Raw genomic sequence first — 144,179 nt, forward strand, 5'->3', positions numbered from 1 at the left:
CTTCTTAACTGAATTACCTATCACACCTAGGGTGATCTTTGGGAAAAAAACATCTGTCTGAGCATTACCTTGAATTTCCTCCAGGGTTACTTTTAAGGCCACTCTTTAAAAAATGCAAACAGGTGGTCAGTATCAATCCATTCTTATAGGTGTCCACGTGTAGACAGGCAGCAGAACCAGTTTTCTTTGAAGACATTTGGCAACACCTTGGAGATATAGGGTGTCAACGGCTATTGCCGTCTGTGCAACAAAACATTTCTCTCCCATTTCCTCATCTATACAAGCTTTGTTCCAGGATTAGTTCTGAATTTAAGGACTGTGTACGATTAATTTTAGAAGAATGTAGTTAATACATTTGTTCCAGAATAGTCCACCTGGACTACTCACAGCCATATCCCCCCTTTTATGGAGGGAAGGACAACCCCAGAAGGGCAAAGCAACTAGTTCAAGGTCACTCAGTAAGACAGCTGTCCTGGCTCATGGTCCTACCGTGATGCTTCCCATCAGTCTTCAAAGTTTGACCAGAGGCCGGGTGACAGCAGCAGCCTCTGCAGGATCTGGGGGGCCCGTACAGACTTTCCTCGGAGGAGGGGATCTAGGGCTTACTATTTACAATTACACTTGTGTATATATGTGCTTTGTAAAGTTTTAACTACATACCAAGGGCTTCCCCCCACCCCCCAAACCCAGCATATGTTGTAGAACACATAGCATATGCTGTATGTAATTTCATAGAAAGAAGTTCCTCAAATGAGTGTGGAGACACTGCATGCTGTGTCCCCGCTGTTGTCATTCTAGGTGTCCTGCCGTAAAAAAGACACCTTTAAGTTTATTTAACTCAATAGTCCCTGAATTTGGTTATAAACCACTTTTTCTCACAGTTGCCCTCATTAATAATATATGAAAATAATCGTCTTTTTTGGTAGAACACACTTTTTAGGAAAGAAAGGCTGTTCTAAATGTTTATCAGAAGTACACTCTTTCAACGTGTACATTTTAATGAGATTAGACACTAAAAAGAGCATAAAATTTGCTAACAACAAAGAAAACATCCAAGATACGGCTTGTGAAAGTAAAAATTTTTATTCTGATTGATTTCTCAATGTATAGTTCAATATAATGCCAGTTTTTAATGGCAGAGATTTGGTTCCACTGAAACTCCATGATGCTACAGAGAGCTACTACTTTTTCCAGGAAGTAGGTAAACAGCTGGAAACAGAAAGCATGACTTTCTAGCAGCATGGCAACTGATTAAACTGCAGACCTATCAGGTCTGCAACTTTTATACTAAAAATGGCGCAAACATTAGCTGGTGACAAAAGTGAGAAGTGGGGAGCGAAATGTGAACATTGCAAGGAGTGATATATGCCCTGTAAAGACGACAAAAACCCAAATAGAGCTATAAAGATTTTAAAGGATAATTATAGAAAAGGGAACCAAATATTTTACTCAAATGTTTTTTAGAGCCTTTCTATAGAGATACAAATATATATATATATATATTTATCCAAAAATATGTTTTATACAGATAAATGTTTCTCAGATAAGGATGGGACCAAAGCTACAGTTATAACATAAAGCATTGTCTTTTGTAAGACTATTTATCCACCTGAATTTTCAATTTGAGGCTAGTGCATTAAATGTTTTCCAAATATTGACATCTCTTTATATATATAAATCAAGTAGGCATGATTTTTTAAAAGAGTTTTCAGGTTAAACAGTATTTTTCTAAGCTGCTGTGCGTACCAAACTTATGACAAGCCCCATTAAGAATTATTATTAATAAACATATCAAAAAGGGCTATGTTAAAATTTTCTTTATAGTAAATATTTAATTTTCTGATTTCCAGTTTACAAGTGTTGAAAATGCACAAGAAAGATTTTACTTCACAAGTACTTTTATGTTAATATATTTTGATTCAATATATATGGCAATAAATCTTCATACGCCATAACCAAAAGTATGTTTTTTTCTCCCTTAAAAAAATGGGGATGTAAATAACATTAACAACCACTAAAAAATAAAGCACACAAGTATTTTGGTGAATTTACAAAACTTTTTCCCCAAGTGTAAAGGCTACAAAAATTCCTAAAAATTAGAGAACACTGAAAACATATTAAAGTTTGACATCCAACTTTATATTATTTCCATTTTGCCCTGAAAGATAACTTAAAAAATATGGCCTTGCTGGAACAGGCCATCTTGCTAATATAAAAAATTGGTGAGAGCAAGAAATTGTATCACTGATATGTAGAATTTTTGTAAATAGTTCTCTCTTCAAATCATTAGAAAAATGCTGAAAGATAAAAAACAAAATAAAATAAAATATGGTGGTGGTCCCTAAACTATTTTGAAGGCAGGTAGCTTAGTCTAAGCTGAAGTATTTTTTTCACTCATAGTAATCATCCTCCCCTCAAATGCCCTTTAAAAAATGCATGAAACAATAGTAGCAAGAATCAAAGAGCACAAACTGTATTTTCAAGAACAGAAAAAAATCTCTAGTGCTGAAAGATATAGTAAAAAGCAGATTTCTTTGGGGACATTAATCAATTAGATTATAATTCATTATGAAGATTTCTCTTTTCTATTACGGGGAGAGTCTGCTCCATTTGAAGTTACTGTTCCATTTACACCATTTTCTGAAAAGAGAAAAAAAATCAGGATTACTTTCTAAGTAAGTGCAAATAATATTATCTTTTACACATAAAGGTACCCTCAGAAAAGGAAATTTAAAACCTAATATATACTCTTATGCCCTTAGGTGAAACTTACTTACTAGTGCTTAATCTTTACTCGTATTTAACCAACCATAAAACCTGATAACATGTTAAACACAATGAACTGAAAGCAGCAAATTAAAAGTAATTACATATGTCAACGACATCTCAATTAAAAAAATAGTTAAAAAAGGAAAGTAACTACTATTGAAGGTAGGAAAAAAAGAAGACAGAAACTCTAAAAACAATTAGAAGAGCTATAAAATAGTCTGCAGAGCAATACTTTTGGTAGAAAAAAAGGAACATTTTCACACTGGACAGCAGACAAGGGAAGTTCTTGGGGATATGTTTCTTTCCAACATATTAAAAAATTGGTGTTTTGGATGATAACTCTTATGTTTAAGAGTGTTATAATCGCCTTCTTCAAGCCATGATGGAATAACTGATGCCAGACCAACCCTCCCTCCAAAAATATCCACAAAAGGCGAACACGAAAATGGCTATTTGAAGGCACTGGGAAAAAACCAAGTCAGCTAAGTGTATTTCTCCCCCAAGGTATTTGCCAACTACTAAACGTGCACGCACCAAGCAAGACTCAGAAAAATCCAGCAGAAAGTAACTCCTAACAAAGAATAAAGCTACAGAGAGAATTGGGAAGTCTCACAATGACAGGGAGACAAAAATATGAATTTGGGGCCCACCAGAGAAGAAAGCCCTTAGAAATAGTTGATGTCCTAGGAATGAGGACAAACTGGAAATAGATCAGCTTCAGTGACACAGAATGATCCAGAGCTTCTACTAATTCATCCAGAGCCTCTGCATGCTTTTACACAAAACATTCAGTGTTCAACCTGACCTTAGGGGCACTGGCTTCTGCCTGGCTTTGCTGGAGCCCAGTCGGCCTCCCTGTGGCCTCAGTAACCGCCTTATGTGCCAACAACACAGGCTTACATCGTGTGAAAGCCCCAAGTGGCCTTCTATATTGTTAGCACAGTATTTAGTGTATAAAGGCAGAATTCTTACAATAATTTTTTTTTTTAAGTATGAGGATACATGCAGTGCTGGCTTTTTAAATTTTAAAAAATTGGTATAATGTTGCTTATTTAAAAATAATGTTTGGATGCACTGGCAAATTATTTTTGTTTGCAGAGTGTTTTGTTTACAAATTGTCAGTCTTGTTTGTTTTACTTTTAATGTGATACTTTTAGTGTGACTTTTTAAATGTCTCGGAAATTAAAGTTTTACAAAAAGTGATTTCATAAAAAAAATATATATATCAGGTGTACCAAAAAACAAGACAAAATGACTGAAAACTAAGAGAAAAAAAAATATCAGAAATAGATCCTCAGGTGATCCAGATCTGGAGTTGTCACACAGGGATATTAAAAGAACAATGATTAATAAAAATAAATGAAAAGATAGATAATTTCATCCAGGGACTCAAAAATCTTTAATCCCAGGACAGGATAATACAGTAACTAAAAATATAAATTTAATAAAAGTTTAATAGCAGATTAGGCCCAACAGAAGAGATGAGTGAACAAAAAAAAAATGCTCAGATTGAAACTCAGAAAAAAAAGGATGAAAAATGCAGAAAGCACGAAAAGATATAAAAGGACAGGGTAAAAGGGTTTAACACGTGTACTGGAATCCCCAAAGTACAGAAGAAAGAGAATGGGGCAGAAGCAATATCTGAAGAAATAATGGTGAAGAATTTTCCAAAAACGGCAAAAGAAACCAAGCCAAGATTCAGGAAGCTCTACACAACACCAAGCAGGATAAACGCAAAGAAAACCAAACCCAGGCACATCACAGTATAACTGTCAAAAAAACAAAGATAATTTTGTCAGACTGGATGTAAAAATTAAAATCCAATTACATGCTGCTTACAAGAGACACAACTTATATTTAAGGACAAAGAAAGGTTTAAAGTAGAAAAACACAGGAAAAGGTAGAGCATGCTAACACTTTACCACAAGATAGTCGGTGAACTGGAGTAAATTCAGACAAGCTAGAGATGAAGATGGACATGTGACAATAAAAAAGGACAAATCCCACAGGGATTTATATAACAACCCTGAATTTTGATATACCTATAACTTATCTTCACAATATTTAAAGCAAAAACTTACAAGCTACAAGAAGAAATGGGTCAATACCTTTTGCAGTAACTGACTGAACAAGCAGAACTCCTTCCACCAAGTCAGTAAAGATACAAACCTGGACATCACAAATGGACCTGACACCTACCTACAGAACAGAATACCCAACAAACACACAATACACATCCTTCTGAAGTCCAGATGGAACATTCATCAATATTGAACACAGGATGAGACATAATGAAAGTATCAACAAATTTCAAAGAACTGAAATCATTCGGAGTATGTTCTTTAACCACAGTGGAATTAAGCTAGAAATCAGTAAGAAAAAAACCCCCAAAACCTAGAAAATGCCCAAATACAGTATTTGTAAACTACACAATTTACTTATAAATAATCCATGGGTCAAAGAAGAAACCACAACTGAAATTATAAAATATTTGAAACTGAATGATAATGAAAGAGATATATCAAAACCTGTGAAATAAGGGTAAAGCATTGCTGAAAGGGAAGTTTGACCTTAACTGCAAGTAATTCATGAGAAGCGATGAAAAATCAATGATTTATTTCCACAAGGTAAACCACAAATAACAAAACAGCAAATTAAACCCAAAGAAAGGGAAATAAGAACAGAAATCAATGACACATCTGAGACAATCAGCAAAAGAAGACAAATGTTGGTTCTTGGCTGATGGAAGAAGAAAAGAGAAAGGCATAAACTACTTACACAGGAAATGAAAGATGGGAATCACTGCTGTTCTACAGGCATTAATAAGTGGATATTATGAATCATGTTACATCAATACATTTTGCAAATTTAAATGAAATGGATAAATCCTTGAAAAACACAATTTACCAAAAGAGAAACAATAAGAAATAGAAAATCTGAATAATCCTATTATCTATTAAAGAATGTGAACATGTAGTTAAAAAGAAAAATCTTCCCATAAAGAAGAGTCTAGGTTGGACAGCTTCAGTGGTGAATCCTTCCAAACATTTAAATATTACAAGAAGGACAAAACTGCCCAATACTTTTTATAAAGCCAGCATAACTCGTATCAAAACCTGACAAGGATATTACCCCAGAAAAGGGCTAACTATAGCCCAATCTTTTACATAAACACAGATGCAAAAAATCCTATTTTTACAAAATATTGAAAAAACCCATCCAGCAAAAGTGATATATTGTCATCATCAACTTGGGTTTATGCCAGGAATGCAAGACTGGATTTACATTTGAAAATCAATACATTACCAAAAAATACGTATCAATATTCTTTATGAATACAGGTGTAAAGATCCTCAACCAAATACTAGCAAGCCAAATCAAGCAGCATCTAAGAGGATTATATACGTGACCAAGTGACATTTATCCCAGGACTGCACTGTGGGCTTAACATTAAAAAATCAGTTAATGTAATCCATCATATCCACAGAGTAAAGGACACAAACCATTTGATGATCTCAATCGTTGCACAAAAAGCACGTGACAAAATCTAACATCCTTTCATGATAAAAATTACAAACAAAGTAGGAATAGGAGGAAACTTTCTCAACCTGAAACAGTCCATTTAGGAAAAACTCACAGGTAACATCGTACTTAATGGTGAAAGGCTAGATGTTTTCCTGCTAAGATCAGGAATAATATGAGGATATCCGTTCTAATTCTATTCAAAATTGTTCTGGAGGTTCTAGCCAGGATAATTTGGCAAGAAAATGAAACAAAAGGCATCCAGACTGGAGAGGAAAAAGTAAAACTATCTCTAGTTGTAAATGACATGATCCTGTATACTGAAAATGCAAAGGAATCCACAAAAGTACTAGAGTTAAATAGTAAAGTAAAATTTAAAAACCCTAATAAGCACGACAATGTTGTGGGATACAAGATCATTATGCAAAAAGCAACTGTGTTTCTACACACTGGCAATGAACAATCCAGAAATGAAATTAAGAAGACAATTCTATTTACAACAGCATTGAAAAGAATAAAATATTTAGGAATAAATTTAATGAAGAAGTGCAAGACTTACACACTGATAACTATAAAGTTTAATTGAAAGAAATTAAAGAAGACCCTAAAAGATGGAAGGATGTCTATGTTCATACTCCCCAAAGCAATCTACAGATTCAAGATAATCCATATCAAAGGCCAGCTGGCTTTTCTGCAGGAATTGACAAGCTGATCCTAAAATTCGTATGGAAATGTAAGGCACCCAGAATAACCAAAACGTGAAAAAAATAAAAATGGTAGACTCACATTTCCTGATTTCAAAACTTACTACAAAGTTATAGTAATCAAGACAAGGGCATAAGAACAGACATAGAGATGAAGAGACTAGAATAGAGAGTCCAGAAATATTAAATTCTTACTTTTATGATCAACCGATTTTCAACAAGAGTATCAAGACAATTCAATAAAGATTAGTCTTTCCAACAAATGGTGCAGGGACAACTGGATATCAACACGCAAAACAATGAGTGTACAATGGTGCACTTTGGAAAACAGTTTAGCAGTTCCCACCAGATGTTAAATATACAGCTATCATATGACCCAGCAATTCCACTTCTAGTTATATATCCCAAACAGCAAAAAACAGGCGTTCAAACAAAAACTTGCTCGTGAATGTTAACAGCATCATTCACGGTAGCCAAAAAAGCGGAAACAACCCAACTGTCAGTCAATTTACGGATAAACAAAACATAGTATATACATACGCTAGTATATTATTTGGCCATAAAGAGGAATGAAGTATCGGTACATGCTACGACATGTATGAATCTTAAAAATATGCTATGTGAAAGAAACAGCTGCAAAAGATCACATACTGTATGATTCCACTGATAGGAAATATCCAGAAAAGGCTAATCTACAGAGACAGAAAACAGGTAAGAGGCTGGCAGGGGAACGGAGGGAATGGAAAATGACTGCTAATGGTGAATATACTTAAGAACCACTGAAACGTGCACTTTAAAGGGTGAACTTATGGTGTGTGAATTATATTCCAATAAAGCAGTTATTAAAAAATATTACTGAGAGAAATTAAAGATAATGTAGATAAGTGGGAGGTATATATCATGTTCATGGGTTGATATACTCAATTCTCCCTCAGCTGATCTACAGATTCAATGTAATATCAATCTAATGCCCCAGTGAAGCTATTTGTGTATGTGAAAACTGACCAAGATGCAGTAAAATTTATATGACATGCAAAGGGTCAAGAGTTGCTGATACAAGCCTGAATAAGGATAGGACTGGAGAACATAAACTACCAGCTATAAAGACTTATAAGGAGCAAACCACAGTTGATATATATTTTAAAATGGAACTCCTTGTGTTACAGTTCCAACTATGAACACTCGAAGTTGAAAAAAATTACTCCACTGTCGATGCATTCTCAATCAAAAGCCAGAAGGAGAAAAGAGGTGAGATGCAGACTCAAAGATGAAGGATCAAACAATCAGAAGTTATTAAAAAAAAAGGTGTTCCACTTGGGACTAAAGGGCAGATGGGAAGGGGATGAAAAAAGGTTTTTTTTAAAAAATATGAGTAAGATGCTTGAAAGTACAATCACTCTCGAGGTTAGTTATTCACTAAAACTGCCCATGTCCACATTGGTCTATAGTGGCTCAAAGTCATCAAGTCTGGAAAACTTGTCAGAGAGAACTCAGCGGACAGCTTTTGAGGAGAATAACTGATCAACAAACTGTAGGATGGGAGAAATGATTTTGTTTCTAATTTTGCTAATAAGTAGAATAAACTTTCCTTTATAAGATTTTAAGTCTTAACAAGATTATAAATAAAACCCCAAAACATTAAAAAAAAAAAGTTTCCTACTTCAAGGTTTTCATTGCTTACTGAATACAAACCTGTTCCTTTTCTAGAAGACCTGCCTTTAGTCACTGTTGGTTTCTTCTTCACAGTTGGTGCCTGAAAAGTAGAATGTTCTCTCCACCTCCGTAGCTGAAAATTAATGAACTTCCACATCATGAATGCTTGGGTAATGCAAATAGATGCCAGAACAGCAATTCTGAGAATATAAAGGAATAAACAGAGAATCAGAGCGCACCCCAACAATGCCATTGAATAAAGTAGTCCATCCTGCTTTGACAGGATTAACTTAGTGCTAAATTCCCACTAAGTTGACAAGATTATGTTAATGAATAATTATCCTGCTAATGATTAATCCCAGAAGTTAAATAAACGCTTTAGTACTTCAGTTTGGACATGAAATCGTTAACAGGTATGAAATCAAATCGAATGAATATTTACCCTAACCCCTGTATTTATCCCTTTATTTTTAGATGATTCATATTGTAAACTGATAATACATACTATATAGTAGTGCAAAGTGAGAAAAATTTTAAATCAACTCTACCTAACAGCCAACACGTTGAAGTTTCCAGTACTGAAATCCAGCTTCTGATTCTCTGCTCTTGCAAGGCCAAAGCCAACAGTGAGTACCGAAAGAATTAAAGTCAGAAGTCTTCCCAACACAAACAGAACTGCCCACAGAGAAAATCTGAGAAAAATGTCACAAGTCAGATTCGCAGAATTGCAAACATAAGAAAAGATCCTAATAGTAATCAGATTCCTGTTAAGCATTTCTTATTGTTCTGCAAAAAGGATTCTGAAATAGAATGTTAGGGAAATGCTTCATATTATATCACATTCTTGAAGATATATAACATATCAGCATTATTTCAGGTTCTAGAAGTCCAGTAAAGAAATGTTCGATATTTTTTGTTTAGCTGATCTTTTTTTTTGTGTGTGTAACAACTATTAATGATTCTCGGAACTACTGGTATATAGAACAATTTTGGAAAATGCTGGATAAAACAAAAGCCGTGTACTCAATTCTCATGAGAGTCCCAGTTTTACTTTTTTTTTTTTTGTTAAAGGCCTCACACTCTTTACAAGTCATATCACTTCAATTCTGTTCCAGTTCAATTTTCCCATCAAAGTATTTTAATATCTTTAAGGCTCTATAATCTATTATTTCAATTTCTTCTGAAAGTTCATTCTTCCTCATTCTTCCTTCTCCAAAAGAAAAACGTGCACTTGAACAAGATAGAAGTTATATCAGAAAAGTAAACCCTCAACCCTCAAAATTACAAGTTCCAATACAGTATCTCTCTAGCTAAGAACGATTCTATTTTAGAGAACAAAATACCAACATCAACAGCTAAACAGGGTCATTTTATTTAAAGCTGCTACTAACAGGTTATAAAAAACAATATAATCGCCAATAGCATGGTCCTTGGCAACATAGGCACTGACTTTAATTACACAAGAAATAGAACGGCTCAACAACTTACCCTTTCTGATACTTTTCATCACTAAAATAAAACAGGCGGGAAATGTGGAAAAGAAACTCAACAAAATAGTGCAGCACCAAAAGAACAAGTCCTAGATGATTCAAGCTGTTAAAAAAACACATTTAAAATGAAAAGATTAATTATGAATTACGACAGATTAGCATACGATCTGCCCAGTCCATATACACACTCAAGAAAAATCCCAACTCACTTCAAAAGATAAGCTCCAGCAATGTGAAAGAGGTAAAGACCAATGTAGACGAGCTGACGAGGAATATCTTCCTGTAAACAGAAAATTGCACAGTAGATTAAAACATGGGGAAGCAGTTCTGTTCTTAGGAGCAGTGTGGCAGAGTGAAAATGCACTGTCACAGAGGAAGACTTGAAGGCCACTCTGCCCCGCACCCTTCCTGAATGCTCACCCCAATTAGCCGCAGTTCTTTAACCTCTCCTGGCTTCAGCTACTCATCTAAATGTGAGTAACAGCTGGGTTTGCCTGAATCAGATGAACTCCAAATCCCTTTCAGTACTGAGTGGTTCTTTTCATAATAAACATTTATTAAATGACACAATATTAATAACCATAATGTCCTTGTACTATTAAAATTGCTATGTTTATACCAGTAGAGGTGCTTTTATTTACCTAAATAGTATTCACATTTTTTAGCTCATGCTTTTAGTCCCTTTCATTTCATTGTCAGTCAAGTCATTAAAATCGAAGGTTAAAATTTATCTTCTCACTTAGGATACCATCTATTTGTATATTCTTTCTCCTCTTAATAACCTGTAAGCCAGGTATCCAGATTTTACTTTTGCTTCTCTTTTTTTCTTCCATAATCCCTAGTGACCTGGTTATCTTCGAAACAGTGGTTTTCAAAGACATAAGTCAAGTGAATCATGAAATCGATGTAGGGGGTCACCCTAACATGTTCTGAAATATGAAATAGAATAAAAAATGCTGGAGTGTATAGCTCATTGCATTGTTTCATGAAAATTTTAATCCAGATTTTACACACACACACACACACACACACACACAGAATTATGATATAAACTCTAGTTTTTCATCTTGGGTTGCAGTAAAAAATGTTTGCAAGATATGAACAGTGATAGGCCCAATAAACACTTGTTAATTTATGAAATGCCTCTACCTCTCATTTCTGCTCTCTCTTTTTTTGGCAGTTTACCACATATATTGATATATATATGTCTCTATTAGCCTGTCAAATATATATTACAAGGCTCTATTAGCCTGGTTAGTACTTTTCATGTACTGCAGCTCTAATTAAAATGACTAAAATGGTGGTTGATGTTGGCAGACTGAGCTGCATTCATCTGGAACCTCACTAGACTCATCTCTGGCATATAATAGAGTTGAGCACAGGTCTCTATTGGTCTTCTCTTTGCCACCTACATTTCAAGTAGGGAGTTACTTGACCAAATCTTCTGAGAAAGAGTAGAGTTTACAAGTATAGTTTTGAAACTAAAAACTCTTTTCTAGTAAGAATGCTACAAAGATCAAGTGTTAGAAAGGTAGAACATACAACAGTTGACTAGAACTATACAGAGTCCTACACTTTGGGTCTCTCAGGGAAAACTCCCAAGACATAATACCAAGTTTACAGTGGAGTTTCCAACTGGAGAGAGAAGTATCTCTGAAAGTAGGCTGTCTGAAGATTCTCTCCACATAATTTTCAAACTTCCGATGAACTAATTCTCCTTACCAAAGGAGAGGGGGAGAAAGGTGTCGAGACAACATGGTGAAGTTCAACCACAAGAAAGCCTCTTCGTTCTCTTATAGTCATTTCAGACCAGCTCAGCTGTAGGGTTATAACTGCAATATGATATGCTATGTGGTGTGTATATCACTGGCACTGCACAAAATGATTTTAGATAGTATACAAGAAAACAAACTTTCATTATAATTTTAAATAAAACATTGTAAGTTGCAGCAAGGTGGCATATAAGTGACTACGTATGGGAAATACTGCCATATTCCTTCCTTCATATGTGTTAAACAATGCTCCAAATTTCTGAGGGGAAAACAACACTAGGGGGACCCCCAATACTTATAATAAAAGCTTTTTTGTTTTTTAATTGCTGATTGAACACTGAACTCATTTTACTACATAACAGCTTGTGTAAATCGATGTAAAAAACTAATTTGCTGGAATAACTGCTGGAAAAACCAGAGCAGTGTAACTGCTTGGGAGGATTAAAAAAAAAGATTTTTTTTAAGAAGAAACACAAATAAGTTTTAAAAATACGCCATTTAGCAGAGAACATAAGATGCCTATCTTTTCTCCTCTCTGACAAAAAACACTATTATGAATTACAAACACACTACATTTCAAAAAGCCATTCCATTTCTTTTATATTTCTTGTCCTTAAATCTCAACCTAATTGAGGCAAGGTTGTGCTTGCCATTAGGTAAAGAAAAATCCAGAGCTTCTTCCCTAAATTCAGGTTCAACTTTGCATTTCAGCCCTGCCTTTCTGATAGCAGACCAGATGAGTCAATACTGGAAAGTAAACTACCATCACAGCTTCCATCTTCACAACCATCAAATGCCTAGCAAGGGCTTTTACAATAGTCTCTTCAACTTTCAAAAGGACGGAGTATTAAGAATCCTTTTTCTAAGTAACAGCAACGTCCGCCTTATACAAACTGACCAGTGTCTCTACAGCAATGTTTGCATACTCAAAGCCTAACCAGAGACAGCGTGTCAAAATAAACGAGTGACAGGGAAGAGCCCACAAGAAGTGGTGGACAACGTGAGCTAAAGGCATTCCCACAGTAACAATACAAAGGTAATGTGCATGATGTAGCGTGACTTTTAAAATGACAAATTTCATCTAGATTTCACTTAGAAAATGGCTGCTTTCAGCAGTCCTGTTCTAGGCCAGACTCCTCTGACATTCTTCAATCCTCATGGGGTTACAGCCCCTCTGGGGCTTACATGTCTATGGCCAACAAAAAAGACCTTGCCCAGCAGCAGGGTCTCTGGGGCCTACACGTTTCCCTGGGGCTCAGGGAGAACAGAGAAGGCTGGATGAAATGTTGGCACATATCAGTTCACTGGCCACGTTACATTTCAATTAGGGAGTCAGTAAGTCATCCACGGGCAGTTCATCACTGTTCTAGAATCTAGAGTCTAGATGAATATAAACATGGCTGAGAAAAGGCGATTTTGGTTTTTCAAGACATTTTCACACATCATTCTATGATTTTGTTACCAGGAGCCAGAAATGAGGTTTTGTGTATTTGTTTGTTTAAAGATTAGCAAACTTTTTTTATACTTGAATGAAAAAGATATATAATGAAACTGAATTATTAGAAAAGCATTGCCAAGTTCGTATCGATCTTTAATGCTAACATTCAAGTAGTTTATATAAGGATGATGTCATAGAGTGATGACTTAAAATTCTGATAGCTTCATTTTTCATGGAAAATCTAATAAACGTAGTACACTTAAATCAAAACAAATTCTAAAATTATAAATAACTTCAGGTGACATTTTCAGCTGTTATTCCAACATGTTTTTATTAAAAAGGTCAGCCATATACTTTAGTAAACTTCTGTTTTTTAAAGAAAATGCTTTTCTTAACTACACTGTACTGAAAAATTAAATTTAAACTGAATATCGCATATATGCCCAAATATAAGGCAAAGATTTGCCCCTAAACAACAGATGGAGCTGTCTCATGTGTAAATTTTTTCAAAGCTCTCATACTACAGGGATCTGTATCAATTACTTTATTCTGAACAACAAATAAATGTTTGGGTAAGATACACAGCCTGAGAAACCTCAATCAATGTCACTTCTAAATGCTTAGAGATGTCTAGTGGAGGAATAAGTAAGACAGAGGTAATGATGTACTCTGGAAAAACGGACTTAGATGAGTCAAAGAGCAGCTCGAGTGATGAAGGACGGATGTTAACCACAAAGTTGAAGGGTGGACATAACCCTCATGAAGTAGGAGAAAGCATTTTTCTAATTTATTATACTTTATATGATATACAATTATATGTATGGATAATTAAACCAAATAAACTGATATTAGAAATAAAACATTTGGCTATTTCATCCACACTTCCCTGAAACTTCATATATTCAAGTTGGCTAAAAAATTACATTTTGAATCCTCTTATGGGCAAAAAGAGAGGACTATTTGTATTGAAACATACATATTACATGTGGTTATAATATCCTTCCTAAAAGAAACTGAGTTATTTGTGCCTAACACACATCTTGAACTGCTACTGTGTTCTTTTCTTCATTTCTCTGTAGGATCGGTTCAAAACAATCACTGTACTAGTTTTTTCCAGTAAAGAGTTCTTCCAAAACCAATTTTTATAGAGTAAATTTTAAGAAACTGTTTAACACATATGCAGCTGTTACTTTCAAATTATGTTAATTACTTGCAACAGTTACTTTCGACTGTCATATGTAGGTGTTAAAAATAGTTTCAGTTAAATTCTAAGTTATGCAAATTATTCCATAAAAATTAAGATTGCATTTCTGGAGAAATGCCATCTGGCAGGAATTGATAAGAAAAGAGCTTTGAGAATGAAAATGAACAATTACTTTGAAATGTCCCTCTCTACTTACATGGTCAACGAACAAGATATAGACATATGAATTAATAATGAAACCCAGAGGTATTATGTCCACAGGTATAAAAAGTACACGAAGAAAGCTTTAAATATTGGAACCATGGTACTAAGACATCAAGGAACTATGAAAGTCTCAGCAGTGCTTTGCAGAACCTTCTGTAATGATGGACATGTTCTCTATCTCTGATCCAAGATGGCAGACCGTGAAGCCACGTGTGGTGAATGGGCACTTGTAATCGGGCTAGTGTGACCAAGAAAGTGAATTTTGTTTTTGCTTAGTTAATTTAAATGTGGCTTGTGGGTACTAATTTGGACAGTGCAGCTATGGGACACGTATGGTTCACAGTAGGTGCTTACTGAATATGGAAGCGTTATTGGAAACTGTGAGCCTAAGAATTTTACCTTAAGACAGTTCTAAGTCAAAGGTTTTATGCACCTTCATCCTAATCCTTACAATCAACTAGAAAAACATTGTACTTTACACGGCCTAATTTAGAAACACGGTGGTGTTTTCTAATTGTGGCAGACAACAACGTCAATGATGACAGACACACAGGACACGAAAAGTCACAGACACAACACAATAATAAATCAAGTGCCTATACTCATGAATTAACTATTCAGAGTATGTATAGAAATAAGTGTTTGTGGCTTTTGAGAAGCCAGAGGAAAGATGGTTGCTGGATGGACTGGTTGCTCTGCTATTTTGGAAAGCTTCTCAAAGTAAGGGGATTTTAACAACAGTGTTTTAAACATGGAAAAATGTGAAATACATACAACAAACAGACAGTATAACGAATTCCCAGGTACCTATCGCCCAACTTTCTGGTTGTTAACTCATGATCAGACTTCTTTTATCCACAGCCCCACCCACGTATCAGTTCATATATAGGAATATTTAAACAATCTCTCCCCGCAAAAAAGAGAACAAAAGTGCTTGATTAATTTATCAGAGGGAAACGGTATTCCAGAAAAAAGAACTGGTGTGTTGGGATTATAAAATTAGAGAATGTCAGTGTGAATGAGGCATAAGGAGAGAGTGGAAGAAAAAGGGACCAGGGGAGGGGGCAGAGACAGGAGAAACCCTTAGAGCACAGGTGAGCAGCTTTATTTTAGTTTAAAGCAACAGGGAGCTAGTAGAGTTTTTAGAGGAGAAAGAGTTAAATAAAGGAAATAAAGTTTACTTTGTGACATCACAGAAGCCTGACTTCAGAAGTACTGAGGGTAAAACTACACAGGAGGCTACTGTAGTGCTCCAGTGGTTTACTCATTGTTCAAACAAAACAAACAAACATCTTTCCCACCTATTTCACCAGGAAAAAATTCAAGGTGAATATTTAACTATGGTTTACTTTTCTCAATTTCTCAAAAATTCCCAAAGAATTTTTCTTTGGGACTTACACACAGTACAATTTAGTTGTACAATAATCTAATTAATCCTTTTGGTCTCGCTTGTGAAACTGCTAAGAATATCAGTAACACAAAACTAACATTACATTGCAAAATTTGTGTAAATTATTTTAAATTACCACTAACATAATTTAAAAATGAGAAACTAACATGTCAAATGTAAAATCCCCCTCTAAGTTAAAATGACTGAAGGTTTCTTCAATAAATACTTAAGGATACTTAGTGGAAAGGAGAGAGGTGAGAGAATAGTAGGGGGAGAGTTGAGGTGAGAGGGAGGTTAGAGACATGAGGAAATAATTTTAAAAAGACTTCCAAAAAAGGCAAAAAAAGGCAAAAGACAATTTTTAAAATTATAAAACCCCTGCTTACTTTTTTGGTTTTCTGGAAGTAGAGTTCAGGAAAAGCATGAAACCAGTATGCCAACTGTGATATGTAGAAAAACTTCATTTGAAATCTGTACCAACACAAGAAAGTAAAAAATACTTTTAAAGCATACCATTTTTAAAGAATAAAGTACAAACAAACACTGGAAATCAGGATGTACTAAGTAGCTACCTTTGTGTTATCACTTCAGGTCCCCTCACAATACTCCATGTACCGTACTCTCCAACAGCCACTTCCCCCGGCCCCCCGGCCCCCCAGCATCAGTCAGCTCCTCTGGATTAAACAGCAGAAGCAGAGACATGATCTGCAGAACACTGTGAACATGCAAGCGAGCTGCGAGGAAACAGAGGCCCTTGTCTATTAGTTACTTAATACTGAAGAGTATGCCTGTCAGCTACTGAAGACATACGGACCATGACTCTAAGGGAATCAAATCACAGATCGGTAAGGTTTCGTCAAAAGGCAAGTGGGAAGGGCAAACAAGATGGATAGAAAAGTGAAGGTGCATAGATTAACCAGCACCTGAAACCAGGATAATCCCAATTTCAAACAATCCCTGGATTTTTTCTTAGGGAAATACGGTAACTCTACCAGGTTGAGACACTGAGAGCCCCCAATAAATGGAGGCAAACCAGGATTCCAGAGGAGAATAAGGCACTGACGGACTCCCCAGGAGACATATCAGATTCAGTCTAGAGTCCAGTCCCCTCCTCACATCACACCCATCCAGATCTTCTGCTTTCTCTCTGCTCTCCCTCCCCTCTCCTCCAGAGGTCTAAAGCAGAAAACACAAAGCCAATCTGAATAATTCCAGGGGGGTGGGGAGGGGGGGGGAAGATACAGTCCCACATAAATATGATGTTTATATCTCCAGTTTACAAAAGTGCATTGAATTAACAATTTTTAAAAGTCAGAGTGGCTCAGCAGAGTATGGTAACATTGCAGGGTCATGTTATTCCCTTCCTACTTTTTCACCAGTCTTCATATCACAACACATTTATTGACTACTTTCTACCTGATAAGCACCTACAGCCTGGCACAGCAAAGGATATAAAAAGAGACAGCTCTTCTTGCTGTCAAGGTACATATAGGCTTGGTGGGCATGGGCACAATTCAAGACTTACATAAATGAGACAATTACAGGACAGTCAAGACAATGTATAGATAAACATAAAATATTGCACACCAAAATGACAAATTCAGGAAAGCAGAAGCCAATATAGGCTAAAGGAGCAAGGAAAATATGGAATAGATGTTCTAGAGCTGGGCTTGAAGAATGAATAACTTAGCTGGCTGACTTTGCAACCCCTGAGCTTCTTACAGCACTGTACAGAAACCCTGGGGGCCATAAAAATAAAAAAGAAACAGTCCGTACCCTCAAGCTTATAGTGTAAGAGAGTAAGAAATGGAAGGAGTGAAAAGAGACTGGAGCAAAGAAAAGGAGCAAAAGAATGTAGAAGATGGAGCAGTGACGAGAAGGGTTAGGAAAAAGAAAGGGAAGACAGAGGACTAAATTAGGATTACTGTTAAAAATCAGTTTTCTCAAGGTAACAAACATGCTGAAAAGATTATATACATGAAAAAAAGCACACAGGAATTTTTTGTCCTTATGGCAGTGAGACTGCCAAAGACATACCTATTGTACGATTTTCCCTAAGGTCCTAAAGAGAATAACAAGAACAAATCCTGCTTAAAAGTGACATGACGATGGTCCTTAACTAAGAAAAACCTGCTGAAAATGACTTACGTCATCAGGTTATGGGGATAAGCTCTCCACAAGATAGTTGGGTCTGAGATATAGTTTTCCTAAGAGAGAAGATACAAAAATTAGCTTAATGAGCATGGAAACGTCTTAGAAAATAAGACAGTATTTTCATTCCTTGCACATTTACATCTCTCCACCTCAAGTTCCATTGAAGTCCAACCTTTTAGATGTTTTAGTTATTTTCCATTCAGTCGAACTGCTTACTTTAGTGAAATGAAAATCAATATGAGTGACTTGAAGTCAAATAAGACATAATTCCTGGCTTTCGAAATTCCTTCAATCCAGTAGAGTAAAAAAGACACATATGCAAACAAACATAACACAACCAAAAAACAGTGATGGCGCATAACAGAGTTACAACAGCCACTGGAGGGATGAATGTTGTCCTGGGTAACCAAGCAAAGGGCTCAGAAAGAGGTGGCACCTGACAGGAGACAGAAGATCAAGGTGTTGCCAAGTTTTACAGGGTTATGTCCACATAATTACCACGTCTTCTTCTTAGATAACCAGATCTATTTAGTGAGAATTACTGCATATGTATATTAAAAAAAATCCTGAAGCAACTTATCCTTAATATTTTCCCACGGAAGTTTAACACCTTCACGTTTTTTAAAAAATGTGTAAGATAGAACTTTTGTACATCAACAATAAAATTTTTTTTTAATGTATAAGAAAGATTTTAAGCTGAACTTTAATGTATCTGTAAAGTATCATTAAAGCAGCAGTTTACAAAGGAACAAGCACTGGACTGAAAGGCTGAGTTTTAGTCTATGTCGAACCATAAATGTCATATACCCTGGAAAATCCACTTTACCTATTTATTCATCTCTAAAATAGCAATTAAAAAAAAATACTGTGTCCTGACAAACTCAAAACTATGTAAACTCTGGGGTTCATATAAACTTAAAGGACTGATATTACTAATATTAGATACTCTCTTCCCCCTCATTAGTTAGAATGGTACACTTAAAGGTTTAGATAACCTTAATAAAAAGTTAATCAATATTTTAATTTGCTCAGAAAATACCTGGACTGTTTTTAAAGAACGAAATGACTGGAAACACTACAACTCATGTAACCCAGTGAAAGTATCACTGATAACTTACCCTTTTTTGCTAATACAGAGATACCTGCAAATGACTACAAGATATGAAGACAACACTCAGATCGACTAAAAATGAGTAAGGCTTTCTGAAACATTAAACATAGTTGGCAATTTTTGCTGTATAAAAACTAACTAAAAGAGAAGCTTACTGATGAAACTTGATTTATACTAGTTCAAGAGCAGAACTCCTAATCTTAGATAAGAACAACAAGAGACAAGGAATTTTTCTAAGGTTCAGGGTTTGCTTATGAGCATTAAAAATAGGACATCAATTTCTGTTCTGGGTATATAATTAAATACTTTTGAGAGATAAGAATTTCAGCACAGTACATACTTACAGATATGAGAATGAATGTGCCCCAAACACAAGAAAATAGGTAGAATGCACTCAGCTGACCAGATTCATTAAACTTGCTGTGTTTCGTTTTGGAAAAGTGCATTCGCCTGTTAATTTTCTAAAAATAAAAACAATCGTTAATAATTAAGATTATAAAATATATTTAATATGACTATCATAGTATGGAGAGCTAGTATTTTACAAAGTATAGATTTCTAAGATTGCATACTTACATCCAACACATATTCTTGAATTATGGCATGAATAATTATCGCCACTAGCATGTAGAAGAAAACTGTAGCCAAATCTTTGATACCATAGTAATAAAGGAACGCTGATTCAGTAGCTTGTTCTTCTGAAGGGCAAAAAGGACAGGACACACATACACAAAAATATACATAAGATTATAAAAATAGCACTTAAGTACAACATAGTTATGGAAACAAACAAGAGAAGACTAACCTAATAAATAAGTTTACAGAAACATCATGGTAATTTGCTTTTGGACACCTTCAGTCTTAGGAACCATGAAAACTGAGGAGACTATCTAGAAGTCTAAAGCTTCAGAAATTATTTACAAAGGCTTGACACATGTTAGTTACAGCCATTAAAGACCAGAGAACAGGGAAGGGGAGGTCACATTAAGATCCTTGGGGACTGTAAAATTGATATTACCCCAGGGATAGGGGTTAGATTATACTTAGGTTGTATTAAAGTTATACTTAGCACATTTGCCTGTCTTTTCAAAGAACTTTTGAAACTTTCTGCTTTCTAGCTCTACTTTCAAACTAGACACCACATTTATGATTCTGCTGGAAAAGCTGACTTAACTTTGATTTGATTTAGTTTTGAATTCTAAGCAGGAGAGAGAGGCAACTGCTACAATTGTTTTCAATCTTTAAAATTGCTAAGATTTTTTCAGAACGAGACTTAGTCAAATACTTGTGAATTGATAAAAGAGCTTTGTTTTTTTCTGGCATACTCAAATTTCAAAACAACTTTGTGGTTCTGAGTACTGTGATATCTAAGTTACTACATCAAATATTTACAAAATGATATAACTGAACAAAAACCCAACTCCATGTTGTATAATTGATCTTACATTCTAAATAGAGAGACTCCGGGCTCACGGCAAGTTTACCACCTGAGTATGGTAATATTTTGTTAACTGAATACCCCACTCCTCACCCATGCTAGTTAATTTTTTTTTTTTTTTTTTTGCGGCACGCGGGCCTCTCACTGTTGTGGCCTCTCCCGCTGCAGAGCACAGGCTCTGGACGCGCAGGCTCAACGGCCATGGCTCACGGGCCCAGCCGCTCCGCGGCATGTGGGATCTTCCCGGACCGGGGCACGAACCCGTGTCCCTTGAATCGGCAGGCGGACTCTCAACCACTGCGTCACCAGGGAAGCCCCATGCTAGTTAATTATGTTACTGTATTCAACTACAATCAACTTCCAGTAACAACTTGATTTTCACATAGCATCATTCAGAAAAACTTTTCAAAATAAAACCTGAAAGTGTAGTTTGGATGTTATTACCAGATACTTATTGACATTCTCTCTAATCAAATAACTGATAGGACGGTAGAGCACAACCAAAAAGTGAAAAATAAAATGGGCTTAAGCGGGTTGTTATTACGGGTCCAAAATAGAACCCATACAAGTCAGAAAAACGGAACCTGAACATTGGGCCTTTAGAAACCTTGACTGAACAAAGACACTTCAGACAAATGTAAAATATCTATTCTTAGGATTTTCTTATGAAAAGATCAGAGGGAAGAGAAGGCAAAAAAAAAAAAAAAAAGTTCTTCATTGGAATTTTAAGCCCATTTACAAAAATACACAATAAACATTAAACACATAAAAACTGATTTTCATACAATATATAGGGTGAAGTCAACCAAAAACATCAGCTTTTGCATTACAAAATCATCAAAATAATATTCAGTCTAATCACGAATGAGACCTGTGAAAATAATGAAGAACCTAGTATTCATGGAGATTTCCAAGTCTGTCCTACTGAACTCTTCTACTAACCAGAAAATTCCAAAAGAAAACTACCTACCTGTTGCAGGGAGGGTAACATTGTACTGAAGAGTAACAAAAATTATAGAAGCTTTTGCTGTTATCTAGAAAGAAAAAAAAAGATCAAGTCAATTTGTGACCCTCTCCCAAGTAGCAAATTGGGGGGAAAAACACTCCAAGTTCTGTCCCCACATCTAAGAACCAAGGGCACCCTAGTTCCAGCTGCACCCTGACAGGCACGACTGGGCTTCCCGATCACCAAGGGGTTGATCTTGAAAGAACATAATTCGCCAGTGTAGTCTGAAGTTTAGATGGGATTGTGTAATTCACTCCTAACTTTAAGATTTCAAAAGAGATACTGCAGTTCCAGTAAACAGTGTTTTGACAAATAATGTTTCTCTACTCTAGACCTGTACAATGAACACAAAATTTCCATCAAGAAAAATTTTAAATGTAAATTAATGAAAGAAAAGGAAGCACAGTTACCATGACAAAAGGTAGATCAAAGGTAGGATCTGTGGTGTGTGTTAATCTCCCACACACCTGGCATGGTTACATGGTCGATAAATATTTAACTGACCTGACTACTAGTAAAAGCAAAGTGGTCAGAACAGAAAAATGGAACGCTTACTCAATATTTATAGGCACCAGGCACTGTGCTAGACAAGAAAGGATAACAAAGGAATGGTATAATCCTGATGACTAGCAACTCAGTCCAGTCTGGAGGACAGGTAAACAGATTGCTATAATACCACAGAATCAATGCCAATGTGAACTGAGGATAAACAACCAAAGCATTTTTTTTGTTTTTGTTTTCCTCCTGGGGTGAGGAATGAGGCATGCTCTGGAAAGGCTTCGCAGGGGATGTGGTGCAGAAGCCGTCTCCTGTTGGAAAAGAAAAGTTCCCTAGGCTCACGCAGTGGGACCAAGAGGGCAGCACAGGTAGGAAAAACAGAAGCACAAAGGTCAAGGAGCGGTAAACAGGAGGTCAGGCTCGGGCACTCATCAGGAAGGGGTAGAAAGGCCTAGAAAAGTTACCAAGTGCTAGAAAGGACCTAGTTTGCTGAGCTTAGTAGTTTAGATTTTATTTTTGCCAGACCAGACAGTTTTGGGGAGGGGGAAGTTATTCGTGCTTTTCAGAAAGATCGCTGACTGGGGTGCAGTGCTCCTCTCAAGCCCCCTCGGGGCCGCGCTCCACCCCGCAGTCAGTATCCCCTCCCGGTCATGTTAACGCCGCTCCCCACACCCATCCTCCCTCCACCCGCGCCCCAAAGGACCTTCACCGATTCCCATTCTCTCCAGGATAAGAACAAACTCTGCGGTCTGACCCCTGCTTCTCCAGCCCCTGTCCGGCCACTTCTGCCCCATCCCTTGCCTCCTGCACTCCTCCCCCCATAGCTCCATGCACCCGCAGTGTTATCTAAAACACTGCTGGAAAACTTCTCCACTTCAGATCTCAGGTCAACTACACCCTTTCAAGGAAGCCTTCCCCGTCTCTTAGGGCAGGTCATTTCCTTTGTTAGATTACCTCAGAGACCTGTGTTCCTTTCTTACAAAACGTATACTCTTGGCGTGATTGTGTTAATCACTGCTGTCTCACCCATTAGACAGCCAGTAGTCTCCATAAGAGCTGGGAGCACGTCTGTTTCTGCTCATCACTATATGCTTAGAGCCCAGCATGGCGTGTGGCACTTATTAGGCCATTGTTCAATATTACTGAACAAATATTAGATAAAATATAAACTGGAGTAAGGATGCAAGTCAAGTACGAGTTTTGCAAGAGACCCTGTGAAAAATAATAAGGTCTGAACGAAGGCAGTAGTAGTGGGTAGAGGCGGAACTTTTGAGGCAGAATAAGGCTTGGTTAGCAGGACAGAATCAAATTATGTACTGATGCTGCAACAACTGGGTGAAAAGCAATACTATTAATAAAAACGTGGAATATACAGGAGGAACCGCAGGTCTGAGGCAAAGAAGAAATTGCACTTTATATAAACTTAGATTTCTACGAGATATGCAGGTGGCAAGACCAACAGGTAGGTAAGGCCCACGCCTGGAGCTCTGCAGGGAGACCCGGGCTTAAGGATTTGGAAGTCTCTGTTTACAGACAGTACGTGGTACATAGTCGAGGCTGTGCAAGTATATAAATCCTCTACAGAGAGTGTACGGGATTCGATGAGAAGTAGGACACCAACAGAACCACGGAGAGGGCAGAGAAAAAGGCCGGCGGCAAAATAAGAAGAAATGATCAGAGAGGAGAGGCAGAGAGAGGAGGAAGAGAGCTAGATGCCCCCAAAGCCAAAGGGGAAACATTTCAAAAAGGGGTGGTTAATAAAGTCAAAGTTTCAATAGAGATGTGTCAGGAAAAGAGCGCAACGGACCGGACGACTTAAGAAGTCATCAGTGGTCGCAGCTTGAGTGACTCCAGTGAAGAAGTGAAAGCAAAAGCCACCTCAAAGTGGAGTGCAGAGCACAAGGGGAACAAAGGGGTTCCCAGCGACAGATGCCAGGTCAAGATTTATGTTGTTTCGTGATGGGAGGCACTGAGCTGGTGCGGGGGCAGTCAGCAAAGGCACCAGGGAACAGGGAGAATTTAACATGTAAGGGCATAATGGATGGAAAGATCTGGTAGGGGTGAAATATAAGGATAGAGCTAAAGGTTGATCTTGAGCAGTTTTCCTCTTAGATCAGGCAGGCAGAAGGTAAAAATGATGAGATAGATAAGTTCAAAACAAGGCAAGAAACTGAAGAAATTCCCTGTGGCGGGGGAAAAGCAACGTCATCTGTTAAGCATAGTTGGGGACTCAAACGATGAGTATTTTTATAGTTCCTTTAGGCAAAGGGGCTGGCCAAGGAAAAGTAAAAAGATCCCCGGGTATTACTTTTGTCTGAGGTCAGAAACCTTTGACTTGTAATATTATCTATCAGCAAGAGTGCATGACTTTCTCTGACAACACTGAGCAATCCACAAATGGGAGGCACAGAAAAGGCAGATGGCAGGCTGGACCCACGGGTGGATACGTGCAGGCCAAGTAGGGAGAAAGACCAAGAGGGAAAGGGAGCTGAGGGCCTGGGGAGAGTGTGGACAGTAGTTAAAGTCTACAGGAAGAAAAGCAAAGCAACAAGGGGCTAGTATACTGGAGAAAAGGAAAGGGGACCAGGCCCCACAAAAGCCTGGACTAGGTGGAGAGCTGGCATACGAGCAGTAGACGTGGGGAGATGAACAACATGCAGGTTGCAGCTGAGTTCTGCTGTTCTGGAATTCAGGATCTGGAAATATGGCAGGCTTGTGAGATAAAGTCAAGGTATGGCCACCACAGTGAGTTGTTTCACTGGGTAGATACATAAAGATCACTTGCCTAGAAAAGGCAAGTACGGCTTTTCTGTATTACATTTTGGGTCATTCACACGGATACGTGAGAGCAGAACAATGACATGAATTTCCAGGGTAACACTGCTTTCATGTGATTCTTTTTAATAAAGTTGACTGATTACTAAATTTTATGTTTTAATATCTTTGTTTAGATTTCATATATAAACGCACACACACTCCACATCCCTGTTTCTAATTTAGAATATGAGGTCACCACTACCATAGCTAAAAAAAACTTTTTAAGTTTTTTTACAAATGACAAGTGAAATTCTTCAAAGATAAATTTAATATCAAATTCCCCAAGCAACAAAAATTAGATTATCCTTTACTGCTAGGCTTCCAAAGAAAATTAAAATCCGGCTTCCAGCTAGCTTGGCATGTGACAGTAAGCGGAATAAGAAGAGGAAAAACACAAACTACACACCCTAAAAATGTTTATAGAAAAATGTTTTAAAAAGAAAAAAACTTAAACCAGTAATCATGCTCTTAGCCATTTCTAGGGGTCCTAAGCCTCATACCATGGCCAGCACTGCTTTAGTTAAATTAGTATTACAGTTAACCAATAGTAAGACAAATTAGTTTGGAATAAAATATGCTACAGAAATATACAACGTACTCAAAAGTAAAAATGAGTTTATGACAATTTTGGACATTTAAAGCACTGCTCTCCATTTATAAGAAAAATATGAGGCTTATTCAGATACATCTTAAACAGGTTACCACGACTCTAATGAGTTATTTAATTCTGCATTGTATGGAGTATCATGAATATCATAATATTTCTTTAGTGCTCACCAGCTGGGGCTTGGTATCTTTTCTTGTCATACAGAGAGGTTAACTATTTTGTACTTGTCAGAGGGAAGTGTGACTACTACATTGACTGGGTGTCTCAAAGATAAAGGCAATTTCTGAATATCAAATCCCATTTTCTCACCAGCTTATATAAAATTAAGTTCTTAAAAAAAAAAGGAGGAAAGAAAATGTTGGCATTAAGATAAGCCATGCTTAAAAATAAAACAAACCCCCAAGACTGTTCTACATAGTTGAAATTGTAAAGGTCCCCCAAACCTGGCATGGCACAAACGACCTGGACTCCTGAGCCTCTGAAAAGTAAATCCCTCCCAGAAGAAAATATTCCTCGTGGAAACCCCTAACTCCTCTTCTATATCCTCACTTTCAGAAAGCTTCCCAAGTATCTTTACATCTTTCAACTGTTAAATTTTCCTAACTCCAATATTCAGTCATTCATTATAGACCATGATGTGCAGTATGTGGACAGAAACTGTCTGTACTAAAAGCATGATTTCAAAATTCACAGCAATTTTTGATAACACGAACTTCCCTGGAAATTAAACTCTTCCGTATCTCCCAAACAAACTATTGCTTTATCAACCTTATTAGTATATACAATCTCTTTAGATGCTAACTGTTAGAACATTTTCTCACATAAAAATGCTGTCTTTGGGCTTCCCTGGTGGCGCAGTGGTTGAGAGTCTGCCTGCCAATGCAGGGGACACAGGTTCGAGCCCTGGTCTGGGAAGATCCCACATGCCGCGGATCAACTGGGCCCGTGAGCCACAATTACTGAGCCTGCGCGTCTGGAGCCTGTGCTCCGCAAGAAGAGAGGCCGCGATAGTGAGAGGCCTGCGCACCGCGATGAAGAGTGGCCCCTGCTCACCGCAACTGGAGAAAGCCCTCACACAGAAACGAAGACCCAATGCAGCCAAAAATAAATAAATAAATAAATTAAAAAAAAATGCTGTCTTCTGTTTTTCGACTTTGATAAATAGCTAAGGAATAATGAGCTACCATTTATGGTATGCCTCCTGTAAGCCACACTTTGAACTAGCCATTATAAAACTTAGTTTAATTCTCAGAGTAATCTGATGAGCCCTATTTTACAGAAAAAGAAACAAGTTCTAAGAAGTTATATGACATGCCCTAGGCCGCCCAGTTAGCAAGCAGTAGAGCCCTAACTCCCTTTAGCTTCAGCGTCTATATTGATTCTTCATTTTGGCTAGTAATACAGTATGTTATTGCTTTGTCAATTTCACCATAAATCCTCAGACATTTCCTCAATGTCGGAAAGTCTTTCCTTTACACAAAAGGCTGAACAGTTCTGTTGCAAAAACGTTAACTTCTCTATTATTCTAGCACAAATACTGTCATTCTATAACTACGTTAACGTTGAGATTCAGCAATTACTTTATTATTTTTTTTAATTAATTAATTTTTTTAAAAAAATTATTGGCTGTGTTGGGTCTTTGTTGCTGCATGCAGGCTTCTCATTGCAGTGGCTTCTCCTGTGTTGCAGAGCACGGGCTCTAGGCGCGCTGGCTTCAGCAGTTGTGGCACGTGGGCTCAGTTGCTCTGAGACCTGGGGGATCTTCCTGGACCAGGGTTTGAACCCGTGTCTCCTGCACTGGCAGGCAAATTCTTAACCACTGCGTCACCAGGCAAGTCCCACAGCAATTACTTTAAAAGTCAAGTAGCAAAACTAATCCAGTGAATTTTTTCCCATAGGTAGATAACATGCTTTCAACTCCTAAAACTTTAACATATGGTAAGAAAAATGTAGTACAACCTGCACAAACTTCCTTCTGTCTACTACTTCAACATTCTTTTTTGAATGGACTTTAAAAACTTCTATTTAGATCTTTGTTGTGTCTATTTAAATTGATAAATTTTACGGATGTAAAGGTGAAAATCCACTCACTGTTAAAAAATCATTGACATGTGAGGCAAGGTACAGGTGGTGAACTTCTCTAGAAATGTGGTAAGAGAACATGAAATATTTTACATAAAAGCAACGTTATAACATTTCTAAGTGTCAGCACTTCTGATTTATATTCCATTTCACTCAACGCATTGCAAATACACCTTGCAGGTAATATTACTCCTAAATTATATCTTTAAAAACAGGGATTCTTACCACGTGGAGACGGGTTATGGCAAGCTTTATGGAACTGTTCAGTATATTGTACACACAAAAGTATTACTTCTAACACCAAAGCAGAAAGTATATACAAGTATAAAATTCAGAAAGAGAGTACAAATGTTTAGCATTGCATTTCTAAAATTATATACATTCATGTAGTTCTGTATAAACCGTGAGATGCCTTCTCACCATATCATCTGATCTCCGCAAACAATGGCTGTGAGAACAGCACAGGTGATGTTATTTCCTTATACAGAACAGAAAAACTGAGGCTTAGCCCTGGGTCATTCAGTAGGTAAGTAGCACAGGCCCAGCCTAAATCGAACGATGTGACATATGTTAGTTCCCTTCTACCCTCCCTTTCAGTATACCCACTACCTCCTTAGCAGTGGACTAGGTGGACGTAAATGACACTATCAAGAATCAAAAAATCTGTATCTAGATCCAGAAAAGTCCATTTGAAGAGAAGCAAAAAATTATTAAAATATTAAGTTACCTAATCGTAACATTTAAAAAACCCACATGGGCTCCGTTTAAACTATTTATTCAACTTTCGGTCACTGGCAGTCTCATTACACCAGCTTTTCTCAAGAATTCTTAATGTCACTCATTAAGCAAATATTTTGTAAGCATCTCCTAAATTTAGGCTTTGGAAATAGATTAGGAAAAAACCAAAATTTCTGCCCTCACTGAAGTTACATTCCAGGAGCGGGGAGACAATAAATAAGTAAAATAATTAGTGTATTTGGTGGGGCACAGGAGCTACAGAGAAAAATTAAAAAGGGAAAGAAGATAAGGAATGGGCGTGTGTACTGGGGAGGGAGGGAAAGGAAGCCGTAGGATGTTACACGTTCACCTTGCAAAGTTTATACCCACATTCAACAGCTGTTAAGTAAGTCATCACAATACTCGCTACGTGGGATGAGAATTTACACACTCCTGACATTTCCATCCTCTCCTATTTCAAGAAACAAAAAGAAAATTATCCGACGCCTCGGCACTGCTGTTCAGAACCCCGATTTCTGTATCAGACCTTGTTTCCTTAAGAAAAGAGCAAGCGCTGGGGCAAAAAGTTCGATCACTGATAACAATACCAGCTTGGGAGACAGGAGTTAAAACAATCGGGTGGGTGCGACTCGGAGCTCCGATCCCGCGGAGATCACTCGCTGCCCCGCGGCCACCGCCCTTCCAGTGGGCAGCGGACGCCGGGTTCCGTCGGTTTCACCCCAGACTCGGTGCCGCCGCGGACCCCGCCCCCGAGCGCTCTCCGGCCCCCGCGGCCTGGCCAGCCGGGCGCGCCGGCCATTGCCCAGCCCGCCCACCGCCCGCAGCCAGCTCGGCGTTCAGGGGCCGCCCCCGCCAACCGCCGGCCCCTCGCCGGCTGCCACGTAACCCTTCGCGGGAACCAGGAACTGCGCGGCGCGGCCGGCGGGAGGGGGCGGCGGCGGGAGGGCGGCGTGCGTGATGGCCGAGGGGGCGACGCGGCGGCCCCGGCCCCTGCGGGCGCACGGCGGCCAGGCTCCCGGGGCTCCACAGCCCCAGCCCGGCAGGGCGCGGGGCAGGCCCGCTCCTCCGGGCCAGGCGGCCGGCACCTCCCCCCGCACCCCCCCGCCGGGGTCCCCCGCGGTCCCGGGCCGAGGGGCTGAGCTGGCAGCCGGGGGCCGGGAAGGGGACGGCGGGCGGGCGATTGGGGCGCGGGCAGGGCTCACCTCGAACATGAGCCCCAGCAAGAAGACCATCGCTACACAGGAGACGATGTCCGCGTGATTCTGCAGGACGAATTCGTGGCTCAGGACCGGGGGGCTCTTGGTGCTCTTCTTGCGAATCGCCATGGTGAAGCCGTCGCCCGTGCCTGCAGGTGCTCCGCCCCGGCTCCGCTCTTCCCAGCTGCTCACCGACTCGCCGCCGCCGCCGCCGCCTCCTCCTCCCCCTGGCTGCTCCTCACAGCCCCGCCGCTGCCGCTCGCTGGGGCTTCACTTCCCATCCCACAGCCAGTACGCAGCCGCCGGGGCCGCCCGGAAAAAAAAAAAAAAAAGGCAAGCCCACACAGGAGGCGAGCATGCGCACTGGGGAGACGGCGCTCTCTCGTGTCGCGGCCGCCCCTGCGAGCCCACAGCGCCGCCTAGGGAGCGGAGGCCGTCCGCCCGGGGCCGGGCGAGTGTAACAAACCTGAGCGGCGCCTCCCCTGCTCCGCTCCAGGACTGGGGTTGGGAGTCGTTTGAGGCGCGAGCTTCCTGCGGTTACTAAACAGACTGAGTCCGCGCCGCGGTCAGAGGGCGGCCACGTGCTACGGCGTGCACGGGTGCAAGCGTGCTTTCCGCCCTCTGTGCCACCCTGGCCTTGGGTGTCAGTGCCTGCTTCCACATTGATTGTCACTTCTTGAAAGCCACTGCCACCAGCAAAATAACCTAAACGTATGAGTACAGCTTAACTACATAAGGGTAGGGGCATTCGGTTTTAGCAGCTGCCTTAAAAGTTAACTTCAGAGTTATTTTAAACACGCCTGAGGACTTGTTTCCTGTTCTTTGTAGCCTTGAACTAGCTTTCAAAAAGGAACAATTCCTATTTGGTCTCACCTACCCATCCCCCAACGGGCATGCGACTGAAGTAAGTTCATAAGTTTGGGTTTACTGGCTTCATATTTATTATTAACGACACTTCTTAGTTATCTAGGGAGATGATTTTTAAAAGTTTGTGGATTAGACATGTCTTCCTCTTTCATATTTCTGCCCAAACCAAGACTCCCTGTATTCTTTCTCCAGATGAATTGTACCACTGTTTACCCATTTGCCAGATCTAGAAACCAGAGTCATCCTGGACTGATCCCTTTCAGCATCCTTCCATATCCAAACTATTACCAAAGAAACCCAAGGCCATTGAGTCCCCCCTTCCCTTTCCCACTGCTGCACCCTCAGGAGGGGACTCACTGCTCACCGACAATATTACAAGTCTGGTGAATGCCTTAGTGGTTTAAGAACATGGGTTTATAAGTCAGAATTCTGTCACTCATTATCTGTATGATCATGGTTACTTATCTCCATGAGATTCGATTTCTTCATTTATTTATGTATTCGTGCATTCAAAAAACTATTTATTGGGCAGCTACCATATGCTAAGCACTGGGGATATAGAAATGAAGGAAAAGTACAATTGAACCTATTCTTATGGGCTTTCATTTTAGTATGGGAAGAGGATCTTTACACAAGATTTAAAAAGTGAAACATGTCTTAAATTGAGATGAGGGTCCTGGAGAAAAATAAAGCAAGGGGAATAGGGAAAGTGTGGGAAATTGCATTTGCCTGAAGACTTGAAGAGGTGAGGGAGCAAACCATATCATCAATAAAAAGGAGATAATTGTAGTACCTGTAGCCTACTTTAGCAATTAAATGAGATGATTCAAGGAAAGTGCTTAGTAGAGAGTTAGGTATAGATGTTAGCTATTATTGTTATTATTTTTTCTTTTTGGCCACACTGCTTGCTGGATCTTAGGTCCCTGACCAGGGATTGAGCCGGTGCCCCCTGCGGTGGAAGCAAGGAGTCCTAACTGCTGGACTACCAGGGAGGTCCCAAATGTTAGCTATTATTATTTTCCTACTTTCTGATCAAACAATTACTAGTTTTACCTACCTCCAAATCACCTTCCAATTTCATATTAGAATGATGCTTCTAACAAAATTTTTCAAATTTTTTTGGTGGTTTCCCTTTTCCTTTATGGGAAGCTAGCATGACTAAATAGTGCTTTATGGTTTGGCTTCTGCCTACCCAGACATTCTCAAACTCTTCCTCTATAGGCCCCAATCTCTTAGTACCAGCACTACTGGCTTCCCACTCTATACACACGATAGTCTGCTCTCTTCCCATGCTCTCCCTGGCTTTGTGCTCGCTGCTGCTTCTGTCTGGGATGTTTTCTCCTCTCCCCTCATCTACACACCCCACGCCTACTGTTCCTTCAAATCTCATTCACAGGTGACTTCACTGAAACCTTTACTGACTTCTGTGGCCATCTCTAATGACTCAACTGCATTTTTAAAAATAGCTTTAATGAGATATAATTTATATCACATAGTTCACCTATTTCAAGAGTACAATTTGATGATTTTTAGTATATTTACAAAATGGGGCAACCACCACCATAATCTAACTTTAGAACATTTTTATTATTCCCCAAAGAAAGACTTAGTTTTTGTTCTTGAAACTCATATACCTGGAATGGAAGACAATAAACAAGTCATTACCAATGTGATGGGTATTTTCAAGACTTGTTTGGTGAAGGGTGACATGGAAATATTCTAGGTCATTTGGAAATTAATTGTTCCACTAAAGTGAGTTTTTAAACTGAAATGGACTCTTTCAAACCTTAAAATTTAATTATTTTTCACTCTTTTGTGAGAAAATACCCCCACTGGTGTTCTTTTAGTTGCATGAAACCTACCATACTCTGGACAGCTGTAGGACTTGGGCTGACCATTGTATTTGGCAATTCAGAGGATGTGAGTTTGTGGCAGTGTGGGTTATCCAGGAAACAGATGCCAAGACAGAGTCAGAATCGTAAGGGATTCGTCAGCAATAACGTTTGTGAAAAATAAATGGGAGAGGAGTCGGTAGGGAAAGGCTGCAGACCACGAAACCTGTCTGACACCTGTGAAAGGAAGGAGGGAGGACCTGCCAGGAAGACCTCACACTGAGGTGCAGCCTGAGAACATCTCGGCCAGCCCAGCAGGGCGCTCCAGCACACTGGGCAGAAATGGTGGATCCTTGTAGTACTGCTCTGCTTAGTCAGGGGCTGGGAGCTCCCGCCATGCACTCTTGCCATCTTCCAGAGAAAGTCACAGCTTTTGCCAGGAGGTCCTCTTCCACCGCTCTCTCTCGGGCTCAGTTACCTACCTGCTCCTTCCTCTGGCCCCTTGAATCACTCCATGGTTACAGCCAGTATCCCTTGTGGTTTCTGAAGAGTCTTTTTGTGAAAATTTCCTCAAATTACCCACTTTGAATGTGCCATTTGTTCCTGCTAGGACCCTAACTTACTATGAAGATCATTAGTGACCTTCAAGAGAGTGTTTTCTTCGGAATGATAGGAATAAATAGCTGATTGGAGTGGGTTTCGAGAGAGTGGGAGGTGGAAACATGGAGGCATGTGTATAAGCAACTCATTTGAGGAGTTTTTCCTATAAGATGAGACAGAAATGGTCAAGTAGTTAGAGAGGGGCTGAAGGGTCTAGGGAAAGTTTTTGTTTTCTTTTTGGATATGATCCATTTTAAACAATTTTATTGAAGTATAGTTGATTTACAATGTTGTGTTAATTTCTGCTGTACAGCAAAGTGATTCAGTTATACATATATACATTCTTTTTCATATTCTTTTCCATTATGGTTTATCACAGGATATTGAATATAGTTCCCTGTGCTATACAGTAGGACCTTGTTGTTTATCCATTCTGTATATAATACTTTGTGTCCACTAATCCCAAACTCCCAACCCGTCCTTCCCCATGGATATGATCTATTTTATGTTTGCACGCAGAGAGAATGACCCGTTAGAGCAAGAAGTTTCTTCCGCAGGAGATACCTGCAGGTCTGTAAGAGGTGATGGCATCTTGTATACAAGTACAAGCACCCACTGTAACAGGGATGGGGTTCCCACAGTAACCAGAGGAGAGCAGAGTTTGTGGATAGGTTAAGAATGGCTAGATGAAGTTGTGTTCTTGTTGTTTCCATTTTCTCAGTAACATATGAAATCATCAGGAGTGGGGATAGTATATTGGAGACTGAGGAGAAAAAGGGGTAAAACTGTGGGAGGGTGAATGGATTAGAGGAGTGTCATCAGACAGCAGTGCTTCCTCCTTGAGGGCCTGCATTGAAAGTGAGACTAGTAAGCAGAGCCCCATAATTGTCTTCGGTCCCATCCCCCTGCTTGGATACAGCTCTGGAGAAGGCAGAGAGTTGGGGTCTGCCAGGCCAGCATGACAGAGGGGCAAGGATGTTGAGGGGAATTGCAGAATAGGCCAGGGCTGTGAGGAGGTGGCTGTGCTTCTCCTACCTGGTCACCCTCCACCCGCAATCCACCCTGTTTTGCTGTGAAAGGCAGACCTCTTCAGATCGCATCACTGAAGCTCCCTGGCCCTCTGACTTCAGCCAATGGAAGGCACTGGCCAAAAACCAGAAGCGAGTTTTGGGGGTTTATTCTCCCTTGATCCCTCCTGGCCTTATGATGGTTCTGGCCGGGCCTGTGTTCTCCGGTGGCCACAGCCCCTGTCAGCCTTTCTCTCACGTTCCAGCTCTTGCTGGGCTCAGTACCTCTTTCTCTCCCCTGCGTCTTCGGGCTGCCCGGGAGCTCCCCTATCTCTGCTTGGTTCTCTCAGCCGGCCCGCTCCTCTGTCCATAGGCCTTTCATGAAATTCTCTCCAGCTCAGCCCTTCCGAGGGTACCATCTGTTCCTTGCCAGTTCTGCATCCTCAGATACAGAGTGCTGGGGCCTCGGAAGTGGGGACGCCCACGGGGTGGAAGATGGTTGGAGTGGGGCTAGTTGGCCAAAGAGCAAGTGGTCAGAGGGTGGGGTGCTGCGGATGAGTCCTGAGGTCGTGCGGTCCTTGGCCATGAGATGGGAGGGGCGTGATGGAGGGCGCACGTCGGAAGCGAGGAGTCATCGAGGCAGTAGGAGGGGAGAGCGCCCTCCACGCGCTTTATGGATGGTCTGTCGCCCGGAGTGACTCAGGGAGCAGAAGGGGAAGGGCGCGGGCGCAGACATCCGGCACGAGTGAAGAGGATGAAGAGGGGTCAGGAGACCGGTGAGCGGGTGACGGTCGCGGGGCCGCGGGTAGTGAGTGGGTGGTGTAGTTGGAGGGCATGGGCTTCCAGAAGAGCGCGGGCTTTGTGGGGAGGGGGGAGAGCTCTCTGTCGGCAGCAGGGAGGGGCATGGGCACACCCACTCCCCCGCTGGGCTCTGCTGCGTGCTGGGGTGGGCGGGAGAGCAGCTGCCTCGTGATGCTCCGGGAGAAGCAGGTTTCAGTTTCCACTGAGAGCGGCCCCAGGTGCAAGAGGGTGAAGAAACTGCAGAAAAGGGTGGAGGCTGTGGAGGGCTTGGTCGATGACACAGCTGGGGTTCTAGGGGATGCAGTGGAAGGGTGGGGGGAGGTTAGCTTAAGTCAAATCAGGGGAGGAAGAGCCACGAGGGGGAGAGAATGTGGTGATGGTGGATGACCTGGAGGTTCGCCTCCAAGGAGACTAAGGTGGAAAGGGTCCTGCCGCATGGGGCAACTATGCAGATGGTCTTTTAGGGAAAGTGGGGAATCAATTCTAATTTTAGCTTCCTTTTTAGGATGGGCTGCTTCAGAAGCTTATAGGGAGGGAGGACTGCCGTTAAATCCTCTGAAGGTGGGTCATGGTGGTGGGGAAAGTGGTCTAAGGAGACCCTCAGGGCTCTGGAGGTCTCTCTTAAGCAGACTGATTGCTCAGGTGTGTCCAGCTCTGGAGGCTATTGTGTGTCCAGTGTGGTGCTGGCTCCTATGTGTACAGACACTGTCTTGTGGGTAACTGATGTTTCCGCAAATGTAGCTTGGATCCCGAAATGTTGGGATTCTCAGGATATTTTTAATAGTTTAAAAAAGGACGAAAAGCAGACTGTTTGAAATTGGGTCTATCCGGGAAAATCTGTGGCATAGGGTTGCTGTAATTATGAGAAATATAAAAGAAATGGAGAGACAATCTTTGCCCTCAAAGAGGTTATTTCTAGTTGGTCGCATAAGACATATATGAAAAGGAAAAAAACAGTTCTGAGATGATGCAAAAGTAAGTACAACAAGCATGTGCCTAATAAAAGGAAGAACTAAAGTGGGACTGTTGGATTTCAACAGCTCCTAGGGGACAAAAGAATGGAAAAGAAGAAACTAATGTTTGTTGTATGACTACTGTGTTCCAGGTATTGATATTTTGCTTTCAAATAAGTTACATCATTTAGTTTTCACAGAAACCCTATGAATAGTTGTTATTCTAATTTAAAAATAGGGAAACTGAGGCTCAGAGAGGTTAAGTAATTTGCCCAAAGTCCCAGGGCTGGCAACCTTTTTGTCTGACAAACCCATTCTGTTTCAGTATAAATAGTACTCCAGGAGCTTCACTTACCAGGATGACTCTGAACTTCCAGAGAGCAATGATTCTCAACCTGATCCATTGAAGAGACTGGTTCCTGCTCTGATGGAAACACAAAGCCCATTAAAACAAAACAAAACAAAAACGGGTCATTTATCTGTTTACATGCTATTGTTAAATCATTTATAGTAAATTTTAAGAATATAAAATTGCGCTCGTCTTGTGAGGAAGAAATTGTATTTCTATGAGGAAGCGAAATCGTTGCTTTAATAGTTGGAAATGATATAATTTTCTTGAGTATAAATTTTACTGCTATGGAAACTATAAGCCAAATTTATAATGCAGTGTTGTTACTCTTAGGAAAGATTGTCAAGAGAGGACACGTCACCCTTGGAGGGAGAGCCAACTGGTAATGAAAAGGCTGTGACCCAGCCAGATCACTCTTGGGTCCCCCTAGGGGCAGGGCTGTGATCTTCTGACCTCTAGAAGCTTAAGGAACCCAAGATGGAGTGTCTATCCTTATTTAAACTATAACTTAGTTCACTTTATTTAGTCTCACTTTGTTTAGCACACCAAGGGCCTGAGTTAATGCTTCTCTGATAGATGAGAGATCAGTTTCAGAAAGTGGTGAATGCAAAGTGTAAAAATGGAAACAGGAAGTGTAAGTGATTTCAAGAAGTTTAGCTTCAAAGGGGAGGAGAGAGCAGGGTAGGTCACTAAAGAAGAATCAGGGAGTTAAGGTATGTTTCGTGTTTGCTGTTGAATGATGTGACAGTTGATCGTGTTTAGATACGAGAAAAGGGAAAAGAGGAAGAGGTTGAAGACACTGGGGAGATGGGGAGAGGTGGGAAAATTGATGGACTGAGGTCTTGAAGGTTTGGATCCTCCAGAACATAGGTAGAGGATTAACTTTACATAGGAGGGGACACCTCTTTTCACACGGAAATGAAGGAGGGACAAGGCAAGGTCAGCAGAGACAAAGCAGTCATGGACCTGAGTGGAGGTTCTTTCCCGCTGTGATGAGATCAGGAAGGGCAGTGCCAGGAAGACAGTGAGGCACAATCCTGTTTTGAAGGAATGAGAGGGGAGTGACAGCCACAAGCGTGGAGGGAAAGATGGCCACAGGAACAGGGTGGCCCTGGAGGGGTTTGGACAGGAGGAGACTGTCAGCCCCACTAAAGGGGCTTGGTGGTTTGAGGGGAGGGCTAGGATACAGTTTAAGCAGCTGGTTAAGGGAGTGCTCGGTGCAGGGTTGGAGGATGTAGGGCGTTTCTTTATACTGGAGTGGATTATCTTATTATAACTCTCCTAGTTGCAAGGGACTGAAAAGAAGATTCACAAGATTCAGCAGATTCAAAAGAAAAGCTTTGGGGAACTGGGACGCTCTGTGGATCGTGGGAGCTAGAACCAGGTACCTGACCTCATCAGGACTCTCTCTCAATGTATCTTTTTTTCTGTCTTTTGTTTCAGGTTGGCTTCATTTTTCCCTATAGTCAATGGACTTTATTTACATGGCAGAGAACATTGTCACTTGCAAGTTTTATCGGAACAATCCCAAAGGAAGACCTAGACAAAGCTGGCTTGGTTGTATGATCATGTCTGTGTCACGTGGCCTATCTTGGTCACATGCATTTCCCATGGGTAGGGTAAGTGAGTCTATTATTAGAAGGTGCAGAGGAAGAGGTGTTGGGCAAATAAGAACATGAACCAACATAGGTGTCCCAGGGAACATGGTGGGAAGGTTCTAAAGGTAGAGGAACAGCAGGAGGTGGTTGGATCAGGGGAGAAAAATCCAACAGTAGTATGACCCTGATTGAATGGATGGTCATAGACTAGATGGATGGGATAGAATAGATGGCTTGTATTTCAGGCAACAGCCAAGGACTCTGAAGATGTGTAGTAGGATGGATTTCTGAACTCAACTCAGCAGACACAGATAGAGGAGTGGTCCTGCTTTGAATTTGTTTCGCCTGCAAGAGGGTCTTAGTTCTCATGAACAGACAGGAAAATGGCGGTAGGTAAGTGGTTCCTGGGGAGATGGGTACACGAGGACACTGCAGCAGCAGATTGGGGGTATGCTTCGCAAAGTAACTGGAGACTCACCTCTGCCAGGGAGGTCACCCAGTAGATCACTTTCACCTGAGGAGAATGAAATGATGAGAGCATCGTTCTGTGCAAAATGCTTTGCTCAACTGCTTCTAAAATTAGAAGGTCTTATACCTCAGGGAATTTGTGACTGGTGGAGCTGACATGATGTCTTGTAGCCGTCAGAAAAATGGTGTATGGCTCGGTGCCTAGTAGAACCAAGGTCTTGGGGTGGTGGCCAAGGATTCTTTGGAGCTGTTTCCTTGTTTGCATCAGCCCTTGTGCTCAAAGACAAAGCTTACAGCACGAGTGAAAACAGTTAAAATGTGTACAGTTCTTTGCGGTCCCCCAAACACCGTTGATATATACATTATTAATTTTAATCTCATATCAACCAGGAACATAATGTTCTCCCTACTTCAAATAAGGAAGCAGAGGCTCAGTAAAATAACTTGTTTAAGATTTTACAATTATTAAATGTTAACTCCCAAGATGAAGAATGTGAATTTTTAAAAGATATGGTAAGATTTTACTAAAAAGTAAATATGGTGCTTTATGGAGCTTAATTGGTGTTAAGTCCAAGTGAAATAATCATAAGGGAATATGTGAATGTGTTCTGTTAACAACAACAACAAAATAATAGCAACTAATATTTATTGGGTACCAAGCACTGTGATAAACACAAAGAACATTTAATACAAAACTCATTGAGTTAGGTACCATTATCATTCTTTTTCTGTAGATGAGGAATTGATTGGACAAATAATATTACTAAAGCATCACCACCACCACCATGATGAATGGAAACAGGAATAGGCCACATCCTGGGAAATCAATTAGTAGTTTATTTTAACTCAGGAAATGAGCGCCAGGCCAGGGAAGAAAAGAGAAAGGGATAAGTCCCTGAGACTATGTGAGAGAAACGATAGGTTTCGTTCCTGTGAAGCAAGCCCCTTTCATTTCCTAGGCAGTTTATCACTCCTGGCATCTCTCACACCCACCAGCATTTTCTTTGGTCTTCAGATCGCATCTACATCCTCAAACTATATCATAAATATTGCCTTGCTAAATGGTGTGGGGCTTGAAAGAAATAGGAGTGACCAAGGACAGATTCAGCTGGGCACATGGGGGGAATGGTGGTGCTACTTATCCAAATGGTGAGTTGGGAAGGAGAGGTGATCAGGAATATGGGATTGTGGAGTAAGCAGAAGAGTTCAGTTTTAGATATACTGAGTTTCTTCACATTGACGTCTGGACTTTGGGAGATAGCTACGTGAAGAGTCCCTGCAGACAGCAAAAGATTCAAGCTCAAGTATACATTTGGTGATGATGGTTACCACGACTAAAATGGATTAGCTCTTTGAGGTGGTGAATTAGAAGAAAGAAGAGCAACGAATTTAGTCTTGGGGGTGCCTGTAGCGAAGGGACTATAAAGGCGATCAGGATCTTAATTTTATATATATAGCATTTAATAACAGTGGTTTTCAGAGCACTTTTCTAACAGTAATTTCCCACGAATCCTCCATAAACTCTGGATGATGAAACTTTTAAAAGCTCACAACATTCTTTCACTCTTTAATCCTAATAACGAATTTATTTTAGGCTTAAATGCTATTGCAAGGAATGTGCTGGTCCAAAGGACAGTATTATTAGGAATTATTTCCTCTGAAGTTGAAATTCTTTAAAAACATACTAAATAAGACAAGTAATAAAATGGAGGAAGAAAAGGACAATGATTCTATTAAAAATTGGATTCCAAGAAAAATTGCTATAAGACTAGCTTCCAGGAAGTCAAGGCAAAATGTGAACATGTTGAATTAACTAGATGTTTGTCCCATGCAGAGTGTATGAAACATGGTTAATTATCAGCATCACATGGAACCTCCCTAACCTGGAGATTCTGGTGAGCGTGTCTGGCTTGGGGTCTGGGAAGCCGTGCATGTTTTCAAAGTTCCCCAGGTGATTCTAATAGTTAGTCCAATTTGACAAGCCCTAGTCTCATAAAGGAAATAGACCAGTTCATATGGGAGAGAAAAACTTTTTTCTAGCTCTGAAATCTGAAAGAGATTTCGTTCCATGAACACTGAAGAACACTGAATAATAAAATACACAATGCCCTCAATAGCATTAAAAAAAAAACCAAACGGGTAGAGATTTTATATGTGTGGATCTCACACTGACCTTTGATAAAATAAAAACCAACAACATAATACTAAATTATAATTCTGTTCGTGTGAATAAAGAACTATCTGGGTCAATGGGAAAAATGATATTCCTTGGTCCTTTTCAGGAATTCTGATCCAGCACATCTGGTTAGGGACCAGAAATTTGCTTATTTGTAATAAGTACCCCACTTGATAGTGATGGAAGTGGCTCAAGGCCATAGTTTTGCACCAAGAGAATGGATGGTTAACAATATTCCTTAGAGTTTCAGGTTTAGATATAAAATCTTGAGATACACCATTTGTGGTCAGCATGTTCACCATTTTTGAAAACTGAAGCAGGGGAAAGAAGCAGGATTAATCTACTCCCACAAAGTAGGCTGGGAATACTTCTATGGTATAAAACCAGAGAGCTGCTTTCAGTGAAAAATTTTCTTCAACCCTTGGGAAAATGTTAAAAGCATGGGCTGCATCATATGCCATTAGAATAGATGTTGGTCTCACTAAAAGGAAGAAATGGGTAATAGAATTGACATTCTATTATCACAGGTGATGATTTAGCATTCTCGACCTCCCATTTCCTTTCCTCCATTATCCTGTAATGCAATTTTTAATCAGTGTTTATGTTATTGCCTACGTAAGATTGAAGAGTCAGATAGTATTTCATACTTATTTCTTTCCTAACATCATTCTTATTTTTTGGACTCAGTGATTGCCTCATTTCCCCCCTCCGCCACCAGTATAGTTTTCTATTAACTGATTGTCCTTTCAGTTGCTCAACTAGAGTTGTTGTCTGACTACCAGCAGTTTTTTTCCCCCAAAGCCTCAACCATCCCAAATAATGTTTCATTTCCTCCACCCTGGAGATCGCTCTCTGAAGCCTCCGCTTCCTCTTACTCCAATATGGAGCAGGCTTTGGAGACCCCTTTGTCTTAGAACTCACTTTTTTTGTTTTTGGCCGTGCTGTGCAGCTTGTGGGATCTTAGTTCCCCAACCAGGGATTGAACCTGGGCCCTTGGCAGTGAAAGTGTGAAGTCCTCACCACTGGACCACCAGGGAATTCCCTTAGAACTCACTCTTGACAATTTTCTGTATTGGATTTGCTGTTGCACCTGTGGGCCTTCCTTTTTCTTGTTTCTCTGGAGTGCATTATCCAGCAGTTCCCTAAAGAGAGGTGCATGGCAGATACACAAATTTTTGAGTCCTTACCTGGACACATGACTGATAATTCAGTTGGTTGTAAACTTCTAGGACACAAATAATTTTTCCCTCAGATAGTTGAAGGCATTATGTCCTAAAACCCCTTGTTACATTTAAAAAGCCAGTGCCATTTTCTTCCTTTCTTTTTTTTTTTTTTTTTGCGGTACACGGGCCTCTCACTGCTGTGGCCTCTCCTGTTGCGGAGCACGGGTTCCGGATGTGCAGGCTCAGCAGCCATGGCTCACGGGTCAGTGCCATTTTGAGTCATGTTCCCTCCTAAGTGATTCTAACCACCAATCCTACCACCACACCCATAGCCTGAAAGCTTCTAAGGGCTTCTCTTTATTTCTGATATTCTGAAATTTTGAAATGGTATGACTTGGTATGGATTGTTTTATCTTTTTTTACACTGTTGAGCACTAAGTAGACCCTTTCAGTGGAAAGACTCATGTCCTTCAGTTCTGGGAAATCTTCGTGTATTTCTTCTTTGATAATTTCTGCCTATTTTCAGTTCTTTTCTGTCTGGACCCCTATTTGATTTTGTACCTCCTGGTTTCCTTTTAAAGTCTTCTGTCTTTTTTCTTCTCTTTTCCATCTTTGTTGTTGTTTTCTTCTCAACTTTGTTTTCCAACCGTTCTATTTATTTTGGTTATATATTTTTATTTTCCAAGACTTTTTCACAGTTACTTTTCATAGTAATCTTTCTTATTTTATAAATTATAATACTTTCCCTTATCTCTCTAAAGATACTAATAATTAAAAAAATTTTCTCTACATTGACTTTTTTCTTTACTTTAGCTTGTTTTGCTCCATCATTTCTGATGTTTGATTTCTGTTTATACTAAGAGATACTGATTGGAAACTGTATATGTGGGTGAGTGTATGAGAGGATTTGTCAAATTGTAGGGAGATATGGCCATTGTGTTGGAGAACACACATATAACAGTATGTGCAGGTTTTTTCTTATTTTTTTCCCCCCAACCTGGGAGGATTTGATGAGGAGTTTTATAACAATGGTTCAAAGTGAGGTCTCTGACGAGATTAGGGTCTTGTGAGCAGGGCTTGTGCAAGTTTTTTCTCTAGATCATTCTCTCTCTTGAGATGAAATTTCCAATCTTCTACCTGGCATTCATCTATTTGGAAGCTGCTGTTCTGGGGACAGGTGAGGAAAGGGGAATGGAGGTCTACTGTTCTGAATTTTGCTTAACTTTTTTCTACCTTTCACCTCCAAGAATAAACATCAGTCTCTTTTTTTGAGGTGGTGGTTGGCTGGCTGTGTAGCACTGGGGTCTGTTGCACATAATAAGCTTTCACTATGGGGACTTACCTGGTGGTCCAGTGGTTAAGACACTGCGCTTCCAATGCAGGAGGTGTGAGTTCAATCCCTGGTCAGGGAACTAAGATCCCACATGCTACATGTGAAGCCAAAAAAAAAAAAAGCTTTCACCAATCCCAGTTTTTTAAAAAAAGGATTTATTTGTTTATTTGTTTATGGCTGTGTTGGGTCTTCGTTACTGTGTGCGGGCTTTCTCTAGTTGCGGCGAGCGGGGGCTACTCTTCGTTGCGATGCTCACGCTTCTCATTGAAGTGGCTTCTCTTGTTGCATAGCACGGGCTCTGGGCGCGCGGGCTTCAGTAGTTGTGGTGCACGGGCTTAGTTGCCCCGCGGCATGTGGGATCTTCCCGGACTGGGGCAGGAACCCGTGTCCCCTGCATCAGCAGGCGGACTCTCAACCACTGCGCCACCAGGGAAGCCCCAATTTTTGGCTATAGTTTTACCACTTCCCTGACTCTATCTGCTGTCTTTCAAAATTTGATTAAAATCTCTGCAATCTCTTCTTGGATGGTCTTCTCAGGTTTATATCTTTTACTATTATTTTTTATCTTTACCTCTGTAAACTTTATATTATTTTCGGGGGGGGCTCTTGGAAAGGAATGGCAATAAACATGTGATCCATCTGCCATAAATCAGCACCAAAAATTAATTTTCAAACAATAATGCTTAATATGGTTTTAAAAACTGCCTATAATGTTAATGGATTTTAATATGGATTTGCTGGGGATTCAGAATTTTAGCATTTTTGAGCAGTCTTTCAGGATAAACTTGGTAAGCAGCAGCCACTTTTTTGAGAATTTAATGTTATATAATTCAATAATGGATAAAATAAGCATACATAGCACATAAGAGTCTTCATTTAACACTGTTGACTGTCCCTCTTCGGATGCCTCTCTTGGTTGCTGTCACGCCTCTCTCCCAGTGATTATCCTATCTTTGATCAAGCTTTCATTTTTTTTTTTTTTTTTGCGGTACGCGGGCCTCTCACTGTTGTGGCCTCTCCCGTTGCGGAGCAACAGGCTCTGGACGCGCAGGCTCAGCGGCCACGGCTCACGGGCGCAGCATGTGGCTCCGCGGCATGTGGGATCTTCCCAGACTGGGGCACGAACCCGTGTCCCCTGCATCGGCAGGCGGACTCTCAACCACTGCGCCACCAGGGAAGCCCTTGATCAAGCTTTCTTAATCGTCCTTGCCAATTCTCTTCCTTTGTACCCACCCCAAGGTTGTGTACATTTACCCATTGCTTTCATGGCAACCTCAGGGCCGTGACATCCTAATCTCTCTCTAACCCAGACCGCCTTCTTAAGCTTCTCTGTAGATTGGGGTGCAGGTCAACTTACCATTTTCCCAGTGGGCATGTACCTCCCCTCTGTTCTGGGAGACTAGCCCAGTAGATTCTATGAGACAGACTCAGGCTTTTTCTTTTGATTAAGACGTTTTATTATTTATATTTTGAATAAGCAATACATTCAAATAATTCAAAAGTCCAAAGATATAAAAGGGTAGATTGTGATGTTTCCGGTCCTATCCCCGGTTCCTCAGCTACCCATAAGTTCTCCTCTTGGGAGGTAACCAATGTTACTGTTTTTTTTTAAATTTTGGGGGTGTTTTTCCAGAGATATTGCCTGCATACACAAGTAAATACACTTATATAGGCCCCTCCTCCATTCTCCGCTTTAATTCCAAACGTTTCAAAAGGCCCAGCATCAGTGCGGCTGGAACTAAGACTTTCACAGTCAATATTTCAAACATGGAACTTTTTCTCCCAACAAAACCAAGTATCCTTTGAAGCCCCCCCCAGAATGGAAAAGGGGGAAAAGACTGATGAGTTTTCCTGCTCCAACAATGCCTGGAAATTGGTAGCAAGATTTAAGCTGGTGCACTGCACTGGTGAGCAAGGGAGACTGGCAAGGGAGAGGGCGCAAAGTTCAGCATTGGCAGAGTTAAGGTACACTCGCACTTAAATCTTTTCTCATTTTCTCTAGGATTCCAGCCTCCCTGCTACTAGTCAACTTTACTTTTTCTTTTTTTAAAAAGTTTTTGATTTTATATTGGAGTATAGTTGATTTATAATGTGTTAGTTTCAGGTGTACAGCAAAGTGATTCAGTTATACATATATCTATTCTTTTTCAGATTCTTTTCCCATACACGTTATTAATTTTACTTTTTCTTAAAGTGACAACCTGGACATATGAAAATATTCGCAAATAACTTAAAAATACTCAGAAAGTCTCCCAGAAACACACAGAGAAGATTCAGGTTTCACAGAGTTGGCCGGGGCATCCGGTGAGCTACCGCAGAGAGCTCTGATTTATTTATCATCTATTTCACACACAATGGAAAGAAGGGAAAGCTATTTATGAAGGAATCAGTACTGGTCCCAAACCCTTCTCTGAGCCTCTTCTCCATCTGAGAAGAGATCTCACCCACTGTGGCCACAGGGGCGGGCATGTGACCAAAGCTGGGCCAAATACAGAATCTCATGTTTCCCTGACCACAGACACTGGTCCAAGGTATGGGTAATGAGCCAGTACAAGTCATCGAGTCCTTCCCCTAGGATTTTCCAAACTGAAGCTGGAAGAACTAGCTTTCCCTGCTGGTTATGAGCCCACAGCTGCCCGTAACCTTCACCATGTGAAGGAGCCAGTCGGCTGTGGAGGCTCTGACCCGCCCCCCTCCAAAAAAAAAAAAAAAAATGTTTGGGGTTGTACTGATGGGATCCAAATCTTCATTCTTATTCACAAACCTGGCTTCACCTTCAACCTTCTCAGGTTGGTTAGCTGTGCCAACCAACTTTCCTTTTTGCTTACACTAACCTGCAACAAAATACAGCCTACCTATTTAGCCCCAGCTCTGTATATCTAAGTGCTTACCAGGTATCTCTCTTTCGATGTTCCCTGGTACTTCAAACTCATATCTACAGTACAATGCATCGTCCCTCCCTTACCCACTCTATGTACCCCATTTCCTGTATTCCCTCATCCTGGTTATCAATTCAGCAACTACCCAGCTGCCCAAGCCAGAAATCTATAGCTCTACTGGGCTTCTTCCTTTCCACCTGATCCCATCCCTCAAGACCTAATAGGTCCCTAAGTTCTATTCCTCTTCTTAAATATTTCTCATATCTGTTACTCTGTCTTCTACCACCTTTGAGACTCTTTTGGCTTCTTTGTTCCCTCCCCTACCGTGCTGAAAAGGCCATCTCAGAATACTTACCCTGTGTACTGCCTCTGTCGAATGGGGTGCCCTTCTGATAAAATTTCCTGGGACCCTTCTGGTCCCAGATGATTGGTCTAGAGCAGTTACCATAAGGGCTGGTCAGTAACATACAGGACAGGATGGTGGGAGAGCTCTCCAAAAAGGATATAGAAGATTAATTACACCAGTCAGGTCCTCTTGTATGAGGAGATCTGAACCTGAGACACCTAGAGAGCTACTCAGTGGTTGCAAAACAGAAGCTGAAGGATTACGGGGAGAGGGCAGAGGTGATGATAAGGAGAATGCAAAAACTTTTGAGTAAATAGAAGATGAGTAAGCGGAAGCTATGAGTAATCTACAACCTCTGGGTGTATTGAATGGGGGTAAAGTAATTGGCTGGAGTGATAGAAACAAAAAGGGGAGCAAAATTACCATCATGGTCCGGGACAAACTCGCTGTTGAGGAGACAACAGAATAATACTAGTCCTGTCCTGGACCACCACCTGCTTTCCAGTTGCTAAATCGTGTATATCCATCCTGTGTGGCTGGACGACAGCACACTGGTTCCTGTGAGTTTGTGTTCCCATGAGATGCTTCTTATCCTTATGACCTCAACCCACAAATACTATACAGTGTAGTTTAGTCACATAAATTAGTTCCCCAACCACGTGATGCTTTGCCACCTGTTTATGTGCATACACTATTTCTTCCAACTAGAACAATCTTCTCATCTCCCAAACAGATACCCCTAACTTCGTCACCTGGCTGCCACTGACTCATCTTTCATGACTGGGTGTAGGCTCCTCCTCTAAGCAGCTTTCTGTAACCCAACCAGGTTACACACTCTTCCTTTACTCCAAACAAACTTACTGCTACTGCATATCGTAATTGTGTGTCTCCACAACCAGATGAGCTTATTTTGAGAGCAGAGATGCTACTTTGTTCCCCTCTGTATCCCCAGCATCTGGCCCAGCACCCACACAAGGCAGATACTTAGTGGACGCCATTGTTTTTGATAAAGCTCAGTTGCCTAGACTCATTCAAGAGCCAAGTTTCATAACCTTCCCTCATCACCCCTCTTTCAACAGATCCACTTGCAGCTTAAAGTGTGCCATGGTACCTTAGAAAGACAGCGATCCCACAGCTTTGTGTATGCAATTCCCCCAGTTCAGAATGCCCTTCTCATCCCTATGTCCTAATTCGTTGTGGTTTTAATTTGCATTTCCCTCATGATTAGAGATGGTGAACATCTTTTCATGTGCTTATTGGCCATTTGCATATCTTCTTGGGACAAATGTCTTATCAAGTCCTTTGCCCATTTTTGAACTGGGTTGTTTGTTTTTTGTTGTTGAGTTCACAGTCATTTTGTAATATGGAATGGTTTCAGGAACACAACAGGTCTCCAGAGTTTAGAATGGTATGAAAATCCTAGGGGCCTTTGGAAAAGTGGCAGGAAGAGGTAAGGATGTTAAAGTTTTTAAAGAATTTTTAAAAAGTCTTTAGAAAAGAGAAAAGAAAGTATACTTTCAGGATTCTGAGCTCATTTTTGTATTGTCATTTGGCAACCTTATGGGTTAAATAAGCATTGGTGGGCTACCTTAGAACCTAACTACTATTTTTTTTTTAAAGACAACTCATTATATATTTTTATTTTATTTTAAATTTATCTATTTTATTTATTTACTTTTGGCTGTGTTGGGTCTTCATTGCTGCGCGCGGGCTTTCTCTAGTTGCAGCGAGCAGGGGCTACTCTTCGCTGCAGTGTGGGGGCTTCTCATTGCAGTGGCTTCTCTCGCTGTGGAGCGTGGGCTCTAGGTGTGCGGGCTTCAGTAGTTGCAGCACGCGGGCTCAGTAGTTGTGGTTCATGGGCTCTAGAGCACGGGCTCAGTAGTTGTGGCACATGGGCTTAGTTGCTCCGCGGCATGTGCGATCTTCCCGGACCAGGGATCGAACCCGTGTCCCCTGCATTGGCAGGCGGATTCTCAACCACTGTGCCACCAGGGAAGTCCCCCTAACTACTATTTACTTTAAATAGATATGCTTGTTGCTTATCTATTTTTTAAAAAATTATTTATTTTTGGCTGCACTGGGTCTTCATTGCTGTGCGCGGGTTTTCTCTAGTTGTGGCGAGCGGGGACTGCTCTTCGTTGTGGTGCATGGTTTTCTCATCGTGGTGGCTTCTCTTGTTGCAGAGCACGGGCTCTAGGCACGTGGGCTTCAGTAGTTGTGGTGCACGGGCTCAGCAGTTGTGGCTCATGGGCTCTAAGAGTGCAGGCTCAGTAGTCATGGTGCACGGGCTTAGTTGCTCCGTGGCATGTAGGATCTTCCTGGACCAGAGCTCGAACTCATGTCCCCTGCACTGGCAGGTGGACTCAACCACTGCGCCACCAGGGAAGTCCCCTAACCACTATTTATAAACACTTCTTATAAAAAATTCTGTCTTATAATATTCTAATTTTAAAAACTTTGGTATATAATTCATATATATGTTGATGACTATATATGAAAACCTAAATTTGGAAAGTAAGTTGGTTGTACTAATGGATTACAGAAATAATTATTTATATACAATGACTTTAATTGGGAATTTAATATTTTTCTATTACCAGAAGTTGATTTACATGAATCATTTGTAGGATGCCACTATGAGAAAGTATACGTGATACAGAGGTATAGAACTGATATATAAACATGATATAATTGATAGAAACATGAAAACAAGCCTGTAATCTGCAGATATAGACGAAGGTTGCAGAAAAGGAAGGATTACACTGAAATCTGCGCTGTTAATTGAAGCAGCTATAAAAAAACAGTATTACTGACCACTGGTAATAGATAAATAACCTCTAAGAATAAAATCCAGTTTAAATGACATAAATTATTTTAAAAGAAACTTATTTTATGTATTGAAAATGGATAAACTATTGGATTTTGAATTTTTGGTAAAATGTTATAAGACCTAGGTGAGACAAATAGCTAATATTATAGGTGTAAAATGTAATTTACATACTTTAGAATAAGTATGATGTTAAAGTATATTTAGGATTATTTTCAATGTTCCACATGCTATATTCTCTGTAAATAATTAATAGTTAACAAAACATACCATTCTCTAAAAACAAAACAACAAAATCTTTCTTTAAGCTGAAACTAAAGATGAGCTTTCCATTTCTCCTCAGGATCCATGATGCTAACTGTGGAAGGAAAATTACAGAGTAAACATTTAACAAAAGATGAGCAAATCACTAGATTTTAAGTTAGCTTGTAACTAGAAAAACCATTAATTCCTAAAATAATTTTGTTGCTCAATATAAAGCTGGGGTTTTTCTTGGGGGGGTACATATAAAGATGTTGCTGAAGCTTCTACACAAAGTCCAACTTTGCACCTCTTTTTTTTTTTTTTTTTTTTTTTGCAGTACACGGGCCTCTCACTGTTGTGGCCTCTCCCGTTGCGGAGCACAGACCGGGGCACGAACCCGTGTCCCCTGCATCGGCAGGCGGACTCTCAACCACTGCGCCACCAGGGAAGCCCACCTCTTGCTTTCTAAGGATCAAACTTCTAAGATTATTAACTTGACAAATTAACTTAACACTAGGGAACAATTATAGAATTACTGCTTTAATATCTTTGAGTTTGCTACCTTTACTGCTGCTAGACCTTTGGATGTTCCCAAATCTTCTAATCGATACATGTAAAATCCTTCGTGGTCGTGTGGTCTGGGAGAGGAGAAGCTCTCTTCCTGCTACATGCCCGTGGCTGTCATTCTGGTGGGTGAGGACTGAAACCCCCATGCGAGATTCTCATTCCTGTGGAAGCTTTTGTTCTAACTTGTGATCCCCTGGCCTTTTGCTACTGACCTTTCCTAGTGACTGTCTCTCCAACTTACAGTGACATTCAAGGGAGAACTCTGGTGGGTGGTGTTTTTCCTCAAAGGAAACTAGTTCATTTGTTAACAAATATTTTAAGTGCTGGTAATAAAAGAACTAAAATTTGGAAGAATACTTACATATCTTTCCTTCCTTTTCTAATTTTTTCAAATGAAGTAAGAGGTTATGTTCGGCCATTTTATGTAAATGCTCAGGAGTATCCTAAAGGAAAAATGAGAGTGAAAGTAAAGCATTTCTTTTTTAAAAAAGAACAGAGTTAATCTTTTTGAAACTTTGAAAGAAAAAAGGCAAAATAATACAGTCTTAGTTCAAATACAGTTTTATAGAGTAATAATCAACACTGTTTCATCTTATGTATGTCTTGCTTTGAGTCACTTTATTATTAGAAATATACTTATAGGCAAACAGACTGTAAGCGCCATAAAGACAGTACAGTAGCAGCATCTGTTCACTACTGAATACCCAGTGCTTAGCAAAATGGCACATAGTGGGAACTCAGTATTTTATAAATGAATGAATAAATAAACATAAAAATTATTCTAGGTAGTTTTGATGATTCTACAGACAGCTGGCCCTATGGTCTATTTATTAGGTTACATGATAATGTCTTTGCACATTTTTATTAAAAGTATGTATGTTTCCACCTTAAAACTTACAATTTTTCCTTTATTTTTGCCAAGCTAGTAATGTAATACTGACAACTATTATCTGAATGGTAAACAAAATAAATATTCCTTTTATTCTTTTTTCTAAATATATATTTTTAATTTTATTGGAGTATACCTGATATACAATATTAATGTTAAGTACAATATGGTGCTTCACAATTCTTAAAGGTTATATTCCATTTAGTTATTATAAAATATTGGCTTTATTCCCTGTGCTGTACAATATATTTATCTTTGTAGCTTATTTTATACATAACAGTTTATACTCCCCTACCCTTTTATTGCCCCTCCCCCTTCCCTCTCCCCACCGGTAACCACTAATTTGTTCTCTATAGCTGTGAGTCTGTTTCTTTTTTTGTTATATTCACTAGTTTGTTGTATTTTTTAGGTTCCACATTACAAGTGGTAACATACAGTATCTGTGTCCTTATATGCTTTTTTTTTTTTTTTTTGCGATACGCGGGCCTCTCACTGTTGTGGCCTCTCCCATTGCGGAGCACAGGCTCCGGACGTGCAGGCTCAGCGGCCATGGCTCATGGGCCCAGCCGCTCCGCGGCATGTGGGATCTTCCTGGACCGGGGCACGAACCCGTGTCGCCTGCATCGGCAGGCGGACTCTCAACCACTGTGCCACCAGGGAAGCCCCCTTATATTCTTTAAGTAAGAATTTTCCTGAAGTCAAGCTTCTTGACTAAATTTACTATGTCCATTTCTCAGCTCCCTGAAAATGTTTTGCAAAAATCATTGAATTATATTTTAATCAAAATTCAAAGAATTCTTTTCAGTCCTCATTTTACCTGAAATCAACTGGCTAGTCTCTCCGTTTGGAAGAACTCCTCTCTTTTCCCTTGGTTATTCTACCTCTTATGATTTCATCTTCATCCTGGATATTCTTCCCCGATTTCTCTTCAATACTGATGTTCATGATGAATTGTATCATTGACTCTCTTCTCTTTTTACTTGATCAACTTGTCACCACAACATCATGTGTTAATGATTCCCAAGCAGAAACCTCCAACCCCAAACTCCCTGACGCTCCAGTACCATATATTATATCCACCAGTGTGATTTTCTAGGTCTAATTATGTGACTCCCTGCCTAAGATCCTTGGGTGGTCATTCCCAGCTTATTGGCTGGAGCCCAAATTTTTTTAGCATGGCAACCAAGGGCTTCCCCTGACCTGCCATGCCTGCCTTTCTTGCCTCATTTCCTGGGACCCCCTCCCTGCCCATCTACAATATACATTCTGGGCTCCGGTCAGATGCATTTTCTTTGTGGGTTTTCAAACACACACGACGCTTTTGTGACTCCCAGTGTTTGAACACATCTTTCCTTCTGTCTAGAATGACTTCTCTTCTCCTGTACTCTGACCTCACTCCTTCTTCAAGATCCGATTCAATAATTAAGTTTCTGAAGCTTTTCTGGACAAGCCTCATCACCCTGCATCTTCACCAGGCAGAAATGACTCATCTTTCCTTTATGCCCTGACGTACTGTGTATGGGCCTTGCAGGGAGCTTGGTGTGATAGAAAAACAAAAGATTTGAGTATCTGACTTCTGACATTTGAGTGTGTGACATCTGCTAGTTTTGTGCCCTTGGAAAACTTACTTAACTCACACTTTTTTGAGTTTGTTTTTAATCTGTTAAGTTGGAATAACAGTATCTTTATGCAGTGAAAATTCAAGGTGCTTGAAATTAAGTACTTCAAATTACAATTGTAAATGTGAAGCATTTAGTACAGTGTCTAACACATAGTAATGTGCTCAGAAATGGGAGCTATTATGATACAGCCAGAATTACAAGAATCTGTTTAACATGTCTGTCTTTGCTAAACCATGAGTCCTGTGAGGGCAGGGATCTGTAGTCATCTTTGTGCCTCTGCACCTAGTCCAGTGTGTGGCACATGAAGGCATTCAGTAAACATCTGTGGAATGAATAAATGTCTCTGCAATACCTAATGCTGTTCTATATGTGACAGGTGCTTCACACATGTGTGCAGTGAACACATCTCTGAATGCAGAACAAGCATTTCTGAGGCCTGCATAGTCACTGGATGACCCATCTGTGAGGGTTATCAGAGAGTTCTGCTGTCTGTACTTGGGTTAGAAAAAACTACCCATGTTTCAATGTATAGTCTAGAGTGGCTAAACTTTAGTATTGTGAGGAGATGAACTCTTTTGCAGAATTTAAACATTTACATTGCCCTTTGGCTCCTGGCACTTATTACTGTCAGCCCTTTTAATCATTCATTCCTCCCTTTTAAAACAAAGCACACTGAGATACCTGGTTTTTGATAAATTAGGCCCATGGGACATTATGGTCCTTTACTAATTGAAACTGGCCCAGGTTCCTTTTCAAGCTCATCTTTAGTTATACTCTCAGGTATCTTATGGCCATACAGGTTATGGTAGTGGGAGTTTTAAAACCCAGATAATCTTATTCCATTCTTAACCCCGAAGCAGGTATCTAATAAACATTTGCTGAAAAACTGAATTATACTGATGGATTGCCACACAGTGCTGTCATGCAGTGATGTGCTCAGAGGCCACTGAGTGAGGGGCCCTTTCTCTCTACACTAAGTGACTCTACTCATGCTCTTCTTCATGGCCTTCCTCCTTTTAATCTATTGTTAGCATTGCTACTACTTCTCACTGCTATTATCCCAGTAGCTGTCTCTAGCAGATCGCCCCTTACTTGCTGCCGGTCAGGACACCAGATCATCAAGATGGCTAGAATACTACACAAATCATAACAAAGATTAACCGCCAGGCTGTTGGCAATGGTCTCCCCTACAGAGTGGAGCATAAAAGGCTTAATAATGGCTCAGGATGGTTATTTTTGCTCTGCGGGCCAGTGTTTGTCTAACTTCTGTGTTCTAGAAAGTTGAGATTGATGGTCTCAAATCCATACGAGTGACATTACTTAAAAAATTAACAGACTCATTCTGCTCTGGGATGTGATGAATTTACTACATCTATAGTCTACTGAATAGATTATTCTATTAAAATTGTGGCTTTGAACAAATAAGGTAAATGAAAATTACCTTGTAAATAACTTTTACAAGATCCATTGCTGTGAAGGACTTTTCAAAGTTCTCATGAAATAACGTAAGCATTTGCTGTTCTCGGATATTTCTGTGAGAAATGTATTGTAGAATTTTAGCTTCGGCATTATGGATTACTGGGCCATGTCCTGCATCAGGATAATTACAAAAATGATTTCAACCAGATAAAAAATTTTAAGTACAACTGAAGTTAATTTACTCTATTTAAAAATATTTCATATAGTATATTGAAAAGGCATACTAAATACACGACAAATAAGAATTATCTGGAAAACTATACAGGTAATAAGAGATTTAAAAATTACATATAATGCCAAAAAACATTAGAGAATTATATCAAAATCTACATAAGATATTATTGTGTTCATTAAAAGTTAGAAAATAAAAATTTAACAATAAAAATAGTAACCACAACAGTATCAATAGGTAACATTTACAGAGTGTTCATTATTTGCCAGACATTACTCTAAATGCTTAATATACATTAGCCTTACAAGAATTCCATGAAGTAGGTACTGATACTTTAATTATTCTCTTTGTACAGCAGAAACTGAGGCATAGGGAGGGTCAATAATCTGCCTACAGTTACACAGCTAAGAAGGGGTGGAGCTGGGATTCTGATTCAGGAGCTTCTAACCACTCTGTGCTCTTAACCACTATGTTTATCAAAGATTGAAAAGGGGAATGTAAAAGGTAGCTTCATGTAAGTGACCAAGAGCTATTAAAAATTCACAAGAACCACAGGAGAACTGTAAGAATCTTATGTATAGGCTAGCAATTCAGAAATGTTGATAACCCGGATAAAGTTATATTGGAATTTACTCACTCTTTAAGACAGTGAAAATGAATATATTACACAAATCTGCAAGAGGGCTGAGAACAAAATACCAGAAGCAGACAAACCCGTTAGGTAAAGAGCATGGGCTTTAGGATACCGACTATCATTTACTAGCTGTGTGGCTGGGATAGTCTATGAATCTCCGAGTTTATTTCTTCAGCTACCTGCTTCTCTGGGTTTTTGTGAGGACAGCTCTGTGAAGGTCCCTGCACAGTACCTGGCGGGTAGGGTAGCAGGCTTTAATATATGGTAGCTATGGCTACAGACCATCATTGACATATGAGGTCCTGCTGTGCCAAATAAGCCAGTTCACTGGATTTACTAAAGCCAACACTCCAAGAACCTGCACCGGGCAGGCTCTCACTAGCTTTGTTCCAATGTGGGTGCATCAAATGTCTACTGTCTTCTCTTTCAAAGTAGCTGTCATTCTCCACTCCTTTTATGTCACAATATTAATCCAAATGCCCAGCCTCACTGTATGTTTCCTAACCCCTCAGCAGTGGGAACTCATGAGAGAATATGAAGGTACTGAAGACACTGTATTTACAGATCTTTCCATGGCCCTTTGGTTAGGAACAAGTTGGAAGGACTTAAAAAATTAAGTAATCGAGTCTCTTTTTCCTTCTGGGGGCCTTTGTTGGGTACTGTATCTTTCTTAGCTTTCAGGATGGAGGAGAGATTCGTATTGTAAAGCAGGGCAGTGATAGCTAATATACTAAAAACAGGTTTCTTTTTCTGGAGAAAGGAAATAAATACACAATTTTACAGTTGATATAGAAGCTATTGATATTTCCATATAGTGAGTTAAAAAACTAAAGCTCAGACATCAAATGTTACCCAGGGTTGGTTACATGGCTAAAATGTAGTCCACAACAGAAATCAAGTTAACAAAACTGAAGATAGCTTACGGAATGAAAAAAATTTTCTTGTTCCAGTAAGTTTATTTCATTTGTTTAACAGTTCTATTAACAGCTGTGCAGATGTTAAAAAATAACCCTCATATATTTAAAAAAAGTTATTAAAACAACTCTCGGTCTTTTAAATTGTATTGCTAGACAAGAGTTAGGGGTGTAATTTAGAAAGAAGCAATTTAAATGTATCTCTTCAAGGCTGAAACCACAAAGAACACGCACAGACAAACCAAAATGAATCTTCCTCATCATTTGACACAAATGGTTTGCTAGATTAATAATATTACCCACCTGGATATATAACTTTAGCTTTGATTTTTAATAACTCTTTTAGGGAGCGCATATAATCATAGAGGTCTTCAAATACGGTTGTTCCTTCCCCTAGGATGCAATCTCCAGAAAAGAGAGCATTTTCCTCTTCTAAAAGTAGGGTCATATGATCATCAGTGTGGCCAGGTGTGTATATAACTCTGGTGGAAAGAAGAAAGAGGAAATAGTAACAGTTATGAACTCTTAGGCTTAGAAGAAATTTTGAGAAGTAAATTATTTTCTGTCTTTATCTCTGGACAAGACACGAATAAATGATGTCAGTAAGTTTCTTAAATAGCTCCTTTTTCTCTTGTGGCCCACTGCAAATTATCATCAGAAAATTCTCTCCTTTAGCTAAATCAAATTTCTCACTCTGAAGTGCAAATTTAATAGTTTTGCCCAGGGATCAAACCTGGGCCCCCTACACTGGGAGCACAGAGTCTTACCCACTGGACCACCATTCATCTGTCAATAGACACTGAGGTTGTTTCCATGTCTTGGCTATTATAAATAGTACTGTGATGAACACGGGGTACAGATATCCCTTCAACATAATGATTTCGTTTCCTTTGGATATGTACCCTGAAGTGGAGTTGCTGGATCATATGCTTTTAAGGATATATATTTTTGGATTCTTTGCACATTTATATCTTAAAAACAAAACTGTCATGTTGCTTTAATACCTGGTTTTTGAATTTTTTGCTTACTATACTGTATTTTCCTACATCATTAAATCTTTTTCTAAAACATGATTTTTAATGCTTACATAGTATTTCACTATATGCGTGAATCACAATTCATTTAGTTTCCTATTTTGGGCAGTTTTCCTCCAACAGTAACACTGAATGAGCATCCTTAAAAATGGTGCTTTTGTTATTTTTTGATTTGGTCTCAGAGTTTTTTTTTTTAACAGAATAGTTTTCCTATTTACATTGCCCTTCTCTCCTCCTTCCCCCATAATGAATATGTCTTACTCACTTCAGTCATTAACTTTCAAGATTTCTGGTTTTTCGACTTCCTTGCTGTCACTTTAGGTTATATGGACTGCATTTTCTTTCGTCTTTTTTTTTTCCTAGTGATTTGTAAGCTACATACACTTAAGTAGATGTAAGAAAACTGGGCAAATTAACTTCTCTTAATGTCAGTTTTTCATTGAAATGTGAATAGCATGTGTCTTAAAGGACTGCTGGGAGATTCAAGATGAGCATTTAAGTGCTTAGCATAGTATACGGCACAAAGTTACATGCTTAATAAATGGTAAATATTTTAGTAGTGGTAATCTAAAAGTTTAAAAGAAACATTATATTTTCTTTCTTGTTAAAAATTTTAAGAACAAAGCAGGGGCTTCCCTGGGAGCACAGTGGTTAAGAATCCACCTGCCAATGCACGGGACATGGGTTTGAGCCCTGGTCCGGGAAGATCCCACATGCCGCGGAGCAACTAAGCCCGTGCACCACAACTACTGAGCCTGTACTCTAGAGCCCGCGAGCCACAACAACTGAAGCCTGTGCGCCTAGAGCCCGTGCTCCACAACAAGAGAAGCCACCGCAATGAGAAGCCCGCGCACCGCGACGAAGAGTAGCCACGGCTCGCCACAACTAGAGAAAGCCTGTGCACAGCAATGAAGACCCAATGCAGCCAAAAATAAATAAATGAAATAAATTTATATATAAAAAAAGAACAAAGCAGTTTTCATTGATTTCACCCTATATAAGATAAAAAAATTAACATACTTTTATTTCCTTTGTCCTCTTCTCCAACTTTGTTTTTGTTGATAAATAAAACTATGATAATACTTTTAAAGCATGACAAATATTTTTATTTCAATAATTCCTATTTATATTTACATGAAGTTTTTCTTTTGCTTTTTTTCCTTCGCCCACGCCGTGCAGCATGTGGGATCTTAGTCCCCCAAGCAGGGATCGAACCTGTGCTGCTGCAGTGGAAGCCCAGAGTCTTAACTACTGGACCGCCAGGGAATTTCCTACATGAAGGTTTATGACTATACCAATAATAAGCCAGATAAAGAACTAAGTCTAGGGGGCTTCCCTGGTGGCGCAGTGGTTAAGAATCTGCCTGCCAATGCAGGGGACACGGGTTCAAGCCTTGGTCTGGGAAGATCCCACATGCCACGGAGCAACTAAGCCCATGTGCCACAACTACTGAGCCCATGTGCCACAACTACTGAAGCCCTCATGCCTAGAGCCCGTACTCTGAAACAAGAGAAGCCACCGCAATGACAAGTTGACGCACCGCAACGAAGAGTAGCCCCTGCTCTCCGCAACTAGAGAAAGCCGGCGCGCAGCAACGAGGACCCAACACAGTCAAAAAACAAACAAACAAACAAAACAAAACTAAGTCTAAGTAATTTGTTCTGCAGAGCTCTTGATTTCTCAGCCACATACAGACAACCCTCTGTACTGGTCACTTTTTTCTGTTATTACTCCTATACTTTGAATTTTACTTCTATTATGGCAGTTTTCACATTGTTTTCTTGTTTGTTTACCATTCTACCTCATAAGGCTATGAACTCCTAAAAGGCAGGACTCCTGTCGTATTCTCATCTTTATATTCCCAGTGCTTAGTACTTAGTGGTAGCTAATATTAATATATTGCTTTCCACGTGCCAAGCATTGACTTCAGGGATTTACAGGCATTACACACTTAATCCTTCTCCTAGTATGGGGTGGGTAGCATTAATCTCTCCATTTCACATTCTTTTTACATTCTAGATAATTGAATCACAGGAGATAGCAATAAATGTCTGATGGAATAAGGTTTAAATTATATTTTATTTAGCTTGAGAGGTTAATTATCCTTCTCTTTGCCTATTCTAAATAGTATTGGATTTTTATGTGCTTGGAATACTTTAAATAAATTTTCTCAATGATGGATTTTTGGGGGGGAAGACAGGGCAAATATAATTGCATGTTTGGATTTACTATTTAGGAATTGAAAGTGTGTTTCTGGTTAAAGACTGGATTGCACACCTGCATCTTTTGTTTCCTCCTAAAACATCAATAAAATTACCATAAAGGGATATTTGAAAAATGGCATAAATCCACAGGGGTGAGGAGAATGGACCATATCAATAAAATTTTAGAAGCTAGAAAGAAGACAGGTGAGTGAGAAGTGACTTATCAGACATGAAAATACTGAAGTCTACACTGGCAGTGGTGAAAGCTGAGACCCAACCAGATTTACACTGCAGAATTCTCCAGTCTCAGGACGTGGGGCACCAGGAAAGCAGAAGCAGAGGGTGAAGTGGGGAGCGGAGGCCAAACAAGGATTTGCTGAGAGTGTATGTAACAAACATTCAGATCTTCAGATTCTCTTCCCGTTTTGAGCAGTTTGACAAGCACCCCAACCCCGCTAAGGGAAAAAACGGGAGGTTTAATTTTTGAAGAGGGTAAAATACAGGCACAGATAGAGGTAGTGACATAATCCTGAAAACAGGAAGACTGTGGGAATATATGCATTTCCCCAAGCCTTCTTTCCACACTCAGCTCCTGTAATGCTGGCAGCCAGGTCTTTATCCAACATGAAGCTTAGAAGAGTCTCTTCTGGGAATTTTACCAGCTCAGGAAGAAAGACTCTAAGATTCCAATGTTGGAGGTTCCCCAACTAAACAATTCATCCAGATGACCCTGCAGTGAGGCTCACAACCTACAGGGCTCCCAATAGCTCTGAAGTCTCCCTTAGAAGACATCAGTAAATACCACATCACTATGCATCTGAAGAAAGCCTTTCACACTGAGGAGAGAAAATAAAAACAAACTAGTTTGTAGGCCACACATTATGAAGAAGGAAATTTCCAAACCCTCCCACAAACCTCCCCTCGATAGCCCCAAGAAAAACTGCCCCACAAAAAACTGCAATGTCCTCAGAGAGATAAGAAGTTGCAACTATGGAACAAGAAAGGATAGTATGAAAGGAGCCTTTAGGGGCAAAAAGAGCTCCTGAAAGTTAAAAATGTGAGAAGAGGAATGAAAAAAATAGGATTAAGAGATAAAGCTGATAAAAACCTCCCAGAAAGTACAGCAAACAGGCAAAAAGATAGAAAATAGGAGAAAAAAAAGTTAAAGGACGAGTCTAAGAGTTCTAACAGAATAATAGGGGTTTTAGTAAATGAAACAGAACAAAACTGGTGAGAGAAGATATCAACGAGCAACTGTATTTTTCTGCCCAACAAAGCCATACCATCAAAGGTAATTCTGTGTGCCTCTCTTCCTCAAGACCTTGAGAAGCCTACCTAATGATCCAAATGTATTTTCAAGTTTGGTTTTTATTTAAAAAAATTAAAAAATTTTTTTTTGGCTGTGCCATGTGGGATCCTAGTTCCCCGACCAGGGATTGAACCTGTGTCCCCTGCACTGGCAGTGAAGAGTGTTAACCACTGAACCACCAGGGAAGTCCCTCAAATTTGGTTTTTAGATTCTGGAAGTCATAATGATAAGTAAACCTTTAACAAAGTAAGTTAGATTACATAAATTTTTAAAGCCTACTCTTGTATTAAAAAGAGAATCCATAAAAAGTACACAAAGAAGCTTAAATTATATGCATTAAGCTTAACTCACAGGACCATATTACTAGTAAGTGACAATAAAGCGTCACTAAAAAGATGTGTAATTATCATTAGCAACTAAAGGCTCAGTATTTTCACGGGCTAACTCTAACAAACATTTAAAAGTCAGATAATTTCACTACAATCTATCCCAGAGCATAGAAAAAGAAGGAAAATTTATGACTCCCAAACCTGATAAAGGCTGCACAAAAAAACTACCACCCAATCTCACTAATGAATATTGTTATAAAAATATTAACTAAAATATTAACAAATAGAATTCAAAAGCAAATTTAAAAATAACATCATGACCAAATAAAGTTTATTCAAAAAATGCAAGGGTGTTTCAATATTATAAGATCCCTGAAAATAATAATAAAGCTATGGAGAAAGCTGGTAAGATCATTTTCCTAGACATTGCAAAGACATATGACAAAATTCAACTCTGAAATAACAGCATGTAAGAAAACTGAGGGCTTCCCTGGTGGTGCAGTGGTTAAGAATCCGCCTGCCAATGCAGGGGACACGGGTTTGAGCCCTGGTCCGGGAAGATCCCACATGCCGCAGATCAACTAAGCCCGTGCGCTACAACTAGTGAGCCCACGTGCCACAACTACTGAAGCCCAAGCGCCTAGAGCCTGTGCTCCGCAGCAAGAGAAGCCACCGCGATGAGGAGCCCACATACCACAACGAAGAGTAGCCCCCGCTCGCCGCAACTAGAGAAAAGCCTGTGCGCATCAATGAAGACCCAACACAGCCAGAAATAAAATAAAAAAAAAATCTATTAAAAAAATTGAAATGACTATAACTTAGAAGAGTTTCTCCTTTGCCAAAAAAATCAAATCCTTTAATATTAAATATTGACATGTAAAGTCTTTAAAAAATCTGCTAAAAATGTAACAGATATAAGGTACAAAAACATGAGACACTAGTGTAATGGGAGCAATTATTTTTGAAAGGCATTAAGAACTGACATTAAGAACTATTATGCTTTTGTGGTTTCTAAGTGTATGCTTTATATATTGCAAACAATTACGATTTTATAGTTGCTCCAAGGGCAAATATTAAAGAGATGTTAGAAATCATCTCTTGTCTGATTTAACCTGCTGCAACCTGTTAATGAAAGTATTTGATGTTATACGAAAATGATTCCAGGAAGTATATTTCCAGCAACTATACAAATATGTGAAGACAATCTACAGAATGGGAAAAATTTTTGCAAACCATGTCTCTGATAAGGAGTTAAGATCCAAAATATATAAAGAACTCATACAACTCAATAGCAAAAAAACCCCCCAATTTAAAAAATGACCAAAGACCTGAACATTTTTCCGACGAAGATACATGAAAGACCAACAGGGACATGAAAAGATGCTCAAGATTACTAGCCACCAGGCAAATGCAAATTACTGGGCTGGGCAAAAGGTCGTTAGTTTTTTCCATAAGATAGCACTTGTTGTCTTTAACTTCATTCAAAACAGTTTTGTTAGATTGTATTGTGATAGCTGTCATATCAGCGTGCTTTAAGAAAAAACTTATCAAAATTGAATTTTTGTGTAGCCATTTTATTATTGAAGATGGAAGAAAAAAAGCAACATTTTCGGCATATTACGCTTTACCATTTCAAGAAAGGTAAAAATGCAACTGAAATGCAAATAAAGATTTGTGCAGTGTATGGAGAAGGTGCCGTGACTGATCGAATGTGTCAAAAGTGGCTTGCGAAGTTTCGTGCTGGAGATTTCTCACTGGACGATGCTCCACAGTCGGGTAGACCAGTTGAAGTTGATAGCGATCAAATAGAGACATTAATTGAGAACAATCAACATTATACCACGCGGAAGATAGCCGACATCCTCAAAATATCCAAATCAATCACTGAAAATCATTTGCACCAGCTTGGTTATGTTCATCGCTTTGACGTTTGGGTTCCACATACATGAAGCGAAAAAAATTTCTTGACCGTATTCCTGCACACGATTCTCTACTGAAACGTAACGAAAACGTTCTGTTTTTAAAACAAATTGTAACGGGCAATGAAAAGCGGATACTGTACAATAATGTGGAATGGAAGAGATTGTGGGGCAAGTGAAATTAACCACCATGAATCACACCAAAGGCAGGTCTTCATCCAAAGAAGGTGATGTTGTGTATGTGGTGGGATTGGAAAGGAGTCCTCTGTTACGAGCTCCTTCTGGAAAACCAAACAATTAATTCCAACAAGTACTGCTCCCAATTAGACCAACTGAAAGCAGCGCTCGATAAAAAGCATCCGGAATTAGTCAAGAGAAAACGCATAATCTTCCATCAGGATGACGCAAGACTGCATGTTTCTTTGATGACCAGGCAAAAACTGTTCCAGCCTGGCTGGGAAGTTCTGATTCATCTGCTGTATTCACCAGACATTGCACCTTCAGATTTCCATTTATTTCAGTCTTTATAAAATTCTCTTAATGGAAAAAATTTCAATTCCCTGGAAGACTACAAACGGCACCTGGTACAGTTCTTTGCTCAAAAAAATAAAAAGTTTTGGGAAGATGGAATTATGAAGTTGCCTGAAAAGTGGCAGAAGGTAGTGGAACAAAATGGTGAATACATTGTTCAATAAAGTTCTTGGTGAGGGGAGAAGGAACTGGAGGAAAGTACTCAAAAGGTACAAATTTCCAATTATAATGTAAGTACCAGGCATATAATGTACAACATGATGACTATAATTAACACAGCTGTATGATACGTAAAAAAGTTAAGAGGATAAATCCTGAGTTCTCATCACAAGGAGAAAATTTTTCTTTTCTTCTTCTTTCTTTTTATTGTATCTATATGATATGACAGATATTAGCTGAATCATATTACACGTAAATCAAACCATCATGGAAAAAAATATGTAGGTGTGGGTGTGTATCCTATCTTATAGCCAATCCTACGAACAATCATACATAGAATGCATTTATGGGCAGAACCCAATCTTTTTTTTTTTATATATAATCTACAAAAACTCATTTGGAGAACCATTCTTTTTCAGGGTCTGCAAATTGCCTTATCCGTCAATGTGCCTGCAACGCCTCCTTTATTATTCCCCTCCCACTCTCCACGCCAGAGCTCAGTTATGGCTTTCTTTGATATTTTCCAGGCTGAAGGCAATTAAGATTTCTTAAATCAGGGGATCAGAAATTCCAATTCTTCAGTCACCTGCGTGGCTAATGCTTTAACTTGCATAAAAACTGTGTTAAAATTCTCTTCACATAGGCAGGAGGAGAAAAGGAAATGACATCAGAGGTGCTTTAGGAAAGATCCGAGGAACTGCAGCGGTGGCCTTCCCATGCATCAGGTAGAGCACTGATCTAGTTCTGCCACTTCTGTGACAGACAGACTTTGTAACGATGGCTGTCTTAGAAAATGTAGAGCAGTCAACAAAAGCTGTTGGACTGATTTTTCTCTGAGAAATTAAACTTAGTTCACTAGAAAATTCCTGAAAGTTACATCCAGAATCAAATCCTTACTGAAAAACCTTGCTAACTTTCTACTATTTACTAAAGGGTTCTTGGTGGACATTATCTCTCTGTTGTATTTTTTTTTTCCAAAACTGGCAAGCAGAAAAGATCAACTGGTCATCAAATACTTGGAGACTTAGTAAATTTTAACCTTCTTCTTATAGAACTTTTGCTTAACAATGAGTCTTCTTGTTAATACTTAAAATAATTGGGTTTTACCGACTTGATAAAAATGGAAATTGGAAGCCACGGTCATCAGTAAATTAAATATTTTATTCAGATTTTAGCGTAATTAGAATTCATATTTTGGGGCTTCCCTGGTGGTGCAGTGGTTGAGAGTCCGCCTGCCGATGCAGGCGACGCGGGTTCGTGCCCCGGTCCGGGGGGGAACCCACATGCCGCGGAGCGGCTGGGTCGTGAGCCACGGCCGCTGAGCCTGTGCGTCTGGAGCCTGTGCTCCGCAACGGGAGAGGCCACAACAGTGAGAGGCCCGCGTACCGCCAAAAAAAAAAAAAAAAAAAAAAAAAAAGAATTCATATTTTGGGAAAATATTTACAAAGTCTTCTTAAAAAACTGAGTTTACTTTTTTATTAGTTTTATTAGTTTTCCTCCAAATCTTAAAGTAGATAGGTTCTCATACTTTATCTTAATCAGAAGGCAGTAAAACAAAACTTAAATAGAATTCAGATAATATGGAGCTCCTTGGCATCCATTCACTCCATGAATCTGAGACAGTATTCCACTGAGAGGGGGTGGTGACAGGAAGCAAGATGTGGGAGGCTTTGGGGCACTGATACTGTTTCCTACATTTTTTTTAGGTTAAAAAAATCTTTTTTTTCTTTAATTGAGGTAACATTGATTTATAACATTACATACGTTTCGTGCGTACAACATTATATTTGTACTTCAATATACCCTACAATATGCTCCCCACCACCAATTTATTTTCCATCGTCACGGTACGGTTGATCGCCTTTACCCATTTCACGCCCCCACCTCCCCTCTGGTAGCCACTACTCTGTTCTCTGCATCTACACCATATTGTTGTTTCTTGACCTGCGTGCTGCTCATAGGGTTTGTTCAGTTTGTAACAACTCACCGTTGCACACGGATGATAGGTACGCTTTTCTGTTTGAATACTCTAATAAAAAGCTTAAAGTATGTGGTCTGTTCATGGCAGATGGGTGGCAGTAACTTCCAAGCACTGAATATTCTTAATCTGCAATTAGGTATAGATCTAATATCCATAATTCTGTGATAACCGATAAACCAGTACTGTGATACCCACGACTTTGAGACAGAAGACTCAAGGAACCACCTACTGTCTCGACCCCTTTCATTTTCACTAGGTCTGGTGTGTGATGGGCGTAATTCTGTATTGTCCGAGAATACCAAATACTTTTTGAAGTAGCAGCTATATGATGTTTGTTTTCCTTTGGTACCATGAGCAAATTATACGAGATACTATCATATTTTCAACAAGAGCATTTAAAGAACATTCCCAGAAATTAGTTGGTTTATAAATTAAATTCTGTCAATCACTGCATACTGAAGAAAAGGGAACGCTGGTTTGAAAGGTGGCATGGATACCCATGACTTCATTTTCTCTCTCTCATTCTTCTGTTCATTTACTCGCCTCTTTGGAGTTAGTTAATTTACTGTGTGTAGGAGAAGTACCCATTCCCTCCTAAGTGCCAGGGACTGAGGATCTAAAGATGAATCTGGGACCTGCGTGTGTCAGAGTGGCTAGCTTGTCATCAAACCTATTCCCCCTTTTTCCTGGGCACGAAGTTAAGCTCTATTTCCCTTCTCTGCACAGTCAGGAGCAGCGCATGACTGAATTTATAGCTAATGCAAGAGATGGCCGGGTCTGTGAAAACCTTCCAGGTAAGATCCCTTTCATGCTCTTTCTCCACCCGCTGGGTTGATGGAGGTGAGCACGGCGACCTCAGAAGCCAAGGAGTGAGGTTAATGGAATCACAAGACGCACGGAGCCTGAAACCTCACTTACAGGAGGGTCACTCACTAGTCAGCACCCCGTTTTGGACTTTATGTGACTGAGAAGTAAACTTCTTTCACGTTTGAGCCATTATGCATTTCTGGGTTGGTTGACCATAGCGACTAGAATTAACTAATACTGTGAAGCTAAGGAGTTGATTACCTTTTCAGGTACTTACATACAAAAAAAACTTACAATACAATTTAATACAAAATAATAAAGGTTATAGGAAAGTTAGTGGAGGGAATAGTGAATTATGCCTGGAAAGGGTTCTTGAAGTAACATGTGGATTAGGTCTGAAGCATGAATAGATAAGAGTCTGTCAGGGAGACAAGTTGCGGGGAAGGGGCAATGCCTAGTACACGAAGGCAGGAGCAAAGGCACGGCCGCACAGAGCGTCCTTGCTAACTATGCCTGTGAGGGGAGTGATGGGAGCGAAGACCAGAGAAGTCTGGGGCCAGACTGTGACACGGTCAGGAGAACAAACATTACCTTGTGTGCAGTGAGGGCTGTTTCAGGTTTCAACTGAGATGGAGAATGAAGGTCAGATTGGAAAGGGGGGAGCCTGCAGACAGGAAGACTGAGCAAGAAGAAGTGGTCGTGGACATGGAGAAAGAGAGGCGCCATTGCCAAATATTTCTGAGGTTAAGAACTAACCTGATTAGATGGGGAGGGCCGCGGGGAGGGATGCAGGAGAGTACGCGGGTGAAGAGGAGTCAGCTTCTATCTTAGAAGGAAAAAAAAATCTTAAGTACTGAGGGAGTAGATGTTCTGAAGTCAAAACACAAGTACAGATTGTGGGGGAGAGAGAACGAGAATTAGTTCAGCTTCAAAGTTGACGAGTTTGAAACACCCTTTTGAATCCCTCAGATAGGTCACGGGGGATTATGGGTCTGGCCGGCAACGTGTTTACTTTAGGGATGGGTCACCTTTTGGGAGTGAGAGCACAAGAGAACCCTGAATTTAACTGATGGGTAGAAATCCCTAAATCACCCTAGCAGGAAATGCTAATCTATTTTTTTTAATTTAAATTTTATTTATTAAAAGAAGGTAATCAACTAATTCAAACAAATAATTTTAAAAAGGCAGATGGAGTGAAAACTTCTCTTTTCCCGTTTCTCAAGCAACCCAATTTCTCTTCCCAGAGAAACCAACGTTAGCAGATCTTCTGGATCTGCTGAGGTATTTTCACTCAGATAAGCAAATATGTCTGGTCTTTTTACAACACATATACACAGACCCCTCCCCCCCAGCCCCGCCTTCCCCGTCTCAAGGACGTTCACGTACCTTAGTGTGGCGCCTTCAGTCTTAATCACATCTCCATCTTTCACATAAACGTACTGCTGCTCTCCATCTCCTACAGTTTCTTTTCTCTCGGGATTCCGTGGGAGTTTTTTAACGCAGTATGTACTGTCTAGTCACAAAACACGTAAAATATATTAAGTCACACTTTAAATGATAATTTAGCCTTTTAAGAGATCAACTTCCATACGGCGAACACTTGAGATTGGCTGCAAAAAATCTTAACGGTAAGAGGCAACAGAAAATGGGATGAATTGTAGCAGCATATCTCTGGGATGGTAACTATTTCCTCCACCTTGACAAAAGAGTTTTTTATTCTCTCATGTCCTTCCAGGTCTACATAAAAGCCTTTTTTTTTTTGTAGTCACTCCTCCCCCCCCCCCCCCCCCCCCCCCCCCCCCCCGGTACGCGGGCCTCTCACTGCCGTGGCCTCTCCCATTGCAGAGCAACAGGCTCCGGACGCGCAGGCCCAGCAGCCATGGCTCATGGGCCCAGCCGCTCTGCAGCATGTGGGATCCTCCCGGACCGGGGCACGAACCCGTGTCCCCTGCATAGGCAGGCGGACTCCCAACCACTGCGCCACCAGGGAAGCCCGTCACTCCTCTTTTATATAAAAATTTGGAAGTAGCACTTCACAGTCTCAGCTAGGTTTGAGATCAAGATGGGTGTTGAATACTGTATAGCACTGGGAACTTTACTCAATACTCTGTAATAACCTATATAGGAAAAGAATCTGAAAAAGAACAGATACACGTATATCTATAAGTGAATTACTTTGCTGTACACCTGAAACTAATACAACATTGTAAATCAACTAGACTCCAGTAAAAAATACAGATTAAAAAAAAAAAAGATGGGTGTTGAAGAGGCAGTAATACCAAAACTGGGAACTTTTCCCTATCTAGGTGCCTAACACAGAATAAAAGAGATTATGGCATCACGGCAGTACTTAATAATAAAAGGATAATAGTATAAAGTTCTTTCTGTGAAAGCTGAAAGGAAGTCCCAAACCCGGGGCTAAGATATGAAACCATTAAAATAAATGTAACCCATAGTACCCTCACTGACACAAAGAAAATCAATGACTTAACCAACCAATAGCTGAGTGGCAGTCATCTAACCAGTATACCATGTACAGTGAATACAAGGACCATGACACCAAAATGCTTAAAAACTGTCATAGTTGGGGGAAATAAAACACAAACAGGCAATAATTAGAGAACTATACTCAGTCCCACTTAAGGGATACTAAATGGACAATTCAGCTAATAAAAGCAGCAGGTGTTTAGAGAAAGGAGAAACAATTAGAAAGATTGCAAAGGGTTCAGAGAAAGACCTGTAGGTAAGGGAAACAGCGTTAGGAAAGGCACAGAAAGGAGGATGAGCGTGGCATATGTGCCAAACAATGCTACCAACTTGCCTAAAGCAAAACCCTGGCTGGAAAGAGTGGGACAGTAAGGTGAGCTCAGATCATGGAGGGCCTTAAAGTGCCTTTCAGAGAACAGGGGGATTTAAACTTTACAGTATGTGGCTACCATACACTCTTTAGTAAGAAACTGAAATAGTGTTAATAGGTGGATTAGTATGGCAGCTGTAGGTGGGGAGACTGGAGAGGGAGAGATCAGAAAGACCAGGACGGGGTGACTGCAATAACCCTGCTGGAAGGTAATGAGCATTAGGGCTACAGTGGTGTCAATGGAAATGCGGAGGGAGAAAAACACATGCAAAGGAAAACTGACAAGGCATAGAAATCTGGCTAGTAGGAAGGATAAAGGATAGAAATATCGCAAAAATAATAAGAATAAAACAACAGCAACTAGACCTTCCCTCTCCAGCACCAAATTCCATTGCTTTGTATCTTGAGAGGCTGAAGCAAAAAGTAATATGCTATTCTGGGAGCTGACGTTACACAGTAAGGCTGTCTTCCATTTAGAGCGAGACAGCAAGGTGTTTTTGTTTGTTTTTATTTGTGATCTGCATACTTTTGTTTTTCAGTAAAGAAGTGGAGATACTACATCTCTAGTTGTGAGGCAGATGATCCTTCCAAAAAACTCACAACTACCTCAAAATTACAAAACAAATGTCACACTATAAAATAACTCCGTGCCAGTTTTTAAAATTATGTGCCAATTTGAAAACACATATCTTATTCGCAATAGCAATCTACACAGGCAAGATGGAGAAGGGCATGCTGAAATCAATCATATGATAGTAATTATTATTTCAAATAAAAGCTTATTGAGATGTAATTTGCATACTATAAAATTCACTCTTTTGAAATGTACAATTCACTGTTGTTGTTGGTTTTTTTTTTAGCGTATTCAAAGAATTGTACAACCATAACCACTATAAAATTTTAGAACATTCCGAAACCCTTTACCCAATGGTACTCACTCCCTATTCTCTCCTTCACCCAGCCCTTGGCAACCACTTATCTACTTTCTGTCTCTATCATGTAATTATTTTAACAGGAGGAAACCCTCAGTCATTTGTTAAAGTTTATGGATTATAATATCATTGCCAATGCTAATTATTTAAGCTGATACAAACATGTGATATTGCTCATGTATAATACTTTCTAACATTCTAATTGAATAGCAAGAAGCAAACATTTGACTCCTAGGACTCGGATGTTAAATACATGGCAAAGGCCCAACTTCAGCTGCAAAATAATAATAATTAGATAACAAAATATATTTTACAAGATTTACCCCAAACCAAGCAAAACAAAAAACTTGAGCACCCTGGGGCTATACAGTTCTCATGTCTGGTAAAATTCTGGCTCCCTGTAAGCCACTAGGAGTTCCCAAATCACACACTGATCATATTTTAAATTTTTGCAGGCAGATTACTTGTTACTGTAACTTCCCATAGAAATCTTATAAATGGCATTCATAATTTTGGTGTGGCCTGTAAAAACATAGAAAGTGGGCTTCCCTCGTGGCACAGTGGTCGAGGGTCCACCTGCCGATGCAGGGGACGCAGGTTCAAGCCCCGGTCCGGGAAGATCCCACATGCCGCGGAGCGGCTGGGCCCGTGAGCCATGGCCGCTGATCCTGCGCGTCCAGAGCCTGTGCTCCGCAATGGGAGAGGCCACAACAGTGAGAGGCCCGTGTACCGCAAAAAACAAAACAAAACAAAACACAGGAAGTTAGCATTGTAAAGTACTTGAAAAATTCTGCCATACTAATAGTTAAACAAAATTATAAAAAATTTAAACTATTAAAATATGGAATAAAAAGAAATTATAAAGCAAAATGGAACAAGAATGCTAGTGATTAAGGATTTAGAGAATGAAGAAATACATGGAACTTTTGGGGAGAGATCCTGAAAGGTACACCCGAACAATTTCAGTGCTGAGGAACTCAAGGTCTGCATGTAGCTGGTCTAGCTTCAATAAAGTTCAGAACGAAACACAACAAGCCACTTCTCAAACAAGTATTAAAGTTTTCATGGCTATAAAGCAGTGCCAAATTTCTTTTTGATTTTCTTTAAATCAACATAATAGGTAATCTATCACATAAATATTCATTATTTGTAGGGAACCCCAAACTATTTTAATTTTTAATTTAAAGAAAGTGGGTCAGATGTCCAGTAACAGGTGAATGGATACACAAATGGTGGTATATTCCTACCATGGATTACTACTTGGCAATAAGAAAGGAACAAACTACTGATGCATGAAACAGATGAATCTCAAAAACAAGATGCTAATGTGCAAGAAGCCAAAGAGTGATGTCGTATCCTTCCATTCTAGAAAACTTTAGAACACAGGCAAAACTAATCTATGGTGCTATAAAGCAGATGAGTGGTTGCTGGAGCTGGAGGGGGAATCACGGCAGAGCGGCATGAGGGGACCTCTCTTTGGGGTAGTGGGAGCGTTCTTTATCTTGATTGGAGTGGTCACATAGGTATTTGCCAAACTATACATTTTATGGGTACATTTTATGTATGTAAATTCAAGCTCAATAAAGCTGATTTATGAAGGAGAGAAAGGGGGTCATAAACATTTCAATTTTTCAAGCTGACCTGCATGCTAAAAGAGCTGCCCAAAGCTAATTAAGGATCCTCAGCATAGTTTTTTAATGCACAAAATTTAATGATGGACAAGAGAAAGAAAGGTGAGGACAGGTCAGACTAAGACAGAGTGACTTCCTACGGAGGGCAGTCCCTTCGGATTGGAAGAAAGGAGGTTAGAGGGTAAGAGACTGAGGGGAGACAGGTCTTTACAATGGGCCGCCTGGTGATATTGGGAGCTGTGCCTGAGAATATCTTGGTGTCCCAATTATAGTCTCAAGGCCTAAAAAGATAATTACAAACATTAAAAAATACTAGTCGAATGTCTACATGCATCCCTTTTGTGAATGAACGTTCTTGACCTCCTTGTCTTTCCTGTGCCTTGGACACACACAAAGTCCCACTCCAGTGTCTCTGCCCCGGCAATGCCCTCTGCTGGGTGTGCCCTCCTCTCAGACACTGTACAGCTCACCCCCTCTCCCTCCACCCCAGACACCACTGCTACCACCCTCCTCCGCTTTACTCTCTCCCCCCTTGCCTTCATGTAGCTTCATTTTTCTTCATAGCACCTGCCACCACCTGACCTAAGATTCATTTACCATTTACCTTCCCAACTAGAACGAGGCTCCATGAAGGCGGTCTTTGTTTTGCTCACTGCTAGGTCCCGTGTGCCAAGCACGGCACCTGGATTTAGCAGTGCCTCCAGTATTCACTAAAGGAAAGAATGGATGGATGGATGGATGGATGAACGAATGGATGAATGTATGTATGTATGGATGAATCTATGTGTGTGACGGTGGGATGAGGGAATAAGGGAGATGATAAGGTGTCAGTACTGAACAGGTTTCAGGGACAGAGAATTATCAATACAATGATCTTTCCCCAGTATTTCAGTTTATTGTGGTAATTGCCTTATGTTATGGAAGACGTGAGGTCACATTTAGAATGTGGACAAGAACATACCACCTCACAGTACTCAGGCCAAACGTTCAGCACAGTGCCTGGCACACAGTAAGTGCTCAACAGTAGTTAGTTATTAAATCTGAAATAGTAATTGTCATGCAAACTAAATTAAAAGTGATCTTCATCACTGGGCAAAGGGGAAAAATAAGAGGGCAAAGAGATCTGAAATAGAAAATAGGACCTTTCCTTGCCTCCTCTGTTAAAACCGGGGGTAGTGTTCAAGTTACAGTAATTTCTGTAAAATACGTAAGTAAGCTAGTAAATGGTTTACTAGCTTACTTAGCTCTGTTAACCGAAGTAAATTATTCCGAAGACACAGTTTTCTTCAATGAGCTTAATGAATGTTTTCTGTTTACCATTATGGATGTTTTTACAAATATCTCCTATGCCTCCGGTATGATCACGGTGCCAATGGGTCACTATGATTTCCTGGATGGCTGTGTTAAATTCTGTCAGAGCCTGCTTTAAACAGATGATGTATTCTGGGATTGCTGGTTCTCCAGTGTCAATGAGGATTCTCCTGAAAATTAAATGGAAAATAATCATACAGTCGGAACACAGAGTTTGTATCAGCATGTTTCTCACACAGATAATTTACATTACATTTAAGAAACTGCACAAATTGCCTTGCTTCCAACGTGCTTGAAAAGCAGCTGCATGTTATTTCAGCTTAACTATAATCATCTCACCTTCAGAAAGTTCTCTGAAAAAAAACTTATAAATGTGGGTCTGAAAAAGGAATAATAGCAATGGTATTCAACACTTACATAGCACTTAAAAGAAATAAGGCACTGTTCCAAGGACCTGACATATTTTAACAATTGCATTTCTCGTAACACCGTTTTGAAGTAGGCATTTCATTATTATATCCAGAAATTAAGTAACTTGCCCAAGGTTACTCTGCAAAGATAGGGCAGAAGCAGCATTTGCACCCAGGTATTCTGGCGCCAGAAGAGGCGCTTTTATCCACGCTGCCTTTGAGATCTTTTACAACATCCTCAAATATCTCGGAGATATGAAAGAATCTGATTCGATGGTATCCCTAAGGAAACCCAGTCTTCTGCATTATACACAAAACCGATCCCCGAAGTTTTACGCGGGCTGCCTTACGTGAAAGTGCAGGCAGCAGGGAAGTTTCGGGGAGTGTCTGAGCTGCTTCCTTTCTCTACTCAGACCACCTCACTAGTTATCTTTTTCTGCTTGTGGTTCTGAACCCACCTTCTACTTTGTTTGCCCTTTCTCACTATTTTATGGGATGATGGTCTTTCTCTCCGAAGTTTTCTGGGAAAAATCAGGGTGACATTTTCCTCCTCCAGAACCAATTCACTGACTTCTTAAATTCACGCTGTTTCACAGGAATCCCTCCCGAATTCAGGCTGGGGGAGAGATGATTCATCTTGATGCAAAGTTTCAGTCATTCTATTTGTGTATTAATTCATCAATAACTGTTTATGAATGATCTGCTATGTGCCATGCCTTTCTTGCAAGACAAAAACCCATCTTGCCCTGGAGAAACAACCTTTGTATGTTAATGATGACATCTGTAACAGCAATTTTAGTACATGAACGATGTTGTTGACTACAGCAATTTTAGTCATCTGACTCTGGTGGATGAATATTTAGGTAGCACAGGACTGAGGGCAGAGGGGACAAGAAAGGGAATAAAGTTTCGGATAGAGAGATTAGTCATAAACTCGGTAAGGAAACGTGGCTTTAGGGCGACTTGGTTTCACAGTCACTTGTCCATTCAAGACACACTGTGGGTCTCTGGAGGAAGTGGACTACATGGGAAGCGCCTAGAATCATTCTTCATGTGGCGTAAGTACAACCTCAGCTGTAAACTGGAAAAAGTTCCCTCCTTAACAAACAGCAAGTCTATCAATGATGTCTGTGAAGAATTAGTGCAGAGGATCAGACACTGTCATCTCTAGGTGGGCTGTGTCCTTCACAGCCCAGACAATACCCTATCTTAGGATGTCATTTTGCAAATGTGAGTTATGCTAATCCAGGGGACAAGAGAAGAGTGCAGAAGAACCTGTACAGGTCTGTGACCAATTTATTCACCAGAGCACAGGGCCTGGCATGCAGTAACAATCTGCTACGTGAATGGAGAAAAAAATTCTTCAACTAATGGGAGTTAGTGTCATCAACTTCCTCAATTAGGTATTTTCTATCAACATTGAGATAGCTATTAAATGGTCTCTGTCAATTTGCTGTCCCTCTTACAAAATCATTAAGTATTTTCTGAGCACCTACTATAAACCCAGTATTGTCTGGATGTTATAAGGGAGGAAAAAGTGAGTAAAGTAATAGCAGACGTGCTTTCCCCGTTCTAGAATTTAAGTCCTTTAGGTATGAATTTTCACTTAAATTTCACTGAATCCTCATAACATCTGTCTGAGGTGGGTACGATACAACTCTCACTGTATAGATAAGGAATCTGACGCTTAGCGAATCAACTGTCTTGTCCACAGCCATGAGCCAGGTACTGGGACCTGATAATCAGAGCCCAGCGTCTTAACCCCAAGTAGTCCACTAGACTGCCTTTTCCTATTAAGAAGAAATAGTATACTCACCTTCAAGGTATTTACAATTTTAATAGTAAAGATTAAAACTCCATCTTTTAGAGGTTCTAGGCAGAGGAGGAATATGGAAATACTCTCTAGCTATTATTGGTCCATTCAAATGTTTACTGAATACCTCTGTACTAGGCATCACAGTAAGTCTGAGTGCTTTAGGGAAATTCATTTCGCATCTATGGGCTGATCAGAAAGAGGAAGGAAGACTGGTTAAAACTGCAGTTATCCAGCAGTAATAGAATCCTAACAGAGCAAATGAAGGGAAAAAGAGAATGCTCATTCATTCAGCAAATATTTACTGTACTATGTACAAGGCTCTGTGCTAGGTGCCAGAGATACAGTAATAAATAAGCCTTCATTGAATTTATATGCTAGTGGGGAGTGGAGTTGGGGAAATACATTAAGCTTCTTCCTACACACAAAAAATCATTTTATTATTGACATAAGGGCCATGACAGGTATGGAATGCTAAGGCAGTGTACTACATTAACCTATCACAGTGTAAGGCGTCAGGGAAGGCTTTATTGAGGAAATGTTATTTTAACAGAGCTCTAAAGGATGAGTGAGGTTGGCTGGGTGAAGAGAAGGATAAATGGGAGACAGAGAGGAAAGTAGGCATGAAAGCTCTGAGGCGGAGTGGATAGAGCCCATGTGGCCGGGATGGGAGAGAAGCTTGACTCAGGGTGATGACAGGTCAGAGATCAGCATATCACAAGGCCTTCTGGTTTCCATCTTCCAAAAAATCCAACTCTGTTATGTTGGTGAATCACGAAGTTTTAAATGCAGCCAGACACGCCTCTTCTGTGACTTCTGATGCCAACTGAATCGCCACACCCTTACGAAACCTCTCCAGTGACTAGATTAAAACCTTTAATTATACGGTTCCAGAACTCCAGACTGACTCTTCATCAGCCTCGTTAAATGGTAAATTATGTATCCATTTTGGGGGCTATATGTTTTTTTGGGTTTTTTTTTTTGGCCACACTGAGGCTAGTGGGATCTTAGTTCCCCAACCGGGGATTGAACCCAGACCCTCGGGAGTGAGAGCACGAAGTCCTAACCACTGGACCACCAGGGAATTCCCTGGGGGCTATTTGATTTATGGTATCTACAATTCGCCAAGCCAAGTGAAAGCAAAACTACTGTTATGTGTGTATTTTTTCTACCAAGTCCATAGGAGACTCCTAGTATATTGCCTGAGACACAGTAGGCACTTAGAAATGTTTCTACTATGAATGAAGGTTTTCTTTTTTGTCAAATAACATTTAAAAGAGTCTGTAAGAAATATTATGTCTCCCAAAACTTTAAAAAAATACCAGAGGTGTTTTATTAAAGGGCAACTTAATCAAGACCAAGTTGTATTACTACTTTACAAACAGACCTCATTTTAAGCATACGGCAAGGAAAAAAGTTTCACGTTTCACCTACGTATAATAATGTCCCTTGAAATGTCACTTTGAAGCTCCTCCCATCAAGGATGGCAGTCTGTTTCCGCATCCTTTGAGTATGGACTTACACTGGGTTTTCCTACTGAAAACAGAGTGACATGAAAGTGATGGCTTGCCATTCGTAAGCCTCAGCCTCCAGGTCTTTCAGCGCTTCCCCTCACTCCACTGGAACCCTGAAACTAGGCAGTGAATAAGCTAGGCTACCCTGCTGCAGGATAAGAGACCAGAACACAAAACACAAGAACCCCACAATACTCCTTTGGCTACGTGGGGGAGAATGGATTGAACAGGGACAAAAGTAGATGCAGAGAAGCCTATTTTAAAAGTGTAAGCAAGAGTTGTACTGGCTTGGACTGGGTGACAGCAGTGAAAATGCTGAGATCTTCTTAATGGCTTGGATACGAGCGTGCAGGAAGCAAAGAAAAATGTCAAGGAGGGTACGTAAGTATTTGCCTTGATCAAATGTGGGGATGGTTCTCTTTACCAAGATTTGGATGACTAGAAGAAGACCAGTGGGAAACAATGAGTTTCAAGTGGCTGTGAGGCTCCAACTAGAGATTTAAGAAACCAGTTGGCTATCCTAGTCTGACGACGAAGCGTGGATTTGTCTATACTGGAGCTATAAATTTGGAGTTACTAATGAATAAAACAGGTGAAGCCAAGGAAGTAGACAAGATCCCCTAGGTAAAGAACATAACAATGGGAACAGAAGAAAGAGTAGGATTGCCTTGTGAAGGGCTCATACACTTAAAATACTTGGTGAAGAGGATGATTCTAGAAAGGAAATTGTATAAGAGTAGCTAGAGAGGTGAGAGGAAACCAGGAGAATGCGGTGTTAAGCAAATCAAGGAGGGAGTGGTCAATAGCATTAAAAGATATTGAAGTTCAAGTAAGATGGGAATGGAAAAATGCCATTGGGTTTAGTGATACAGGAGGCACCTGTGATCTTAGTGGAACAGATGGATACCATTATCAGAACCACTTACTTGGACCCAACTAATATTCATTCCTAGCCACCTAACATCTACTTTATACAGCAGAGCAGCAGCATCTGTACATCAACGTATTCTAGTTCAACTGCATGGGTTCACCATCACCTCTCTCTCATCTATCAGTGATTCCACTGGCCATTCCACTCCCTAAGCTTATGTGGGTAGAAGTCTAAGCAGTGTAAGATGGAAGGCCATGAATCTGCTCTTCCCTCAATCAGTTTCAGATTCCTCATGTCTTTTAGCACCAGCACCTTGCCACGCAAAGTGTGATTCTAGTGTTTAAAGACACAGTATGGATTTTTCATACAACACGGCCCCTAAACCTAAGCCAACTTCTTCATCTGGTTTTCAAACAGAACCAGCCATCTGTTTCACCGCTGGAAGAAAAGCAGGCTGTGTTGAACTTACAGAGAGTACACTGATCTCCAACATAGTGTTTTCCTGAGAGACTTTCTAGGATAATTTTGACTACATGCAATTTTCATGTTAGGTACTGTCTTCTAGAGCTCGTTTAAGATGACACACTGAAAAGTGAAGAGCATATCTATGTACTTCCTAGGGTGAGGGAGTCTCAGCTAACCCAGACTCTACGCCAGATATCAGGTATTTTTGCTGCTTAATTTTCTGTTCTCCTCGATTCCGGAAGCAGCTCAAAGCTCTGACCCTGCCTTGTTTACCCTGGACTCAACTTGTTGCTTTCTGCTTGATGTGCAGTACTTCCAGACCCTCCATCCTGTTGCTTCTAAAATTGTGATTTACTGGAAAAAGGCAAATACAGTGGATACTTCAAATGAAAGCCCAATAAACTATACTTATTAAACTGTTTCTAGTAATCAACTATATTTTACTAATTGTAACACGTCCGGGCTGAACAATTAAATTCTGGGCTCAAGCGGAACTATATCTTATTTTCATTTTCTATTATCTAGAGTATACTAAAGACTAAGTACCATACAAAAATTGCTCAATGCACTTACTGTGCAGTAAATCACATGTTCCCATGTCTGCATAATTCCACTAAAATAGAATGCATCTGAACAAGAGAAAAATCTTAGAAATACAGACAGGCTATTCCCTCCGCAGAGTAATTTACATAAGGCCACACAACAGCAACAAAAACAAAGTTAGCTTCTCTTTCCCAAGAGCTAGGGGGCTCTTCAACAGACTCGAGCAATTTGAAGCAAGAAAATCCTGCCCTCTGCTGCTGAGTTAAGAAAAAGGCCTCAGCACAACGAATCGCTTTTGCGAAGCGAAGTTAAACTCCGGGCCAAACACCAGTGAAAGTCAGGTGTGGAAAGTAAACGCTTTCCTGGATTAACTCCAGGCGATTTCTAGTTTCTCAACAGCTTAAATACGCTCATCCTGGCATTTAATATCATGCAAAGTAAATTAGATCTCAAAACCACGAAGTGGTTTTTTTCATTAGCCAGCTGTAAGCTAGAGAGTTCACCACCCAGGGTGGTCGTGATCTGGGGGTGGTCCCGCCCGCTTGGGGCGGGACGCCGTGGTGCCGGCTGCGGGCGCACAGCCCCCGCGGCGAGCAGCCATCGCAGCCCCAGCTCCGTGCGTCCCGCGGGTCGGTGTGTAGGATGCGGGGTTGGGGGGGGAAACGTTTACCTGGGGCCCGTCCCCACCAGGTAGGTGTTGGTGCCCTGCAAGGTCATGGGGCCCGGGTTACAGCCCAGGACGCGAATCACCCGACTGGACAGCCGTTCCACGCGCTGCAGGGCGGCTGCCATCTCCCCCTCTGCCGCTCGCCCGCGCTGAACTAGAAGAGCCGCCGGAGCGCGGAACAAGCAACCAGGCCGTTGGCGGGGGTGGGTGGTGGGTGGAGGGCCAGCTGTCACGTGACGCCGCGCGTGCGGAGCGGGGTGTGGCTCGGTTACTGGGCCAGGGGCAGAGGTCACGTGAGGCGCAGGGAAGGGCAGGGGGAAATCAGCCGCTGTGCCGCGGGCGGGGCCCGCGAGCACGTGACGACGCGCGAGCGGCGCGGGAAGGGAGGGGAGTCGGTTGGTGCGCGAGGGGCGGGGCCAGCGGCCACGTGACGCTGCCCAGGTTTCGCGGGCCGCAGCGCGAGGGAGTTCGTGGGCGTGTGGTGTGAGGCGCCCCGAGGCTAGGCTGGGTTCCCGGCCTGTGGGCGCTGCCGCCTGTCGTAGAAAGCGGTGCCTTCGCAGTAGTTTGTGTCCAGGCAGGCGAGTTCATTCAAGTGCACGAGAGACCTTTTAACCGGGGAAGTTTTGTGATGGAGCGAGGGGTTTGGGGTTAGTTACTGAGGACGAAATCCCGGGAAGGATCGCTCGTCGGGTTCTCAGGCGAGGGTGAGGGTGTGTGTGTGTGTGTGTGTGGTGTGTCCTGTGTCGTGTGTGTGTCCTGTGTGTGTCGTTTGTGTGTCCTGTGTGTCGTGTGTGTGTTGTGTGTCCTGTGTGTCGTGTGTCCTGAGTGTCCTGTGTCCTGTGTGTGCTGTGTCCTGTGTGTCCTGTGTGTGTGTCGTGTGTCCTGTGTGTGTGTCCTGTGTGTCCTGTGTGTCCTGTGTCCTGTGTGTGCTGTGTCCTGTGTGTCGTGTGTGTGTCGTGTGTCCTGTGTGTGTGTCCTGTGTGTGTGTCCTGGGTGTGTCATGTGTGTGCTGTGTGTCCTGTGTCCTGTTGTCGTGTGTATGTACTGTGTGTCCTGTGTGTGTGTCCTGTGTTGTGTGTGTCATGTGTATCGTGTGTGTCCTGTGTGTGTCCTGTGTCGTGTGTGTGTCCTGTGTGTGTCCTATGTGCACTGTCCTGTGTGTGTGTCCTGTGTCGTGTGTGTGTGTCCTGTGTGTGTGTCCTTTTACAATAAACAACAGTAACGAAGGTTTATTTAGCGCTTACTGCTGTGCTGAGTGCCACTCTCTCATTTAAGCTTCCCAACGTGAAGAGGGAAGGCACTATTTTTATGCCCACTTTACAAACGCAAGACGGAGACTTGGGGACTTGCCCAGGTGAGCGTTCTGTGAGCCCAGCCCTGCGTCTGAAGCCTTGTTCGTCTCGCTGCCTTGCGCCAGCACCTGCCCCGGGCCCGCGGATTCAGGGAGCTCCTCTCCTGCCTCGTGCCGCTCGCCTACCCAGAGAAGCAGGGTGGCCTGCGTGTTGGGGGCTTGGGTCCAGGACGTGAAGTACTTATCTTTGTAAGGAGTCCTTTTCTAATCCGCTGAGCGTTAACTACCCCAGTGTTAACTAACCCTCCCCATTAAAAAAAAAAATCGAGTTACAGTGTACTTAAAAGGAAATGCACGGATCCCATGATCACTTGTATCCAGTTATGGCAATTATATAACCGGAACCCCAGACCCCTTTTTCAAAACAAGTGAGAACTTGACACATGAGATGCCTGTGGTTCTACAATTTGGACGTGCATTTTTTTTTTTAATATACAAAGATTAATTTTGTGCATGGACATGCATTTTTTTTTTTTTTTGCGGTACGCGGGCCTCTCACCGTTGTGGCCTCTCCCGCTATGGAGCACAGGCTCCGGACGCTCAGGCTCAGCGGCCATGGCTCACAGGCCCAGCCGCTCCACGGCATGTGGGATCCTCCCAGACCGAGGCACGAACCCGCGTCCCCTGCATTGGCAGGCGGACCCCCCAACCACTGCGCCACCAGGGAAGCCCCTGGACATGCATTTTTAACATCCTTTTTTTGTCAGGAATTCCTGAAGAAAGGACTCTTGCTATTTATACAGTGTTTATTTTACAAATCATCAGTTTAATACTCCAGATTTCTTGAAAACACACCTGGATTATGTGTGACAGATTTCTTTGCCTGTGTCTCAAAGGTCTATTCTTCATGTGTTTCAAAAACCTTCATTGAAATAATCATGTAAATTATCCCCTTTGCAACGGGAAGGCAAGCAATAAGTCCTTTAAAAATTGCTTGGAATAACCATCAAAATTCCCTACATCAGGTATTTTCAGCTTACCAATATTTATTTATTTGTCTGCTATCTGTTAATAGCTCTTCAGGCAAGAAGCTATTTTCCCTTTCTAAAAATTCTATGCTGGAAAGTCAGCAAACCTTTGAAAAGAGGGTGGAACTGATTACATGGGCAGCTCCATTCTCTTGTCCCTTAGCTTTTTTTTTTTTTAAATTAAAATTTCCCTTGTGCCTTCCATCAAGATTTCATTGAATTCATTGTCAAGCTCTTCACTGGGTAGATGAAGAAATGGGCCCAACAAATAATTTAAAAGTTAAGTGACTTGAGTAGAGTCATAGAAGGAGACATTAGACACTAGCAGAAGAGGAGGAACAGAGGGTAGGTAATGAAGTTGGTTTAGACTAGTTTAAATTGAGGTGGTTGTGGGATATCCTCATAAAGAAATCTACAGACAAGATATATGGGTTGAGCTCAGAAGAAAGATATAGGCTACAGAGAGAAAATTGAGTCTTTGTGAATATGTTTAGCAATGAGACTTGAAGTTTAAGTTCCTCCCCAACAAATAAGACCAATGATTTTTACATTCTGTTCAGTTACATTTACAATAATTTATCCTCTACCTATAACATGTAAAGTATTGTTGTGGACGTGTGGGTGTGTGTTAAAATGAATAAGATAGTTAGCTTTCTAGAGGTGTATTACCAGGAAGGAGATGTATATGATCTTATTTTAAAGCATATGTGGGTAAATCCTAGAGAAGTATAGCTGAAGTGATGGGATTGCAAGGAGGAAGGAGAGAATCAAATTGATTGGGAAGATCTCGGAAAACTTAGAGGGGGTGGGTTTTGAGCTGATTCTTAAAGACTGATAGAACTTCAGGAAGATGGAGGTAGAAGTAAATAGTAAATAACTTGAGCAAAGGCTTGGAAATAGAACTGTAGCGTTTATTTTCGAAATAGAAACCAACAATCATATATTCTTAGGGCATAGGGTTTGAGAAGGTATATACAGTTTGAAAAAATAAGTAGGCTCTGTTAATGATAAATTCTTTATTAGAGTATTTCAGATTCAAGAATCTCTCTCTCCCTTTCAAACATGAATTGTCCACTTAGATATACTGTGAGGCAAATTGTGTCTTCTTAAAACTTAATTGATAATACAGTAAAGGCTTGTAGCCTAGTCAACCTGTAAAAGGAGCCATGTAATTCCTTCCCCCAATGTGATGGTTAAAAAGGAGTGTACTATGGTCACAATGATACAGACTCTGTTATCACTGGGTTAGAAAATCCCACATATGACTAATAGGTGATTTCAGTTTCATTTTAGTTTCGATGTTCAAGGTTTACACATCCCTTAATTATGCTTATTTTCAGAGAAGAAGAAATGAAAGATTCCCAGGATGAAGATTTTTCAGAAGGGACTTTGAGTTAAAGAAGGCTTCTTATATGTAACAAGTAAGCCCGTATTTTACATGTTAAGTTTGATTGATAAATGAAAGTCTGCTTGTTTGTATTTCTTTCAGGTATCTTCTTTATTGTGAAGAGATCATCTACAGTGGGCAAAGGTTATGTATTTTGGCTGGCAGCCAGGTAGCCACATAGCTGGGTTGACCTCTGAATGAAATTGTATTGAAACTGTCCTATTACGTCAGTAAGTGTCCTGAATTCTCTAACTGAAGTCAAATTTTGTAGGTGGTATTATTTCTGCTAAGGTGGTATTGGAACAGTGATCAAGTGTAGGGATAAAGATGAACTATCCTTCATGCAAGTTATACAACTATGTGGTTACTGAAGGAGCTGCAGGCCCTTTTTTATGAGAGCTTCTATGTTTATTATGTACTTTGCTGTGTAGTTTTCCTTCTAGTTGGCGTTATGTTCTGTTTCACTAAATTAGGAATTTAGAAGTTGCCAGATCAGATTAGTTTATTGAGTCTGATGTTCTGCCAGTAATGCAATTTCTAAGTTTCTTAGAAATTATTTTTTCCCATCTTGTAAATCTTGTCTCAAAATGGCTAGTGTTTTCCTTATGCATGCCAGGTAAAGGAAGCTCTCTTTGTGGGGAGAGTGATTAAGAAATGCACACATGGAGGTCTACCTCGTTTTATTGCCCTTTGCTTTATTGTGCTTCTCAGATATTGTGGTTTTTACAAATTGGAGATTTTGGCAACCCTGCATTGAGCAAGTCGACCAGCACCATTTTTCGAACAGCATTTGCTCCCTTTGTGTCACTGTCACATTTTGGTAATTCCCGCAATATTTCAAACTTTTTCATTATTGTTATATTTGTTATATATGGTTATGGTGTTCTGTGATTAGTGATCTTTTACTCTTTTTTTTAAAAAAAATATTTATTTATTTATTTGGCTGCGCTGGGTCTTAGTTGCGGCACGTGGGATCTTTTAGTCGCAGCGTGCAAACTGTTAGTTGTGTTGTGGCATGTGGGATCCAGTTCCCCGACCAGGGATCGAACCCAGGTCCCTGCATTGGGAGCATGGGGTTTCACCCACTGGACCACCAGGGAAGTCCCAGTGAACTTTTACTCTTGCAAAAAGATTTTGACTCGCTGAAGGCTCAGATCATGGTTAGCATGTTTTAGCAATAAAGTATTTTTAAATTAATGTATACACATTTTTTTTAGACACAGTGCACACTTAATGCACAGGCTTTTAGACAGAATTGCACACTTAATAGACTACAGTATAGTGTAAACATAACTTTTATATGCAACCAAAAAATGTGTGTGGCTCACTTATTGCGATATTTGCTATATTGTGGTGGTCTGGAATCAAACCCGCAATATCTCCAAGGTGTGCCTGTATATTGAAATCAGTTTACTCATTAGAGATAACTCACCTAAATACCAACATCTCTAAGCCTCAGTTCCATGATCTGTAAAATGGGACCAATGATACCCTTCTTATAGAAATTTGTGAGAATTAAATAAAATAAAGTTTGTAAAACACTTCACACATAGTAAATACTCAGCAGTGGTAGCTACTATTCTTACTATCTATTCTTCCACTATATATGGCAATTTTTTTTTCCTAGATGGTAAAGCTTAGGAAAGTACGTTTTTTTAAATGATGTTAAAACAGGACTTGGGTACACATTAAACACATCCAATATAACCATGTTAAGGCATCTGCCAATGTTCTGTGGAATTTTGTTCCACATGCTCAAAATCTAGTACATTAGACTTCCGAACTCACTATTCCTTCCACCTGGCAATCTTTTTCATATGACAGCCACATGGCTAATTTCATTACTCAAATGCCACCTTCTTAGTGAGACCTGCTCTGACCATTCTAATTAAAATTGCAACCTGTGGTGCACCCGCCTCTACTCCAACTCCTTAACATTGCTCTGTTCTTTCTATAGTGCTTATCACCTTCTAATATGATACCTAATTTACTTATTATTTTTATCGTTGATTGACTATCTTTCTCTGCTAGGATGTAAGTTCCATAATGGCAGGGATTTTTGTCTCTTTTGTCACACGATCTATCTCAAGAGCTTAAAATAGCACATGGTAGGTTTAAGTAAATATTCAGTTAAACAGAACCTTTTGATTAAATCTCATTCTCCTAAGCTCCATGCTTATACTGGGCATGATGTCTTTCATTTTAAGATTAGAAACTTATTGCAGGGAAATTAGTGGCCTGCTAGATTGGAAATACTCAGATTTTAAAATTATTTTTCCATCCTGTTTGGCCACGACATTCTTGACAGGAAAAGTAGTGATAATGAGCTTTCGTTTTTTTCTGTAAGAAGAGTGAAATATCTTTTAATATTATTCTGAAGACTTGTAAACAAAATACTTAAAAGTGCTAAAATGACAAGAACACTGTTAAGTATTAGGTTGTGTTTTTTTTAAAGTAACACTTTCTCCTCCTAGTTTTTAAAGTAATAAATGTTCTTTATAGAACACAGGGTGTTAGTCTACTCAGGCTGCCTTAAGAGAATACACCAGACTGGGTGGCTTACATGACAGAAATTAATTTTTCTCACAGTTCTGGAGACTGGAAGTCCAGCCTCGAGGTGCCAGCAAGACTGGTTTCTGGTGAGGCCTCTTTCTTTGGGTTGCAGATGGCTCCTTTCTTGCTGTGTCCTTTCTTATAAGGACACCAGTCCTATTGGATTAGGGACCCATTCTTGTGACTTCTTTGAACCTTATTACCTCCGTAAAGACCTATCTCTAGATACAGTCACATTGAGGGTTAGCACTTCAACATATGACTTTTGGGGGGGGAAACTATTTAGCCCATAAATATAGAAAAGAATGAAAAAGAAAAAAATCATCTATAATACCATTAATTCCCCAGATAAAATCACTGCTAACATGTTTTGTATTTCTTCAGTCATATTTCCTTTGCATTTTCAAAGCTTTGAGATTATAACATAGTATTTTTTCACTTAACATTCTTTAAAATGAAGTCAAAGATTGCAAATGCAGATGCTTACAGATGTCAGGCAGACAGGCAAGATAATAATGATAACTAACATTTATTAAGCCCTGACTATGCCAGGTACTTTTCTAGAGGTTTGTATGTATTATATATATTATCTTTCTTAACCTTCACAGTAACACTCTGTGGTATATACCATTATTATCTCCATATTTCAGAGGAAGAAAATAAGACAAAGGGAGGTAAAGGAGCATATTTAAGGCCACACAGCTATTAGGTAGGTGAATTGGCATTGAGACCCAGCTGTTGAAATGACTGAAGTGTGGTGGCTGGCTACTGTGGTGAACTTGAGAGAGCCTATGCCATTAGGGGGGTACCTACTGCTGATGAAGGAATGATAGTCTACTGTAGCAGATCTTTGAGTTTTTCAGTAGCAGGGAAAATTCTAGATTTTTGTATGAAATGTTAGCAATTAATTAGGGACTTCCCTGGCGGTCCAGTGCTTAGGACTCTGCGATTCCACTGCAGGGGGCATGGGTTCGATCCCTGGCTGCACAGCATGGCCAAAAAAAAAAAAAAAAGGACAGTTAAAGAAACCACTGTTGAGTCACACAAATCTCATCTGCAGGTTGCTTTCAGCTTACGTTTATAAAATAGGGTTCACAGTAGTAATATCTACCTCCTAAGTTTGATGTAAGAATTAAATGAGGACATTTTATGTACAGCATTTAGCTCAATGCCTGGCACATAGTGGTAAGTAAATGTTAGCTATTATTAGTAGAATAAATACTTTCTCCAGTCATCAAAATTCTTTATAAATATCATTTACTATTATTTTTATTTTAAGAAATTATATAATACCTTAGTACATGTCTGTTGTAAAAAACTCAAACAATATGAAAGAATATTTAAAGGATTAAAATTGCATTTGCTTCCTACTCCCAACTCCTTTCTCCTCTCCATGTATAATTAGGAAGCATATATTACAATATGCTATATTTATCCTTTTGGTACTTGCTTTTTTCACTTAATGTGTCTTTAGATCTTCCAAAGTAGGTTATACAAAGCTACTTCATTCTTTTTAAAGGTTGCATGGTGTATTCTTTAGTATGGATGTACCATAATTTATTGAATTAGGCTTCTCAATTGTCATTTGGGTTGTTTTCAATTTTTTGCTATTTTAAAAAAGGTTCTGCGAAGAGCACATATCTTTGTGCACATCTGTAAGCATTTCCCTATGCTTGATTCTTAGATGGAATTGCTGTATCAAAGCATATTAAGAATTTTCGGGACTTCCCTGGTGGCGCAGTGGTTAAGAATCCGCCTGCCAATGCAGGGGATATGGGTTTGAGCCCTGGTCCAGGAAGATCCCACATGCCGCGGAGCAACTAAGCCCGTGTGTCACAACTACTAAGCCTGTGCCCTAGAGCCCGCGTGCCACAACTACTGAAGCCCATGTGCCTAGAGCCCGTGCTCCACAACAAGAGAAGCCACCGCAATGAGAAGCCCGTGCACTGCAACGGAGAGTAGCCCCCGCTCGCTGCAACTAGAGAAAGCCCCGCGCAGCAACGAAGACCCAATGCAGCCAAAACTAACTAACTAAATAAATAAATTTTTAAAAATGCTTTAAAAAAAGCATATTAAGAATTTTCACAGCTACTGTACCTTTGTTAAATATATTTTTAGTAGCTTTGTAATATTCCATTTTATGACTCTACCATTATTTATTAACTCCTTTTGTTGACACATTTAGATGATTTCCAGGTTTTTGCCACTATAAATGGTGCTGTGGTAAATGTCTTTGTGAGCAGGTTATGTGTTTTAAAAGGTAAGTAGTCTGAGAGGAAGTTGTCAACTATTAAGTATATCTCTGACACTTTACTTTCCCAAAGCTATATATTATAAAAAGTATATTTAGTGGTAATATATTATTTTTAGAAAAAGTAGGACTTTGATAAAATCATGGCCTAGGGTTTTTAATACTATACTCAAGATTTTTAGCATCTTTTATGATGTTTCATTTTAGGTGTTGTCAGCTGTAATGAAGAACACTGTGAGACAGAAGATTGAATAAAGCCTTGTAACAACTGGATTAGAGGTTTAGAAAAGAAAGTTAAAATTAGTCACTTTGGTTTTAGTGTTCCAATTTCATAATATTTATTCTTTCTTTTAAATAGATTTAGGGAGTAGAAATTAAAATTCAGTGCTACACGAAAGGATGCACTAATATTTGTTCTTTTTTTTTCTTTTTGTATGAGAGAAGGAGGTAGATAACCAAGAGATATAGTGATTCATAATGAAATATACTAAGTTAAATTTTATGATGTCGGTTCTTGGCATTATAATCTATGTAACTGATTTAATTGTGGACATCTGGGTGTCTGTCAGATTTTTCTATGAGGGACAGCATGTTTTCAGTATTTTAACAGTAAGTTTTATGCTCTTTGGAACACTTGTGGTCCAGTGTTTTAGTTATTCTTGGTTCAAGGACGATTTAAAGGAATCAGGCCAAGAAAGTCAGCATTGTTTTCTTCTACTTCATTGCTTGCAAGGAGGAGTTTTTACAAGGTGAGCATATACTTTTGATCATTAACACTATTATTCTTTTTTTCAGACAGAAGCTACCTTTCTGTATCTGGGTAGTCAGATGTACAAAGGTTCCCTATTTGCATGTAGCACAAGGGTTACTTGCTTCTCACTAGCAGTACTTGTGTGAGTCATTGAACTCTCAGAATTTTCCAGGTTCATTAACATAATATTTTAATTTACCTAATTAAGTTACTTTTTCTAATATGTTATCACTTTTTTATGAGAAGGAAAAGGACTCATTTCTATGTCTTTTGAATCTTTTCTCATCTATTTTATATTTTAAGACTGATTATGTAAATATAGCCTTTCACTTGCAACTCTGATAGAGCACTTAATTTTTTAAGTTAATTGTACCATTGATTTAATGAAGTGAAATTTTTACTGCAATAACGCAGTAACCATGTGGTTAGCTTGGTACAGAATCATCCACAGAACTAAAAACAACCTTAAGAATCATGTTGTTTAAAGCCTGTTTTCTGGTTAAAGAAAATAGAATCTAAATAAGCCCTGAGAATTCTGTGATTTTCCATATACCTAATTTCATATGACCTTTTCTTCATTATCTTAAGAGATTTAATTCTGTTCAAAGCGATATATATATTAAAAGTAAAGAGAAGAATTAAAGACAGATATAAAATCATTGTTTTTCGTAGTAAATTTTATCTGTATAAACAGTTGAATTGAAGACTAGCTGTTATGGCAACATGGTAATTCAGCTTTTGAAAATGGACATTTACAATGTATAAATGTAAAATTGCAGCTTATAGCTGTTGTCACTTTTTAATGTTATAATTGACCTTGCATGGTGTGAAATAAAAGTTTAAACACTGGTGTAAAAAAAAATAAAGACATATTAAGAGGATAACGTATTATTTTGCTACAGTTAGGTTTTGAAGTTGGGCCATTTTTTTTTTTTTTTTTTTTTTGTGGTACGCGGGCCTCTCACTGTTGTGGCCTCTCCCGTTGCGGAGCACAGGCTCCGGACGCGCAGCTCAGTGGCCATGGCTCACGGGCCCAGCCGCTCTGCGGCATGTGGGATCTTCCCAGACCAGGGCACAAACCCGTGTCCCCTGCATCGGCAGGCGGACTCTCAACCACTGAGCCACCAGGGAAGCCCTGAAGTTGGGCCATTTTAATAGCCATCTTTCCTGAGAAAGATTTTAGTGGCAGTAGAATTCTAGATGAATAGTTATTTTCTCTCTGTATATTATATTCTCTCATCTTTTTGTTTCCATTGTCACTATTGAAGCGTTAAATGTCAATCTTACTGTTGCTCTTTAAAAGTATTTTGTCTTCTTTTTTTCCCTCTGGCTGCTCTTATGATTTTTCTCTTTATCTTTGGGTTTCTAAAGTTTATGATATATCCAGGTATATATTTACTTTTATTTCTCCTGCTGGGGATTTGCTGGTTCTCTTGATACTATAGATTATTATCTTCCATGAATTCTGCACAATTCTCAGCCATTATCTTTTCTAACATTTTCTTTACCATATTTCTGTCTCTTTTCCTTCTGGGACTCCAAACAAATTTAAGGTAGACCTTCTTGCTGTATCTAACATGACTGTTACATGTTAGATTGTTGATTTGAGATTTTTCTTGTTTCCTGAGGTAAGCTTGTATCACTATAAACTTACCTCATAGAACTGCTTTTGCTGTGTTCCACAGATCATTGTGTTCTCATGTTTATTTGTCTCCAGGTATTTTTTGTTCCTCTTTGATTTTGTCAGTGATCCATTGATTGTTTAGTAGCATATTGTTTTTGTTTTTTGCATTCTTTTCTCATAGTTGATTTCTAGTCTCATGCCATTGTGGTCAGAACAGATGCTTGATATAATTTCAATATTCGTAAATTTATTGAGACTTGTTTTGTGGCTTGTCATGTGATCTATCCTGGAGAATGTTCCATGTGCACTTGAAAAGAATGTATATCTTGCTGCTTTTGGATGGCATGTTCTATATATAATCTGTTAAGTCCATCAGGTTTAATGTCATTTAAGCCCAGTGTTTCCTTACTGATTTTCTGTCTGGATCTTATGTCTCTCCACTGATGTAAGTGGGTTGTTAAAGTCTCCTACTAGTGTTGTGTTACTGTCAATTTCTCTCTTTATGTTTGTTAATATTTGCTTTATGTATTTAGGTGCTCCTATGTTGGGTACATATGTATACCCATATTGTTATATCTTCTTCTTTGATTGATCCCCATATCATTATGTAAGTCCTTTTTTGCCTCTTGTTACAGTCTTTGTTTTAAAGTCTATCTTGTCTGATATACGTATTGCTACCCCAGCTTTCTTATGATTTACATTTGCATGGAATACCTTTTCCTATACTCTCTCTTTCAGTCTGTATGTCTTTAGATCTGAAGTGAGTCTCGTGTAGGCAGCATATATACAGGTCTTGTTTTTGTGTCCTTTCAGTCAGTCTATGTCTTTTGACTGGAGCATTCAGTCCATTTACATTTAAAGTAATTATTGTTAGATATGTCTTATTGCCATTTTGTTAACTGTTTTGGGGTTGTTTTGTAGTTCTTTTTGGCTTCTTTCTTCTTCTTTTGCTCTCTTCCCTTGTGATTTGATGACTATCTTTAGTGTTATGTTTGGGTTTCTTTCTCTTCTTTTGTGTATATATCTATTATAGATGTTTGGTTAGTTATTACCATGAGGTTCATGTATAACAATCTGAACATTATACTGACAAGTGATTATTTTAAGGTGATGATGGTTTAAGTTCAAACACTTTCTAACAACCATGCATTTTTGCTTCCTACCACCCATGTTTACTGTTTTGACATCATATTTTACATCTTTCTGTTTTGTGTATCCCTTAACTACTTATTGTGACTATAGATGATTTTACTACTTTTATCTTTTAACCTTCCTACTAGCTTTATGAGTGGTTGATCTACTACCTTTACTGTATATTTGCCTTTACCAATGAGATTTTTCCTTTCATAATTTTCATATTTCTAGTTGTGGTCTCTTTTCCTTAGAGAAGTTCCTTTAACGTTTCTTGTAAAGCTGGTTTAGTGGTTCTGAACTCTTTTAGCTTTTGCTTGTCTGTAAAACTTTATATTTCTCCTTCAAATCTGAATGATATCCTTGCTGGGTAGAGTATTCTTGCTTGTAGGTTTTTTCCTTTCATCACTTTGACTGTATGGTGCCACTCCCTCTGGCCTGCAAAATTTCTATGGAAAAGTCAGCTGATAGTCTTATGGGAGTTCCCTTGTACATACAGAGATTCTTCATTCTTACTGATTTCTTTGCTTAGGAGTTAGGGATGTGGGGACAAGTAGGTAGCCATTTGGAAAAAAATATGTGACTTATAACTGGACCTTCACACAAAGTTCAGGGTTAGCCCATGCTCTAACATGGCACGTGATCTTGAAAAGAGTTTAGCCTGTTCTGTGATGAAGGTGAAATCTTTAGAAGTATATTGATAGAAACATAGAGATGAGTACAGTATTGGGAGAGTTTTAAAATGTTGTAGTTTATGTCTTCAGCTTCCCAGTCTTTGATATGACAGAACATGTGCTCTAACTCCTCCTAACCAGAAGAAAATCTGAAAGGATAAACTGGCAGAGTTTTGTTTCTGGAGTAGCACTAGGCACCCCACCCCTCCCCAACCCCCAACACTAAATCCCAAACCACAAGGACAAGAAAATAGCTTTTTCCCCTGTTTGCCGTTCAAATGGACAGACCACAGATTGTAGAAATTGACCAGAATGGAAGTAAGAGGAAGCAATAGCCAGTATATGCAGCATAAGAACAGTAACGGTTTTGATTCACTTTAGAGTTGGGATAATTTCAGATTGCATGTTATGGACTATACATCTAGGTAAAATACCAGACACCAGGATAAATTTCAAATGAATCAAATATTTAATGTAAAAATACTTATATTATAAGAAAACATGGGAAAATTCCTTTATAGCCTTGAAATAGGGAAAGCCTTTCTAACCATAACTTAAAATCCCTAAGCTATAAAAATTATAGATTTGATAATAAAAAATGCATGCTAATTAAAAAAAGCAAAAATCTCCCAAACAAACAAAAGCAAAGCAAAAAGGAAAACAGCTTTAACAGGAGAAAATGTTTGCAATTTTGAATAGAAAAAGGGCTAGTCTTTTAGTATTTAAAGAGCTTCTGAATTCAAAAAGAAAAAGGTCATCCACCCAATTGAAACATGGGAAAACAGTGAGGATAGTTCAGAGAAGAGGAAATGCAAATGGCTCTTAAGTTGTCTGAAGGATGCTAAGCCTTGTTTATAATTTTAAAATTGCCAATTAAAACTTCGCTGAGATATTCTTCACCTACCAGACTTGCAAAAATCCAAATGATAATACGCTCTCTTGGTAAGGCATGGGAAAACAGGTATTCTCATACTTTGTTGATGGGAGTATGGATTGGTTATGGGAGTATGGATTGCCCACCATCCCTGTGGAGGGCAGTTTGACCATATTTCAAATACACATACATACCTTTAGGCCAGAGGTTCCTCTTCTGGGAATTTATCGTACTTGCAGACATGTAAAATGACATATGCACAGCTTTTCAATTGTAGTATTCTTTGTAACAGCAAAATATTAGAAACAATTGAAATGTCTGTTGGTAGAGTTTATGGTATACCTATGCAATGGCACACTACATAGCTATTACAAAGAATGATAAAGTACTTTATGTACTGAAATGGAAAGATCTCCAATATGTACTTTTAAGTGAAAAGACAAGGTGCATGCAGCAGATATGATATGCTACAGTCTGTGTAAAACAAAGTGGTGAAAAGGCATATATACTTATGCTTGCTTGTATATGCATAAAGAAACTCTAGAAGGGTACACATGAAAGTAGTAACTGAATTCTCATGGTCATAGGGGAGGGTGAAAACTGGGTAGTTAGGTCATAGGAGTGGCATGGAGTTTTTTCAGCGAATAACTTTTTAAAAAATTTTTGAATTATTTGAATATTTTGCCTATTCAAACAAAAGAAGAAGAAAAGGAAAAATTGAATTAGGTTTGCTATTAGTGATAAACAGATACTTGATAAACAGACACTTCCCTCTTTTTGTTTTTCTTTTTCTTTGTATTTTCTTAGTGCAGGAAGTGGCAGAATACTGAGATGAATAGTGAGAAATGAGCAAAAATTAAAACGTAATTAATTTAAAACATAAGTTCATAAAAATGGGAAAATTATCCAAGGGTCTGTCTAAACTAAGTATGGAAAAACCTGAGATTTACTGAACTACAGATTCACTTCCCTACAGAATAGATAAATTGAGTTTGTGTTGGTAGATGAAAGACAAGGAATGTCAACATGAATTATTTATTAGGTGTAAGTGCCTGTTGCTACTAAGTATGTTCTCACTGCTCAGGGGTCTGTGGAGTAGAACATTTCATTTTCCAGAATATAAATTAGATGACACTTCTGTATTTCCATTTTATGTACTATTTGTGATAAAACCTTTCTCCTTGCCAAAGGAGACTTTTCCTTTGATGGGTATATGAAAGGCATTTGTATTATTTAAAATATGGAAGTTATTGTTGCTCTTTTAAAATAACTGGTAAAAAAAGTTCAAATCGTGTGAAAGAAAGTACAATGGAGATGAGTCTCCTTCCTTCCGCAGGTCCCTGGGCTCTTTATGGAGTTTCTTAAATGGGCATTAAATAGTTGAACATTTTTTCTTACCTATTCTTCTATTTAAAATGCTTTAGAGAGAGGTCATCTGGTAATGTTCAAATTTCCTAGGGTGCAATATTTATGAAACTTGAGGATCTGGGCCCTTTACTTAAATCTCTAAATATTTGAGGATTTTCCGAGGTATCTTATTGTTGTTGATTTCTCATTAAATATTGTTTTGATCAGACAACATAATTTGTGTGATTATAGTCTTTTTACATTTATTGGCTTGTTTTATGGCCCAACATATAGTCTAACTTGGTGAATATTCCATGTGCATTTGAAAAGAATTTGTAAATTGCTCTTGTTGAGTGTAGTGTTCTATAAATGTATAAATTAGGGCAATATGTATCAACATATTATTAAACATATTATTATAAAACATATTATTAAACATATTATTAAAATCTGCTATATTCTTACTGATTTTTTTCTTTTGGCCTACCTTTTCTTTCAATTACTGAGAGATGACTGTTAAAACACTCTAATATTGTGGACTTATCTTTTTCTCCTTGTACTTTGAAAATTTTTGCTTCGTGTATCTTCAAATGCTATTATCAGGTACATTCAGATGTCTTCTTGAAAAATTGATTCTTATATCATTATGACATGACTCTTTATCTCTGTTAATACTCCTTGATTTGAAATGTATTTTGTCTGGGATACTAATATAGCCATACTAACTATTTTTTTGTGATTTCCTTTCAAACTATTTGTGTCTTTTTTGTTTTTTAATTTTATTTTATTATTTATTTTTGGCTGCGTTGGGTCTTTGTTGCTGCGCGCAGGCTTTCTCTAGTTGCGGTAAGTGGGGGCTACTCTTTGTTGCAGTGCGCGGGCTCCTCATTGCTGTGGCTTGTCTTTGTTGTGGAGCATGGGCTCTAGGTGCGTGAGCTTCAGTAGTTGTGGCATGTGGGCTCAGTAGTTGCAGCTCTCAGGCTCTAAAGTGTAGTCTCAGTAGTTGTGGCACATGGGCTTAGTTGCTCCGCGGCATGTGGGATCTTCCGCTACCAGGCCTTGAACCCGTGGCCCTTGCATTGTCAGGCAGGTTCTTAACTACTGCGCCACCAGGGAAGTCCCTCAAACTATCCGTGTCTTTATGTTTAAAGAGAGTCTCTTCCAAATCATATAGAGTTGAATCTTGATTTTTTTATCCAGTTTGACAATCTTTTATTGAAACTTTCAATCCATTTACATTTCATATATTACTGTAATTATTGATATAGTTGTCTTCTGGGCCTACATATTGTTTTATTTTTTCTGTTTGGGTTCGTTGAGCTTTATGTTGTTTTTGATCAAATTTGGAAAATATTTTTCGCCAGTATGTTGTCAAGTTTTTTTTTTTCCTGCCCCATTCTCTCTCTCTGTTTCTTTTGGGACTTCAATTACACCTTTGTTATTGAGGTTCTGTTAATTTTTTTCATTAATTTTTTCTCTCTGTGTTTTGTTTGCTAATTTCAATATCTGGGTCATCTGTGGGTGTGTTCTTATTAACTGATACGTTTCTATTAACTGATTATGCTCTTTAGCATAAGTTACATTTTCCTCTAAATTTGCATATCATTTAATTTTTTATTGTGTAGTGGACATTGTGATTGATACCTTGTAGAGACTCTGGTTTCTGTTATCTTCTGTTGAAGAGAAAGCAGGTAGTTAAATTATTGGCAAATTACCTTGACGTGATACAGAGGCTTGGTTTAGGCTTTGCTAGGGAAGGTCTATTTTGCTTTTGTTCTTAGTCCTAGGGGAAGTCTTACAGACCTGAAGTATGGTTTTTACTCCTAACTTATCACCCTTTTGGCATTTCAATGGGATGCTTGAAGTATTTACCAAGCCCCTCCAGTTTGGTGGAACTTAAACTCCAGACTCTTCCCTGTGGTAGACAGCTGCCAAAATCTCTGCTCATTCTTGCCATTTTTCCACAGTTCCTTGGAGCCTCACCCTAGCTATACATAGTAAGGGGTTGGCCAAGGATTTAAGGAGGGTATATGCAGATTTGGGAAGTTTTTTACTCTGTGGCTCCCTCTTTTCTAGGATCCCTCTTAATTTCTAACCACTCTGGCAGATTCAACCTTAGTTCTCTCACTCTTTGAGCCAGTAATAATTCGACTTTGTGCTTGAGCTGTATCTACTTTTTGCCATTTGGACTGTGGGATGCTGGTAGAGGAAAAGCCAGATAAATGCATCTCATGCAGTATGGTTCCCTTCTTTCAAGGGTTAAGTGCCCTCATCCTTCTTCCTACTTTTGGTTGCTCTTTAGTGCTTTGTTTTCTTTAATATTTTGTCTGTAATTTATCATTGTCATCAGTAGGAAGGTGAGCTTGATACAAGGGAATTTCTCATCACTGGAAGCTGTTTCCTCTTTATCTCAAATAAAAGAATACATTGTGATAAAATATGCTAAGAAAGCTCCTTCTGTTTCTTTTTCTTTGGCCTCTTCATCATTTCTCCCATAAAACTGAAACAATATCCTATTGATTAAAAAATTATATTCATACTCCCCTTCTCATGAAATTATCCTCAGATAAGCAGAACTTTGCATAGGTTTGCTATTAATTGCTACAAAATTGGAAAATATTCCTCTCTAAAGTCACTGGAAATATTAATGTGCACATCTGTAAACAGCTCCATCTTTTTTTTGTTGTTGTTGTTTGTTTAACAGGCACTGGTATACCACTTAACATGTGCCAGTTACTGGTCTAAACATTTTACATGTATTAACTCCTTTAATCCTCATATCAACCCAATGAGGTAGATATGATGATTACCCCTTTTTCAGATGAGGAAACTGAGGCATCACTAGGAAGTGATGGAGCAAGGATTTGAATCCAAGCATCCTGGCTTTTTAAGAGTCTGTACACTTAATCACTGTGCTCTGCTGGCTTTCTCACTCTATGCTGTCTGTACTGATTTTGTTCTAGGTATGTACTTGTTAATATTTGTGAATTTTTCAAGTTTTTCAATTAGCAGTATCTATCCTCCTGCTTTAAAAGGATAGATACCTTTAAGAACATACTGTATTACATATCAGTCTTAATAATATACATACAGGAACTCCCTATTGTGCCAGATACCCAGAAAAGGCTCAAACATAAATTCACTTATAAATCTCACCTATAAATCCTAGACAGTGTTAATCATTTTTTTTCCTATACTTTTACAACATAGTATTTACATTTCTGTTGAGTGGTTATTTCTTCTGCCTTGTATTGCAGCTAGCAGTTTATAGGCTTGACCTTCCTATTAGGTTGTAAGGTCATTGAAAGTGGAGGTCATGTCTTCATCATTTTTGTAGACATTCTACCCTGGCATCTAGTCCACATTGAATATAATGGACCATGTTATTCTAAAACTGTGATGGTAAAAAATATACTTTTATTTGCTAGGTGAAGAATCTTTGCATATCCATATATGTATACATCTTGTTTAAAATGAGAATATCTTATATTTGTGTTTTACTTTCAACTTTCCAAAGTCCTTTCATATCTACTGTCTCTTTATCTTTATGGAAAGATTGTCATGAGCTCTCATTTATTCATTCATTCAGTAAATATTTTCTTAGAGCGGCTATGTACCGGTACTGTTTTAGTTTCTCAGGATATAGCAGTGAACAAAACAAAGTCCCGGCTTTCATGCAGATTTCATTCTTGTGAGAAGGTACAGATAAGCAAAAATGTGTCAAGTGATGATAAAGAAAAATGATGTAGGATAAAGAGATAGAATGCGATGGATGGTGTGATCTGGAAAGACCTCTGTGAGGAACTGGTATTTGAATAGAGACCTGAATGAAGTTAAGGAGTAAACTTGCAAAATCTCTGGGGTTTAGGAGAGTTCCAGGAAGAGGGAGTAGCAAAGACAAAGGCCTTTAACTTGGGAAAAACAGTAAGAAAGGTACACTGAAATTGTGGGAGAAATGAGAGGGAAAGGCAGATTATGGAGGGCCTTGTAAAATGGCGTAAAGACTTTGTGTTTTATTCTAAGTATGATGGAAATCATTGGAACATTTCGAGTGGAGGGGTAACATCTAAATTATGGTTAACAGGTTCAATCTAGATGCTGTGTAGAGAATAGGATGTATAGGAAGCAGGAGTAGAATCAGAGAGACCAATTATGAGACTATCAAAGTAATCCAGGCCAGAAATGTTGGCTGCTGAAACTAGGATGGAGGCAGTGGAAGTGATAAGATGTGTTTAGATCTGGATATATTTGAAGTTAGAGCTAAGAACCAACAGAACCTGCTGAGGAAGTTTTATAGGGTATGAGAAAAAGAAAGAAGTTGGAAATTATTCCCACATTTTTGGTCTGAGCAACATGGTGCATGTTAGTGCCATTTACTGAAATGGGAAACATTGACAGAAGGAGCAAGTTGAAACAGGATATATATCACTGCCCTCATTTTATATATGGGGAAACTGAGGTGTAGATAAAGAGTTTTGATAAGCTTTGGGCTAGAATCCTGGTTGTCTTATTGCTAGCCTCAGATATTTTTGAAATAAGTGTTTCAGTTATTTTTGTTATTAATTTTACTTGGATGATGATAAGTCATGTTCATTTAAAAATTCTTTGTAAAGAAGAGCCTGAGCAAGGATGTTTTAGGAGTCTTTGAAATTTTATGTTTTCCAGGGTGGTAATGGTCACAGAGCCTAGCACCTTGTAGATTATGGAGTACAGCTGACCCTTGAACAACATGGGTTTGAGCTGTGTGGGTCCACTTATATGCAGATTTTTTTCAGTAGTAAAGACTACAGTACTACACGATCTGAGGTTGGTTGAATCCACGGATGTGGAACTGAGGATACAAAGGGCCAGCTATCAATTATGTGTAGATTTTTTGACTGCACAGAGGGTTGGCATCCCTAACTCCACGTGTTCAAGGGTCAACAGTAATTATTTGCTAGATTAAACTGAAAGAAGATTCAATCTCATCTTCAACCTTGACATTATCATAAGGGCATGTATTTGTCTTTTAGTTAAGATAAATTGCATGAAGTGGAAATTGCAGTTTGTCTTTCAGAAAATAGTGGTTAAGACTAGGAATGATAAGATATAGGTTTGGACTTTAGGTCTGCCCCTTACTCTCTGCGTAACTTTCAGCAAATCACTCTACTGTTCTCAGCCTAACTTTTCCTGTCTGTGATTTGGGAATAATACCTACTCATCTCTCATAATAACTGTGAAGATGAAAGAAGATCATGTATGCTTAACAGTGCTAGCACACACTGGCACATCAGACATGCAATAAAAATTGTGGAGTCTTAAACCTCAATAAAGCTACAATGAAATATTTACATAGTTGAGAGAAATTTGTAGTAGAGAAAGTTTGTGGGAAAATTCTATTCTTAAACACATGTTGCTTTTTTTCCAAAATTATTATGTAAATTAACACACATGTTATAAAGAATCTATTACTGAAGATAAATATTCATGTTTACTTTACAGGTATTGGTTTGCCTTGAAAAAGGGTTATCATGTGGCTTTCAAGTACACCAGCAAAACGGATAACTTCGTGGAAGAACAAATCGATCCTCATAAAGAAGTTATAGATAGGGTGACAGATTTGAGCATGCTCAGGCTATTTGAGACCTACCTGGAAGGCTGCCCACAACTTGCTCTTCAGCTCTACATCCTTCTGGAACATGGTCAAGAAAATTTCACTCAGTGTAGGTCTTTCTTAATAGCCTGTCTTAGATGGATGCCACTGATATTTTATGTCAACTGTGTAACTCTTTGGCAGGTTTTAGAATTATTTTTATTGTTTTTCTTTTTAGAATTATGTATTTTTTTTTGAAAAAGAAGTACATGGTTCAAAGGTACTTTGAGGTATATAAAGGTATACTGTCTCCCTCTCCCTTCTTCCTTTCCCTTCCTTTGTCTGCCCAGAAAACAAACTATTTTTTTTGAACATTTTTTATTTATTTTTATTTTTTAATAGATCTTTATTGGAGTATAATTGCTTCACAATACTGTGTTAGTTTCTGTTGCACAACAAAGTGAATCAGCCATATGCATACACATGTCCCCATATCCCCTCCCTCTTGAGCCTCCCTCCCATCCTCCCTATCCCACCCCCTGTAGGTCATCGCAAAGCACCCAGCCGATCTCCCTGTGTTATGCTGCTGCTTCCCACCAGCCAACTATTTTACATTCAGTAGTAAAACAAACTATTATTGTCAGCTTTCTGATGATTCTTTCAGAAAAAAAAATGTAAAAGCCTATCTTTCTCTTTCCTTCTCTCTCTCTCTCTCTTTTTTTTATAGAAATGGTAACATAAAAGCCATCTTTGTTTTTTGCACTTAACATATCTTGGAGATCTAAACATATCAGTACAGAAAAAGCACCCTCATTTATTTTTCTTATCAGCATAGTATTACAAATTATGGATGTATCATGAATTATTTAACAGGCTCCCTTTTTATGTTAATTTAGGTTGTTTCTAATATTTTACTGTTGCAAAAAAGCTGCAGTGAATAGTCTTATGCATGCATTCTTTTGCATGTGTGAAGTTTAGCCATAGGGTAAATTCCCAGAATCGCAATCATTGGGTGAAAGTGCAAGTGCTACAAAACTAATGAAAGTTTTACGTTGCTCTTTTATAGCAGATTTCCTCATTAGGGTTAAATGTACATTTTTAAAGGGCAATTTGGTATTTCCATTAAGAAAATCTTTTAATAGGTGTTTAATTTGAGATGTTAAAAGAACTATTTATTTGCTAAAAATAGTCCCAGTTTTCATTAGTGACCAGGATTCCATGCAGACTTGGATTCACCTCAGAGTAACAGATTGTCCTCTCCCCTGGAGTTCCCTCTATGCTAGACTCACCTGTGAGAACACTTCATTTCCCCAAACAGTTTTCTTGGTCCCAGTTTCCCACAAACCTCTAGATTGTAGTCCCTTCTAATATTTTTACCTTTACTTTGATTGTTAGTGCACCACTGAAATGAACCTACTGTGTATGAGACCTCTTTTTCCTTGTGATGCAAAGAATTTGTGGGTTGGGATTTATTAGTCCCTGAAGCTAAAGTTCAGCATATAGAGTTTACAACCTGTATAATGGTAGATCTACTGATGTTAACTGTGGCTGCTTCTGTGTGGGGGGATTGTGAATGATTTTATCTATTTCATCTTCCTTATACTTTTCTGAATTTCCAAATTTTCTACAGTAACCATGTATTGTTTTGATAATCAGGAAGAATAATTCAAAATGTTAAAAAAAATCAGTTTATATATAGAACTACTTCAGAAGACTGAACAAATTCTTTTATCTTTGTTCCTTCTGAAATCATGCTAAAGAGGAGAGTAACAAGTAAAAACAGTATAAACCCATAAGGACAAAGAGAATGCAGAGTAGAATAGCAGATTAGAAATGTCAACAAATATTTAGGAGATGGAAAGCAGTTAGAAAACTTGGGTTATTCAAATCAGTTCCACCACCACTAAAAGGCTAGATAATTTGAATCAACTCTCGCCCTGAAATTATCTAAAACAATTGGTTAAGTATTTTCAAAAGTCTTCATAAAAGCTTAAAACAATCTGATACAACAGGCAAAAATATGCATGAAAGTGGGAATGCAGCAGGGTTGAGTAGGACTGTGAAGGCTTTATACCCTGAGGGTTTTTACTGAAACTTATAAACAAGCAGATCAGTTTTGATGGCTTCCCAGGGTGTGGAGGACTGGAGACAAAACTCAGGGTCTTCACAAGGGAGGGACATCTGGTAGAAAATCCTAATCCGTAAAACTGGCACTCCAAAAGTCACCCTCCTCAGGGTAAAAGTGAAGTTACCTACCTCTAAATGAAACTTGACTGCATAAACAGAAATAATACTATGTGGCTAAGAAAAAGAAAGAATGAAGACAAGCAGTAGCATGAAAGTCAGGTGGAAGATGGATGGAGTTAAACTGTTTTAAATTCCTTGTATAGTTCAGGAAAAAGGTAAAGCAAAAGTGGATCCGCGTGTAAAACAAAAACAATTAGAGAGACCCTATTTTTGAAAAGAAGAATGTAATATTAGGAAAACAGAATTATGTTAGTGTGCTTGGGCTGCCGTAACAGAATACTATAGACTGGGCAGCTTAACCAACAGAAATATATTTTCTTACAGTTCTGGAGACTAGAAATCCAAAATCAAGGTGCCAGTAGGGTTGGTTTCTCGTGAGGACTCTCTTTGGGTTGCAGATGGCCACCTTCTTGCTGTGTCCTCACATGTCTTTCCTCTGTGTATGGAGAGAAAGAGAGATCTCTGGTATCTCTTTCTATTCTTACAAGGATACCGGTCCTATTAGATTTGGGCCCCACCTTTACGAACTTACTTAACCTTAATTGTCTCCCTAAAGGCCCTATCTCAAAGTATAGTCACATTGGGGGTTAGGGCTTTAACATATGAATTTTGGAAGAATACAGTTCAATTCATAAAAGACATGAAAGTAAGCATTCTTTTAAAAATAAAATAAAGAACAGTAAATTACAGGGATAAGAAAGCTGACCAATACCACAAATTTCACAAGAGAAAGAAAAGTAATATATTTTTATTATTTTAATACTCTTTTATCTAATTTTTTTGGCTGTGTACTCTGATTGGGTTTTGATTTGATAATGATTTTATGATATAATTTCCACAGAGAGAAAAGAAAAATTCAATCTTTTTTTCTAGCATAGTTAATAGAAATTAGGTTTTTGTTTATTTTTAATTTAGAGAAGTTTCAACTTCACAAAGTATTGATAATATTATAAGTATATTTTTTGATTGTTGTCACATTTGGGGACAACTCTACCAGTGTCTTCAATAATGTGGTATAAGATCAGAGTATATCAAGATTTTTTTTGATGAAGTAACTAATTTTAAATACTGTTTGAATTGACAACACTTGTTTATTGTCAATGTCTCCTTTAGTGAATAGTGGGAGTCTTTTGTTTTCTTTACTGGTGTCAATAATGTCAAATCAGAAGAAATTAATTAGAATCTGTATAGATGTGATTGGGCAAGGTCATTTCATATCGGGAGAAACGCATAAGCAAAGGCGTGGTTTGGCAAAGACAAGGAATTCCTTTTGGATAGAGTATAGTGTACAGATTAGATTAGCAAAATGAGGAGAAAAAATATTGGAAACAGGTAGGTAAGTGGGAAATGGGAAATAACGTCAAACTAATAGTGCCAACTGGATGAGGATAGACCATCATGCCTTAATATTAAGGAATCAAAGGCCTGTTGACAGCAAGATAGTGAAGTGTTAAGATCAGGCAAACTACTTGAGAATCCTAGATCTGTTACTTACTAATCAGAATTATTCAAGCAAATCTTGTAAACATATCCCCCTAAACCTAAACTATTCTCAACTCAATTTCCCTTTAGCCAGATCCCCAAAATGACCACAGCTTGCTTCAATGCACCTAGGGAAAATGTGAGAGAGGAAAAGTAAGAGACAGGGAATTTTAGTAACTGCAATGAAAATACCTTATTTTTCCAACTTTTATAAAATATATATGACAAAGTGAACACATTGCCAGGGCTTTGCCAGGCTTGGAAGGAGTCTGGGCAAGTGTAGGTCCCTGAAATTTAAGCTTCACTACCTTCATGATAAATCTACCTGTGAGGTAAAAATACTGATTAACTTTAAACTTTGATATGTTTAATATGCATGTTGTGATTTCTAGGGAAGCCATCAAAGAATAAAAACAGCATATCTCTGAAAGATGTGGGTTACTAGATTGAAAGGTTGATAAAAACGGCCCATACCAAGCCCATCATTATAACATTTCAGAGACGCAAAGATGAAGATAAGATTCTAGAAGATTTGAGAGAAAATAAAGATCATTTAAGGATGGGGAAATTGAATGGCTTTGAAATTCTTAACCATAACACTTGAGATTAGAATTTAATAGATCGACTTCAAAGTTTCAATGGAAAACATTTTTAAACTTTGAATTCTATTTCTGTTGAAACTGTGTATCAAACATGAGGGTAGAATAAAGACATTTTGAGACATACATGGTCTCAAAAGTTTAGCTTAGGTACAACTTTTCTCAGGAATGTCTGGAGAATGCTTGATCAAACCATGAGAACGAAGCAAGAAGGAAATATTGGAACAGGAAACAGGAAGTCAGCACTGAAGAGAGGTGAAGGGAAGTTCTGGGAAGACAGGAAGCAAACCTTGACAGCAGCCACCTTTAAGCAGAAGGATCATATTATTAAAAAACAAAAAACAAACAAAAAAACCCTAATAGATGTATATAGGGGAGTTTAATTAATTAATTTGAAGAATTTGCTGAGAAATACTGATGAGTCATGAAAAACTAAGCAAAGTAAGTAACAATGAAAATTTTTAAAAGAAAGGAAATATGATCAGAATGTAGTACCTGGCTGAGCAGTCAAAGAGGCTGTACTTATGTAGTCATAATAAGGTAAACACTGGATATTGATTTTACCAAAAATTGTGATGTTACTCTTTTGGGTAGAAGGAGAGAGAGGAAAATGGAAGGACGGTGTGTATATATGTGTGCATGTGCAAAAATTTCCCCTTCCCACGTACGAAATTAATAATCAGAGTCTAAAGTAGATAAGAAATAGCACAGTATGTGTTTTATTTAGAAATATGGCAATACATGTCAGAAGTAAAGGTAGAAGAGTTGATAGTAATTTTTTCTGAGGGTCATGGCTAAGAGGTGAGAAGGGGTAGAGCAGTCTACTGCTATTTTCTTATAAGTTCTTTAGCACTTACCAACTTTTAAAAACAATGTATATGTACTGGTTTGGTAGAAGTTAAAACCAATTATAAAAAAGATATCACAGGGAAATTTAGGGGAAAGTGATGTTTTAATTCAAATATTTTTGAATTAAAGAAGAAAGAAAAGAAGCCCAACTAATTGTGCAGTTCAGAGTGGTATATGCTAAAACCAGGAGAGTTGACAAAGACATTTATAATCGTCTTCACTAGAGGATCTATCTTAAGTCTGCCTTCCTATCCTAATATATAGCCCTCCAGTGAGGCTGAATGGGAATGATGAGCATTCTCTATTTTACTCCAAATTATTTCCTTCTAATTCTCTAATATCTTTGCTTTCAGTTTTATAAGTCCCCAGCTTTGAGTTCACATCCTTCTACTCTACCATCTTGAGCTAATCTCAGTCTCCAGCTTTGAGAGTGGGGCTAATGACATGCCTTTCCAAAGTAGTAATGAACTTACTTTTCTGTTATTTGTTGGGGAAAAAATGGGATAAAGGTGCCAAGCCTACAGAAATTTGTAAGTTTTAGATCATGTTTGTTCATTTGATCCATCATCTTAAAGATATGGGAAATTGAGCTGTTGATACCTCATACTTACATTAAATTTTCTGTTTAACCTCTCTCCCTTCCTTTCTTCCTGCCCTCTTCTCTCTCATGATGTCATTTCCTAGTGAATTAGGTATATGCCCAAGGTCAAAGCCAAAAAGACTGGAAAAGCTAGGACTATAACTGTAGTCTCTTAGAGAACTTCCAGAGTATGCAGTTTCCATTGTACCAGTTGCTCAATAAAATTTGTCCAGTGAATTTATTCACCATCTTATAAAGCAGTCTAATGTAGTGGTTAAGCACACCAACTTTGGAATCAGGCAAATTTCAGTTCAAATCTCATCTCTCTGAAACTTGGTGGCTGTGTGACTTGGGTCAAGAAATGTATATATATTCTCTAAGCATTAATTCCCTCATATGTAATATAGGAATATTAATATCTATTTCAAAGGATTAAATGAGATGAGTATATAAAGTACCTGATGTGTTTATGGGTGTGTATATACAGATGAAGCATGTATGGCATATAGTAATTTAATATTGCTATTATTATTCCTATAACTATATCTTAAAAAAATTTTTGTTTTGTAGATGCAGCCATCATGGTCTCTTGCTGTGCTATTTCTTGGTCGACTGTTGATTATCAAGTAGCTTTAAGAAAATCCTTACCTGATAAAAACCTCCTTAATGGACCCTGTCCTAAACTCGTATATCTCTTTTACAAGTTGTTTACATTATTATCTTGGATGTTGAGTGTTGTGCTTCTTTTGTTCTTAAATGTTAAGATTGCTTTATTCCTGTTGTTATTTCTTTGGTTTTTAGGTATATTGTGGGCATTTAAAGAACAAACTGATTTTTGTGCTTCCATAGGTATGGAATTCATATACAGGATTGTTGTTGGATTCATTCTTGTCTTTACATTTTTTAATATTAAGGGACAGAATACCAAATGTCCAATGTCTTGTTATTATATTGTAAGGGTATTGGCCACATTGGGGATATTGATTGTGTTCTGGTCTTACCCACTCTCTATTTTTAATTCAGACTATTTTATACCTGTCAGCATCACTATAGCTCTTACTCTTCTCCTTGGAATTATTTTTCTTATTGTTTATTACGGGACTTTACACCCAAACAGAAGTGAAGAAACAAAACTGGATGAAGCTGATGGAAAACCAGTTCAAAGAGATTGTAGAATGAAGTATTTCCTAATGGAATAAGGTATTCACTTAAGAGATATGTTTTCTTATTTTTTGTTTCATTGGTTAGTAAAGAAAAAGTTTGTGTATATGTGTGTTATGTCTTATTTTTGCCTTCTCTAATTTGAGGGCAGTTCTAGTACATTAATTATGTATGTTAGAGAGTATAATAATGTTCTTATTATCTAAGTTAATTTCTCACTTGGTTTTGAAGATCTTGGGTACTTAGATATATTTGCCTATGGCCTGGTAGAGTTGCCATCTTGAGCCTGAACTGAAAGAAATGGTCTCATTCCCATAATTAGAAGGCTGGAATTGAACTTCCCTCCAACTTTTCCCTCATTGTTTCTGAGCTAAAACTGATGTACTCGTAGTGGGGAAATAAAAGGAAGAGAAGAGCAGGATACTCATTCTTCTTTCCTCTATTTTCTTGATTCAGTGAATATATTTTGAGTTGGGGACAGATTGAGTAGAGGAAAAGGGAAAGGAGGGAAGAGGAAGAAAAAACGGAAAATTGACCGTTTTAACCCAGCTTAACCATTTTTTTTTTTTTTTTTTGCGGTACGCGTGCCTCCCACCGCCGCGGCCCGTTTGGCTGCGGAGCACAGGCTCCGGACGCGCAGGCTCAGCGGCCATGGCTCACGGGCTCAGCCGCGCCGCGGCACGTGGGATCCTCCCAGCTTAACCATTTTTTTTTTTTTTTTTTTGCGGTACGCGTGCCTCCCACCGCCGCGGCCCGTTTGGCTGCGGAGCACAGGCTCCGGACGCGCAGGCTCAGCGGCCATGGCTCACGGGCTCAGCCGCGCCGCGGCACGTGGGATCCTCCCAGACCGGGGCACGAACCCGTGTCCCCTGCATCGGCAGGCGGACTCTCAACCACTGCGCCACCAGGGAAGCCCTCCTTCTTTTTAAAGGATGGATAATATTCCATTGTATATATATATGCCACATTTTCTTTCTTTATCCATCATTGGGTTGCTTCCACCTCTTGGCTTTTGTGAATAATGCTATGATGAACATGGATTTGCAAATGTTTCTCCAACAACCTGCATTCAGCTCTTTGGGATATATACCCAGAAGTGGGATTGGTGGATCATATGGTTTTCCTATTTTTAATCCTTTGAGGAATCTCCGTACCGTTTTAGTATAATGTCTGCACCATTTTACAATCCCACTAACAGTGCACAAAGATGACAATTTCTCCACATCCTCACCATCACTTATTTTCTGTTGTTGTTTTTTGTTTTTGTGGCGATAGTGGCTATCCTAATGGGTATGAAGTGATACCTCATTGTAGTTTTGAATTGCATTTCTCTAATTATTAGTGATATTGAGCAACTTTTCATATACCTGTTAGCCATTTGTGTATCTTCCTTGGGAAAATGTCTATATTTGATAAGGGGTTAATATCCAGAATATAGAAATAACTGCAACTCAACAACAAAACACCCAAAAACTTGACTAAAAAATGGGGAAACCACTTGAAGTAACCAAATCATATTTAACTAGTTTTATGTATTATTCCTTCTAGTAAGAACTAAATTTTGGTCCTAGGAGTAATACGTAAACCAGTTATGTTAGGTTGAACTCCTGGAAATAATGACACATTTTCCATCGAATTATCCTTTCTTTTTCAGTTCTTTACCCTTTCTTTTCCTTGGGTCAGCTCTTAATCAGTGAGTCCCCAAACAATAGCCTTCTCTATCACCAAGATAAAAAAATGTCCATTTCTATATTTAGTCTTGTAACTTAATATAAAATTGCTGTATAGCTTTTGGGAAGAAGGGTTCAACTACCAAAGCTATTAGAAAATAATAAGTATGTTAAGCATTAACTCTGTGCCTAGCATTCTGTTAGGTACTGTTGTGGATACAAAACAAATGTAGAATAGAGTTATGTTCCTTGAGAAGGTTATGTACTGAGCATTTATAGAAACTGACTTTCTGAATGTTTACTGTTTTCAATTTTGATTTTACAGTAAATGAAACAAATAAATACTGAATAACAGAAGTGGTTATATTTATATACCTACAAAGAGTGTATAAACCTCAATCAGATGTCCCCTGCACTACTCTTTGAGAAAGTTAGGCAATGTGGAGGAACCATTTATTCTTGCAGGAGCTAGAGAATCTAGAGTTTACTTTGGGCACATGATCCTGATATGTGTGAACCGCACTTACCGTATTTCTCCCTCTCTCTGCATGTTTTAGTGTGTATGAATACATGTATATTTGAGACAGTGAAGATGGGAAAAGTTAGGCTCATTTAGCAGCACTTGAGTCAGAACCTTTGAGTCATAAAAGACCAAAAGACTTTGAGTCATAAAATGAAAGTGCTCTTTATTCCTTCCTAAAGATTTAGATGTCCATGTGTTATTTCCCTTCAGCCACTAGAAATTCTTTTAGCATTTTCTGTTTAGGTTTGTTGATGATGAATTCTTTTTTCTTTTTCCTTTATCTGAACATGTCTTTATTTCTCCTTCATTCTTACAGGATTATTTTTGCTGGATATAGGGTTCTGGGTTGACAGTACTTTTTTCCTTTAAGCATTTTAAAAAATACATTTATTTATTTTATTTATTTTTGGCTGTGTTGGGTCTTTGTTGCTGCACACAGGCTTTCTCTGGTTGCAGTGAGCGGGGGCTACTCTTTGTTGTGGTGTGCGGACTTCTCATTGCAGTGGCTTCTCTTGTTGTGGAGCACAGGCTCTAGGCAGGCTTCAGTAGTTGTGGCACGCAGGCTCAGTAGTTGTGGCTCGCAGGCTCTAGAGCACAGGCTCAGTAGTTGTGGCACACGGGATTAGTTGCTCCGCAGCGTGTGGGATCTTCCCGGACCAGGGCTCAAACCTGTGTGTCCCCTGCGTTGGCAGGTGGATTCTTAACCACTGTGCCACCAGGGAAGCCCCTTTTCCTTTAAGCATTTTAAAGATAATTCAACTAATTTCTAGTATTCATTGTTTTTGTTGAGAAGTTAGTAATAATTCAAATCATTGTCACTTGATATGTAATTTGTTATTTTTCTCTGGCTGTTTTGAGATTTTACCTTAGTTTTTGGTTTGCAGTAGTTTCACTACTATGTTTATGGGTATAGCTTGTATTTATCCTACTTGGGGTTCTCTGAGATTCTTGAAGCTGTCATTTTACCATATTTAATGTTTCTGGTATTCTTCACATATTCTTTCTATCACTTTATCTCTCTTCTTGGACTTCACTAACATGCGGTAGACCTACTGATATTATCCCATAGACCCCGAAGGCTCTGTTCATTTTTTTCCAATTTATTTTCTCAGTCCTTCATACTAGATTTGTCTTCAAGTTCACTGATTTTTTCATTCATTCATTTAATCTGTTAAGCTCATCCAATGAATTTTTTAAAAAAAATTCAGATATTTTTATGTTCTAGAATTTTCATTTGGTTCTTTTTTATGGCTTCTATTTCTCTGCTAAGATTTTATATTTTTCCTTATTAAGAGCATGCTTTCCTTTATATCTTTGATAATACTTATAATAGATGCTTAAAATCCCTGTGTGTTGATTCCAATATCTGGGTCATCTCAGGATTGGTCTCCATTAATCACCTTTTCTCTTGAGTATGGGTTACATTTTCCTGTTCCCTCTTATGTCCACTAATTTTGAATTGTGTCCTGGATGCTATGAGTGGTGCACTTTAAATCCTCTTGATTGTTTGTTTTATAGAGGAGTATTTTTTTTTTTTTAGCAGGCATTTAACTTGAACTTTAAACTCTGAACTCTAAACAACCTTTATTTGTTTAACCTTCAGTGTACTACTTGGAGCCTACTCCTCATGTATATATAGTTCAAAGTCAGTCAGAGATTGGGGAAGAGTTAATATATGGAATGAGGCTGTCTCTGTGTTGGCTGTCTCCTTTCTAGGATTTTCACCATCACTTTTCAGTTGCTGTGGTCACTCCATACTCTGTCCTCTGGGACGTTAAACCATTAAGACTGCAGCTTTTCTATCTGGGTTTGTGTACACAGTGTACTGACTGGGGTCTATCTTCACTCAGTGCCATTCCTTCTCCCCAGTGTTGACCGCTTTCCAATGTCTGCCTGCTTTTTTGCTGTCAAGTGTTTTCAGGTAGTTTTTTTTCATATTTTGTCCAGAGTTTACAATGGTTGTTTGTGAGAGAGTTTAAACAGTGGGAGTTATACCCATCTTTTTTATTAATCAGTAACATTTTCAGCAATCTTTCTGTAATGTTTGTATTCTTTCTGTGATATTTGCTTAAAATGATGTGTAAATTCCTTTTGTTTAACATTTAATCCTCTCATATCCTTACTTATTTGACCCTCACAAAAAACTGGGCAATATAGTTATTATTATTATCACTACCCTTTAGCTGGGAAAAGCAAGCCTCAAAGAATTTAAGTAACTTACCAAAGTTCATACAGATCAAATCTCATAACTTTTGACGTCAAGTCTAGTTTACTTTCATTCTGTTCTTTATCTGATAAATAGATGAACTGACCATCAGCAGCCTAGAGCTGTACTAAATTAAACATGATTTTAAAACTATTATTAAATTACTTATTTGCCCACAAAACAGTTTTTTAAAAGTCTGGCCCCAATATTTTTTGGCCTTAGTTCAGCATGGGGCTGAGGTTGTGTCACTGATAGTTTGAATAATTCAACTAACAATATATGTAATGGGAAGTAGCAATTTATGTAATCGAAAAATGAGTAGAAATAATATACATCTACTAAAGAGTCTGAATATTAAATGCCCCATCCAAACCTGGCTTGAATATTCATTCCATTCAACAAACATTTTTCCATTGATTTTATATCAAAGAAACAATGTAGTGGTTAAGCACACCAACATCGATCCTGGATCCTGGTCAGATGTTTTGGCTAGTTAGCAAGCTCTTAAAGTGAACTTTTAATATCGAATTAATTTACCTTTATTCATTTTATCCTATTTTCTATATCATTCAGTTATAGATTTATAGCACTTTTAAATCCCCCACGAACTAAGTGTCAGCTTTTTCTAGATTATTCTGCACATATGAAGGGCCTAGGAATAATTATGAATAATTATGAGCAATAGTCTCATAAATGAGCACTCATATGCACTGCCCTAGTCAGGGTTCTCCAGAGAAACAGAAACAATAGGATATATATGGATGCCTGTAAGAGAGGATTTATTATAAGAAGTAGCTCACGTGGTTATGGAGGCTGAAAAGCCCCACCATCTGCTCTCTGCAAGCTGGTGAAAGCCTGTGGTGTAATTCTGTCCAAGTCTGAAGGCCTAAGAATCATGGGGCTAATGATGTAAACAATGATCTGACTCCAAAAGCTTGAGAACCTGGAGAACCAATGTCTGAGGACAAGCGAAGATAGATGTTGTAGTTTGAGCAGAGAGAGCGAATTTGCCCTTCTTCTGACTTTTTGTTCTATTTAGGCCCTCAACAGATTGGATGACACCCACACACACTGGGCAAATGCTTTACTCAGTTCACCAAATCAAATGCTGATCTCTTCAAGAAACACCCTGACAGACACTCCCAGGAACAATGTTTTACCATCTATCTGGGCATCCCTTAGCCCAGTCAAGTTAACCCATAACATTAACCATTACATGCACCTATATACTTCCACATTTACTTCAAATACAAATAGAATGCTTCCCTTAGACTAGTGGTTCTCAAATGTTAGTGTGCATCAGAATCACATGGCGGGGCCATTAAAACAGGTTACTGTACACCATCCACAGAGTTTCTTTTCAGTAGGTCTTAGGTGGGGCTTGAACTTTGTTATGTCTAAGAAGTTCCTGGTTGTTGCTAATGCTGCTTATCTGCCCATCCGGCTTTGAGAACTGTTGCTGACTTTTGAAGGCAACAGTTATATATCACTGTTAATAACTAGTTCTAAAATAGCCACTAGGGGGCAATGGAACCACAGACAAATTGGATGTGCAGCTTCATAGGTTCCCTGGTTTATGCTATCAGTTACAGTATTGGCGCAAGCCATAAGAAAACCGAAGCCAAACATTAATTTCCTGTACAATATCTTGAGGCTCATTCTCAACTGTAATATAAATCAAAGCTTGTCTTTATGATTGCGGGGGTCATAGAAGTATAATGCAATTCTAACTCTGGCTGATGCCTGTTTCGTGATCACAATAAATTAAAAGTTGGACTTTTCTAAGTGGGCATTTGCATATATACCTAGTAGTTTTGGGGGTTAACATGAACAATTTGTGGTTTCCCAAAGAGACTACATTTTGATAATAGGTTTAGTTTGTTATGGAGATAACTCTATACTTAAGTGGTATTTATTGTTTTAAGACATGCACTTTTTATTGTGTGAAAATGAGACCTAAGTACTTTTAAAAAAATGTTAAACCTAGTATACACTAACCTCAATTCACAGAACATAAAGATTCACAGAGTATAGGGAATTTGTAATTATTTTCTCCTAGATATATTGTTTTATGGTACAAAAGGACTAGAGAAAAATCAAAAGATGTAGTTTGCACGGTGTTGTTATGTTTTCTTTTTCCTTTTTGCTTTGAAAGCCCAAAGACCTGAGTTATTCCGTGCCTTGACATTATTACCTGGATGACCTTGATGATTTAATCTCTCTAAGTCTCAGTCTCTATGTAGAGCGAGAATTATATAATACAACTATCTCTCTGGGCTGCTGTGAAAAATCAGTGAGATACTATATATGATAGTATTTTATAGATTGTAACTATCTCTGAAATTTTCTATTTTTGACATACTTCCACCAGCATGCAGTATATTTTGAATTGGTTTTGATGCCATTGTTATACCTTTGTAAAATTGCTTCCACACATATAAAATAGTAATACTCATATAAAAAGTTTGGAATTATATGGCAAAGAAGTTTAATTTTTTTGCATGTAACATCTTAGTTTTTCATTCGTTTTTTCTTGTGTGGTAAGTATTGTTCCTGATATGTAGAAAATATAATCTACAGGGACTGCTAAATACAACTAATTAGTACTGAAATCAGGATGAAGCTTAAATTGCAAATCATTTTCTGGCCTTTGGAAGTATACATGAATATGTGTGTGGGGGGTGTAGATGTGTGCATGCACTTAATGAATGGTAGGATTTCATTAAATATTTGTTGGTAAGTATTATTTCTCTTATTTTTGTGGACCACAGAACCCCTTAGTTATGGTTGCTTTACGATTAAACATTAGTTTTACTTATAGTTTTTGTTATGTGTCTAACAGTATGCTTGCTAACTAGACTATAAGCTTGTATAGATCGGGGATTGTATTTCTGTGCCCGCTTGGAGGTCTTTGCATAGAGTTTTCAGGAGTTTCCAATAGCAACAAAGTACTGTTACTTTTTGTGAACCCCTGGAAAAGTGAATATATCTCATTCAATAGACTACTAGGAAAGTCATCTTATTCCTCTTCGGAGCAATTAATCAATCCAGCAGTTTGTACTTCTGAGCGCTGTCTATGTATTCAGCACGGTGGTAGGATAAGGCTTAGTAAATACCTGTTTCTTAATTGATTGGTCACCACTCCAGAGAGTGATTTGTGTGTTTTGGTGGTCTATGGATAAAAAGCACTTTTTAAAAAATTGTGGGAAAATTACTGTGGTAGTCTGTTCTTTTTTTTTTTTAACAGCTTTATTGAGATATGTCACATACAACTCACCTGCTTAAAGTGTACAGTTCAGTGTTTTTTAGTATATTTACAGACATGTTCAACCATTACCACAGTCAATTTTAGAACATTTTCAGCACCTCAGAAAGAACTTCAGTACCTTTATCACACCTGTGATGGTTAATTGGTGTGTAGATTTGGCTGCGCCAGAGTACCCTGATATGTGGTCAAACATTATTTTGGGTTTTCTATGAAGATGTTTTTAGATAAGATTAACATTTAAATAGGTAGACTTTGAGTAAAGCAGATTGTTCTCCATAACATGGGTGGGCCTCGTCCAACCAGTTGAAGGCCCGAATAGAACAAAGGACTGACCTCTTCCGGAGCAAAAGGGAATTCTGGCCTTTGGACTTGAACTACAGCATGAGCTCATCTTGCTTCTCCAGCCTGTTGGCCACCCTTCAGATTTTGGACTTATCAGCTTCTATAATTGCATGAGTAAATCCCTTAAATCTTTTTCCATATATACACATGCTATTGGTTTCATTTCTCTGGAGAACACTAACTAATAACCCACCCTCCCCAATCCTGGCCTCCCCATCTTCCCTTCCACTGCTCCCAGCCCTAGGCAACCACTAATCTACTTTCTATAGATTTTCCTATTCTGGAATTCCATGTGAATGGAATCATATGTGGTCTTTTGTGATTGGCTTCTTTCATTTAACGTAACATTTTCCAGGGTCATTTATGTTGTAGCATGTATCAGTGCTTCATTCCTTTCTATGTATAATAATATTCCATTGTATGAATATACCACATTTTGTTTATCTGGTTGTCCGTTAATAGATGTTTAGATTGTTCCCACTATTTGGCTATTATGAATAATGCTTCTATAAACATTTGGTACAAGTTTCTGTGTAGATGCATGTTTTCATTTCTCTTGGGTATATACCTAGAAGTGGAATTGCTGGGTCATATGTTTGATTCTTTGAAGAATTGCCAGACTGTTTTTCAAAGCAGCTGCACCATTTTACATTTTACTGTCAGTAGTGTATGAGGGTTCCAGTCCCTCCACGTATTTGCCGACAATTGTTATCTGACTTTTTGATTTTAGCTATCCTAGTGGGTAGAAATGGTATCTCATTGAGGTTTTGATTTGTATTTCCCTGATGATGAATAATGTCAGGCATCTTTGCATACAGGTATTATTGGCCATTTGTATATCTTCTTTGGGGAAATGTCTATTCAGATCTTTGCTCAATCTTTAACTGGGTTATTTGTCCTTTTATTATTGATGTGTGAGGTTTATTTATATGTTCTAGATTCAAGTCTCTTATCAAATATATTATTTGAAAATATTTGCTCCAATTCCTTGATGGTGTCTTTTGAAGCACAAAAGTTTTGAATTTTGATAATGTGCAATTCATCAATGTTTCCTTTTGCTACTCATATTTTTGGCGTCATACCTAAGAATCCTTTGCCAAATCCAAGGTTGTGAATATTTGCCATTATGTTTTCTCCTAAGAGTTTTATAGTTTTTGTTCTTACCTTTATGTCTTCAGTCTATTTGAGTTATTTTTTGTATATGGTGTGAAGTAAGAATCCAATGCCATTCTTTTGCATGTGGCTATCCACTTGTCTCAGCACCATTTATTAAGAAGACTAGTCTTTCCCCATTGACTGGTCTTGGCACCCTTGTTGAAAATTAGTTGGCCAAAGAGGTATCGGATTATTTCTGGACTCTCAGTTCTATTCTATTGGTCTGTATGTCTGTCCTTGTGCTAGTACCACACTGTTGTGATTACTGTTGCTTTGTAGTAAGTTTTAAAATTGGGAAGTGTGAGTCTTTCTAGTTATTTCTTCTTTTTCAGGGTTGTTTTGGCTATTCTGGGTCCTTTGCAATTCCATATGAATTTTAGAATCAACTTGTCAAAGAAGTCAGCTGGCATTCTGATAGGGATTTTGTTGAATCTATAGATTAGTTTGGTAAGTATTGCCATCTTAACAATGTTAAATCTTAGAGTCCTTGAATGTAGGATGTTTTCCCACTTATTTAGATCTTTAATTTCTTTGAACAATTTTTTTATAGTTTTCAGAGTGTAAATTTTATGCGTTTGTTAAATTTACTCCTAAGTATTTTATTTTTTTGCCGCTATTGTGAATGGAATTGTTTTCTTGATTTCATTTTCAGATTGTTTATTGCCAATGTATAGAAATACAACTGACTTTTGTGTATTGATCTGGAATCCTGCAACCTTTTTAAACTCATTTATTAGTTCTAATAGCTTTTTAGTGGTAGGATTTTTTAGGATTTTCTATATACAAGAGCATGTCAGCTACAAATGGAGATAGTTTTACTCCTTCCCTTCAAGTTTGGTTGCCTTTTCTTTTTCATGCTTAATTCCCTTGGCTAGAACTTTCATACAGTGTTGAATAGAAGTGGTAAGAGCAGACATCCTTGTCTTGCTCCTCATTTTAGAGGGTAAGAGTTCAGTCTTTCACCATTAATTATGATATTAGCTGTGGGTTTTTCATAGATGCTCTTTATCAGGTTGAAGAAGTTCCCTTCTATGCCTGGTTTGTTTAATGTTTTTATCATGAAGGGGTGACGTATTATTTTCAAATTCTTTTGAGATGATTATGTGGTTGAGATGATTATGTGATTTTTGTTTTTTGTTCTGTTGATATGATGTACTACCTTAATTGATTTCAAATGCTAAACCAACCTTGAATCCTTGGAATAAATCCTAGTTGGTCATGGATCTTCTTTCACCTCTCCTTCTGGTATTGCCTGTATCTGTATGTTGGCGTGCTTAGTGGTTTCTCACATTTCTCTGAAGCTCTGTTTATTTTTCTTCCTTCTCTTTCCTCTCTGTTCTTTAGCTTACATAATCTCTATCAATCTGTCTTCAAGTTTACCATTTTTTTCTTCTGGTAGTTCAAATCTATCGTTGATCCCTTCTAGCAAATTTTTATTTCAGTTATTGTACTTTTAACTCCAGAATTCCATTTGGTTCTTTTTAAAAAAATTTCTCTCTTTATTGGCATTCTCCATTTGGTACAACACTGTCAGTATTCTTTCCTTTATTTCTCTAAATACGGTTTCCTTTAGTTCTGTGAACATATTTATAATAGTTACTTTGAAAAGTTTTTACGTTGAATCAGGCATTTGGTTGCTCTCATAGGAAGTTTCTGTTGCCTCTTATCTTTTTTGGAGTGGGGGTTATAATTTCTTGTTTCTTTGCATGCCTCATAATTTTTATTGGTAACTAGACATTTTAGATAATATGTTGTAGCAACTTTGGGCACTGGTTCCTTCATTCTGAGACTTGTTATTGGCTTGCTTATTTGTTTAGTGATTGGCTGGATCATTTTAGTGGCGTCATCCTTCCCCCACCCTCCACCCGCAGTATTAAGCCTCTGATGCTGCTAGGCACAGCTTTAGGTTTGCCCACAGTCACTTTGGGACGACTGCAGCACTCGTAGGGGTCTTTTCCTCGCTGTCCCTGACCACACTCAGCTGTTAAAACTCTACTAAGTGTTGGCTGGTTGCTCTACTTTTTACAAAACTGCCCTGGAGCATAAATTGCTCTACAAATGAATCCAATCAAATTATGGCTTTTTGGACAGAAAAGTTTCTGAGATCAGTGTTTGATATTTGTCTGACCCCAGAAAGACTCCTCCTAGCTGTCTTATTGCCCAGTTCTCTCCTGCAAATTAGCCAGCCTACTCTAAGCTTTTTCTTTATTACACACAGAAATCTCCTCCCAGGTGCCTTTCATCACAGCCTCCACTGTTCTTGAGAGTGCTCTTAGGTTAATTTCTCCAAGCTCTGTTGCAAATGAAGTCAGTTTCTATGGGAAGAGATCAGGAGCTATCTGTTGATGACTGCTTCTCCCCCAGGTAAAATCTCTGAGCCAGGGCCCTGGAGCTGAGTGGGGAGGGACAATGGCAAGCTTCTCTCTGTGTGATAGCCCCACTGCCTCAGTTCCATAAGTGGGAGTGGGGTGAAAGTAGGGAGACCCCACCTCTTGACTGCGCTTGCCTGAGACTTATCCCCAGCAACAGGCAGCTGGGTGCAAGATGAGGAACACTGAAGTCTTGCTAACTCTCAGGAAGAAAGCGCTAAGAGGGAGCCCTGTGTTTCTGGCCGCAGGAGTCTTGAGTGGAGTGTCTGCTTCATTGTGCCGGGTGTGGAGTGGGGAGAGTGGTCTTGATTCAAATACCACAGATTCTCACCTTTCTTCTAGAAATTTTCTTAGGTTTTCTTGAGTAGATGTTTCTTCATTTGCTGTTTACACTTAGGACCACTTCCAGAGGCTTTAATTGCTTGCTTTTTAATAATTCTCACAGTTTCACTAGGGAGTGATTCGGTGGAGCTCTTCATGCCGACCTGCCACTATTCACAGCAGTGTGTTGTTCTTGACAACTGTCCACTAGCCTGACATTATGAAGATTCATAAAACTCAAGCCAATAAGACAGTTCCTTGATCCATTGTGGGAATTCAGGGCCCTTCAGGCACCCATTTAAACATAACTCTTCTTCATAATGGAGCTGCTCAGATAACTTGAATCTAGGATGCTCTAGGAGACCCAGCTCCCACTTCAGTTCTTTCTATCTTTCTAAACACTTTTCTGTGATACAATGGTAACATTTTTTGTCTTTCACAAATAACAGCTGTATTTAGACAGTGTCCTTTTTAAGTCAGTCAGTCTTGATGACATAATTTCTTGGGGTTGAGATTAGAGTAGTTCAACAGTTAGCATTTTAAGTTGTCGCTCACCCTCTTGTTTATATTATCTGCAATAGCCAAGCCAGCAGGCTTGGGCAGTGCAGTTAGAGTAATAGCAGAGCACTGCATGTGTGGCCTTACCCTACTGGCACTTCACATGGAGCTGCCTGGCTAGTCAAGAGGCAAATCCCTGATGTTCTGGCCTGTGTTACTTGTGATGGTTAGGGATGAATTATGTAGAGGTCTGTCTAGCAGTTTGTGACAGGCAGAGATCTCTGAGTTTCCACTGCTAAATAGTGATGTGTAAACAAAAAGGGCAGAAGCCCTTTTTGACTGTATTGTATAGGGAAACATAAAATTTCTATTTCCGTCACGGAATATACTCAAATATCTTAAATCATATGTATCATTCTCTCTATAAAGGAAAAGATACTTTGCCTACCTAGAAAGCAAAACTGAGTCAGTTAAGGACTTATATAACAAGGAAAAATTTAAAATCGTTAGAGATAGTTTTAACAAATTTGGCAATATTGGTAAGAGACAGAATTCTTAGGTTTATGCTAATCACTCAGGTCTGATTTTTCTACATCTTTCACTGGGATTTGAAAATCAAACGTCAAGAAAATTTCCCACTCTTGGTTATAATATGCAAATGCCTGCTTTCATTAAATACTTCATCCCCTCCCTTTTCATGATTAGTACATTTGGGCTATATAGGGACTTCCAAAAGTCTTTAGAATTAAAAGTCTTTCCAATTTTCAGTTGAAATGGGTTTGTTGTTCTGCCAGAATTGTCTTGCCAACTGTTTTCTTTCTGGTAATGAAGAATATAAGCTTTTATCAAGGAATTTTTCATCCAGCTCAGGTCCATGCAATGATACAGCTGAATGTGTATTGGCCCAGGTACACTACGTGTTGTTAACAGGACTCACTTCTTCAGGAAATAACAGCTATTTTAAAAGGGGAGTGGAGGACAAGGAAGGGAAGGAAAAAAAGCAAAAGGAATCACTTTTCTAAGGACATAGTTCAGTCATGGGATATATGCAGATGAGATTTTTTTCCCTTTTTATTGTGAGGAATGTTTGAAAATCATCTGTCTGACAGATCGTACATCATTCTTAACCTTGTCCTTTTAATCCAACAGTAAATAGAAAACAAATGTTTTTTTTCCCCTGGAAGGTATGATCATGACATCTTGCAACTTACATTTTTAGTAAGTTAAATTAAAGATAATAAGCTATTTTTCCTTCTGTCATTGTGTAGGAGCGGGACAGCATTCCAAGGAGTTGTTTTAATTACCCTATTGGTATGTACTGTGACATCTGGTGGCATTGGTGAGCTTACCTGATGGACCACAAAGAACCCTGATTTATGAACCCATAATTGGGTTTCCAATAAACATTTGTCAAAATAATGTATTAGTTCAAACCAAAGCCTTCTCTATTTATTCATATAAAAGAGCACTTAACTTTCAACAAAGAATTGCCTATCATCAAAAACACTCTATAAAGGAATCAGATTTAGGAAGACACGATTCTAGAGGGTGACTGCTCAGAGAACACAGCTTATTTTAACTCCTTAGAGGACTTAGTGTTCTAACTTGCTTGTTTTCACCATATTCCTTCATGTTTTTAAGTTCAAATAAAGATTTTAGTATTCACTTGTTAAGGTACTTGTTACAAAATGAATCTAGTGACTTAAAAATACTTATTCAGTTATGAATCTTTAGCAGGTATCATAGCTATTTCAAATTCTGTGATGACAACATATATCCATTCTTATTCAATTTACTTCTAAGTAAGAGCAAAACATACACTGCCCACATACTAGTTTGTAAATTGCTAAGGCTTCTGATAAGGGAATCGTCATTGATCTTTATTTTAAATTTTACTTGTTTACTCTTTAACAGATTAGTCTTTGTTCCTGTTGGAGTTTCACATCAATAAGTAAGATATGTTATTTACACAGCATGTGTACCTTGGAGCCTTCACTCTGTACATTATTTTTTATTTTTTGTGGCACGCGGGCCTCTCACCGTTGCGGCCTCTCCCGCTGTGGAGCACGGGCCCCGGACACGCAGGCCCAGCGGCCATGGCCCACGGGCCCAGCCACTCCGCGGCATGCGGGACCCTCCCAGACCGGGGCACGAACCCGCGTCCCCTGCACCGGAAGGCGGACTCTCAACCACTGCGCCACCAGGGAAGCCCGCTTTGTACATTATTATAAAGCACCTTATGAAGCATTATTCTAGTATTTAAAAGTTATTATCCTCTTTTTTGTTATGGTATACATAACATAAAATTTACCATTGTAACTAGTTTTGAGTATCCAATTCAGTGGCATTAAATACTTCACAATGTTGTGCAACCATCATCACTATCTACTTCCAGAACTTTCTCATCATCTCTAACAGAAACTCTGTACCCATTAAACAGTAATTCTTCATTCCTCCCTCACCCTGCCCTGGTAACCTCTATTCTATTTTCTTTATGAATTTGACCATTCTAGGTATCCCATGTAGTTGAATCATACAATATTTGTTCTCTTGTATCTGGCTTCACTTGTAATGTTTTCAGGGTTCATTCATATTGTAGCATACATCAGAATTTTATTTCTTTTCATGGCTGAATAATATCCCATCATATGTATAGACCACATTTTGTTTATCCATTCATCTGTCAATGGACACTTGGGTTGTTTCCACCTTTTGACTATTGTGAATAATGATACAATGAACATTCATGTACAAATATCTGTTCGAGTCCCTGCCTTCACCTTTTTTGGAGTGGAATTCCTGCATCATATGATAATTCTGTGTTTAAGTTTTTGAGGAACCTCACTATCCCCTTTAAAAATTTATTAAAAGTGTCATTCCTTATGCTAAGTATTGGAGTCATCCTAAGTCATGATATTATTTGAAAAAGTTAATTTATAAACAGGTTGAGTTCAGCTGTTCACATCAATAAGTATTTAAAGAACATTGATCATGTTCCAAGTAGAGTTCTAGCCATTGAGGTCACAAAAATAAATAAGATAAGGTCCCTGATCTTAAGGGGTCTTTGTAGTCCCCGAGTCTTAGGAAATTCAGTCACTAGTAATATTCTCAAGTCTGCTGTACTTTATTTATTTGAGTTATGAACCAGAAATAAATCTTTCATGCTCTTGTTATCCTTTTAAGAAAAAATATAGAGGCACTACTGAAATTATGCACCATATGTGGTAGATTTTGGGTAAAGAAAGGTTGATCCTGAATAATCTTGTGATCAGATCCAGAATAATTTTGTGATTGGAGGATGTAAAAAGGGATTTACATGAAGGAATCTCAGCTTGGGGTCTGTGAGAAAAAGATTAGAGAGGGAAAACTGTGGGATGTAAGGTAAATTAAGGGGTTCCCACTGGTATATTCTCTACCTGTAATTTTGGGGAAAGCTTAAGACATGTAGGGGTGGAACATGGTTCACCACTGCTTCAGAAGAATGGTGATTAATTTTGAAAAATGTCCCGAGGCAGTGGTCTTGCTTACTTATACTTGGTCATGGGACCTTCTGGGCCTTTGTAGGATAGAGCAGGGATCATTCAGCTGAAGTTCTTTAAGAACCTATGGGTATCCTGTCAGTTTGTGCTCTGCTACTTTTCAGCATTTCTAGAGATTTGGGTTTGAGGTCAGAATCCCCCTGTAGGCTTCACCTGAAATAGAATTTATGATTGGCTGCTCTGGCCCTTGGGAGGTCCCAGTAATGTTTTCCTTCTATTTATAATAAATAATTTTCATAAACAGTGCATGCATTCAATTTATAGGTGTTTGAACTTTTTAGCCTACATGGAAATTTCAGATTAGAAATTAGGAAAAAGCAGATCTAGAACTTATTGAAAAAAAATAAAAAGAAATTCTTTTTCTCCTGCCATCTTATAGTATCAGTAAGTATAAGGCCAGTGAGCTGTCTCCGTCTCCTATTTGAAGTACAAATGCAAACAGTGGTGTTGCTGCGGTTCAAATTAGTCTTCAAGTGTGTTGGGGGAGGGGAACTTATGCCCTAGTCTTGTGTTGATCTTGAGTATACACTGGCTGATAACTGGTGAGCTGGATTTAGTGGACTCCATTTCTGGGTAATATATTGGCATTTGCTTCCGAAGTCTGCAGTGGATACAACTCCTGTAAATTTAGACTCAGCTTTGTCAGGACCTGTTGGTTCATCATATGGGTCGTGGCTTTACCTCAGCTCTCACTGATGCTGCCTTTGTCTCAAGTCTCTTGCCATGAACTGCAGAGAACACTGACTGCCTCCTTGAGCTGCTTCTGTGGGTCTCTTGGCTCCACAGCATAGAAAGCCCTGTCATAACTGCTATCCTGTTAACTTCTCCTTCCTTCCTCAGGCGCATGTGGAAATCTTTGAGTTTACTCCGCTAAATGAGAGATTAGGAATGATAATTAGGCTTCTTTCTGCCTGACTATCCTTTTCTGCCTTCTTTACTCTGCTGGGGCTGTGCCGTGTTAGCATAGTGTTGCCTTTTGCGCAGTGGTTTTGTTCCTGAGACCCAAAGGGCAAAGAACCCCTTTGCCTTCAACTTTCCCTTTATCTCACCTAAAGGTTCTTTTTCCCCATCTGAGACTTCAGCTTGGAGAGGGTGGGTCAGGAGATACTTTTCTTTTGCTGCTTCCCTTCTCTCTGTCTTCCTTCCTCTTCCCAAAAGCCACTTGCAAAAGAAGGAATAGGCTTTCACACTTCTTGCTGTCTTATCTGGACTTCTGTTATGTAAAAATCTCTGATCAAGTCAGCCAGATCTGCCTCTTCACCCATAAAAGAACCTTAAAAATCCTTTTCTCTCATACAAAGCCTGACTTGCCAGATTATTTCCTATCTTTGTTGACTTGAAAATTCTATTTGGTGGCCCAAGTGATTACAAACTTTTATTTCTCTTTATATTAATGCTGCAATAATTCTGATCTCCTCACCTCATTTCTCAAGGAAGATGGATACTTTAGGATGTCTAAATGGTATGTAAAAGAAGAAAGCCTGGTAATATATTTCAAAAAATATTATATGTGCTATCTATGGATCAAGTGACTGTTTTAGTTCATCTGCCTTGCATGTGACATTAGCCTGTAAGTAAAGATAGGGTTAGACTAGCTCAGAAGAAAATGTGGCCTGTACTGATTGATTCGTAGGCTGGTAGTACCTAAAATGTCCCTCGACTGTATCCACTAATGACAGCTTATACATTGACCTTCAGATGATCCATTCTCACTTGTCAAGCCCCATTTCCTAAGATTTGGGTAAAGCAAATGGCCCAATCCTGCTGTAGAATGAATCTTTTAGGACCTGGCAAAAAGAGAATTTTGAATATTGACAAATCTTTGGAAGATAACTTTTTAAAAATAAATAAAAATTGGCTTATGAAAAAAAACCTAAGAAAATACTCTAAATAGGTTTTAAATAAACAAAATAAAATATACAAAATAAAAATGTTTTGTTTCCCATGTGTAATGTTGAACACTTTTTTTTTGAAGGAATTTTAATTTTATTTTTTAGAAGTTATTAGTATATTGTGTAGGAGGTGAGAATGACATTTTAAAAGTCTTTATTCTTGATGGGATTGAACTTCCATTATTTTCGGCCTTATGACTTCTCAAAATTTGAACAGTTTGCCTATAGCAGGTATTTCTTTTGTAAATCTCTTGGATAATAAGGTTCTTCCTACAGGAAAATAAAGAAATTCCAAGTTCTCCAAATATGTATATGTATATGAGAATATGGAAATTGTATAAGATAATGGTAATTTTGTCAGAACTACCTTCAGTATGCATCCAATTATGTTTTTTTAAATTTAATTTTATTTTTTTTTTTACACAGTAGGTTGTTATTAGTTATCCTTTTTTTTTTTTTTTTGCGGTACGCGGGCCTCTCACTGTTGTGGCCTCTCCCGTTGCGGAGCAACAGGCTCCGGATGCGCAGGCTCAGCGGCCATGGCGCACGGGCACAGCCGCTCCGCGGCATGTGGGATCTTCCTGGACCGGGGCACGAACCCATGTCCCCTGCATCGGCGGGCGGACTCTCAACCACTGCGCCACCAGGGAAGCCCTAGTTATCCATTTTATACATATTAGTGTATACATGTCAATCCCAATCTCCCAATTCATCCCACCACCACCCCCTTCCCCGCCACTTTCCCCCCTTGGATCTAGAGACTGTCATACGGAGTGAAGTAAGTCAGAAAGAAAAAAACAAATATTATATATTAACGCATATATGTGGAACCTAGAAAAATGGTGCAGATGAACCGCTTTGCAGGGCAGAAATAGAGACACAGATGTAGAGAACAAACGTACGGACACCGGTGTTGAACACTTTTATAGTTAGACTTTATTTAAGATGGTCCAGCCAAGCACCAAACTTATATTATACATGGCAAGTTAATGCCATAATACCAAGAGAATACCTGTTTCTTTGCATCATTACAGTATGTTTTCTCTACCAGACTATAAGCAACTTGAGACCAAGACTGTGTCTTATTCACTTTTGTAATCCCAGACTCTAAGGTGATAACTGGAACAATGTAAATATTAGCACGTATTTGCTGTCTGTTTAGATCTTTGCTGATCTCTGAACAAAAGGCATGTGAAAGAGAACCGAAAGGAAATGATGTATATCTCTTTTTAATGTTGTATGCTTGGGACAATACTCCATGACAAAGGAACCTAATAATTTGAGTTTTAACTTGTGTTGACCCCAAAATGAATTTGAATGGCCCAACTTAATAACAGGCAGGGCTTTGGGTGAAAAACAGATTTCTTGGCAATCTAATCTAGTTTATAACAGCATGAAATGCCTTGGTTAGCACAGTCTTCACAAGCTAACAAAGCCAGGAGTTCTATAACATTTATGATACTGATAGGAGCGTAAAAATGTATAAGGTTTCATTTGATGTACTACAAGTACTCTGGATTGTGATTATCTCCTGGTCATAACATCATACTGAAATACCATGGCAACTTAAAAAAAATATTTATACAAATGTTAAAAAAATAAAATTAAAAAAACCTTGTGAGATGAACAGCAAAATCAGTCCTTTGATTTTTAATTTATGAGTTGCAAGTCTTTGCTTTTTAGGACTTGAAAATGTTTCAAATTTCCCCATTTCTAAGGGGAATATTTTGGTATTGAAAGTTTAAAGAATTTTAATGGCAAGAATAAAGCATTGTTAGTTCCAATTGAATAAGTGTTTTGAGAATTGTTATTATTATTGTTTTATATAAAAAGGTTATTTGTGCATGTAAGGGGAACATATTTTTGTGATAAACCTGTCACATAGTCATTGTGCTATAACAGAAGTCTTGTTACTTTGTAAAAAGCCCGAATATTATGATTACTGAGTGCTCAGAAATGTTCCTTGAGTGGTTATAAACAGATCTGACCAATAGATATGGTGAGGTAAGCAGTTCATAACTGTCTTTGAGGGATTCTTAGTTTGGGTTGCCCAACTGAAAAAGGAGTATTATTTGACATGTCTATGGATATAATGGTATGCTGGGCAGCAGGTCTGTGGCCTAATTCAGCCAGAGAACGTGCATTAACAAATTGGCTCTGTCAATGATGGATTATGCCTGAAAGAAGTTAACTGAATACAGTCTACTGGTGTAGTCATAGAGCAGCTCAGCTTTTTTTCTTCTTCCCATCAGGCTGACTTTTGGCTCAGCACTTAACAAGCTCCACATGCAAAACTGGATGATCCTGGTTGCCGTAAAGCGCCCTCAACGTGTGCGTTTGGGGAAAGTGAAGAAATACTTGGATTAAATTTTGTGTGTTAATCTTTTGGAATGTGTGTGGATCAGACTCTGGGAAGGAAATTGATAGCTTCGTGGTGCAATGTTGGCATACAATTTCTAACTTCCATTTGTCAGCTAAAACGGGAAGTGTTCAGGGTCAAAAACATTTATTTGCTACCTACAAAGACAATGAATGGACAAAAATGAGTGTGTTATTGTAATATTTGGAATTAAAGCCCAGCATAAAGTGAAGCCATTTAATTAGTCCTTAAGCCAGTTGGTTGCAATGGACTCTTCATTTCTTTGTAATTTTTGTTAGATTTAGTAAGAAGGCAGAGCATAGCTGTTAGTATGGGGTTGCCTTTATGCAGAATAAAAATATGGAGCTTTAAAATTTAGAGCAGTGCTTCATTAGAAATAACTCCATGCCATTCTTTTGGACTCTTTAATAGCACTTTTCAGTTTTTCTTTGCACTGCCCAGGAGATGAACACATGTCACCTTTAATAGCACATTTCTTCATTGAGGTTATACTTCTAATTTCATGCTTGATGGAAGTTCTCAACTGATGATATGCCAGCTTTCTGTATGAGAAGTGTCAGTAAGTCTTTACATTTCTAAGAAAAATAGCACTTGAATTGTGTAACCAATCCATTTATTACTGATCAGGCTAGAATATGCTTTAGTAACAAAGAATGCTTAAATCTCAGTGGCTTAACAAAACAAAGGTTTAACCCTCACTCATGCTACATGTCCACAATTGATTGGCAGGATCTTTGACAGAGGTTCCATTTGGATAGACGCTTTCATGATTACACGGCAAAGAGAGCATGTTAAATCATATCCTGGCTCTTAAAGCTTCCTCCTCATATCCATTCACATTTTATTGGCCAAAGCAAATCAGTATTTGCCTACCCCAAAGTCTCAAAGATTTTTCTCCTATGTTTTCTTCTAGAAGCTCTGTAATTTTTACATTTAGTTTAGTGAGCCATTTTGGGTTATTTTTGTGTGTGATATGAGGTACGGATTAAATTTCATTTCTTCCCATGTGGATTTCCAGTTGTTCCAGAATAATTTGTTGAAAAGATTGTCCTTTCCCCATATAATTATCTTAGCACATTTGTAAATAGCAAATTAACTATCTGTCTATCTGTGTGCCTATCTATCATCTATCTATCATCCATCTGTCTGTCTACCTATCTATCTATCTATCTATCTATCTATCTATCTATCTATCTATCTATCAATCATCTTTATATATCCATTACTGGGCTGTCTGTCTTGGTCCATTGCTATATATGTTTATCCTTAGGCCAGTGCATACTGTTCTGATTACTGTAGCTCTAAGTTTGAAATAAGTAGTGTAATTCCTATAACTTTGTTCTTTTTCAAAATTGTTTTCACTGTTCTAGGTCTTTTACAGTTCCATGTAAATATTGTAATTAACTTGTCAGCCTTTGCAAAGAAGCCTCCTGAGATTTTGATTAGGATTGCTTTGAATCTTTGGGCCAATTTAGTGAGGGAGAATTTATATCTTAACCCAGTTGAGTTTTCCAATATGTCCTTATCTATCTAGGTCTTTAATTTTTTCTCAACAATATTTTATAATTTTCAGTGTATACTATTAAATTTATCCCTAAGTATTTCATTTTTCAAACTAATGCAAATGGAATTATTTTCTAAATTTCATCTTCTAATTTTCATGCTAGGATATATAAATACAACTGATTTGTGTATATTGGCCTTGCATCCCATAAACTTGCTAAATTCACTTATTAAATTTTAGTAGCTTTTGGGGGCAGATTTCTCAGTATCTTCTATGTATATAATAATTTCTTTTGCATGGTAAGATAATTTACCTCTTCATTTTCAAATAGTATGCCTTTTATTTCTTTTCTTGCATTATTTCACTAGTAGGACCTCAAGCACAATGTTGAACAGAAGTTGTTAGAGCAGATATTTTTGCCTTGTTTCTGATCTTTGGGGGAAAGATACTGTCTTCACTATTAAGCGTGATGTTAGCTGTAGGTTTTTAGTAGCTGTAGGTTTTTAGTAGATGCTTTTTATCAAGTTGAGGAAGTTTTCTTCTAGTCCCAGGTTTCTGAGATTTAAAAGTTAAGGATGGGTATTGAAGTTTGTCAAATGTTTTTATGCATTTATTGAGGTGCTCAGATGTCTTTTCTCCTTCATTCTGCTAATATGGTGCTGCAATGAACATTGTAGTACATAACTCTTTTTGAATTATGGTTTTCTCAAGGTATATGCCCAGTAGTCGGATTGCTGGGTCATATGGTTGTTCTATTTTTAGTTTTTTGAGGAGCCTCCATACTGTTCTCCATAGTGGCTGTATCAATTTACATTTCCCACCAACAGTGCAAGAGGCTTCCCTTTTCTCCACACCCTCTCCAGCGTTTATTGTTTATAGATTTTTTGATGATGGCCATTCTGACCGGTGTGAGGTGATACCTCATAGTAGTTTTGATTTGCATTTCTCTAATGATTAGTGATGTTGAGCATCCTTTCATGTGTTTGTTGGCAATCTGTATATCTTCTTTGGAAAAATGTCTGTTTAGCTCTTCTGCCCATTTTTGGATTGGGTTTTTTTTTGATATTGAGCTGCATGAGCTGCTTGTATGTTTTTGAGGTTAATCCTTTGTCGGTTGCTTCGTTTGCAAATATTTTCTCCCATTCTGAGGGTTGTCTTTTCATCTTGTTTATGGTTTCCTTTGCTGTGCAAAAGCTTTTAAGTTTCATTAGGTCCCATTTGTTTATTTTTGTTTTTATTTCCGTTTCTCTAGGAAGTGGGTCAAAAAGGATCTTGCTGTGATTTATGTCATGGAGTGTTCTGCCTATGTTTTCTTCTAAGAATTTTATAGTGTCTGGCCTTACATTTAGGCTTTTAATCCATTTTGAGTTTGTTTTGTGTATGATGTTAGGGAGTGTTCTAAGTTCATTCTTTTACATGTAGCTTTTATGTGTCTAGTGTTCCCAGCACCACTTGTTGAAGAGGTTGTCTTTTCTCCATTGTATATTCTTGCCTCCTTTATCAAAGATAAGGTGACCATATGTGTGTGGGTTTATCTCTGGGCTTTCTATCCTATTCCATTGATCTATATTTCTGTTTTTGTGCCAGTACCATACTGTCTTGATTACTGTAGCTTTGTAGTATAGTCTGAAGTCAGGGAGCCTGATTCCCCAGCTCTGTTTTTCTTTCTCAAGATTGCTTTGGCTATTCGGGGTCTTTTGTGTTTCCATACAAATTGTGAAATTTTCCGTTCTAGTTCTGTAAAAAATGACATTGATAGTTTGGTAGGGATTGCACTGAATCTGTAGATCGCTTTGGGTAGAATAGTCATTTTCACAATGTTGATTCTTCCAATCCAAGAACATGGTATATCTCTCCATCTGTTTGTATCATCTTTAATTTCTTTCATCAGTGTCTTATAGTTTTCTGCATACAGGTCTTTTGTCTCCTTAGGTAGGTTTATTCCTAGGTATTTTCTTCTTTTTGTTGCAGTGGTGAGTGGGAGTGTTTCCTTAATTTCTCTTTCAGATTTTTCATCGTTAGTGTATAGGAATGAAAGAGATTTCTGTGCATTAGTTTTGTATCCTGCTACTTTATCAAATTCATTGATTCACTGTCATAGTTTTCTGGTAGCATCTTTAGGATTCTCTATGTATAGTATCATGTCATCTGCAAACAGTGACAGTTTTACTTCTTATTTTCCAATTTGGATTCCTTTTATTTCTTTTTCTTCTCTGATTGCTGTGGCTAAATCTTCCAAAACTATGGTGAATAATAGTGGTGAGATTGGGCAACCTTGTCTTGTTCCTGATCTTAGAGGAAATGGTTTCAATTTTTCACCATTGAGAATGATGTTTATGCCTCTTACTGTTATTGGGGAAAGACTTGTGTCATAAAATCAGCTGAGAAAATGTCCTTCCTCTTCTATTTTCTAAGAATTATTTTTAAAGAACTAATATTTCTTTCTCTAGTATTTAAAATATTTCACCAGTGAAGTCATCTGGGCCTGGAATTTTATTTATGAGAAGAGTTTATTCTAATTCAGTTTCTGTAATTGATATGAGGGCTATTCAGATTATCTGTTTATTCTAGAATCAGTTTTTGTAATTTGTGTCTTTAAGGAATTTGCCTATTTCATCTAATTGATCAAAAATATTTTGCTAAAATTATTTTACAATAGTCTCTTCTTTTAAGTATCTGTAGGATCTTAGTGATTTTCCTTTTTTAATCCTAGCATTAGTAACTGAGTTTTCTTTTTTTTTTTTTAAACTAGAGATGCTTTTCAATTTTATCAGACTTTTCAAATAACTGGCTTATATTTCATTGATTTTTCTCTTTTGTTTGTTTTGTGTTTCACTCTTATCTTTATTATGTTATATCTTTTTACATGTTTTAAATTTGAATCTATCAGTGTTTTTAATTTGATGTGAATTTATTGTAGATAGCTTATAGTTGGGTCTTGGAATTTATTCAGTCTGACAATCCCTGCCTTTTAATTGGAGTGCTTAGACCATTTACATTTAATGTATTTATCAATATATTTGTGCTTAATTCTAACAATATAGTTTGTTTTCTATTTGTTCTATCTGTTCTTTGTTCCTTTATTGTTTATTTATTCATAAATAATTAATAAACTTTATTGTTTTTGTACAGTTTTAAATTTACAGAATAATTGAACTCATACATAGAGTTCCATATACTCACTACCTCTGTCCCCACAGTTTCCCTTATTATTAACATCTTACATTAGTGTGGAACATTTGTTACAATTAATGAGCCAATATTATTATGAACAATAGTTTATAGTTTACATTAAGGTTTATTTTTTGCGTTGTATAGTTCTGTGGGTTTTAACAAATGCATAATGAAATGTATTATTATTACAGTTTCATGTATATAGTTTTGTTATCCTAAAAGTACCCTGCATTTCACCCATTCATCCCTTTCTTCGTTCCTCCAGAACCCTTGGCAACTATTGATATTTTTCTGTTCCTTTTAAAAAATGTCATGTAATTGATGCAGGATCCAATCAAGGTATATGCATTACATTTTTTTATTATGTCTCTCTAGCCTATTTAAAACAGAAGAGAACTTCTGCTTTCCCCCACCCCTGCCCCACCATGACATTGACATTTCAAAAGAGTTTGAGCCACAGATATAGAAAACAAACCAGTGGGGAGGGGGAAGGGGTAACATAGGGGTTGGGGAGTGGGAGATACAAACTATTGGGTGTAAGATAGGCTACAGGGATGTATTGTACAACATGGGGATATAGCCAATATTTTGTAATAATTGTAAATGGAGTGTAACCTTTAAAAATTGTATAAAATATTAAAACTTGTATAAAATATTAAAACAATTAATAAAAGGGAATCTCAAAAAGAAAAATGTCCTAGAAGAAAACATAGGTAGTATGGTCTTTGACATTGGTCTTAGCAATGTTTTTTTGGATCTGTATTCTCAGGCAAGGCAACACAATTGAAAATAAGCAAATTGGACCTATTCAAACTAAAAAGTTTTTGCACAGTGAAGGAAACTATCAACAAAATGAAAAAGGAACCTACTGAATGGGAGAAACTATTTGCAAATGATATGACTGAGAAGGGTTTAATTCCAAAATGTATGAAGAACTCATACAACTCAAAATCAAAAAATAAACAACCCAATTAAAAAATGAGCATAGGACGTGGATAGGCATTTTCCCAAAGAAGACATACAGATGGCCAACAGGCATATGTAAAGATACTAAACATCACTAATCATCAGGCAAATGCAAATCAAAACCACAATGAGATATCACCTCATCACACCTTTCAGAATGGCTATTGTCAAAAGACAACAAATAAAAACTGTTGGCGAGGATGTGGAGAAAAGGGAACCTTAGTACACCATTGGTAAGAATGTAAATTGGTGCAGCCACTATGGAAAACAGTGTAGAGGTTCCTCAAAAAATTAAAAATAGAACTACCATTCAGTCCAGCAATCCCACTCCTGGGTTTTCATCTGAAGAAAATGCAGATGGTAATTTGAAATGATATATGCATCCCAATGTTCATAGCAGCATTATTTACAATAGCCAAGATATGAAAGCAATGTAAGTGCCTATTGACGAATGGATAAAGAAGGTGTAGTATATATATGTACAATGGAATATTACTTAAAAGATTGTATCATACTATTATATATATACTTTAAAAGACATTATAATATAATACTATATAATATTATATATAATATTCTAAAAAAGAATGAAATCTTGGCCATTTGTGACAACATGGATGGACCTGGAGGGTATTAAGCTTAGTGAAATATGTCAGACAGAGAAAGACAAATAGAGTATGTTTTCACTTATATGTGGAATCTAAAAATAAAAGAAATGAATAAATATAACAAATCAGAAACAGATTCATATATAAAGAACAAACTAATGGTTACCACATAGGGAGGAGTAAGGGGAGGGGGAAATGGAAAGGGATTAAGAGGTACAAACTACCAGTTATAAAATAAATAAGTCACAGGGAATGTAATGTACAGCACAAGGAATACAGTCAACATTTTATAATGACTGTATGGTGTGTAATCTGTAAGCATATTGAATCACTATGTTGTAAACCTGAAACTAATATAGTGTAGCAAGTCAACTATATTTCAAAAAACTGTCTTCTTTCACTCATAATCATTTGAGTCTTGTTCATGTATCAGTAATTTATTTTTTTTAATGCAGAGTAGTATTTTATTGCATAGATATACCACACTATGCTTATCCATTTGTGCACTGATGGACATTTGAGTTGTGTCCAGTTTTTGGCTTTTCAAATAAAGCTGTTTTGAACATTTGTGTACAAGTCTTTGTATAAACATATATTTCATTTCTCTTGAGTAAATACCTATGGGTGAAATGGCTGGTTATATGTTTAAAATTTTAAGAAACTGACAAACTGTTTTCTAAAATGATTGTATCACTTTATATTTCTAACAGCAGTGCATAAGATTTTCAGTTGTTCCATATCTTTACCAACACTTGGTATGTTCATTTTGTTAATATTAGACATTCTAATTGATGTACAGTGATCTCTCAGTGTGATTTAGATTTGGGTTTTACTAGTGATGAGTGATGATAAGCCACTTTTTATATGCTTATTTGCCATCTATATATCTTCTTTGTTGATGTGTTTGTTGAAAACTTCTGTCCATTTAAAATATAGATTTTTTTCTTTAAATTTATTTTTATTTTTACTTTTTTTGCAGTATGCGGGCCTCTCACTGTTGTGGCCTCTCCCGTTGTGGAGCACAGGCTCCGGACGCGCAGGCTCAGTGGCCATGGCTCACGGGCCCAGCCGCTCCGCGGCATGTGGGATCTTCCCGGACCCGGGCAAAAACCCATGTCCCCTGCATCGGCAGGCGGACTCTCAACCACTGCGCCACCAGGGAAGCCCTAGATTTTTTTTTTTTATGTTGAATTTTGAGAGCCCTTTATGTGTTCTGGATACGAGTCCCTTATCAGATATGTGCTTTGTAAAGATTTTTTTCCCAGTCTATGTCTTGTTTTGTTATTCTCTTAACAGGGTCATTTGAAGAGTAGAAGTTTTTAATTTTGTTGAAGTCCAATTAATCAATTTATTCTTTTATGGATTATTCTTTTTGTTTCATATCTGAGAAATCTTAGCCTAATCCAGAGGTCAGCAAACTATGACCTGTAGTCCAAATCTGCCCTGCTGCTTGTTTTACATGATCTGTGGGCTAAGAATTTTTTTTTTTAAAGTTGTTTATTTTGTTTATTTGTTTCTGGCTGCATTGGGCCTTCGTTGCTGCATGCGGGCTTTCTCTGGTTGTGGCGAGCAGGGGCAACTCTTTGCTGCGGTGCGTGGGCTTCTCATTGCAGTGGCCTCTCCTGTTGTGGAGCACGGGCTCTAGGCATGCAGGCTTCAGTAGTTGTGGCTCGCAGGCTCTAGAGCACAGGCTTAGCAGTTGTGGTGCACAGGCTTAGCTGCTCCGCGGCATGTGGGATCTTCCCGGATCAGGGCTCAAACCCGTGTCCCCTGCATTGGCAGGCAGATACTCAACTGCTGCGCCACCAAGGAAACCCCTAAGAATTTTTTAATAGAAATTTTTCTTGAGATAACTATAGGTTCATGTGAAGTTATAGCAAACAATAGGAAGGCATCGATGTAAACTTTCTCTAGTTTCTCCCAATGGTAGAAGTTTGCAAAACTGTATAGTTCAATATCATAACCAAGCTATCAATACAATCCACAAACCTTATTCAGATTTCCACAGTCTTACTTTTACTCGTTTGCGGGGGTAAATATGTTTTTTACACTTGTAAATGGTTGAAAAAATCAAAAGAATAATATTTCTTGATGTCTGAGTATTATATGAAATTCACATGTCAGTGTCCACAAGTAAAGTTTCATTGGAGCGTGGCTACATTCATTCATTTTTGTATTATCTGTGACTCTATGATAGCAGAATGGAGTAGTTGTGACAGAAACCATATGTGGTGATCCCATTGCCTTCCACTGCTGCTCAGTGCACTATAAATTGCAGTGATACAGTTATAGCTTGATATCATTTTGTGTACCACATATCCCTGTCCCATGACATTATTTTTACTTTTTAATTACCAGGGCATTCCCATTAGGTCACAACAAGAAAAGAAGAGAAAAGTAGAATTTGAATATCATACTTTTAAGGCACAGTGGAATATAACAATTTAAATTAATAATTTCTTAACAAATTAGGTGGTGAAGCATTTATTTATTTAAAAATTTTTAATATCTTTATTGGAGTATAATTGTTTTACAATGGTGTGTTAGTTTCTGCTTTATAACAAGTGAATCAGCCATACATATACATATATCCCCATATCTCCTCCTTCTTGCATCTCCTTCCTGCCCTCCCTATCCTACCCCTCTAGGTGGTCACAAAGCACCAAGCTTATCTCCCTGTGCTATGTGGCTGGTTCCCACTAGCTATCTATTTTACATTTGGTAGTGTATATAGGTCCATGCCACTCTGTCACTTCGTCCCAGCTTACCCTTCCCCATTCCCGTGTCCTCAAGTCCATTCTCTATGTCTGCGTCTTTATTCCTGTCCTGCCCCTAGGTTTACTAGAAGCATTTTTTTTTTTTTAAGATTCCATATATATGAGTTAGCATATGGTATTTGTTTTTCTCTTTCTGACTTACTTCACTCTGTATGACAGTCTCTAGGTCCATCCACCTCACTACAAATAGCTCAGTTTTGTTTCGTTTTATGGCTGAGTAATATTCCATTGTATATATGTGCCACATCTTCTTTATCCATTCATCTGTCGACAGACACTTAGGTTGCTTCCATGTCCTGGCTATTGTAGATAGTGCTGCAATGAACATTGTAGTACATAACTCTTTTTGAATTATGGTTTTCTCAAGGTATATGCCCAGTAGTCGGATTGCTGGGTCATATGGTTGTTCTATTTTTAGTTTTTTGAGGAACCTCCATACTGTTCTCCATAGTGGCTGTATCAATTTACATTTCCCACCAACAGTGCAAGAGGCTTCCCTTTTCTCCACACCCTCTCCAGAATTTATTGTTTATAGATTTTTTGATGATGGCCATTCTGACCGGTGTGAGGTGATACCTCATAGTAGTTTTTTTTTTTTTTTTTTTTAACATCTTTATTGGGGTATAATTGCTTTACAATGGTGTGTTAGTTTCTGCTTTATAACAAAGTGAATCAGTCATACATAAACATATGTTCCCATATGTCTTCCCTGTTGCGTCTCCCTCCCTCCCACCCTCCCCATCCCACCCCTCCAGGCTGTCACAAAGCACCGAGCCAATATCCCTGTGCCATGCGGCTGCTTCCCACTAGCTATCTACCTTACTGCGTTTGTTAGTGTGTATATGCCCATGACTCTCTCTCGCCCTGTCACAGCTCACCCTTCCCCCTCCCCATAACCTCAAGTCCGTTCTCTAAGAGGTCTGCGTCTTTATTCCTGCTTTACCCCTAGGTTCTTCATGACATTTTTTTCTTAAATTCCATATATATGTGTTAGCATACGGTATTTGTCTTTTTCTTTCTGACTTACTTCACTCTGTATGACAGACTCTAGGTCTATCCACCTCATTACAAATAGCTCAATTTCGTTTCTTTTTATGGCTGAGTAATATTCCATTGTATATATGTGCCACATCTTCTTTATCCATTCATCTGGTGATGGGCACTTAGGTTGTTTCCATCTCCGGGCTATTGTAAATAGAGCTGCAATGAACATTTTGGTACATGACTCTTTTTGAATTTTGGTTTTCTCAGGGTATATGCCCAGTAGTGGGATTGCTGGGTCATATGGTAGTTCTATTTGTAGTTTTTTAAGGAACCTCCATACTGTTCTCCATAGTGGCTGAACCAATTCACATTCCCACCAGCAGTGCAAGAGTGTTCCCTTTTCTCCACACCCTCTCCAGCATTTATTGTTTCTAGATTTTTTGATGATGGCCATTCTGACTGGTGTGAGATGATATCTCATTGTAGTTTTGATTTGCATTTCTCTAATGATTAATGATGTTGAGCATTCTTTCATGTGTTTGTTGGCAGTCTGTATATGTTCTTTGGAGAAATGTCTATTTAGGTCTTCTGCCCATTTTTGGATTGGGTTGTTTGTTTTCTTGTTATTGAGCTGCATGAGCTGCTTGTAAATTTTGGAGATTAATCCTTTGTCGGTTGCTTCATTTGCAAATATTTTCTCCCATTCTGAGGGTTGTCTTCTCATAGTAGTTTTGATTTGCATTTCTCTAATGATTAGTGATGTTGAGCATCCTTTCATGTGTTTGTTGGCAATCTGTATATCTTCTTTCGAGAAATATCTACTTAGGTCCTCTGCGCATTTTTGGATTCAGTGCTTTTTTGATATTGAGCTGCATGAGCTGCTTGTAAATTTTGGAGATTAATCCTTTGTCGGTTGCTTCGTTTGCAAATATTTTCTCCCATTCTGAGGGTTGTCTTTTCATCTTGTTTATGGTTTCCTTTGCTGTGCAAAAGCTTTTAAGTTTCATTAGGTCCCATTTGTTTATTTTTGTTTTTATTTCCGTTTCTCTAGGAAGTGGGTCAAAAAGGATCTTGCTGTGATTTATGTCATGGAGTGTTCTGCCTATGTTTTCTTCTAAGAATTTTATAGTGTCTGGCCTTACATTTAGGCTTTTAATCCATTTTGAGTTTGTTTTGTGTATGATGTTAGGGAGTGTTCTAAGTTCATTCTTTTACATGTAGCTTTTATGTGTCTAGTGTTCCCAGCACCACTTGTTGAAGAGGTTGTCTTTTCTCCATTGTATATTCTTGCCTCCTTTATCAAAGATAAGGTGACCATATGTGTGTGGGTTTATCTCTGGGCTTTCTATCCTATTCCATTGATCTATATTTCTGTTTTTGTGCCAGTACCATACTGTCTTGATTACTGTAGCTTTGTAGTATAGTCTGAAGTCAGGGAGCCTGATTCCCCAGCTCTGTTTTTCTTTCTCAAGATTACTTTGACTATTCGGGGTCTTTTGTGTTTCCATAGAAATTGTGAAATTTTTTGTTCTAGTTCTGTGAAAAATAACATTGGTAATTTGGTAGGGATTGCACTGAATCTGTAGATCGCTTTGGGTAGAATAGTCATTTTCACAATGTTGATTCTTCCAATCCAAGAACATGGTATATCTCTCCATCTGTTTGTATCATCTTTAATTTCTTTCATCAGTGTCTTATAGTTTTCTGCATACAGGTCTTTTGTCTCCTTAGGTAGGTTTATTCCTAGGTATTTTCTTCTTTTTGTTGCAGTGGTGAGTGGGAGTGTTTCCTTAATTTCTCTTTCAGATTTTTCATTGTTCGTATATAGGAATGCAAGAGAATTCTGTGCATTAATTTTGTATCCTGCTACTTTATCAAATTCATTGATTCGCTGTCGTTGTTTTCTGGTAGCATCTTTAGGATTCTCTATGTATAGTATCATGTCATCTGCAAACAGTGACAGTTTTACTTCTTATTTTCCAATTTGGATTCCTTTTATTTCTTTATCTTCTGTGATTGCTGTGGCTAAATCTTCCAAAACTATGTTGAATAATAGGGTGAGAGTGGACAACCTTGTCTTGTTCCTGATCTTAGAGGAAATGGCTACAGTTTTTCACCACTGAGAACCATGTTGGCTGTGGGTTTGTCATATATGGCCTTTATTATGTTGAGGTAAGTTCCCTCTATGCCTACTTTCTGGGGTTTTTTTTTATAAATGTGTGTTGAATTTTGTTGAAAGCTTTTTCTACACCTATTGAGATTATCATATGGTTTTTCTCCAATTTGTTAATATGGTGTATCACATTGATTAAAATCCGTGTTTTGAGGAATCCTTGCATTCCTGGGATAAACCCCACTTGATCATGTTGTAGATCCTTTTTATTTGCTGTTGGATTCTGTTTGCTAGTAGTTTGTTGAGAATTTTTGCATCTGTGTTCACCAGTGATATTGGCCTGTAGTTTTCTTTCCTTGTGACATCTTTATCTGTTTTGGTATCAGTATGATCGTGGCCTCATAGAATGAGTTGGGGAGTGTTCCTCCCTCTGCTATATGTTGGAAGAGTTTGAGAAGGATTGGTGTTAGCTCTTCTCTAAATGTTTGATAGAATTCTCCTGTGAAGCTATCTGGTCTTGGGCTTTTGTTTGTTGGAAGATTTTTAGTCACAGTATCAATTTCAGTGCTTGTGATTGGTCTGTTTATATTTTCTATTTCTTCCTGGTTCAGTCTTGGAAGATTGTGCTTTTCTAAGAATTTGTCCATTTCTTCCTGGTTGTCCATTTTATTGGCATATAGTTGCTTGTAGTAATCTCTCATGATCCTTTGTATTTCTGCAGTGGTAGTTGTTACTTCTTTTTCATTTCTAATTCTATTGATTTGAGTCTTCTCCCTTTTTTTCTTGTTAAGTCTGGCTAATGGTTTATCAATTTTTTCATCTTCTCAAAGAATCAGGTTTTAGTTTTATTGATCTTGGCTATTGTTTCCTTCATTTCTTTTTCATTTATTTCTGATCTGATCTTTATATTTTTTTCCTTCTGCTAACTTTGGGGTGTTTTTGTTCTTCTTTCTCTAATTGCTTTAGGTGTACGGTTAGATTGTTTATTTGAGGTGTTTCTTGTTTCCTGAGGTAGGATTGTATTGCTGTAAACTTTCTTCTTAGAACTGCTTTTTGCTGCATCCCATAGGTTTTGGGTTGTCATGTTTTCATTATCATTTGTTTCTAGGTATTTTTTTGTTTCCTTTTTGATTTTTTCAGTGATCTCTTGGTTATTTAGTAGTGTATTATTTAGCTTCTATGTGTTTGTAGTTTTTGCAGATTTTTCCCTGTAATTGATATCTAGTCTCATAGTGTTGTGGTCAGAAAAGATACTTGATACGATTTCAATTTTCTTAAATTTACCAAGGCTTGATTTGTGACCCAAGCTATGATCTATCCTGGGGAATGTTCCATGAGCACTTGAGAAGAAAGTGTATTCTGTTGTTTTGGGATGGAATGTCCTGTAAATATCAATTAAGTCCATTTTGTTTAATGCATCTTTTAAACTTGTGTTTCCTTATTTATTTTCATTTTGGATGATCTGTCCATTGATGAAAGTGGGGTGTTAAAGTCGCCTAATGTGATTGTGTTACTGTTGATTTCCCCTTTTATGGCTGTTAGCACTTGCCTTATGTATTGAGGTGCTCCCATGTTGGGTGCATAAATATTTACAATTGTTATATCTTCTTGGATTGATTTCTTGATCATTATGTAGTGTCCTCCTTTGTCTCTTGAAATAGTCTTAATCTTAAAGTCTATTTGGTCTGATATGAGTATTGCTACTCCAGCTTTCTTTTGATTTCCATTTGCATGGAATATCTTTTTCCATCCCCTCACTTTCAGTCTGTATGTGTCCCTTGGTCTGAAGTGGATCTCCTGTTGACAGCATATATACAGGTCTTGTTTTTGTTTCCATTCAGCCGGTCTGTGTCTTTTGGTTGGAGCATTTAATCCATTTACATTTAAGGGAGTTATTGATATGTATGTTCCTATTACCATTTTCTTAATTGTTTTGGGTTTTTTATTGTAGGTCTTCTCCTTCTCTTGTGTTTCTTGCCTAGAGAAATTCCTTTAGCATTTGTTGTAAAGCTGGTTTGGTGGTGCTGAATTCTCTTAGCTTTTGCTTGTCTGTAAAGCTTTTAATTTCTCTGTCAATTCTGAATGAGATCCTTGCTGGGTAAAGTAATCTTGGTTGTAGGTTTTTCCCTTTCATCACTTTAATTATGTCCTGCCACTCCCTTCTGGCTTGCAGTGTTTCTGCTGAAAGATCATCTGTTAACCTTATGGGGATTCCCTTGTATGTTATTTGTTTTTTTTTTCCTTTACTGATTTTAGTATTTTTTCTTCGTATTTAATTTTTGATAGTTTGATTAATATGTTTCTTGGCATGTTTCTCCTTGGATTTATCCTGTATGGGACTCTCTGCACTTCCTGGACTTGATTGAATATTTCCTTTCCCATATTAGGGAAGTTTTCAACTATAATCTCTTCAAATATTTTCTCAGTCCCTTTGTTTTTCTCTTCTTCTCCTTGGATCCCTATAATTCCAATGTTAGTGCATTTAATGTTGTCCCAGAAGTCTCTGAGACTCCTCATTATTACCCCTGAGGGTAATAATGAAATTATTTTCATTCTTTTTTCTTTATTCTGCTCTGCAGTAGTTATTTCCACTACTTTATCTTCCAGGTCACTTATCTGTTCTTCTGCCTCCGTTATTCTGCTATTGATTCCTTCTAGAGAATTTTATATTTCATTTATTGTTTTGTTCATCATTCTTTGTTTGGTCTTTAGTTCTTGTAGGTCCTTGTTAAATGTTTCTTGTATTTTCTCCATTCTATTTCCAAGATTTTGTATCATCTTTACTATCATTACTCTGAATTCTTCTTCAGGTAGACTGCCTATTTCCTCTTCATTTGTTTGGTCTGATGGGTTTTTACCTTGCTCCTTCATCTGCTGCATATTTCTCTGTCTTCTCATTTTACTTACCTCACTGTGTTTGGGGTCTCCTTTTTGCAGGCTGCAGGTTCATAGTTCCCATTGTTTTTGGTGTCTGTCCCCAGTGGCTAAAGTTGGTTCAGTGCGTTGTGTAGCCTCCTGTTGGAGTGGATTTGTGCCTGTGTTCTGGTGGATGAGGCTGGATCTTTCTGGTGGGCAGGACTGCCTTCAGTGGTGTGTTTTGGGGTGTCTGTGACCTTATTATGATTTTAGGCAGCCTCTCTGCTAATGGGTGGGGTTATGTTCCTGTCTTGCTAGTTGTTTGGTGTAGGGTGTCCAGCACTGCTGCTTGCTGGTCATTGAGTGGAGCTGGGTCTTAGCATTGAGATGGAGATCTCTGGGAGAGCTTTCACCATTTGATATTACGTGGACCAATGTCCTGAACTCGGCTCTCCCACCTCAGAGGCACAGGCCTGACAACCAGCTGGAGCACAAAGACCCTGTCAGCCACATGGCTCAGAAGAAAAGGGAGGAAAAAAAGAAAGAAGGAAAATAAAATAAAATACAGAAGTCATTAAAATAAAAAATAGAAAATTTAGAAAGTAATAAAAAAACAAAGAAAGAAAGAAAGAAGAGAGCAACCAAACCAAAAAACAATTCTACCAATGGTAAGAAGTGCTAAAAACTATACAAAAAAGAAAAACAAAAACGGACAGACCGAACACTAGGACAAATGGTAAAAGCAAAGCTATACAGACAAAATCACACAAAGAAGCATAAACATACGCAAAAAAGAGAAAAAGGAACAAATATATATATATATATATATGTGTGTATAAAAAAAGAAGGAAGAGAGCAACCAAATCAATAAACAAATCTACCAATTATAATAAACTCTAAATACTAAACTAAGATAAACGTAAAACCAGAAACAAATTAGATGCAGAAAGCAAACCCCAAGTCTACAGTTGCTCCCAAAGTCCGCCTCCTCAATTTGGGATGATTCGTTGTCTATTCATGTATTCCGCAGATGCAGGTACATCAGGTAGATTGTGGAGATTTAATCTGCAGCTCCTGAGGCTGCTGGGAGAGATTTCCCTTTCTCTTCTTTGTTTGCACAGCTTCTGGGGTTCAGCTTTGGATTTGTCCCTGCCTCTGCATGTAGGTCTCCTGAGGGCCTCTGTTCTTTGCTCAGACAGGAGGGGGTTAAAGGAGCAGCTGATTAGGGGGCTCTGGCTCACTCAGACCAGGGGGGGAGGGAGGGGTATGGATGTGGGGTGAGCCTGCGGCGACAGAGGCCGGAGGGACATTGCACCAGCCTGAGGTACGCAGTGAGTTCTCCTGGGGAAGTTGTCCCTGGATCCTGGGACCCTGTCAGTGGTGGGCTGCACAGGCTCCCAGGAGGGGAGATGTGGATAGTGACCTGTGCTTGCACACAGGCTTCTTGGTGGCCGTAGCAGCAGCCTTAGTGTCTCATGCCCGTGCCTTGGGTCTGTGCTGATAGCCACGGCTTGTGCCCATCTCTGGAGCTCGTTTAGGTGGTGCTCCGAATCCCCTTTCCTTGTGCACCCTAAAACAATGGTCTCTTGCCCCTTAGGCAAGACTTTTTCCAGACCTTTTCCAGGACTCTGGAAAAAGCTGTGGCGCACTAGCCCCCTTCAGGCTGTGTTCCTGCAGCCAACCCCAGTCCTCTCCCTGGGGTCTGACCTCCAAAGCCTGAGCCTCAGCTCCCAGCCCCAACCCATCCCGGCAGGTGAGCAGACAAGCCTCTCAGGCTGGTGAGTGCTGGTCGGCACCGATCCTCTGTGCGGGAATCTCTCCTCTTTAGCCTCTGAACCCCTGTTGCTGCGCTGTCCTCCGTGGTTCCGAAGCTCCCTCCCCGCCACCCCCTGCCTCTGCCGGTGAAGGCACTTCCTAGCATGTGGAAACTTTTCCTCCTTCACAGCTCCCTCCCAGAGGTGCACATCCTGTCCCTATTCTTTCGTCTCTGTTTTTTTCTTTTGCCCGACCCGGTGCGTGGGGAGTCTCTTGCCTTTCGGGAAGTCTGAGGTCTTCTGCCAGCATTCAGTAGGTGTTCTGTAGGAGTTGTTCCACATGTAGATGTATTTTTGATGTATTTGTGGGGAGGAAGGTGATCTCCACATCTTACTCCTCTGCCACCTTGAAGGTCTCCCTGCATTTATCTATTGTGGAATGAGTCAATAGCTGTGCTGAAAGAATGCAATATATATTGATTATACATTACCAGACTATTCACCACAATATTCTCTACTCATAGGAGAGAATAGTCAGGAAAAATTAGACATTTTGATATGAAATATCTCATCATGGCAAAATTTCTTTCCAAAGATAAAAAAATGAGGCTGCAACCAAAGTAAGTTTTCAAGTGGTCCATCTGTTAGCCAAGCAGAGATTTCTGATGGTGAGTTAATGAAATCTTGTTTGTAGCAGCTGAAGAAGAAATGTGTCCAGAGAAAACATTTGTTTAAAACAATTAGTTGTTTGGCAAAATCGGTTGCTCAAAGAGTTGAGGACATTAGGAGGAACATCAGTAGTTAAAAAAGAAGGCAAATGATGTCAAGCAGGTTCCCTTGACTCTTGACGAGTTGAAAAATGTTACTGATATTCCTTAATTGTTATTGTTTTTTTCAAAGAATCAATACCAAGTTTGAAGTGATAAAGTATTAGCCCTATGGAGAGTCTGCATGGAACAACTACAGGTGAGAATATTTTCAAATAAGTTATGAAAACACTAATTTAGTACAACCTGAAGGGTGGTACTTGCTAAAATGTGTTACATCTGATGGTGGTAAAAACATGAGTGAAGCAGGAAA

General features: G+C 38.7%; 3 protein-coding genes across 3 annotated transcripts; 1 reads left to right on the forward strand and 2 right to left on the reverse strand.

Moving 5' to 3' along the window:
* Positions 1-1,075: 1,075 nt before the first annotated feature.
* TRAM1 (translocation associated membrane protein 1) lies at positions 1,076-30,096 on the reverse strand. Its single transcript, XM_030859579.3, has 11 exons — positions 29,800-30,096; positions 21,820-21,883; positions 19,988-20,109; positions 19,756-19,872; positions 18,295-18,353; positions 16,533-16,617; positions 10,348-10,418; positions 10,137-10,241; positions 9,197-9,340; positions 8,688-8,848; positions 1,076-2,640 (listed from the first exon to the last, which is right to left on the reverse strand). Exons 1-11 carry the CDS (start codon positions 29,920-29,922, stop codon positions 2,567-2,569), a joined length of 1,125 nt encoding a protein of 374 aa, XP_030715439.1. The 5' UTR covers positions 29,923-30,096; the 3' UTR covers positions 1,076-2,566.
* A 17,366-nt stretch (positions 30,097-47,462) lies between these two features.
* LACTB2 (lactamase beta 2) lies at positions 47,463-79,080 on the reverse strand. The gene is made up of 7 exons (XM_030859581.3): positions 78,803-79,080; positions 72,523-72,686; positions 67,172-67,298; positions 55,816-55,994; positions 53,755-53,903; positions 50,164-50,245; positions 47,463-49,350 (listed from the first exon to the last, which is right to left on the reverse strand). The coding sequence occupies exons 1-7, from the start codon at positions 78,922-78,924 to the stop codon at positions 49,307-49,309; spliced, it is 867 nt and encodes a 288-aa protein (XP_030715441.1). The 5' UTR covers positions 78,925-79,080; the 3' UTR covers positions 47,463-49,306.
* An 8,706-nt stretch (positions 79,081-87,786) lies between these two features.
* On the forward strand, positions 87,787-106,306 carry XKR9 (XK related 9). The gene is made up of 3 exons (XM_030859818.2): positions 87,787-88,058; positions 99,192-99,412; positions 105,610-106,306. Exons 1-3 carry the CDS (start codon positions 87,787-87,789, stop codon positions 106,236-106,238), a joined length of 1,122 nt encoding a protein of 373 aa, XP_030715678.1. The 3' UTR covers positions 106,239-106,306.
* Positions 106,307-144,179: the final 37,873 nt, after the last annotated feature.

Source organism: Globicephala melas, chromosome 17 (assembly GCF_963455315.2).
Source record: "Globicephala melas chromosome 17, mGloMel1.2, whole genome shotgun sequence".
Classification (NCBI taxonomy): domain Eukaryota; kingdom Metazoa; phylum Chordata; class Mammalia; order Artiodactyla; family Delphinidae; genus Globicephala; species Globicephala melas.

What these genes read in the sequence shown, in the direction of transcription:
- TRAM1 (XM_030859579.3), bottom strand. Translation starts at nt 29,922, where the DNA reads ATGGCGATTCGCAAGAAGAGCACCAAGAGCCCCCCGGTCCTGAGCCAC. An exon ending in TGTTACCCTCCCTGCAACAG is followed by an intron (nt 20,110 to 21,819) that starts GTAGGTAGTTTT and finishes TTTGCCCTTCAG; the next exon opens with AAGAACAAGCTACTGAATCA. An exon ending in GATGAAAAGTATCAGAAAGG is followed by an intron (nt 9,341 to 10,136) that starts GTAAGTTGTTGA and finishes CATTTTTCTCAG; the next exon opens with ATTTTCTCTGTGGGCAGTTC.
- LACTB2 (XM_030859581.3), bottom strand. Translation starts at nt 78,924, where the DNA reads ATGGCAGCCGCCCTGCAGCGCGTGGAACGGCTGTCCAGTCGGGTGATT. An exon ending in ACTGAAGGCGCCACACTAAG is followed by an intron (nt 55,995 to 67,171) that starts GTACGTGAACGT and finishes TCTTTCCACCAG; the next exon opens with AGTTATATACACACCTGGCC. An exon ending in AGAAAAGGAAGGAAAGATAT is followed by an intron (nt 49,351 to 50,163) that starts GTAAGTATTCTT and finishes TTCCTTCCACAG; the next exon opens with TTAGCATCATGGATCCTGAG.
- XKR9 (XM_030859818.2), top strand. Translation starts at nt 87,787, where the DNA reads ATGAAATATACTAAGTTAAATTTTATGATGTCGGTTCTTGGCATTATA. An exon ending in CAAGGAGGAGTTTTTACAAG is followed by an intron (nt 88,059 to 99,191) that starts GTGAGCATATAC and finishes TTTACTTTACAG; the next exon opens with GTATTGGTTTGCCTTGAAAA. An exon ending in TCAAGAAAATTTCACTCAGT is followed by an intron (nt 99,413 to 105,609) that starts GTAGGTCTTTCT and finishes TTTGTTTTGTAG; the next exon opens with ATGCAGCCATCATGGTCTCT.